This window comes from Palaemon carinicauda, chromosome 9, assembly GCF_036898095.1.
Source record: "Palaemon carinicauda isolate YSFRI2023 chromosome 9, ASM3689809v2, whole genome shotgun sequence".
Lineage (NCBI taxonomy): Eukaryota > Metazoa > Arthropoda > Malacostraca > Decapoda > Palaemonidae > Palaemon > Palaemon carinicauda.
This window is the reverse complement of record NC_090733.1, coordinates 150,702,810-150,846,988: the sequence shown is the minus strand read 5'-3', so window position 1 is coordinate 150,846,988 and position 144,179 is coordinate 150,702,810. Positions and strand designations below refer to the sequence as shown.

Below are 144,179 nucleotides of genomic sequence, written 5' to 3'. Positions count from 1 at the left end.
CTCTCTCTCTCTCTCTCTGTCGTTACACCTTTGCCAAGCCATCATAAGGTATTTTGTGCATTATCATATTTCTGCTTCATTGCTTTCTTCATGTCACAGATTTTCCTTAATTTTCTTTTTTTTTAAATCTTCGCCCTTAACTTGGGTACATACACGTGAATTTAACAAAACATGCCTGAGGCATCCCCTTATGCTTTAGAGTTAGGTAAAATTCACTAATACACATACACATATATGTATATATATATATATATATGTGTGTGTGTGTGTATGCATGTACATATATATATATATATATATATACTGTATATATATATATATATATATAAACCAATCCCTATCATAAGTGGCCCTAAAGAAATTAAAAAAAGATATTGCCATATTATTTTACCTAGCGAATCCTAAATTGGTGTTAAGGATTCATGAGTTTGGGACACATAGCTCAGCGCTGGGGCCTGTGAGACCATTCACCACATCAATGGAAAATCCTCCAGTTACACTAAAAAGTAAAAGAAGAGATTGGACAGATGCAAAAAAGAAAGCGGGAACTGATGTAAAATAGAATAATATTTTTTTAAGATCCAAAAAAAGAATTGAAAGGACAAATAAAAAAATACAGTTATAGGATAAGGAGTTTCAATGCTGGAAAACGAGAAAACAAGAAATGTTTTTGGACAAAAATATAAGTAAACAATTAATGAAAGGGACAAGATTCCATTTTATAAGTTATTCTTAGCTGAATGAGCCAGTATCGGCGGAGAAATGTTAATTTCCAAGAACAGCAGATATATTAATTTTGTCTTTTATTCTTTTACATTATTGATGGGGCTATTGTACAATTGCTTGATGTACGAGTCTTCAGAGGGCAGGTGAAAAAAAAAATAGTTTGTAAAACATGGCAAACCATTTTAGGATGTATAATTTTGGTTTCTTTACATCAACTTTTTTTCATTGATGTATATATAAAATCCTCTGTTTTAAGCTAAAAAAGAAACTAATATATACATATATATATATATATATATATACATATATATATACCCATATATATACATATATACTGTATATACATATATATATATATATTATATATATATATATGTGTGTGTGTGTGTGTGTGTTTTCAACTGTATTATTATATCTGCCTCAGTATTCATCATAATTTCTTAATTTCTACTTAATTCAATTCTGATATTTAAATTTCATAAGTTAGACGAATTTATCACTAGTGATTCTTTAGCAGTTATACGTTTCAAAATGCTAACAATTCAGTATTCAATCTTCCGCATAGCTACTCAAAACCAGAGAGAGAGAGAGAGAGAGAGAGAGAGAGAGAGAGAGAGATGGCACCTTCAATCCCACCCGTTTTTATGGTCCGAAAGAGGGCATTTATCTCGTAGCTTGTTTGTTAGTCGGCTTCGTATTTATTTCTCCCTTGTTATAAACATAATATATGTTCTCTTTCAGGCGGAATATTCATTCAGAGTCGCGCACCGACGCAGGTTTGGGATCATTGTTCACGAATCATGTCATAAAGTATACCTCATTTGCTTGTTTATATTGTGTATAATTTTGGCGTACGTATACTCAAGCAGTTTCCCTTCCTAATGATAATATTATACCAACACACACACACACGCATATATAGATATATATCATTTTATTATTATTAATTGCTAATCTCCAACCCTAGTTGGAAAAGCAGAATGCTATAAGCCCAGGGGGTCCAACAGGGAAAATAGCCCAGTGAAGAAAGGAAACAAGGAAAAATATTTTAAGAATAAAATATCTCATATAAACTATAAAAACTTTAACAAAACATGAAGAAGAGAAATAAAATAGTGTGCCTAAGTGTACCCTTAAGTAAGAGAACTCTAATCCAAGACAGTGAAAGACCATGGTACAGAGGCTATGGCACTACCCAAGACGAGAGAACAGTGGTTTGACTTTGGAGTGTCCTTCTTCTAGAAGAGCTGCTTACCATAGCTAAAGAGTCCCTTCTACCCTTACCAAGAGGAAAGTGGCCACTGAAAAATTACAGTGTAGTAACCCCTTGGATGAAGAAGAATTGTTTGGTAATCTCAGGTGTATGTGAACATAAGAGAATATGTAAAGAATAGGCCAGACTATTCGGGGTGTGTTTGTGTAGGCAAGGGTAAAATGAACCGTAACCAGAGAGAAGGATCCTATGTAGTACTGTCTGGCCAGTAAAAGGATCCCACAACTCTTTAGCGGTAGTATCTCAACGGGTGGCTGGTGCCCTGGCCAACCTACTACCTATATATATATATATATATATATTCTATATGTTCGTGTATATAAATTATCTGCACATCCTTTATTGACGCTTTGAGTATGATGGTTGCTCATATGTCTATCATTTTTTTCTCTTTGGAACCACCCTAATTTTACATATATAAATACACTGTATATATATATATATATATATGTGTGTGTGTGTGTGTATATATATATTTATATATATATATATATATATATGCTTACCAGTGTGCATGAAATGTCACACGAGGTTGGGCTGAAGATGAATAGAAGAAAGGCAGAGATGATGAGAACGGAGTATGCAATGGAAGATGAAATATCATTGAAAGGAAAAAGGATTATTGAGGTAGAATCATTTAAGTATTTAGGAACTATGATCTCCAATACAGGGTCTTTAGAATTAGAGTTTAGTGAAAGATTGAAAAAAGCAAATCAGACAATGGCTAGGTTAAGTAAAATTTGGAAATCAAATCACCTGAAATTACATATAAAAAACATACTATATGTCAGTTTAGTGAGATGAATTATGGTATGACAATGAAACAATCTCCAATAGATTTAGTAAATTTGAAAACAAAGCCCTCAGACAGATATTGGGAGTTGAATGGCAGGACAGGATTAGAAACGAAACTATAAGAGAGATTACTCGAGTGTCATGTGTGAATGAGATCATGATGAGGGGTAAATGGAGATGGTTTGGGCATGCTCTTCGCACTCCCCGAGAGAGATTAGTTCATCAAACATTCAACTGGGCTCCACAATGCACTAAAAGAGTTGGAAGACCCAGGCCTACATGGCTGAGGACTATGAGGAGTGAAGTAGAAGATGATGAATGGGGAAGTCTTGAATTAAAAGCTCAAGATAGAGACGACTGGCGAAATCTAACCGAGGCCCTTTGCGTCAATAGACGTAGGAGGAGATGATGGAGATGATGATATATATATATATATATATATACATATATATGTGTATATATATATATACACATATATATATATGTATATAAATATATATATATATATATATATAAATATAATGGCGATAATGATGATGATGATGATGATGATGATGATGATATATATATATATATATATATACATATACGTATATATATATATATATATGTATATATATATATATATATATATAATGTATATCATCATCATCGTCTCCTTCTACCCCTATTGACGCAAAGGGCCTCGGTTAGATTTCGCCAGTCGTCTCTATCTTGAGCTTTTAATTCAATACTTCTCCATTCATCATCTCATATATATATATATATATATACACACACACATATATATATATATATATATACAGTACATATATATGTATATATATGTATATATATACAGTATATATATATATATATATATATTCGGAAACAAGTGCACTGTAAATATTTAACCACATCCCCTCGTCTTCTCTCTCTCTCTCTCTCTCTCTCTCTCTCAGCTTCCCCGTCTCCAAGATTTACCGTATGGATTGCAGCCAAGCGTGGGTGTATACTGAGATTAACATATTATATTAACTTCCAGGCATGAATCTCACCTCACTTGTTTCCTTGACAGTCGGAACTACTTCTGTTCTTTCCTTATGAAGTCAATAAAATTCTCGGAATGTCGAAACGCCTGCTCTGATGTCAAACGCAGGACAGGTTATTACGTGCAAGTCCTTTTGGTTACGGGATATATTGATATATTTTCCGGTGAGGGATTTCGTTTTTATTATTGTTCTTTGTTCTTCTTAGGTTGGGAATTATTCTTGATGTGTTTTCTTAAGGGAGGATTTGGTTTATCTTTGGTTTATCCTTTTACGGTTTATTTTTATTTATTTATTTTTTCTTTTTTTTTTCTTTTTTTTTTGAAGTTGGGGACAAAAGATGATCGGGAATCTTTAAACCCTATGTCGTTAATATTACTGTTTTTTCTCCTCCTCAATTCTTAACAGGCAATAATAAACACAATTTTTTTTAAACTTCATCCAAATATCTCTATTCTCTTTAAATTTTCCTTTTTTTAAATAACTTAAGGATTACGTTAAACTCTCTGTAATGTTGCGCACTTCTTTACATTCTCCATAAATATTTTCTTTGTGTTTAAAATCGTCCTATAGACTCTTCCTTTCGGACTTACGTCTTGGCCATCCGTACTGTACCTGCATACGCACCTTACAATTTGCAGAGATTGACTGGCAGGGTACGTTTTGTTGGCCTAGAGCCCTTTCTCTTTGTTTCTGTCTGCTGACAGTTTGGACCACTTACGACACCAACGTAGTCTTTGTCAAGTCCTGATCTTTTATGGAAATACTTAAATTGAATCATTATATATCTGTCGTGTTGGTACCGTAGTTGTCCCGGTACCTATTTTGTAGTGAGTCTAGTGACATACAGTGGTCAGGGTCTCAGCGTTTTTTTTTTTTTTTTTTTTTTTTTTGTCTTCAGGGATGTATGTGTGTATGTATGTATGTGTGTATGTATGTATACACACACATATATATGAATATACGTATGAATATGTATGTTAATGTATGTATATGTGTATATGTATGATATGTACATATTCACGTGTTCGTGTTTGTTTACATTCTATATCGCATTTTTTTCTCGTAAATAAACATATTGATACTCATAAAGAAACTCTAAAATGTACTTGAGTATCCTCAGAAAGTTTTTAAATAAGATTAAATGTAAATAGGGACACCCCATCAACGACAGACAAACAACGAAACATAAGAAAAGAAAGAATCAAACTACAACTCGTGCCAACCTCCTTATGAAATCTTTTAAGAATACTGTTCGTGTTTTGTTACCCTTTTGTTTTATATAAGAGTTTTGCGGAATATAAAACGTTATTCATATACAAAATAGTTTAAAAAACAATTTATTATCACCGTCTGCAAATAAATATTACCTTTTTTTTTTACTACCATCGTTGTATGCGCGTTTTAAATGTTTTAAAGGTTATAAATGTTTTTTCCTTCCACTATTATTCTTTAAACATTATTCAGTTTTTTTCATTACCGTCATTTTAAAAACATTCTAATTTTTTCCCATTACAGACAATCTTTCCTTACACATGATTTTCCCCTTAATTTTCTGTACCTCTGTGAAAGGCTTTAAATGATGTTATAACCCTGTTATATTTTAATGTATCTTGTTTCCTCTCTTACTCTTTCCTGTTCACCCGTTCCTTTATGAAGGTCGCTAATAGCTTTATTATATCCCAGGAAAGCTGAATTATGTATTAGAAAACTCGTATTTCCTCTTTAAATTCATTTCATTCAGTACTGAAAGGTCAAAATCCTGCTGCGACCTTCTTAATTAGTAACGTCTCTCTCTCTCTCTCTCTCTCTCTCTCTCTCTCTCTCTCTCATCTACATATTTTTTTTCATCAACCCCCCCCAAAAAAGAGCTATGCTTTGGCTAAAAAGAATTCTAATAAATCTCGCGAAGTAGACAGTCAGACAAATTCATTTTATGCTCTTTAATTTTCCTTTTGTATGGTTGCTGTTTCTCACACACCTTACATTGTTCTATTATTACATTTCTTATACTTCTGGTCTGTGACGTCATACTGTCTTTTTCCAAATTCTATAGTCTTCATTTTTCTTTAGTGTATTGGAAGTTTATTTATTTATTTTTTATTTTGCTTATATTTATCTCTGATTTTCTTTTGCCAGGCGTAGACATTTTGATGGATAGTTTATTTTTATAACAACAACAACAACAACAATAATAATAATAACAATAATAATAATAATAATGATAATAAATCAATGAATCTCATTAGCCTTTCACCACAAGGTAGCCACATTTCATCACGTAATTTTACACCACATTTTTTTGAAATCCAATCCTATTATTTGCTGATGTTCCTAATTGAAATTCTCTTCACATCACACTTCTAAATCAACTTGTACGTAAGACATGCAATAAGCATAAAATTCAGTACAATACTATAAAATTCATGAAATTTTAAGCCTGGATTTGGTTTCATCATCTTTAGTATATCGAAGGCAGGCGAGTGTAATGGGTGATTTGCCTTTTTTTATACTACGAGAAACCATTATATAGAACAAATGACAGACACGTATCTATTTTAGTTCCTCCATGTTAGGATCAATCTAATCTTCAATATGCGTTTGTTTTCTTAATGATCTATTCGTGTGTGTGTGACCAACGTTATCTTTTTTACTGAATGATGTTTTTTTTCTTGTTATAAACATCCTAATTCAGAATACCTCAGATATCTCATCTCAATCGATTAATCCTTGATTGCCTCCCTTATCAATGTTTTTATCGTTGCATATATTCCCTATCGTCATCATGTTGTCCTTTGCGATTCGGGATAATACCTTTGCAACGGCTCCCCCTGATCTTCGTCCTTTTCTCAGCCTTTCCGCAACAGGCTCTTTCCCACCCCCATCCTCCCCCTAACCCCTCAAACCACAACAAACCCTACCCCTCGTTCCCCCACCACTCTAGTGGGAGGTAGAACCTCGAAGCCTCCTCCTTTCATTCATTCATTCCTCCATTCATTTTCTGTGACCCGGATAACCCAGGGGCCGTGAACTTGACCTCTTCGTTTCCTTGAAGGATTTCAAGCTTCTTGGGGTCTTCCTGGAGTCGATGGAAAGTGGAGGAGAGGTCAGGTAAGACGCAATGTCAAAGGAAAAAAAAGAAGCTCCAAGGACTCCAGATATCCTAGAGAATTTATAATGAGAATTTTTAGGTTGATATCCTAGGAATTCATAAGAGAGAAAAAGAAAGATATAGAGCTACACATTATGCCTGGATATCTGTATAACACAAATCTAAATAAAAGTGATTCTTAAGACATAAATGCATGCCCCATTTCATAACAATAAAGAAGTAAAGCTGTCACAGCATGAGATGTGATTTTCGTCTTGTAAACGAAAATAAAAATGAAGTGTTGATCATTTCAGTTGGGGCCACAAAAAAATTACTTGAAGAACTTTTGCAAGTATCAACAGAAGAACTTGCGCTCAAAATTGCTATAAAAAAATTCAAGACAACAGATTGGAAAGGACAAGGGAATATATCGAACTCGTTTATATTAACAGACAAAAAAAAAAATAAGGCTTTAGGTTTTGGAAACACTTGGCAACATACCCTTCCTTCCTTTCAATCCCGTCTCTACCTGCCTAGTTCTTTTCCCTGACCACAAAACTTCAAATTTATTTTTCTGTTCTTTGAAATCAACGTCCACACTTCACTTCCATACAAGGGATTTGGTTCAACAGTCCCTGCATACATTATCGCTCGACGACGGGACAAAGGAAATAATGGGAAAAAGAACAGCTTCATCTAGAAGAAAGCGACAAAATTCCAGCTTCTTGAAAGAAAACAGGTTATAAGAGATATGAAAACCAGGAGCAAGGAGAAAATACCAAAGCTGTGCAACAGAAAGAAAGAAGTAGATGCCAAACCATGTGAGTGTTAAGGAGGCGGAAAGAAACTTACATCCTGCATCTGCATCATCTTATATTAATTAGAAAATTGGATGGGAGGACGAGACTTTGGTAATATCGGAAATGCCTTAATGCTTCGAAGAGACTAAGCCAAAAATGGGAGTAAAGTACGTTGGAGTTATTGGCAGGGTTTTCTCTGCGAGTGTGTTTTATTCCTGAAGCAGATTTTCATTCCTTAAAACGGAATACTCTTTAAAACTACATTTGTTTTAGATTTATTATCTTTTATCTTATTTAATCTTGTAAGAACATCTGACATATATCCAAACACCCATATCACCCTATTTATTTTTCTTGCTACCTAAAGGGTAATTTTCCAGGTAATATAAAATACTATTGAGAGAGAGAGAGAGAGAGAGAGAGAGAGAGAGAGAGAGAGAGAATATGATTAAATTAATTCATTTTCTTCTATAATTTTATAGCGTACATCCAACCGTTAATCTACACCAGACTTTTGCAAATGAAAATCATCTGATATTTCCAGATCATTCGCTCAAAGAGACTGGTCGTCGCAGCAGAATAGGTCTAGTGTTATGCGCATGCGTGTGAAAGGAGGGCGGATAGAGGGTTGTGGGGGGTCATGGAGGTCATTAAAGGGTGGGGGGGTCATGACACCTCTCCCCCACCCCCACCAAATGAGAGGAAATCAACTATTTTAATGGGAAAATAAGGGTTGGAAGAATCCTTCTCAGAAAGAAGAAAATAATGAAGTTACGTAGCCAGGATGCCTGCTGCTCTTGTTCTGCTGTCATTTTTATTGTTATTGATGCTGTTATTATTTGTTGTCAAATGTTATACATGATGTTTTTCTTTCGAAATGACACTGCTGGTGCCTGGCTATTGCTAAGATATTCATAGCCTGTTCCGGAAAGCCATTGTGTGTGTGTGTGTGTCTGTGTGTTTTTTTTTTTCTCGTGTTCGTAATCTTTCCCAACATTAGCCATTACGTTCTCGACTGTCATCGATGTTCGTCATAACTGAGGAACGAGTGAGTTCAGAGAGGTTATTTTTAGGCCTGCGGTTTTTCTCCGCGTTCGGGAAATGCGGTTAAGTGTGGCGTCCGCAGATTACGGCGGGTCTCTGTCAAGATTAATATCAAATGAGGTGAGGGTGAGGGGTGAGGAGCAGGGTGGGAAGGGAAGGAGAGATAGATAGAGTCGTGTTTCTCGAATTGACATTCCAACTTCTGAACCTCCTGATTCGAACGCGGTCGCAGAAGTCATTTTCGGTTTTTTTCGTTTAAGTCTCGGGAGACATTCAGTCGTTTTTATTATTATTATTATTATTATTATTATTATTATTATTAGCTAAGCTACAACCCTAGTTGGAAAAGCAAGATGTTATAAGGCCAAGGGCTCCAACAGGGAATAAGAGCCCAGTAAGGAAAGGAAATAATGAAATAAATAAATGATATGAGAAATAATTAACAATTGATAAAATATTTTAAAAACAGTAACAACATCAAAACAGATATTTCATATATAAACTATAAAAAGACATGTCAGCCTGTTCAACATACAAACATTTGCTGCAAGTTTGAACTTTTGAAGTTCTACCGATTCAACTAACCGCTTAGGAAGATCATTCCACAACTTGGTCACAGCTGGATTAAAACTTCTAAATTACCGTAGTGATTTCGATTATTATTATTATTATTATTATTATTATTATTATTATTATTATTATTATTGTTGTTACCATTATTATTATTATTGTTGTTGTTGTTGTTAAATTCGTACATGATCAACCAACTCAGCTAAAAGGGATCAAATAATAATAATTTGGATCCTGATGAAATTTATTGTTATCATTATTATTATTCATAATTAAATTTAATCTTGTTCAAATAATAAACAATCCCTTGAAGACATTATCGTTATTTAATAAGTAAAAGTTCTGAAAATAAAATCTAAAAAAAGCTGCCTGTGTACGTGAATACAATTCTTACCTCTAAAACGCAACTGTGGCTGGCTCGAATTGTAATTCCCACTAAAGAAACTTGTTTATGAAACTAATCAGGTTGTAATTTATGCTTTCTTTGAAAATGGGTTGTATTTATGAGACATCTAATGTATTTCTGTTCTCCCTACACACACATACATATATATATATATATATATAATGTATTTATATATATATATATATATATATATTTGTGTGTATGTATGTGTTCATATATATACATATATATAAATAAATGTACTGCATATATATAAGTATATATATATATATATATATGTGTGTGTATGTGTATATATACATACATATACAAATAAATTTACTGCATATATATATATATATATATATACATATATATATATATATATATATTTATATATATATATATGTGTGTGTTTGTATATGTGTTTATATACATACATATATGAATAAATGTACTGCATATATATATATATATATACGTATATATACGTATATATATATATATATATACGTATATATACGTATATATATATATATATATATACATATATATATACGTATATATACGTATATATATATATATATACATATATATATATATATATACCGTACACCTCTTTTCCATTTAAGGAGGTAGCGCCAGAAGACATTAGTCTTCTCGTTTCTCAGTAAATCCTTAAGGGTGAGGTTGCAAGCACCGCCCCCAACCCCCGCCCCACTTTTTACATCCTAGGAGATGATGTGTGACGGAGTATCTTTTAGTTGTATGATCAACATTGTGTATATTTCCTCTAGCCACTATACATACTCGTAAAGTTAATTAGGAATTTCGATTTTCTACTAATTAAAAATGCACGCAAGACAGACAAAATATTTTTAATGGGGGTACGATTAATCGTTAAATTTCCGACTGAAAATCACGTATATATAAATATATATATATATATATATATATATATATATATATTTCTCGGTCAGGTAGACCCTCGATTTTCTCACAATTTCAGCTACTATCGTAATTTCGATTTTTCTCCCAATTTAAAACTGCTAATTTGGACATTTGTACCAAAGTTTGATTTTTTCAGTTTCAATAGTCTTCTCAATTTCATCTTTCTTTCTCTCGTATTTCTATTTTTAAAGCTCTCTTTGGGCATTCTGTCTATGTGAAGTTTAAGTATCTCTTCTTTTTTTTTAATTCATAAAACATACACTGTGGCCGTTTTTTAAATATATCCTCTCCACCTGTCAGAATTTGTCATCTTTATATGGCGTAATTTAAAACTCTTTAGGCATTTACAAACCAAAAGCATAGTCATATTTCAGACTTATTTTCATATATTAAACAAAATCATGACAAGAGTCAAATAAAATCGTCATTCATTTATAAACCCTTTTGTTAATCTAACAACATTTTAAACCTAGCATGGTTATGCAAAATAAATTATCTGATCCTGAGTATATCACCCTTTAGCAAAAGACTTATTATCAATGTTGCTGAAGCAAGGAGTATCTTTGCCAAACCGTTACCCCTTTCTTTCCACCATACCCAGGGGTTCGAATCTCACCAGGCATTGACAGTTTATTTCCCTCTTTGATTTCGAGACTTTCACCAGGAACCGTATCCGCCCCCAAAATGTAAGACGAAGGCAGGAAGTTCAAAGATGCGTTATGACTATAAAAATACACCCTAATGTTCATTTGGCTTCGCATAAAACCACATATGGATATGTACATCACCTTTTTGCACAGGTTTCCCATGTTAGTCACGGCGTCTTAATAACTCGGCTTCACCCTTAGTCCATCATAGCATCTCTCGCCTATTACAGATCAGATCCCGTTCCCCCTTTGTCGTGGGGTCCCCCCCCCCCTTCCCCATTACGAACGAAAAGAACCAGCATCCACCCTTAGCCCCATTATTCCACGCCCCCTTAAGAACGTCCGGGCCTGGGGCAATTCTTTGAAAGGCGAAATTGTGTCAGTTTCATCTGTTCTTTTCCTTCTCTTCCATCTTCGTTTTCTTCTTATTATTCGTTTTATGTTTATAATTAGGCTAATGGCGACATTAATGATAATAACCATTGGTATGTTAAGCTTATGTTAAATAGCAAGAAGTTCCTTTATCGTTGTTGTTATCAACGTAATTTGTTAAAAGCTAGTGTTACAAGGCATATCAATTCTTCTAACATCAATGGATGGCGAAAATACATGCATATTTGTAACCATTTCAACACACACAAATGGTAAACTTAAATAATAATCCTCTCTAATTTAAACACAAGAATTTTCATCATTTCCATACTCGCAATCTGCCTCATCGCCAAACATTCCCCTAAATAAAGTTGTTATTTATATTTCAAACTTTTATCTTCTCGCAGAAGACGGAAGAAGAACTGCCCGTATGTTCACCCTGGTCAGTTTGCAATAAAATTGACACCTATGATACTCCGAGAATCGAGCGTCAGTGTCGATGCCCTGGAAGCGAAACCTGCAGTTCTACGTTAGTACCTTCGGACGGCCACACCATCACAGACAAGAACAGACACTTCAAGGTATGTATACACGACTTACTTTTGAGTTCAAACATACACACACACACACACACACACACACACATATATATATATATATATACATATATATATATATATATATATATATACATATATATATATATATATATATATATATATATATATATATATATATGTGTGTGTGTGTGTGTGTGTGTGTGTGTGTGTGTGTGTGTGTGTGTGTGTGTGTAGGTTTGAAAACCTTTTGGAATCATTAGAACTTTGTAATTCCTGACTAGTTTCATTTTACATGTTTTCTAAGATATCTTGAAAATATAAGACGAAACAGGTCAGGACTTACATGCCTGCATTCTTTTCTTTTTCCTAGTATATTTATCTTTTTTTAATATTTCGTGTTCCAGTGATTCTTATGCGTACTGTATATACTGTATATATGTTTGTATATATATATGTATATATATATATATATATATATATATATATATATATATCTATTTATATATATATATATATATATATATCTATTTATATATATTCATATATATACTTATATATATTTATACAGTATATATACTTATATATATTTATATATATACATATGTATATAAATATATATATATATATATATATATATATATATATATATATATATATATATATATATATATATATATATATATATATATATATATATATATATATATATATATATATATAGACTAAAAGTGGATACTCACACGCACCCATTACAATGCAGTCCATTTCTTTCTCCCCACAGATCTGCGAATCCACCAAGAAACTCCCGAAATGCCGGTACTTCCGCGACGTGACCTGGACCTTCATCACGTACCCCAACAACGCCACGCAGCAGATCATGCACTGCGTATGCCCCAAGAATTCCGTGGCATACATCATCAAGCGCCAGGCATACCAGACAGACCAGGGCATTGGCTTTCAATATAGCTTCGCTTGCTCGCCTCAGAGTGTGAGTATACGTTGTCTCTATAGAATGCCAGTTGAATATTCTTGCAGGGTGGGGCAATAGGTCGTTGACACCTCCCCTTTATGGGTAGCTGAGAGTATGGATTTAGGGAAAATAGACAAGCAGATGATGTCTGTTTGACGGGGTTGAGTATTACCTCGTCTAGGACCTCTTCTAAGTGGATTAGGTCAATATTTTAAACGCTTTACACTTACAGGATGGGGTATTGCCTCGTCAAGAGCATCTTCTAAGTGGATTAGGTCTTTATTGGAACTGTTTTAAGTGGATTAGGTCGATATCTTAAACGCTTTACACTTACAGGGTGGGGTATTGCCTCGTCAAGAGCCTCTTCTAAGTGGATTAGATCATTACTGGAACTGCTTTAAGTGGATTAGGTCAATATTTGAAATGTTATACAGGGTAGGGTATTACCCCGCAGAGGCCCACTTCTAAGAGAAAGAGAGAGAGAGAGAGAGAGAGAGAGAGAGAGAGAGAGAGAGAGAGAGAGAGAGAGAGAGAGAGAGAAATCATATCTAACGAACATTCTTCTTTTACAGAGACTGAGATGCCAACGCAAGGAACCTTGTCGGCTCTTTACGGTGAAAAAGCGACCCCAGTTTGAGGATGTCAACACCAACACTCTTTGCCAGTGCCCTCACGCCCACCACTGTCCCAAACACCACAAGGACCCCGGCGTCATTCCAGGAAAGGCCTACACTGAGGATTCCATACGCACCTACAGTGGATACTGTATGTGAAGCGCACACTCCGCTACACGAAGTTCCTGGGGAAAAAAGTTTCTTCCACTGAAAGCATCGCTAAGAGCCGAATCTTCCTTCTTATTGTGCATGTGCCACCTTCTGCTCTCCAGTATACGATATATCTGATAACTGAGTATGTCTGGAAATCTGCAAACGAACCGTTTGTTGTGATCATCTAGCGCGCCATTCAGTATTGCATTCTACCCTGCAGAGTCAGACTTCAGTGCTGGTGTCCTAAGTTTTAAAATGATTGGCTGCTGACGGTGAAAGAAGCCGCGAACTCGTTTTCATTTGAAGAGCGTGGCGTGAGGAAACCTTTGGAATAGATTAGACTAAAAGCAAAGGACCTGCAATATTTTGGCAAGATCTCGCCTGCCAATTCAGAAGGCTTCCTCGGCCACTCGCTACAGTACCTGAATTACTGACAACTTGAAGGCCAAGCTTTACGAGACGTCTTTTATCAAGTTCGAAGACTGTTTGAAGGCCCCAGGATAAGTTTTTTCAAAAGAGAAACTTAGCCATTTTCCAATGTTAAGTAGAGAAGGCAACACGAGAACCCTCATTAAATGTTTCCCTCTCGTGGGACGATCTTGTAAAGCTGAAGGCATAAATTGACTCCCAAAGCCGCGCATTCCGATCGGTATTTGGGTTAACTCGTAGAAATGTTATTTTATTTTACAGTTTTATTTTATTTTGCAAATTTTTTAGCTGTAATGTATATATATACTCTTTTATTTTGCCATATTTCTAGTATAATCACCGAACTGCACTATACTATATGTACAGTATGTATAGTGTCTCAGGCTATATGATAAAGTAGATTTCTTTCTCCTTTTTTGCTGAATTATATAAATATATAAAGCCGCAACTGAATTTAAGCCAATCTTCATTAACTCAGAAGTAATGCAGTAAACCCTTCATAGGTTTTTGCTTTAATCAGAAACTTTAAATTGGATATTTTTGGGGAAACATCCTTAAACCAGCGTCTCGAGAAGTCCAAAATGCATATGTTAATCTCATGGTTAATATTTTGTTTTGAGTCTAACGGATAATATGATGAAATTGCATTTATATATTTTTGTTGTTTTGTTGTTGACATTACCGTGCTAGTCAGAGTATAGTATAAAGTTAGCGTACTTAATTATTATTGTTTTGTCTTAGTTGCTTAAGCTATTTTTCTTCTTTCCTTGATAAAGCAAGCATAGTCTCTTTCTTGTTGAGTTTCTCTACTTCAGATGCAATCCTAGCTGCCCTTTTTAGAAACTATTTTCATAGATATTTCAAACTGCTGTACTGTTAGGATGTAGAGACGTGAGAAAGCTGCTGCACAGCTGTTCCATTTGCTGTGTTGAATAGGAAAACCTTGTCAGTACTAAGATAATTTCTTTTTTTTTCTATTCTTGTTGAGTATTATAACTGAAAGACTTGGCAGAAAATGGGTCTTTTCGGGTATTTCATTCAGGATATATTTACATGTGAGTGAGACATATATCTTCCCGATCACACACAAACCAAATTGCACACCAAAAGTAGGCTGAAAACTAATCTCTTCATATACAGTATGTATGTACATGCATATATATGTATACAGTATGTATATACAGTACATACGTATGTATGAATGTATATGTATACATGCATTAGTATTTCGGGAGGTTGATCATTCATAATAACCACACCTACACTTCAAAAGAACTTCGAATGATTCCAGTATTTGACATACACTGTACGTTCACAGGCTCCCAACGCCTACCTACCCCATTTATATACAGCATATATATGTAGCTCGACTTTTAAGGAGTCACTTAATACCACTTATCATGCTTCGACGGGCTGCCTAGTACTCTTCGTATAATATATATATACAGTATACTGTATATACACACACTTATACCCTTTAGTTTATACTATATTATTCCAGCTTGAGCTGTGCTGGTAAGAGTTTAGAAGTTTACTTTGAACATTGTCTCACGAAATGAACATTCCATTATTTGCATGACGTGAAATTATGTATCGATTGTTATTTGAGAATAGTGTCTCATTTTGATATTCTTAGGTTACACGTTGTATTCTATTGTATTCCCGATTCGTATCTACTCTTGTCGAACCTACGGATGTTCTCTCACACTATGACGCTGGGACTGTACCTTATGTATTTGTGTTTATTGTCTTTTTAGCATACTGTAAGGTTAATGGAGCCTTCTTTGTCACTGGTGGACATCGAGAATTGTGTCAAAACTACGAAAATGCGGTAATTGTCAGTCACATGCTAAATATTGCCATTCGTATTATAGCAGTAATTTCCTTTTTAAAAGGTTAACTTAGGCTATGCCATGTTGTTTAGTGCTTCATGAAATTCAGACCCCTTTTTTATCGGATGCTTAGATAAGTGTCAGGTAATCTTATTAAAAGTGCCAATTGTAATAGTTTTAGCTTCGCTTTTCCATTGGCAAAGCTATCAAGTTTACTGGTGATTTCCTTTGCAAAACTCGGTCAATTAGTTACCAGCAATTTCCTGTCGTTAGTTTCAACAGCTTTGTGACATACCAGGAATTTAATTGGTGATGATTTATAGTTTTCAAGTTGTTTTAGATGGTTGGTAACTATGCACTTTTCAAAATTATTTCCTTTAACTACCAAATTTTAAACAATTGCCAAAGAACATCAAATGAAGAGTGACTACCTGAAATGTCCTGTCAAACCGAATTTTTACAGCCTAGGAAATTCGTTGAAGACCTTTATAACAAAATGCATCGACAGTAATTCTTATTTTGGAAAGGCTTAAAAAGCATACATTGGTAAGACTCATAATGTTTGAAGTAACCGAGTCCCCCACAGTGGCAGAATCTCCCTTTTTTTCTAATTTTGGACTTTTTTGACAACGCCAAAGTGTTGATCTTCACCGTCAACGGTAGGACGCCAACAACACATCGGCTGCTAATGTGACTTTTCTCTCTGCCTGTTGGAGACATTTTTTTTTTTCATTCTTTTCAATTTTCTTCATGTCCTTCCTTCATATCCTATGTACCTTCGATACCCGTGATTTAAACTTTTTTTGTTTATTTAATTATGTATATTTTTGTATATAGGAGATATATGAATACAGATTTTTGTTAAATAAAGTGACATAATTCTTGCAATGAACTACTTTGTGTCATTTGCCTTGTTTTCTTAAATATAAGATATTATTCTGTCCCATATCTTTGTATAAAGACAGCCTCAATCATAATATTTAACATTACACGAAGCGCAATAACTGAATTGCCAGACGAAAGGTCAACGGATGGTCGGTCTCTCTGCATTGAGTGATGAATTCAAAGCGCTGTATAAGGAACTGATTAGTCGTTTATTAGATAATGTAAACACTATAAATACGATACAATAGCAGATTGAACACCAAGGTGTGAAGTAGCAAGACCAGTCGCCAGGGGATACGACCCCAACAAAATATATAGGCTTCAGATATCCAAACTTATTGAGTGCTCTGTAAGCCACAGCCTGGCAAGAATAATAAGGCTAGCTTTATCTCAACAATAATAAATCCCAATATATATGTGTATTGTAAAACCCTGTCTGTCTTGAGCATAAAGGCAGAATCTCCCCCATATATATATATATATATATATATATATATATATATATATATATATATATATATATATACTGTGTGTATATGAATATATATATATATATATATATATATATATATATATATATATATATATTCATATACACACAGTATATATATATATATATATATATATATATATATATATATATATATATTATATATATACATATAAAACCACGCTCAGGGGTGGGAGAGTAGTCATATCCATGTGAGAGGGGGTACCCTGAGATGTGCGCTCGGAAACCACTCTCCCAAAAATTGCCGAACCAACAGGTTGTACTAAGGACAAGGTTAGGGTGGGAAGGGGTGGGTGTGTGTGTGTGTGTGTGTGTGACGGCTCGGGTACACAATTATAAAAAAGGAAGTGATAAAACAGGAAAGATCTTAAACAAGAAAGTTTGAAAATGGGATATGTATCTTACATAAGACAATTGTTTATTAGGAGGAAATGTATGTTTAATTCTTTTAAAACAAACAAAAACTATTGAGAAATAAAAATTAAAATCAGGGTACATATGCACGTACAGCCAGAATACACTAGCTTCGAAACTGTTTTAACCTTCTCAAATAAATTGGCACTCTTACTTTTGCATGTGAATATGCACTCCTATTTTTCGAGTAAGAGAATACTCATAATTCTTCAATTTTGAACCCGCTTAGATTTTATAAAAGTAGGAGTACAAATGATTTTTAAAAAGAAGTGCGCTTAGACTTATAAGTAAGGGCGTATTCTAACATGAAAATTAGAAGTGCTCAATTACTACCAAAAGTAGAAATGAACTCATGATTTAGCATGAATGGAACTCTGACTTTAACAAGAGGTACGGTGTTTATTTTTGCTAGAAGAGCATATCCCCTGCTTTTGTAAGTATGATTGGATGAGAGTCAATTTTCACATCTTTAAATGCAATTTTTGCAGTTAACTTAGTGATTTAGACCGACTGGATTTGGGTCAAGTTTGGGAGTCCTACATTGCCCTTATGATCGTCGACCATACGCAGTGGAACTGAGGAGGTAAGACACCTAGTTTATCTTTGCAGTCAGTGCTTGCTGCAAGTAGAGTGGCTATAGGCAGTTAAGCCAACACAATTTGTTAGCAATCCCCAAAGCTATCTAGGCTTATACCATACTCTGAAAAATCAAATTTGGTGGGAATGTGATGAGACCGTATAGTGGAGAGGGGGATCTGATAGCCTGGTTAACCAAGGCCAAGTTGGTAGATAGGCTTCAAAATGATCGAGTATGTGACAAGTTTCATACCACTTAACTCTGGAGGAAGTGCCCAGGCCATGTACTAATAGATAAAGAGTGTAGCATCATCTGCATATGCAACAAGCTTGTTTTCTAGGCCAAACCACATGTCATGTGTATATAGCATGAAAAGTAAAGGACCAAGAGTACTACCCTGAGGAACACCAGATATCACATTCCTATACTCACCTTGGTGCTCATCAACAACTACTCTGCGATCTATTATTTGAAAATTTAATAATGATGCCAAGAAACTACCCACCCACTCCCAACTGTTTGAGTTTTAAAACAAGGGCCTCATTATTAACACAGTCAAAGGCAGCACTAGAATAAAGGGTAACTGAGCATATTAATGAAGGCTAGGATAGAGAGGGGTTTAAAAAGACTGTGCGTGATGAATGTAGAGCACAAGGGAGCAGATAGTGGTGTTCAGCCAACAAGCCATGGAGAGGAACCTATCCCTTTTGCAATCGAGGACATGTACTCCCACGTTCAGTTTGACTGTAAGTATTGAACGGTTGAGTACTTTTAGAAAGATGGGGAACATCTGATCCTGATGAGCAAAGTGAGCTGATTATGAACATTCATTGGAAGGAGGTATAAAAGAATAATTTCAAGGGTATTTGATGGATTGATTGCTAATGGCATACTGGATGACAGTTATGAAGGCAGCAAAAGGTAAATGGCACCCGGTACTGGACTTACAGAAGTTGAATAATTATGTGGTGACAATGCCACAGATGTGTGTGGAGACAGATAATGGGGCTACTCCCATCATATTTCCAAAAAGCTGTGGAAATATAAGCTAGTAAAGTACAAGAGTAAGATTTATTGTCCAAGGACGTTGAGAGTTGGACGGAAATCAGCAGAACGTATCATGGCAGTGGTCCTTAAGACAATCCTGGGGAAGAGTTGAAAAGTGATGTCTGGTATCAACTCATACACTGAATGATATTCAGGTTGATGAAACAGTGGAGACAGAAAACGGGCTCTTGGAATATCTGAGATGTTTTGGGCTAACAGCAAAACCACCGACTTTTCTAGGACTAAAGATGAGCAAGGGCAATGTAATGAGACTTGTATTCGAGAATCAGAATAAAATCCCAGAGGTCCATGGCAGCCTAAGCAGGATGGAGTTATTCTTAATATATGGGAGGTTGGTAGTCCATTACTCTGTTGTTGAGTGGCACCATATACACCCATCAAAAAAACCGGTGTCGCCTGGCCAGACCTGACTTGGAGAGATCATGCTCTTCTTGCCCTGAAAGGTGGCCGACGTCAAACAACCGAGACATCGTTAGGAGGGTTCGAATGTGAGGAGCAGGGAAATTACCGATATCACTCAAAGAAATGCGATGATGAATGAAATATATATGAAAAGAGAGAGAACTTTTTTTTATTCTTTTAGGAAATGTAATCTAATATCATTTCGAAACTAATTCATCAAGATATTTTATCATAACTTTTTATTTGAATTTTCCCATGTTATTTCTAAATAAAATTTTCTTGGATAATATTGGAACCGACTATTCATATTAATATTTATAACACAGAAATATCCTTCGTTTGCAATTTCCTAAGCATCCCCACCCCCCTCTCTCTCTCTCTCTCTCTCTCTCTCTCTCTCTCTCTCTCTCTCTCTCTCTCTCTCTCTCTCTCTCTCTCTCTCTCTCTCTCTCACTAGTTTGAAAAACTAGTGAATATTGTAGTTTACAGACCCCCAAACACTAAGGAGTTTCACATAATAATAGAAAAAATAGATGATATATGTAGAAACCATAAAGACTGGAATATACTCCTATCCGGAGATTTTAACTTTCCTTTCGTGGATTGGAAAGAACAGATAGAAGAAAGTGGTTGTATGTATGCATATAAAAAAGAGAGTAATAGTAGCGCAGAAGATAAGAGGCAATTTGAAAAGCTTCAAGATATGCTATTAGAACATAATATGCAACAAATAAACCACATTCCAACAAGAAAGGAAAATGTCCTAGATCTAGTATTTGTGAATGAGGTGAATTATGTTAAAGAAATAATAGTGTATAACACGGGAATTTCAGACCACAATGTCATAGAATTGATAGTCCATTCCAAAGCAAGTGATCGCAGAATTAATAAAAGCACAAAACTTTGGGAAGGATATTGAAAATATAATTTTTACAGTAAGAATATAAAATGGTCAGAAATAAATGAAGAACTGAATAAAAAATGGAAAAATGTATTTGTAAGTGATAATATACAGGTAAATACGGACATACTGTACAAAATACTGGAGAAAATTGTTGAAAAATATGTACCAAAAAAAACAATAAACAAAAGACGTGCATACCAAGAGACAGAAGGATCTTATTTCAGAAAATTAGAAAGTGGAAGAAAAATCTTGCAAAAGAAAAAATTGTGTGGAAAATGAGGGAAATAAAATGTAAGATAGAAAATGCAGAACAAAAGAGTATACAGTCGAAAGAAAATGAAAAAAGGGACTTAGAAGAAAGGACACTTCAAAATATAAAAAGAAACCCCAAAGTACTTTACTCCTATGCAAAAAATATGAATAAAGGGAGAGTAGAAATAGGCCCTCTAAGAATTGAAGGACGGCTAACGAATGAAAAAAAAAAAAGGAAATATGCAACATATTAGCAGAAAAATAGAATTGCGAATGAGAATAATGAAACAGAAATGAGAGAAGAAAATGTTGAATATCTAACGGATATAGATATTAATGAAACAGATATTGTCAATGCTATAAACGAAATTAAAAATGGATCGGCAGCCGGACCAGATGGAGTTCCAGCAATTTTGTTAAAAAAAAAACTGCAAACACTATCGCGAAGCCGCTTGCACTACTGCTAAGACAAAGTGTAGATATGAGCGAGATATATGTTAAACATAAATTAGCTTATATAACCCCTATCTTCAAAAGTGGATCAAGACTAGAGGCAAGCAATTATAGACCTGTTAGTCTAACATCACATATTATGAAAGTGTATGAGAGGGTAATAAAAAAGAAAATAATGAACCATTTGGTTAAAAATAATTTGTTTAATATGGGTCAACACGGTTTCGTGCCTGGAAAAAGTACACAGACCCAACTGATAGCACACTATGAAAACATATACAAAAATATGATAAATGAAAAAGACACAGATGTGATCTATCTCGATTTTGCAAAAGCCTTTGACAAGGTAGAACATAACATATTGGAGAAAAAAATGAGAAAGCATAATATTGTGGGAAAGATAGGAAAAAGGGTAAAAGAATTCCTGCAAAACAGAAAACAGATAGTGGTTGCAAATGACGAGAAATCTGATGAAGCCCAGGTAATATCTGGTGTGCCACAAGGTACGGTATTAGCTGCACTGCTGTTTGTTATTATGATCTCAGACATAGACTGTGATGTTGAAAACTCCGTAGTGAGAAGTTTCGCCGATGACACAAGAATAAGTAGAGAAATTACTTGTGATGGGGATAGGAACTCACTACAAAGAGATCTAAACAAAATATATGAATGGGCGGAGATAAATAGGATGGTATTTAACTCCGATAAATTCGAATCAATAAATTATGGAAACAAAGAAGGAATAGTGTATGCATACAAGGGACCTAATAATGAGACAATCACAAACAAGGAAGCAATTAAAGACCTTGGTGTAATGTTAAATAGGAATATGTTATGCAACGACCAAATAGCAACACTGTTGGCTAAATGTAAAGCAAAAATGGGAATGTTATTCAGACACTTTAAAACAAGAAAAGCTGAACACATGATTATGCTTTACAAAACTTATGTGCGTAGTACACTCGAGTACTGCAATGTGATATGGTACCCACACTACCAAAAGGATATTGTGCAAATAGAGAGTGTACAAAGGTCCTATACTGCTAGAATAGAAGAAGTTAAGGAACTTGACTACTGGGAAAGACTGCAATTTTTAAAACTATACAGTCTAGAAAGGAGAAGAGAACGCTACATGATAATACAAGCATGGAAGCAAATAGAAGGAATTACTGAAAACACCATGGAGCTTAAAATATCAGAAAGAGCAAGCCGAGGTAGATTAATAATGCCAAAAAATATTCCAGGTAAACTAAGAAAGGCGCACAGGACATTAATCCACTACGCACCAGCATCGATAATGCAGCGACTATTTAATGTGCTGCCAGCTCATCTAAAAAACATATTAGGAGTGAGCGTAGATGTGTTTAAGAATAAGCTCGATAAATACCTAAGATGCATCCCAGACCATCCAAGACTGGAAGATGCAAAATACACCGGAAGATGCATTAGCAACTCTCTGGTGGATATACGAGGTGGCTCACACTGAGGGACCTGGGGGAACCTAAACAAAAAATAAGGCAATAAGGTAAGGTAAGGCTCTCTCTCTCCACATACATACACTCTACGCATTATATTTAGGCGCTAATAATGTATCTGCTTCAAATAGCACCTATTGGGTCGCCAATCATTAATAAGTGGTCGTTGTTCAAAATTTGGAAGGTATTGAGGTTTAAGGGATTAGTTGTTGATTTCAGTGTTTTCCTTTGATTTCGATCATGAGCCACGTAGTTCGGTGAGGTTGGGGTCAGCTTTTGTCACGGGCTACATGGCTCCGGCCCTCTCATTGAAAATAGTATTATTTGCTATATCAATTATCTTAGTCTAAGGTTGGATATTTAAAATGCATAATCAGTTAACATAATTTATATTGTTTCAGAAGTGATTGGTGAAAATAAAATATGTGAAATGACATGCAATGAAAGTGTTCATTGGTGAATTATTATAATGATGTTGTGGTATATAGGATGTAGGGTATAAAAGATTATACTATCAACTCATTGTTTACTCAAATTATCTGATTCGGCTTCAATAACCCTAGATGTCAAGAGGACAGAAATCTTCTAATCAATCAATCGATTAATCAATCATATTATCGGGGCAAGTCGCCCAATTCCAAGCGAACCTCCTTCCGTGGTGACGATTGTTCAATGCTCAAAGGTCCGAGTCTGGCTTCACCCTCCCCAAGGCAAAAGGAAATATTTCCTTCGCATTGACTCTTCGTATTGTTACGATTTTATTTGTCGTTTCATGACCAGATGCCCAACACCTTATAGGTAAGCTCTTCAAGAAATCCATTACTCTCGATATCTGTTCAATGAGTCTTTTGCATATTTACTTCGTTATTTATTATTTTGAAATAGTTGTAAACACCTGGAAAGCAAACTGTATGACATATTGTCATCTTATTATTTTGTTTTTCATTTACTAAACAACTTCCACCAGAAGGATCTTATCATAACTGTGAGACATTTAAACCTCAAACATGTGGGGATGGGGGTAGAAGGATATAACGATGTGGGGGTTAAAGATGATGCTGGAGAGGTGGCAATTGGGTGATCTTAATATATGGCTTGACGAGGTTTGCATATTAACATTTATGAAGTGATGATGATGGTGGTATTACCCCTATTGATAACCTTTGATATCAATGATTTCAACTCGCAATGAAAACGGGCATATATCGTTCGAAGATTGTTTTTAGGTGGTCACTGAACATCTTTGTTGGAACATGGGATCTTCACCCAAACGAAATACAACTCCAACACCAGCTTGCAAAGTAGTTAGCGGTCTTGTTGATCCTTGGGTACATCCAATTAACATGAAATATTGGATACATAAGCATTTAGTTCTTGTGACCTTATCTAACTTATTCTTGAACTCGAGAGAGAGAGAGAGCGAGAGAGAGAGAGAGAGAGAGAGAGAGAGAGAGGGAGAGAGAGAGCAGCTGCTAGGATAATGCAAACAAAGGATATATCATTCTGACGTATATTAATTGGAATAGTCAGTTCCCACAATATTTGAGTATGTTCCATATAAGAATGTAAAAAGGAATTCAAATATATCGGTGTGATTATATTTTTCGATAACTATTCTCGAAAACGATTGCATTTCTTAAAAGAATAAGAGATAAGACCTCTCTACCATATACATACATACATACATACATATATATATATATATATATATATATATATATATATATATATATATATATATATATCATTAATGCTCACACTTCTTTGACTGATATCGGTAATTTCCCTCCTCCTCACATTCGAACCATCCTAACGATGTCTTGGTCGTTTGAACGTCGGGCCACCTTTCAGGGCAAGAATGGCATGATGTATCCAAGTCGGGTCTGGCGAGGCGACACCGGTTTTGTTGCTGTGTGTACTTAGGACAGACAACACTAACATAAAGAGTATGATGGTGAAAATATGATAAAATTTTCACCACCATACCCTTTATATTAATGTGTAGTTCCTAAAGTCAATGTAGTCCTGAAGAAGGGTTGCGAAGTGATCCGAAACACATGTCGATACCAAACAATAAATGGAGAAAAATTCTGCTGTTATCCTGAAAACTATCTGCAGGACGATCTGTCCGAGGAGAAGCTGTCTTCGATTTTGGATTCATTATATATGTATCCATGTATGTATATATATATATATATATATATATATATATATATATATATATATATATGTATCTATATATATACTGTATATATATATACATACATTATATATATATATATATATATATATATATATATATATATATATATAATGGTCTTTTTTCTAAAAAGGAAAGTATTTAATCAGATGGTCCCAACAGTATTAACTTAAGCATCAGAAACTTGGAGCCTTACTAAAGGCCTTACAATATAAGCTGATTATAACTTAAAAGAGCTATGGAAAGAATGATGATAATAATAACAATAAGACACATAAATAGAGCAACATGGATACGAGAGCAAACTAAAGTAGAAGATATTCTAACATGTAAGGAAAAGGAATGGACATGGGCAGGACATATAATGAAAACGTCAGACAACTGATGGACATTAAGGATTGTAGAATGTTTCCCTAGAGATTGTAAAAGAAGCAGGGGAGGGAAGAGAAGAACTTATAAAGTGGCATGTCTGTGGTCTTTGTTCTATAGTGGACCAGTCACGGCTGATGACACACACAAATGTATATATATATATATATATATATATATATATATATATATATATATATATATATATATATATATATATATATATGTGTGTGTGTGTGTGTGTGTGTGTGTGTGTGTGCGAATATATAAACCATTAGTAGAAACATAACATATACACATAGTAACATCCATAGCCTTCGAAAAAAAACCTAGAAAGTAATAATTCCATTGGAAAAATCATGTGAATATTACATCATTATTGATTATCTAAAATGAACTCTTCTGAAAAGTACTCATGAAATGCTTTTTTTCCGAGACGTTTTTTCTGTGGTTCGAACGGCTCTGATATCGATTCGTACCGAAAATGGGTTGTTTTAAATCTCAAACCTGAAAAAATAAGTCGAAGCTTTCGGTTATTTCAATGCGGTTTGCTGAAAACGTCAATTACCCTTCGCCCGAGTTCGATCGCCGAGTACGCTTCAGGCGTTACTTAATAATGAAAGTAATAAATTATAGTATTAATTATCTTTTCATCTTCCTATTCAGTCTCTTAACTTTTCCTTCAAATTGCAAATCCGAGCGTTGAACGACTTCAGAACGTACAGACTCAAATCCATAAATCAAGTCATGTAGTTTATTATTATCATTACTATTATTATTACTATTACAATTATTGTTATCATTATCATTATCATCATTATCATTATTATCATTATCATTATTATTAATATCATCAATGTTATTATTATTATTATGATGATGATGATGATGAGTTACTAAGGTTTATTGAAACGAAAGAAGGGTTTTTTCGCGATTCCTAAACGGCTTTGGAAGAAAATCTTCACGGCTCTCTGAATGGCTTCAGAAGAAATGGCCATAGACTTAGCATGGAGTTCTGAAAGACCCTAGAACAGAATCTCTGAACGGCTTTGGAAGAAAACTTTCCCGGATTTCCAAATGCCTTCAGAAGAAACAGCCGTAGACTTAGCATGGAGTTCTGAATGACTCCAGAACAGATTCTTCCTGGAGCTTCCTGAACGCCTACCTGAAGAAAATTTTCCGGAATCTTCAAAAGGCTTCAGAAGACATAGATTTAGCAGGGAGTTCTAAATGACTCCAAAACAGAATCTTCCCGGAGCAGTTCTGAACGGCTCTGCCCCGAGCTTCAAATGACTTCTGAAGACCTGATCTCTTTTTTTTTCAAACTAAGCATGCAACGCAGTGAACATTGTTAAGGGCTATTTTTGGAACAGGGAGCTGACTGTGAGAATTGTGTATTACAACTACAGGATCAACGGGAGGCTCTTCTGAACACCTTCATGTACAGCTGGTTTTGGTGGTTGCTGCAAAAGTTGTCGAGCTTTGAAGAACATAATGTACGCGCCTTGGGCTTGGGCTTTTGCAACGATATCCTATAATTGGAGACTATTGAAACTAATGAATAAGGACGGAAACAGAATGGTTCAACTGAACGGTGAGCGACGTGTGGTTCTTCAACAGGATAGTCCCAAAGTTCGACATTGAAGAAAGGACATATCCAGATCGTATCAGTAAATATATTGTGTTGCTCGTCGTTTACTTTAGCGTGATGACGTATGCAGAGAAAATTTATTGCATCCTGTCTTTACCCATTGCCCTGATGGACAAAGACATGGATGCCATCGATTTCTCTGAGGAATCTGACAAACTGAAGAAACATGGCACTGAAATCTCTCTTGAAATCTGGAAGGAAACTGACGAACTAGGAAAGAATACGATGGAATCTCGAAGGAAATTGACGAACTAAGGAAACTGGCAGATGAATATTAAAGGAAACCGAAAAACTAAAGAACTTGAAAAACTAGAACAGACAGAAGAGAACAGCAACGAAGAGCCTTCAAACGAAGACGTAAAATAGCCTTGTTAGAGGTAAGTCACCTTGAAATAGAGGTATAAAAAGTTCCTAATACGAGAAATAAGGCACCCCAAAATAGAGGTAAAATACCCCTTAATGCTAGAAATAAGGCACCTTAAAATAGAGGTTAAAAACCTTAATGCTAGAAATAAGGCACATACAAATAGAGGGAAAAAAGGCCCTAATGCTATAAATAAGGCACCTAAAAATAGAGGCCAAAGAGCCTCTAATGCTAGAAGTAATGCACCTCAAAATCGAGGTAAAAAAAAGCCCCTAATGCTATATATGAGGCTCCTAAAAGAAGAGGTCAAAAAGCCCCTAATGCAATAAATAAGGCATCTAAAAAGAGAGATCAAAGAGCCTCTAATGCTAGAAGTTATGCACCTCGATATCGAGGTCAAGAAGCCCCTAATGCTATAAATAAGGCACCTAAAAATAGAGGTCAAAGAGCCTCTAATGCTAGAAGTAATGCACCTAAAAATCGAGGTCAAAAAGCCCCTAATGCTATAAATAAGGCACCTAAAAAGAGAGGTCAAAGAGCCTCTAATACCACATGTAATGGACCTCAAAATCGAGGTCAAAAAGCCACTAATGCTATATATAAAGCTCCTAAAAATAGAGGACAAAAAGCTCCCAATGCTATAAATAAGGCACCCAAAAAAGAAAAGTCAAAGAGCCTCTAATGCTAGAAGTAATGCACCTCAAAATAGAGGTCAAAAAGCCCCTAATGCTATATGTAATGCTCCTACAAATAGAGGTAAAAAAGCCTCTAATGCTATATATAAGGCTCCTAAAAATAAGAAGTCAAAGAGCCTCTAATGCTTGAAGTAATGCACCTCAAAATCGAGTTCAAAAAGCATCTAATGCTATAAATAAGGCACCTAAATATAGAGGTCAAAGAGCGTCTAATGCTAGAGGTAATGCACCTCAAAATAGAGGTCAAAAAGCCCCTAATGCTTTAAATAAGGCACCTAAAATAGAGGTCAAAGAGCCTCTAATGCTAGCATTAATGTTCCTCAAAATCGAGGTCAAAAAGCCCCTAATGCTATATATAAGGCTCCTAAAAATAGAGGTTAAAAAGCCCCTAATGCTATAAATAAGGCACCTAAAAATAGAGGTCAAAGAGCCTCTAATGCTAGAACTAATGCACCTCAACATCGAGGTCAAAAATCCCCTAATGCTAGAGATAAGACATCTCAAAATGGAGGTCAAAAAGCCCCAAATGATAGAGATAAGACACCTCAAAATAGAGGTAAAAAGTCAGCTAATGCTAGAGATAAGGCACCTCAAAATAGAGGTAAAAAAAAACCCTAATGCTAGAGATAAGGCACCTCAAAATAGAGGTGAAAAAAAAAAAAGACTCTAATACTCCAGATAAGGCACCTTGAAATTTGATTCTGATAATATTCACTGGCCACATTGGTTTTGGCTAATTTTTCATATCCGGATGTCTTTCCTGCCGCCAACCCTCCCCATTTACCCAGGCTTGGGACCGGCACCAAGCTGAGGCTGGCTTGCCGGCAACCCCCCCCCCCCCCCCCTCAGTGGCTGGGTTTTTTAGAATATAATTTCAAGGTGCCTTATTTCTAGCATTAGTGTCTTTTTTATCTCTATTTTAAGGTGCCTTATCTCTAGCATTAGGGTTTTTTACCTATATTTTGAGGTGCCTTATCTCTAGTATTAGCTGACTTTTTACCTTTATTTTGAGGTGTCATATCTCTAGCATTAGGGGCCTTTTTGACCTCCATTTTGAGGTATCTTATCTTTAACATTAGGGGATTTTTTACCTCGATTTTGAGGTGCATTACTTCTACTATTAGAGGCTCTTTGACCTCTATTTTTAGGTGCCTTATTTATAGCATTAGGGGCTTTTTTACCTCACCATAGCGGTAAAAAATCCCCTAATACTAGAGATACGGCACCACAAAATGCTATAAATTAGGCTCCTAGAAATAGAGGTAAAAATCTCCTAATGCTAGAGATAAGGTACCTCAAAATAAGAGGTAAAAAATGCCCTAATGCTAGAGATAAGGCACCTAAAAATAAGAGGTAAAAAGCCCCTAAAGCTAGAGATAAGGCACTCAAAGGAGGAGGTCAAAAAGCCCCTAATGCTAGAGATAAGGCACCTGGAAATAGAGGTCATGAAGCCCCTTAAGCTAAAGTTAAGGTACCTAAAAATAGAGGTAAAAAAAAAAAGCCCCCAATGCTAGAGTTAAGGCACCTCAAAATAGAGGCCAAAAGATCCCCTAGTGCTTGAGATAAGGCATCTAAAAATAGAGATCAAAAAGCCCCTAATGCTAGAGATAAGGCACCTAAAAATAGAAGTCATAAAGCCGCTAAAGCTAAAGTTAAGGCACCTAAAAATAGAGGTAAAAAAGCCCTATAATGCTAGAGATAAGGCACCTAAAAATATAGAGGTCATAAAGCTCAAGTTAAAACACCTAAAATAGAGGTAAAAAAAAAAAACCCTAATGCTAGAGATAAGACACCTCAAAATAGCGGTCAAAGAACGTCAAATGCTAGAAGTAAGACATCTCAAAATAAGAGGTAAAAAAGCCCCTGATGCTAGAGGTAAAGAACCTTAAAATGTCGGCCAAAGGGGTGCTACAATTAAATACAGCATATACTTCAGGTATTTATTGTAAATGAAATTACCCCACTTCAGCCAGGTGAGTGGCGAACTAAACAGCCAGCATACCTGCTCCTCACCATACAGGCTCCTGGTACTCAACACCCATCAGTGAGAGAGAGAAATATATATATATATATATATATATATATATATATATATATATATATATATATATATACATATATATATATATATATATATATGTGTGTGTATATATATATATATATATATATATATATATATATATATATATATATATATATATATATATATATGTATGTATATGACTAACACTTGATTTTAATTAATGTAAATATCAACCAGAATGGCATTTAATATCGAATTCAGTCTTTGGGAATGAATATCAATTAGAAATTCATTAATGATAACAGCAGAAATTCGAATCTATGCATCTTAGCCAAAACCATTCTTGCAGAGACTGTAACCAACCATGCTATCAAGACAAATGCAAGTTTATTACAATTCTCCCGTACATATTCCTGTCGAATTCAGAATCTGTTCTTGGACTTGAAATAAACTCATCTCCACTATGATAGCTGATTAGTGTTTGCAACACGTTGTTATTGATATATATTCATGATAGATAACCACGTGTTGCAAACTCACTAATCAGCTATCATAGTGGAGAAGAGTTGCTTTCAAGTCTCTAGAAGAGATTCCTGAATTCGACAGGAATATGTACGGTAGACTTGTATGTGTATATATATATATATATATATATATATATATATATATATATATATATATATATATATATATATATATATATATATATATACTGTATATATAAATATATATAGGAAAGAGATAGAGAGGTCTTATCTCTTATTCTTTTAAGAAATGCAGTCGTTTTCGAGAATAGTTATCGAAAAATATAATCACACTTGATATATTTGAATTACTTATTACATTTTTATATGGAACATACTCAAATATTGTGGGAACTGACTATTGTAATTAATATACGTCAGAATGATATATCCTTCGTTTGCATTATCCTTGCAGCTGCTCTCTCTCTCGCTCTCTCTCTCTCTCTCTCTCTCTCTCTCTCTCTCTCTCTCTCTCTCTCTCTCTCTCTCTCTCTCTTTCTCTCTCTCTCGAGTTCAAGAAAAAGTTAGATAAGGTCACAAGAACTAAATGCTTATGTATCCAATATTTCATGTTAATTGGATGTACCCAAGGATCAACAAGACCGCTAACTACTTTGCAAGCTGGTGTTGGAGTTGTATTTCGTTTGGGTGAAGATCCCATGTTCCAAAGATGTTCAGTGACCACCTAAAAACAATCTTCGAACGATATATGCCCGTTTTCATTGCGAGTTGGAATCATTGATATCAAAGGTTATCAATAGGGGTAATACCATCATCATCATCACTTCATAAATGTTAATATGCAAACCTCGTCACGCCATAAATTAAGATCACCCAATTGCCACCTCTCCACCATCATCTTTAACCCCCACCTCGTTATATCCTTCTACCCCCATCCCCACATGTTTGAGGTTTAAAGGTCTCACAGTTATGATGAGATCCTTCTGGTGGAAGTTGTTTAGTAAATGAAAAACAAAATACTAAGATGACAATATGTCATACAGTTTGCTTTCCAGGTGTTTACAACTATTTCAAAACAATAAATAACGAAGTAAATATGCAAAAGACTCATTGAACAGATATCGAGAGTAATGGATTTCTTGAAGAGCTTACCGGGAGAACACCAATAAGGTGCTGGGCATCTGGTCATGAAACGACAAATAAAATCGTAACAATACGAAGAGTCAATGCGAAGGAAATATTTCCTTTTGCCTTGGGGCGGGTGAAGCCAGACTCGGAGCTTTGAGCATTGAACAATCGTCACCACGGAAGGAGGTTCGCTTGGAATTTGGCGACTTGCCCCGATAATATGATTGATTAATCGATTGATTGATTAGAAGATTCCTGTCCTCTTGACATCTAGGGTTAAATTGACACCAAACCAGATAATTTGAGTAAACAATGTGTGATAGTTTAATCTTTTATACCCTACATCCTATATACCATATCATCACTATAATAATGCACCAATGAACTTTCATTGCATGTCATTTCACATATTTTATTTTAACCAATCACTTCTGAAACAATATAGATTATGTTAACTGATGATTAATTTTAAATCTCCAACCTTAGACCAATATAATTGATATAGCAAATAATACTATTTTTTTTCTAAGAGGGCCGGAGCCAAGTAGCCCGTGACAAAAGCTGACCCCAACCTCACCGAACTACGTGGCTCATGATCGAAATCAAAGAAATACACTGAAATCAACAACTAAACCTTTAAACTTCATTACCTTCCAAATTTTGAACAACGACCACTTGATAATGATTGGTGACCCAATAGGTGCTACTTGAAACAGATATATTATTATAGTCCCTACATATAATACGTAGGCTACAGTGTGTATGTATGTAGAGAGAGAGAGAGAGAGAGAGAGAGAGAGAGAGAGAGAGAGAGAGAGAGAGAGAGAGAGAGAGAGAGAGAGAGAGAGAGCAATTGCTTAAGAAAATGCAAACGAAGGTTATTTCCGTGTTATGAATATTAATATGAATAGTCAGTTCCAATATTATTCAAGAAAATTTTATATAGAAATAGGATAGGAAAATTTAAATAAAAAGTTATGATAAAACATTTTGATGAATTAGTTTCGAAATAATATTAGATTAGATTTCTTAAAATTATTAAAAAGTTCTCTCTCTTCATAGCATTTCTTTGAGTGATATCGGTAATTTCCGTGCTCCTCACATTCGAACCATCCTAATGATGTCTCGGTTGTTTAACGTCGGCCACCTTTCAGGGCAAGAGGGGCATGATCTCACCAAGTCAGGTCTGGCCAGGCGACACCGGTTTGGTTGCGGGGTGTACAGTAGCCACAAGAGAAGAGTGAAGAAAGTGAAATGGGAAGACAGGGTTAGGAAGAGGTCCATGGTGATGATAAGTGAGGTACTGGGGAGGGTCAAGAAGGAGTATCCAGTGAGAGGGATGCGGTATGTGCAAAAGAGGAAAACAGGGCACTGTAGTACAATTCTAATAGTTTGGCGACATGTAGCACTAGAGATAGGGGTAGGATCTGTGGAGAATTGGGCATAGTAGAGACAAAGGAAGTTTGTGGTCATATCAACATGGCAGATATTGATGCAGAGCTGAAGGGTGTCATCCTAGAAATAACATGGGAACCAAGTGACAAACTCCTTCAAATAGAATATGCCAAAATACTTAGTTGGGCAAAGTCAGTAATCACAATTAAAAAGAGGTTACAAGCAAAGGGGCCGTCAGAAATTATCATAAAGCATCAACTGGAAATCCTTGGAGAATTAGCAAAGGATACAAGTTGAAGCTATGGGTCTTATTTGTACCATCGAAGAAGAATAAAGCAGATGCTCTAACCAGGCTACAGAAGGCCTGGATAGGGTAGCCAGCGGACAATACAGATGAAACAGCTAGGGTGTGTTGTGCTGTTGCACTGGGTTTAATGGAGATATACTGAATGTAGAATATGAGGGTAAACAGACCATCTTCCTGGCTAGAAAGATCGGCTCTGTCGTCATATGGTTACTCGACCCCATTCTTAGGGTCCACAAGTCAGGAGAGATTTTGATGGATGCCAACTGGACAGGGCCAACCATAGATGTAAGGCATTATATATATATATATATATATATATATATATATATATATATATATATATATATATATACATATATATATATATATATTATATATATACAGTATTATTGTTATCATTGTATATATTATATATATACAGTATTATTGTTATCATTATTACTTGTTAAGCTACAACCCTAGATGGAAAAGCAGGATGTCAAGGGCTCCAACATGGAAAATATCCGAGAAAGATAAGGAAATAAAGAAATAAATAAACTACTATATATAGATATATATATATATATATATATATATATATATATATATATATATATACTGTGTATATATATATATATATATATATATATATTATATATATATATATACTGTGTATATATATATATTATATATATATATATATATATATATATATATATATGTATATATAGATAGATAGATAGATAGATATACAGATAGATAGATATATATATAGACAGACAGATAGATAGATACGTGTGTATGTGGTTAAGTTACACCATCATTTATTAATTAGCTAAGTGCCTTTATTTGAGTATACTCCAAAATTGAGAATTTCATAATTTCGTTACGGGAACCATTATAATTTTAATGAACAAATTTCGTGACATTTTACCGATCAACAATGGATTGTAGCCTATTGGTCTAATTGAAAATTTTTCTTATGAATAACTATAAAGTAATAACACTCATCTTTACTTGTAGGCAAGAGTATAATTTAAACAGTATGATTACTATAAGCTAATTCTTTGAGCTTAGTTCAACCAATAAGTTAACATTTTGTACAAACAAAACCTGAAATGGGATGGTATTTGGTTAACCACTATACTGAATAAATGTCTATGCTTTGATTGCAGAGGAAATTCCAATCACTGCAGCTGACGAATCGCTAGAAATAGGCAACATAACAATTCATCTCTTACTATTTATTCATCGGAAGTCATTAACACCATTGAATTTAACATTTGCAACAATGGCCTCTTATTCATTCAAATCAAAATTGTGCCGGAAAATGACTAACCAGCTGACCTCCGTTCTCTAGTGGGGTTACTAAACATCCGACTACCTCAGGGGGAGTGTACTTGGCCCAATTTTATTCTGCATCTGTACTATTGCTCTATCGAAAATACTACAAGGCATGGTGTGAAGTTCAACTATTTGCGGATGACACAAAATTTTACTTCTCCTTAAATGGTATAGACGACTCAGCTGAAACTCTAAACCGAATCCTTGATAGTGTTAGAGGATGGATTACAATTACACAACTAAAATCAAATAAGAACAAAGCTGGGTGTATGGTGGTGGGAAAGAGAAACAGCGTGAGAAGCTTGGGTGATATTCAAATAAACACAAATAATGACTCGGTGCCGATATCTAGTAAAGTTCACGACCTAGGCGTTGCTAGATTTGCAACTTGTCTTTCAATGCCCAAATAAATAATGTAGTAAAAACTGTTGGTTATCATCTAAGAAATATTGCTTAAATAAAAAAGTACCTCGATGAATATTCTATATTGAAACTTGTGATAAACTGTGTAATTACCAGAATTGACTACTCTAACTCCATCTACTACAATCTACCAAAAATACAACTTAAGAAATTACAAAACATAATAAACAGAGTAGCAAGACTGGTAAAAGGTGCCTCACCTAGAGAAAGGATCACTCCTATACTAATTGATCTATATTGGCTGCCGATTAACGCGATAATTGAGTTTAAAATATGTACAATAATCCAACAAGCTATCTAAGAGAATTGCTAAATATCTAAGAGAATTGCTACATATTGTGCAACCAACATATCGTCCTGACACGAGAATAGTTACAGATGGTTTCAAACTATTAGAACATAGATACATGTCTACTGTAGGCTCAAGGGCCTCTAAATATGCGGCCCCGAGACTATGCAATAAGCTCCCACGAGACATCCGAATAATTGAAGATATTAAGGCTTTCAAGAAGAAACGTTAGACTTTCTTATTCTGCTAGTGTTTCGATAGCGATAATCTAACAGTAAGCGAGCAATACGCATTGTTAAATTATTGAATGCTCCCGAATGAGCATAAACAACAAGCGTGGAGGTCCTTTAGAAAGTAGGGTTCCCTGCTGCACAAGACCAGACAAGCAGCCCTTAAAGTAAGTAAATAAATAAGTAAGTAAGTAAGGCTTTCAAGAGGAAACTGAAGATTTTCTTGTTTTCCGAGTGCTTCGACAATGTGGATTTGACATTAAACGAGCAATAGGCCTATGCAGTGTGAAATGCATAATGCCTAAGAATGCATACGATAAAATAACTATGAAGGTGCTGTATAAGGTAGGGTTCCCCTGCAGTATAGGGTCAGAAAAGCAGCCCTTAAAAAAAAAAGGAAGTAAAGTAAACCACCTAGTGTACCTAGGTCTTAGTGTATATTAACATCATAAACTAAAATTAACTATACATATAGTGAACGGCAAAGCAAACACACGCTTATGACAAAAAATAATAATAATAATAATTACGTTCCCAGATTATTTGTTTTGAAAATGCTAGCAGATCCATACTGGTTGGCCTAGCAATGCCCTAGCTAAAGAGGGTGGGTGGTAATTGGGCTTACCTTCAGATTATGCTGTTCGAATGCCAAAACTGACGAAATTTTTCCGGATCATATTTCAATATACTCCACTTATGCCATTTCTTGATGCAATTCAAGCCTCTGAAAATTAACAAACACTAATACATTCCCGCGGTTCATTAAACTAGTAATAACGATGGACTACGAAGACACAAAATAAATTGTTGTTCGCGGCATGGTGACAATAACACTACTGTATATGATCGAACAACCTGTGATTAGTTCAGCTCCTAAGTTATCATTAAGATGTATTCAAAATTCTAATATTATTTTGTGCATTATATTATAATCATAAAACGATTTTGATAATTACGGTTGTATTTTACTTTTTTATTCTTTACTATGAACATATAAATAAAATGCAAAATTATTAAAAGTACTCGTTTGTAAATAAACCTAGGTCTAGGGAAAGTGGCTTCAATTCCCTGAAACCTGGGAGTAAACCGTTCCTAAATTCCTTATTCTGAAGCTTATAGACTTAATTTCCGTATGATTTCAAGAATTAAGTCCCATTGATAATTATTACACTCTGGTTAATAAAGTACATACCGTAGAGAGCGGTTTATAGTTGTAAGATTTTAACTGTTTACCCTAAATTCCATTCTCTGAAGAGAATGTCAAAGAAAATGGACGAGTTCAAAATGAAGGTATCTCTGGAAAAAAAAAACACTATGTGCTTAGCCAGGAGGTATAGCTTTTATACGTACTACACACAATTTGGTGGGATCACGTGTTCTGAGAGCAGTAAACCAAACGTAAATGTTCGATAACATAAAATAAGAGTTGGATTAAGCGCTAACTTATTCAATTATCCAACCGAGAAACATATGTGGTGGGCTTCTTCCTTTACTTAAAACAGATGGTTGTCAATCACTGTCCAAAGGAAAATGCAATTCTTTTGGGCGTTGTGTTTTACAGTGAGCAGAGTAATGAGAAACTCGACCTTCTTCATTTCTGTTTCCCTGTGGCTAAACTAACTAGTATAGCTTTTCGTGAAATTAAAATACACTTGATGGACCTTCATGCTTATGGGGGTGTAGACATAAAGATAGTTTTCCTTTGTTTATTATCGACCACTGACTTCTTAGCTCCTAAATTGTCTGTTACCTTTTGCAAGTTAGAAAGAAGGGTTTTAAGACTTATTGGAGCATTGGTAATGTAACTCCATTAAGTAAATGTCTTTATGGTAGCTTGAGCCCTGTTGATTACTGACCAATTTCCACAAATCCTATATTATCTAAAGTTTTAGAATGTCTATTAGCAAAATATCTAGGTATGTATGCTGGAGGACCGTCTGTTCCCTATTTTGCAATTTGGCATAATAGTATAATAATAATAATAATAATAATAATAATAATAATAATAATAATAATAATAATAATAATAATAATAATAATAATAACAATAACGAAAAGGGGTAAAAAAAAAATGTGTGTGATGTATCTAACGTTAACGTACTTTGAACGGTTTTGATTACTACAATCGTCGAACCCATATTATCAAAGTTTTAAAGACGATTGAAACGAAAAAAAAATACAATTGTTAAAACATATTTCACAAGGGAAACAAACGAATAAGAACAAAAAATAACTCATGCATTTGTTTAAAATTATATAACTGCAACGGGAGTATTTTGTACGATTAAATAACATCTTATATGGACAATGTTCATATCTAAATCAACAAGCAACTTTTATGATAAGACAAATATGTACACGGAAGGATTTTATTATTATTTAGCTTGTTTTATATATTTCAGTACAATTAAGTAGTTTTGATTGCATGGAACGGTTCACAATAAACAAAGGTGAAGTAGAGTTTATGCTTTATAGTGCCGGGTGATAACGAAGACGAATGTCATTTTGCAATGTTGCAACGAAAACCTTTAGTGAAAGTTGTGAGATCTAGTAGAGGTAATAAATGCTCATTTACACACCGGCCTAGACTAAAGGTGCTTTTTATGCAGGTAGTTCTACGGTCAACCGTACTATACCATTATGATGGGCTTTAAGTCGAAGACAGTGTATCCCGAAAATTTAAAACGGATTTTGACGTAGGAAAAATATATTTTTGGGTGAGATAGCCATGTCGTCCCGATGGAAGGTCCTTCCAGCAGCTTCCTACTGTATAATATTTCTGGGAGTGATAAATGTAATATTCTTTATAGGGTTATTTTATGTCATGCAAGTTTTTTTTACAATTTACTGTTAGGTGCTAGGTCAAAAATCCCACTTATTTTAGTTTCAGGATGCTACTGTCGGTATTTTTAATGCCCTGTTTAATACTAAGTGTTGAAATTACCAAATATTTGTGTACGCCATACAAGAGAAACGACTAACGGGTTGTATGTATATTAACGAATACCTGTATTGACAGCCGACTTAGAATAGGGTAGTGTAAGGTGGGGTCGCAGGGTGGCTAACCAGTTAATTAAGTAGGTAAGGAAACGGCTTGGAGCCTTTGTATATCAGCGGCCAGTTCCTTAAGCCTTGATTAAAAAGGGACATCAACTAACCTAAACTTTCCCCTCTTACCTAACCTACAAGCCGTGTCCTTACCTACTTACCTAAGGGGGGGAGGGCTAACGCCCCCCTGCGACCCCCCGCTTACACTGCCGTATTCTAAGTTAGACATAATTATACATACAGGTGGCCGCTATCATACATACACCCCCATGGCTTGTAGGTTAGATTAGGTGGGGAAGTTTAGGTTAGCTGGTGGCCATTTACTATGCTCATTGGAGGAACTGGCCGCTGATATACCAAAGCTCCCGAGTAGCTTTGATGACGAAGAAGTATTTCATGATTTGCAATGTCAAATGAACGGTTAGTTGGGGGTTTACCTAGCTTTGTAAGGACCTGGTACGTTGGGTTAGGTCAAGATGTTACTGCCGTTGCGATGGGTAAATAGGTTTTCACCTGTAAGTTCATAACTGTCTGGTGTTTTACTCCAGAGTTACTGAAATAAATGACTGTTAATAGTCTATACTGTATAGTACGGTATCATACAATTGGTAGGATTTTATTTTTTATCCGTACAATCTCTCTAATGATAAAAATAAGGTAATTTATTCTCATGTCAGCACAAAGACAGTTTTGGATATGAATGTGGAGCTCTTTCAATCTATTTAGGCATATTTTATGTTTTTATACACATTTTTCTCCTGCATACTTAATCACATTTGGTTAACTATGAGCAAAGTATAAAAACACTGAATAATAATCGTAGCAACAACTGTGAACATTTTGACATTGCCATTTGGCCAAACAGCTCATCCTTGGTTTTTCCTATCTTTATCATCTTGAGTTTTGGAAAAACTGGAACAGGGAATTTGTATGTGGTAGAACTGTTGAATAGTAGTGAAAAAAATTCCCTTGCTTTGCTGATTGAAAATAAGTGGAACTTGCTTATTACCTCTGCAAACGAAGTTGGAAGTAGGTTATATTTTTGCCCTTGTGGGTGTGTGTGCTTGTGAACAGCTTTCTGGCCACAATTTTAATGGTAGAGTAATAAAACTTGCAGAGATTATTAAATTTTGGAAGGTCAAGGTTACGATTAAGCAAAATGTTAAATTCACATAATGAGCCATAAGTTTGGACATCGTTGTCACAGAGACTTCAAACTTGGTTCATATTTGAGTGTATGAAAATCCAAGCCAATTAATACATGTTAAGGTCAAAGGTCAAGGTCAAGAAAAAAGCTGCCGCGGCGGAGGTCTGCGCTCTACTGAGTGCCCCTCTAGTTCTGGTATGTTTTCTGCAAGCTAAAATACAGGAAGTAATAGAAATCACAATTTTTACGCCTAAGGATTCTAGGCACTGACACTAAGGTAATAGGTTTTAGACAAAGACCTTATAAGTATTTCAAAATAGATACATGATACAGTATATCCTATTTCTAACTGAACTCTAATCAGTGGGCACCATGTCCTGTCCTAATTTGGGCCCAAACCCTCAAACCTAACCTGGCCTTGCAAAACTTCTCTCGACGGATATCAATGTGAATTCAATTTACCTTATATAATGTGATACAGTATTATATTACACAAACCTATCTACTCTAAATGTTAATACTACCATTACACTAGAGGGGGTGTAAGGCAACAGCTGCCCCTAAGAAGGCTTTGAAATAATACATCTTATTTGTTCAATCAGATGTCAACATGATCTATCCACCAGCACAAGATACATCAAAGTTTGTTTTGAGATAAAATGGCAGACATGAGAGATCTTTTGTAAGTTTATCACACCAAATCAATTTTGTTATCATTATTTTGTCTCACTATTACAAGTAAGGAATACATATTACTGTTACTTAGGATTTAGAGATTGCAAAAATGTAACAATCAAATTTCACTAACTTGACACAGTTTCATTCACAACCAAAGCAAAAGGCTATTGACATGATAGTTGTACTAATCTAAATGCAAGAGTGAATTTTTGGCTAGGCACTTACCTTAGATGGGTTGCATATGACAAGGCCTCTGGCTGAAATTGGAACTGCAATATTGTAGTGCTAATGCTTGCAAATTGGCTAAAAGGGGTTTAAGGGTCTGAAGATAACATCTCTTGAGATGACTGTTTCATTGGAAAATAGCTCAAATAACTTGATAAGATTTTTCCTGAAAATACCAAGTTGCCAAGTTATCAAAAATTACTTGAAATGTGTCATCTTATGTATGGTAACTCAATAAGATAAACATTTAATCCACTGCATTTTTCATTCAAGTGAGGGAACAGTTTCTCTCATTCAGTGTGTACAACTATTTAGAAGTTAACAGTTTATTTTTTTGTAATGAAATAAAACAAAAGTATTATAAGCTTAAGACTACTGTAATAGTTAGTGGTTAAAATAAAGAGAAGCAATTGAGAAATACAACCTAGCTAAATTTGTCAAGCCCTACTTTTTCTGCAAAGGGCACTTTACTGTGCGTTGTATATTAGCCTATGAATAAAAACTATCTGTTAAGGCTTGACTCTGGTCATTAACATTAGGTCTTTGGAGCATCCCTTTATCCCTTAACTGCATCATGTTAATCCTTCTATTTACCTCTTTTCTGCTTCCTTTCCCTAACCTCTTTTAACTTTATGTAATGCAACAGTAACTGGTGAGGATTTTCCACCAGTTGAACCTCATCCCTGAATGGCCTCTCAGATCTCATCTCCTTGCTTTTTGGACCAAATTACATACATCCAAGCTGGGGCAGATTAAAACTGGCCTCAATATTTGCCATAAAGAAATCCTGATATGGCTGCACAGCTTTTTTATACTTTATTGTACATATCATAACATCACTTTACAGTACTTAGAAAGTTATGTCATACATAACTGGTGTGTTTGGGACACCCCTGGAGCCCTCCAACCTGTATAATCTCACAAACACCCCAGAGGCAGCATCGTGCTTTGAGAGCATAGGATCCCCCATAGGAAGACTCAGAGAATCATGAAAAAAAGGTGTTGGATGAAGAACTAGCCCATGAAGAAAAAGGTCTGTATAGGGTAGAGGAAGAGCTGAAGTAATAAGATTTATGTTTAATTCCTTATCTAACTAAAGACTTTTCCAGCCATAGACCCTGCCAGCCGACTTAACCTTACCTTTGGCGCTGTCCTAAGCAAACATATCACTTAAGAAACTATTGAACTTCACACCAGAATTTTGTATCTCACCTGCCTAGGAATACTTTTGTCCCTTTGGGTTTTAAATTGAATTTACCCTCACTCCTCTCATTTAACTTGGGACGTGGAGTGTTACTGTCAATCTGTGGACAGCTTTATCAGTTGTTACAAGTTTTGGTTATTTTCTGAAGAACCTTTCCAGTTTAGGTGTTCTTTATTACCAGAATTTTTATGATTTTGCACTCCACAGAAGGAATGACATACATTGATTTTGAGTGAAATTTGTTTTAAACATTATAGTAGATATCAATGGTTTTGGAAGTTGTATGATAAAAAAATTAATCTGCTGCAGTCTAGCAATGGCTTAAAATGCACTCCAGTTGATGTTAAGATGAACACTGTAGTAAATTTGTGTAAAATTGTCATTTCAAGATGATACTCCAGGTAGAGCTTACTTTCATTAGCTCTTTGAATTAGTTAAAATCACATAGTTATTACATGCTTATGGGTAACATTTGGTCAACAAAATACTGTACCTGCAGCTATTATGTAAGCTTGGCTAAGATCAAATTGGAACTTAAGAGTTTGTGGGTTTCTTACAAAATACAGCAAAAATGGAATTTAAGTAATATAATTTCTTATTTCTATACTTGCCTAACGTTCATATTGCCTCTTCTCTAGAAGCTTGGTTTAATCAACATTCAGTCATAAAATTTTTCTAATTTCCCTTCCCGTCAATAAACACATGCAGTAAAGGAATGAAGTATTCTTTGCATTAAGTGGTAAGAAGCACAGAACGGACAAGCCAGAGTCTCCTTGTCCACCCAGTTTCTCTCTCATTACAGTTTAGTTCAGACATTCGCCAGATTTTTTACCTATTACAGTACAGTACAGTGCATTAAGATGTCTTCCCCTGGATTTGTTAGGAATTCTGCGGGGAGTGTTCAAAGGAATAGTTTTTGGGAGATCATGATCCACATTCTCTTTGTGTATCGTTGCGATGATTGCATTTCCCTCAATGTCTCTCTTCAAGGAAAAGTATGTTTCAATGGCTGCCGATAAAGTTAAAAGTTTAAAGCGCTAAAGAGAAGTTCCAGGAAAATCTCGGAATAACTCGGCTAGTTGGTTATAGCGGATATGATGATGATGATGACACACATCTACCTTTAGATAATTCACAAAATCAGTGATTTTTTTTTTATATTGATGAAATTCAAAAGTTCTTGATATTGCTAGCTTCTTTTGTTGAAATAAGAATTCCTGTAAATTTTCTCTTAAAAATAGTAATTCTGATCCAAACCTCCCAGTTGCCCAACCTAACCTAAGTTCAAATTTGAGTCTAGTTTCAATAGTGTTTTTTTTTTCAGGGAGGGTTCTGAAAGTTCACTACAATACAGATTCGATAGCCCCTCACAGAGCTTTGAATTTTTCAATTACTTTAGACCCTTCTGTTGCCTAACCCTTGCATTGCTGCAATCCTAGTCGCTCTGTTAGACAATTAGATCGTGAGGCAGAAGTGTTGGTAGTCTGGATCCTAATATCTCTCCATTCGCTAAAGTAAGCACTACTACATGTTGATGGTGTGACATATAGGATTCCCCTAAATCTTGATGGGGTGAACAAACTGGGAAATCAGCTGATTTTACCTTGATTCAACCTGCAGTACTGGAAGATGAAGAGGAAGAAAACACGGAGGCAGACCTTGGAGGAATTACAGTATCGCCTTTTCGAACCTTATATAATCTTATTGCTGAGAAATACCCTAATAAGTTGATTAAGTTAAATCCAGAAGCTCATTCTTCCAAGACTGTTTATACCCCTAGTTCACCAACTTTGTAGTGGATAGATAGAATCAATAAATTGTTGACTCAGATTCAGAAAAAGGCTAGCAATTCCAGTTCCCATTTAGTCCTTAAGCATTCTACAGTATAATGCTGGGTTCACACATTCACGATTTTGTTCCCGATTGCTCCCGAAGACAGGAAAATTGGTAGTTGGCAACCTATAACGATTATCGAAGGTGTAATATCCGAATACCGAAGGGGTTTTTTTGTCACGTCGGTGAGGTTGGTATGAATGGCGGGAAGCGGGGCGAGCTTCTTGGCGCGGCTCCACGCGGCCCGAACTGGGCCGACCATTTAGCACTGCGCTAAATGGTCGGGGCAACTGCCATTTGTCGAAATTTTTAACGAACTTCAGCATGCATTTTCTGATCATCCGAACATGTCTTCGATCATTCAAACGTGTCTTCAATCATCGAAGAGCATTTAGATCATCATAATCTAGAATACAATGATCAAAATGTGCAGACGAAAATCGGTGAAAAAAATAACCTCGGTTGCAATCTTCCGTTGATTGTTGAACGGCTCCTGAAAATCGAATCGCTTCTTACGACGAGCGTGCAACTTCCCGAACATCGTTAAGGGGGCATGGCCTAATTTCCCTAGCACACCACCGGATCATCGTAAAACTTTACAATCATCGAAACATAATCGTAATACTTATTCGACAGTCGTAATACAGTCGAAGCATGGTCCCCGATGACTCCAGATTTTTGGCCTATGACTTCGATCTGGGCCCTCCAATCGCACATAATCGAGGAAAATCAGCAATTTTTTTACGATGGAACCAAAAATCAACATTGGGAGCCATAATTGGGAATTTGTGAAGCGAGCATAATGCAGAGGCATGCTGTCTTGTGTAAGACACATCAGTTGCCTATCAGAGTCAAGTTTTTCTTAGTCTCTAAACATTCTATAACGCTGAGATAAGTCTTACACAAGTACGTACAACTTGTGTAAGACTTATCGGTCATCTAACAGAGTAGAGTTCCTCTTGTAGAATCTCAAATCATTTAATTACAGTAATTTAGATGTTTCTTCTGCCAAACCCTTGCAATTCTGCATCCCTATTCACTCTTTTAGTCTTCCAGATTGCAAGGTAGAAGACCAACCAGGTAGTATGGATCCTCATATCCCTCCTCTCACTAAAGTAGAGCAAGCACTCTTAAGCAACATAATTTTTAATTTGGAAGTTGGCATTTCATTTTGTTGATTCTCTTGAAGCTAGTCATTTGCATTATGTTCCATGTGATAGCGCATTTTCATTCTCTTGCAAGCTCGGCCCCTAGCTCATCATGGGTTTACATTAGTTTGATAAATACTAACACCCGTGCCTTAAAGTTTATTGTGCGTTATTTACATTCAGTGAAGAAATATAGTAAAAAAGTAATAAAAGTTTAATAAACAAATAATCCATCGCTATTACGCTGGGAGGGTCATTACATAGACTGTGCATTTTGCCCCTTAACCTCAATATATGCTCAGCACTAAGATGCCAGTTGTAAACAATGGGTTTATGATTGAAGTGTCAAGTAAGATCTTAATAGATAAAACCATACATAACTTGTTTTTTCGTCAAAGTATTGGAAAAGTTTATAATTTGCTGTTTTTATTTACAAATATGACACTGAAATGTGAATATTACACCATTTTAATCGAGATCCGGTTTATTTCACATATAGCTGTAATTTTTCATAGCAGTAAATGGGTATACTGTACAGTTTAAATAACGACATAGCCTAGTCCGAGAGGGCATATGCTAATTTTATATCTCATGTATGATGCGACCCCCTTGAATTTAGCTTCAAAATTATTCTTCAAAACTCACGTTAGGCGAGTATATACGGTACTTATGATCTTGTAGAAAAGGCAAGGCAAGGCAAGTCTGGCAAAACACATAGGCTGGGATGATGCGGGAGATCTACATGTGAGAAGAGACAGAGCAAGAGTGAGGGCTGTGTGGCCGAGTCAGCTCAGCAAGAGCTGAGATGAGCTGGGCGGAAAGAGAGGGAATTGGAGCCAAGCAAGCCCAGTGCAAAATAGCTTGAAATTGTCGCACTGCAAGATTTTTTATTGCGAATATGATCTTTTATTTAATAGGTATTACGTTCTCTGTGTCACAATCTAGTGAGACCGCAAAGTATAAACCTGCATAAAGCGTGGCCTGACTGTATAGGTAAATGTCAGGATCAGGAGACTGGACACTTACTACATGTTTCTTTTTGCATCACATCCCCCAATACTAGAACTGCTTCCCCATTGAACTAAGTATCCGTAAGGTCTGAACATAAAAAATTATGCATTCATTTAAAATATTGTAAAAAGATGTTGATAGGACATTTAAAGTGAAAAGGTTCAAACTTAAATTTATATTAAAAGTTAAAACTTGCGATCTGAAGTTAGGATACACAAACCCTAGTTATCAAATAACTTGGTACTTGATTGTCTGGATCAGTGGTCTGTTCTGCACTGGAAAATGCTAAATACATGTACTGTGATTTGGCAGATTTTTTAGTAGAGTACAGGATATCTCAAGACTAGACCAAACTGTAGAAATGATTAACTGATGGCGCATTATTGGGCAGTATGATTATTCTTAAGCAACAAGTGGAATGTTTAAGAGTTATCTTCAAGGATATTTGGAATACTCCATTAGCATTTTAGGAGGTTATTAAATTCTTTTCCCTTTTTGTTGTGGAAGGGAGGCATCCAAAAGAATACAATACAGGGGAAGGGTAATTAGCTGGCCATGAGTATGCATCAAAGGGATGCAGGTCAGACTTGCTTAGTCAAGGCTTGCACTACAGATACAAGATATAATTTTTTTTTCCACCTTCCACTCTCAGATCACTTGACAGGTGAAAGATAAACTATATATCATGTTAAAGAATACCTTTTTGGTAAAAATTTAAATTTGTCTATTGTTGAAATTTAAATTTGTCTATTGGTGAAAATAAAATACTATAGTTTTCAATATTAAACTTACCCGATAATCATGTAGCTGTCAACTCCGTTGCCCGACAGAATTCTATGGAGGGATACGCCAGCTATCACAATACTAGAAGGGGGTGTATTTACCAGCGCCACCTGTGGCCAGGTACTCAAGTACTTCTTGTTGACACCTCCTCAATTATTCCTCTGTCGTGCTTCCGGCAAGACGTTCTGGGATACGCTTATGTTCTTGGAGTATTTTCACGACTTTGGTGAAGTATTTCTCTTTGATTTCGGCTGTCGCTTTACTGGAAAACTTCTATATTAGCTTAGTTAGCTTTTGGAATTAATTTGATTAATTTTGGTGACGAGAGAGTATGAACTCTCGTTCACCTTTCAATGGCCGACCCTTCCCTTAGACGGAAGTGTTGGTGTCTAAGAGAGTATAGACTCTCTTTCTTAATTTTGCTTAACAAAGTTATAGATTTATTTTATATCTCTCCGCCTCTTATAGGCCTCTTCGATTAACTTCCTTTTATTATAAACTCATTAAAATTAATTTTTATATTTGTTTATATTCGACCTTCCTAATAGTAGGCGGTCTTTTACCGAAGTTAATAAACTTTGAGCCCGTCATTTCGGTTTTACCTGTTAACATATGCTATTTCCGCCACAGAGTTTGAAAGATTTTCTTTGACAGTCTCGTACTGTTTTCAAAGCTGAACTAACGTTTTGTTTTGTCTCTGCAGTTGTTGACGTTCAGAACGTTCAACTTGCACTCTATCGTTACGATAGAGAAAGAATGTTCACGGTTTCACGTTGCAGTAAGAGTAACCGTGTCTAGCGTTTTGTTCATTCTTTCTTAACTTAATGGTTTTGATCCTAATAAAGGAACTTTTCAGTTTTTTCCTTTAACAATAATATGTTTTTTACGATATATATGATTGGGCTCTTCTCTCAGGTTCTAAGAGAGAGAGAGAGAGAGAGATAGAGACGGAGGGAGAAAGAGGATAAACGTTTCATTCAAGCCTGCCAGGCGTACGAGTAACGTCATTATCGATTTTTGCTCTTCTCCCTAGTCTCTTTAGGGGAAGAAACTAAACGTTTCTAGAGTGATCTAGTGTTTAGTCTCTTTCCAACCACTGATTTATCTTTCATTAGATTTTTCTGTTACATTGTAATTCTGTTTTCGCAATTACTAACTTTGAGAAAGGATAGAATTGCGTATTTCAGGTACAAACCACTTAAGTTTCGAGTTCAGTGGAATAAGTGCAAACAGAAATCAAAGTGATAAGTGATTAGTGCGTGAGGGTACTTTTGTGCGCGCCAGTCGTCCTCCCAGTCCGGGACCTCTTGCAAGCTCCCAAGCCCAGGGGAGAAGCAATGTCGAAGGGCATAAGGGTTCAGCAGGCCTTGATCGGCGCACAGAAGTATTCTCGGTGGTTGTGGGCGTGTCTTACCGAGACCGTCACTCCCACCCGCAGACGATTGAGCCCTTATTTTGCTCGTCTGCAGAAGAGATTAGGGGAGAAAATAAAGGCAGAGTAACGCTGGTCTCAGGTCTCAAGACTTCTTAAACGTTAAGTCCAGACCTATGCCAGACGTACGAAGTTAAAGTTCACAACCCGAATGCAGTCGTTGGGTTAGCTCTGACTCTCCTAAGTCATCAGTTGATTACACTCCGACTTAGAGGAGTAAGGTTCTGCCACAACAGATCTCTGCTGTTAAGGCTTTACCTCAGCAGAACTTAGTGTCTGCCGACCCCAAGTTAACTCTACTGCAGTCCATACAGTCACAACTTTCGGTCTTGATGCATGAGTGTCGGGCTGAGAGTGTTGCACCGCCTGCACTCCCTCCACCTGTTCTCGCTGCACCTGTGCTCGCCCAGCCTGCACCTGCTCCACCGCCTACACTCCCTCCTCCTACACTCGCTCCGCCTGATCACAGTACCATCTGCCAGGCGTATGATGTTGTGGACTCTACTACAGTCCATGCAAGCACAGCTTTCGGACTTGATGCGTGAGTGTCGTGCTGAGAGTGTTGCACCTCCTGCACCTGTGGTGCACCAACCTCCTGCACCCGTTCAGCCTGTGCTGCACCCGCCTGCACCGGTGGTGCACCAACCTCCTGCACCCGTTCAGCCTGTGCTGCACCCGCCTGCACCGGTGGTGCACCAACCTCCTGCACCCGTTCAGCCTATGCTGCACCCGCCTGCACCGGTGGTGCACCAAACTCCTGCACCCGTTCAGCCTGTGCTGCACCCGCCTGCACTCGCTGCACCCAGTCGCAGCTCCATCTGCCAGGCGTACGATGTTGAACCACTTTCGGAGTTTGCTGTTCACAGTGTTGTTCAGCCTCAGCCTTCTTTAAGGCAACCCTTGCTTTGGGATCAGGAGAGTTACACTCTTCCTCCTCCTCCCCTTGCTGCTCCTCCAGTGGTGCAACTCTCGGTTGGGGTACAACAACCTCTCCCCTCCGTGAGTCTGTCTGCTCAACCAGCGCTGCACCGAGTTCAACCCTCATCTAGGCAAGCTCATCTACACCATGCACTTGCGCCTCAGGAGCCTCAGCTTGCTAGAACTTTACCTTGTTCTGCGCAGCCTCAACCTTCTCATGCTCCACTCATCTCTCAGGAACAGGAACGGACTACTCCGCCTCCGTCCTCCGCTCAGCTGGTACAATCCTTGGGTGCAACTCTTGCTAGGAGTCAACCTCCTTCACCCTTGCACCTGCCTTCTGCTCCGTCTGTTGTTCAGCCTATGCAGTCTGAACCTCAGGTTTTCCCTCAAGTTGAGGAAACCTCTGTTGTTGTTCCAGCTCGTTCTGACTCTGCTGTTCAGCATACCATGGTTTAAACCCCATGCAAGCATGCATTAAGCACTCTAGCACTGGTCATGGAATTTCTGAGAAATGTTAAACGCCATGCACACGCTCTGCTTTCCTTTCAGCAGGCTCTGCTTACAGCAGGCTCTACTTCCTACATGCTCAGCATTCAGCATGCTCTGCATTCAGCATGCTCTGCATACAACATGCTCTGCATACAGCATGCTCTGCATTCAGCATGCTCTGCATACAGCATACTCTGCATACATCATGCTCTGCATACCTTACCGCATGCTTCTCAACACATCTTGGGTTGTTGCCAACTCACTAGACTGTCAAGCAGTTTCATAACGTTGCCTTCTAGTCTGCTGCTTTGCACCAGTGAACCCTCACTCAGAGAACTTAGCTTTTCTAGGATAAGGTCCCTGTAGATGAGAAAGTTCTTTTCTCCCTCCTTCTGATATTCCCTTGAGGACTCTGTCTTTTGGAGGGAGCCTTTAGCTGCATAACCTCTTATGGACTTTTATTTAAGCATAACATGCTTACAGGGAAGGTATTGGTTACACTTCAGCCGCTAATCCCGTCTGTTACCACACCTGCTCCCATAGACCTTGAGCTGTGTTGCATGACATGCAGTCCAAGCTTAGTCCTTGTTAGAGGATTTTTTGTTTACGGAGTCAATGTGTCACGGGGAAGACGTTCAACAACCAACAGAAGGGACTTGTTGTGACGCAGTGGGCAACCTCAGCAACCCGTTAAGGAGTTGTCTGTACGACCCAGACAGTCTAGACAGAATCGGGTTGTCACTGTACTTCCTCGCTTGCCCATGATTGACAGTTTACAGACTGTGCAGCAGTATCATGATCTTGTGTCCGGCTCCGTCAGACGACTGGCTTTTAAGAGCTCCCTCAAGTCGTCGCTGTCTGGAGATTTTCAAATGGACTATGGATCTGACCAAGGAACTGGGCCTCCTGGTCAATTTTGAGGAGTCTCAGCTCGTTCCATCCCAGACCATTGTCTCCTTGGGTATGGATCTTCAGAGTCGAGCTTTTCGGACTTGTCCGTCGGCCCCAAGGATCTTCCAAGCCCTAGAATGCATCCAGAGCATGCTGAGAAGGAACCGATGCTTAGTCAGGCAGTGGATGAGTCTAACAGGGACACTTTCATCGCTGGCCCTGTTCATCGAGTTAGGGAGACTCCACCTCCGCCCCCTTCAGTATCATCTAGCTGCTCACTGGATAAAGGACATGACGCTAGAGACGGGCTCAGTTCCTGTTTCCGAAGAGATGAGGTCTACTCTAACGTGGTGGAAGAACAGCATTCTTCTCAAGGAAGGTCTACCATTGGCTGTTCAGTCCTCCGACCACCGTCTCTTCTCGGACGCATCGGACACGGGCTGGGGTGCGACACTGGACGGACAGGAATGCTCGGGAACATGGAATCAGGAGCAAAGGACACTTCACATCTATTGCAAGGAGTTGTTGGCAGTTCATTTGGCCTTGATAAACTTCAAGTCCCTCCAGCTTAACAAGGTGGTGGAGGTGAACTCCGACTACACCACAGCCTTGGCTTACATCTCCAAGCAGGGAGGGACTCATTCGAGGAAGTTGTTCGAGATCGCAAGGGACCTCCTCATTTGGTCAAAAGATCGAAAGCTCACGCTAGTAACGAGGCTCATTCAGGGCGATATGAATGTCATGGCAGATCGCCTCAGCCGGAAGGGTCAGGTCTTCCCCACAGAGTGGACCCTTCACAAGAATGTTTGCAGCAGACTTTGGGCCCTGTGGGATCAGCCAACCATAGATCTATTCGCTACCTCGATGACCAAGAGGCTCCTCTTGTATTGTTCTCCGATTCCAGACCCAGCAGCAGTTCGCGTGGATGCCTTTCTGCTGGATTGGTCCCATCTCAACCTGTATGCATTCCCGCCGTTCAAGATTGTCAACAGGGTACTTCAGAAGTTCGCCTCTCACAAAGAGACACGGCTGACGTTGGTTGCTCCCCTCTGGCCCGCGAGAGAATGTTTCACTGAGGTACTGCAATGGCTGGTCGACGTTCCCAGGACTCTTCCTCCTAGAGTGGACCTTCTGCGTCAACCTCACGTAAAGAAGGTACTCCCAACCTCCACGCTCTTCGTCTGACTGCCTTCAGACTATCGAAAGACTCTCAAGAGCTAGAGGCTTTTCGAAGGAGGCAGCCAGAGCGATTGCCAGAGCAAGGACGACATCCACTCTCAGAGTCTATCAGTCTTTATGGGAAGTCTTCCGAAGCTGGTGCAAGGCCAATGCAGTTTTCCTCAACCAGTACCAATGTAACCCAGATTGCTGACTTCCTGTTACATCTAAGGAACGTAAGCTCCCTATCAGCTCCTACGATCAAGGGTTACAGAAGTTTGTTGGCAGCGGTTTTCCGCCACAGAGGCTTGGATCTTTCCTCCAACAAAGATCTACAGGACCTCCTTAGGTCTTTTGAGACCTCAAAGGAACGTCGGTTGTCCACTCCAGGCTGGAATCTAGACGTGGTCCTAAGGTTCCTAATGTCATCAGGATTTGAACCGCTCCAATCAGCCTCTTTTAAGGACCTCACATTAAAAAACTCTTTTCCTCGTGTGCTTAGCAACAGGTAAAAGAGTAAGTGAGATCCACGCCTTCAGCAGGAACATAGGTTTCACATCTGAAACGGCTACATGTTCCTTACAGCTCGGTTTTTTGGCTAAAAACGAGCTTCCTTCCCGTCCTTGGCCTAAGTCGTTCGAGATCCCAAGCCTTTCCAACATGGTGGGGAACGAACTGGAGAGAGTACTTTGCCCAGTTAGAGCTCTTAAGTACTATCTAAAGGTCAAAACCATTACGAGGACAATCAGAAGCCTTATGGTGTGCTATCAAGAAGCCTTCTCTACCAATGTCTAAGAACTCAGTTTCTTACTACATCAGGCTTCTGATTAGAGAAGCAAATTCTCATCTGAAGGAAGAAGACCTTGCTTTGCTGAAGGTAAGGACACATGAAGTGAGAGCTGTGGCTACTTCAGTGGCCTTCAAACAGAACCGTTCTCTGCAGAGTGTTATGGATGCAACCTATTGGAGAAACAAGTCAGTGTTCGCATCATTCTATCTCAAAGATGTCCAGTCTCTTTACGAGTACTGCTACACCCTGGGTCTATTCGTAGCAACGAATGCAGTAGTAGGCGAGGGCTCAGCCACTACATTCCCATAATCCCATAACTTTTTAACCTTTCTCTTGAATACTTTTTATGGGTTGTACGGTCGGCTAAGAAGCCTTCCACATCCTTGTTGATTTGGCGGGTGGTCAATTCTTTCTTGAGAAGCGCCAAGGTTAAAGGTTGTGATGAGGTCCTTTAGTATGGGTTGCAGCCCTGTATACTTTAGCACCTTTGAGTTGATTCAGCCTCCCAAGAGGAACGCTGCGCTCAGTAAGGAAGACGATCTTATTAAAGGCAGAGTAACGGTTCAAGTCGACTTCCTTACCAGGTACTTATTATTTCATTGTTATTGTGGATAACTGATTATATGAAATATGGGATACTTAGCTATCCTTTAATCTTGTACACTGGTTTTCACCCACCCCCCTGGGTGTGAATCAGCTACATGATTATCGGGTAAGTTTAATATTGAAAAATGTTATTTTTATTAATAAAATAAATTTTTGAATATACTTACCCGATAATCATGATTTAATCGACCCTCCCTTCCTCCCCATAGAGAACCAGTGGACCGAGGAATAATTGAGGAGGTGTCAACAAGAAGTACTTGAGTACCTGGCCACAGGTGGCGCTGGTAAATACACCCCCTTCTAGTATTGTGATAGCTGGCGTATCCCTCCATAGAATTCTGTCGGGCAACGGAGTTGACAGCTACATGATTATCGGGTAAGTATATTCAAAAATTTATTTTATTAATAAAAATAACATTTTTTTGAAAATTTAAACTTTCTTTACTGATGAATTTTATTTATTGTACTGTACTGTAAGGGTATTTATTTATTCTTTTAATCTTTACTTAATATGATTTAAATATGAAGCTAATTACTTATTTTTTTTTGTACAGGACTACGAAGGGTGAGTTTGTATTATGGCAATGCATCTAAAGGCACAGAACAAGCTTTTAACAATACAAAGGTCGCAGAAGAAACAAGGAACATACCCATTAGATACCAACCGTCCAGCGGAAGTTTCATTTTAGACACCATAAGGTATGCAACATCATCAGGAAGAGTAGATTCAACATTCAAGCCTCCTCCAAAAATAATTATTGATGGAAATGAAGAGAAACCTCCTCCTCTATATAAATACCACATACCAACAAATACTTTTCAGAAAGTAATCTTATCTGTAGGCGCTGCTACTGCGGCAATCTTAGACCCTCGTCGTGCTGACATGGTTGCAGTTTTAGGTGAAACAACTGGTTACGATGCACTTTCAAAACTTTTTTCAAAGATGATTCAAGATACTGAAGGACAGAAAATTTTACTTGATAAACCTAGAATCAACAGTTCTTCATTGGATTTAAATGAACTTTCCAAACTTCCCGAAGGAACGCTGGGACATGCGTATATTAAATTTTTGGATGACAATCAAGTCACTCCTGACTCGAGACTCCCTGTGCAGTTCGTAGACGATCCTGAGTTAGCCTACATTATGCAGAGGTACCGTGAGGCTCATGATCTATTTCATACGGTTCTTGGAATGCCAACTAACATGTTGGGGGAAGTGACAGTTAAATGGGTTGAGGGGATCCAAACTGGATTACCAATGTGTGTAGGTGGAGCTATATTCGGTCCTTTACGTTTCAAGCCTAAACAACGCCAGAAGTATCTCTCCACTTACCTTCCTTGGGCAATTAGAGTTGGAAAATCTTCAAAGCTATTGATGAATGTTTATTTTGAAAAAAGATGGGAACAATCATTGGCAGAGTTGCGACAGGAATTAGGCATTGAAGAACCCCCTATATAGGACTTCCTGCATTAAATTCTATTGTTTACTTAGTATCATAATGTACTGTATATATTGTAAATTGAAGTTACAAAGTCATTAGAGATTTTATTTTCTAGTTTTCCAAGAAACTGGCTTTTTCATTTGTAAAAGAAATATTTACTCTAGATGAATTTCATTTGCTAGAACATTATGCAGTACAGTAAGAAGCTTATTTTATGTTGCTTGGTCATTAGGTGTGAATTATATTTTGGTGTATACAGTAGAACAAAAATGTCAAAGATAAAGATACAATATTTTGCTTCTGAAAAGGAGAGTAAAGACATGCACAGTGGCAGACTCCTTTATTTGCCATTTACTTTGAAATCGTAATTTGAATATTTATATAAAATGGAATTACAGTAGTATGTTTGTTTGTACTTTTATTTCAAAATTAATCCAATATGTAAACATAGCCAGTACATATCACGGGTTGCTGAGAGCATTATGTTATTAAACTGAAATAAACTTTATTACAAACTAATAAGATGTCTTTTATATTATGAAAACTTCTATCCCAAAAGAGATACAGTATTTTATGTCTTTACAGACAAATACTGGTTGGTTAGCTTTATAGATATATAGAATTTTGGTCATATGGCCTAGTTCTGGGGCTTGGGAGGTCATTCATACTGAGGTGTAATGGTTGGAAGTCAGTGAAATTAGGGTCCGAGAGAACGTTGCAAATATCATTCAGTAATGCTTTTAGTGCACTGACAGCATTACTCCCCTTGGGAGTACTGGCTAGATTGTGACTTTGTCTACTATACATCTTTTTTGCAGATAATTATTGATTTAACTGCTTTTTCTGAGAATGTAATTGTTATTTAGGTAAAATTTGGCTGCTTTTCATAAACAATTTTGGTAACATTTATAATAGGAATAAAAAATACCTGCTCTATTAAGAAAATAATCATGTTAATAATTGTGCTACAAGCTTACTAATAACTAAAAGGTCAGGAATAATTGATAAAATGTACTGCACCATCTTTCATTTCTAAAAATGAACCATTTGACAGTTTATCAAGATAGGTCTTTGCATGTGAAATATAATCATACATTTAAATCCTTCCTCATGCTGCACTAATGTGGATTGCAGTATATGCACAAAGTATGAATGAATGAGCATATTGCTTATAAACAAAACCCATGATTCTAAGCACGATACTCTCTAAAAATTACTTACAAAGCTACAAGTTATCTAATGAAGGAGAATCTTGATAATAAAAATAAATGTACCTAAGAAAGCAAAGAAAATTCTCATGCAGAACAGTAGTACTGTAATTCATTGGTTTTCTAACAAGGAACCTCAACTGCTTTGTACCAAAAAAGAGCATTGTATACTGTGTTGGAATTACAGTACAACACTATAAAATCATAGTTTTCTTGAGACCTGAACTGCTCATATTGCATTCACTCAAATAATTGCTATGAATGGCATCCTACTGCAAATGGACTGGGATAAATCCAGTCCTATTATTAACATTTGGTCTTAGATGAAAAGACATCCATGCGTTGTACCGGTAGTTATTTTGTGAGTTTTCATAAGAAAATTACTACTTTGTATAACTTTAATAACGCTTAATAAAACCAAGTTTCAGTTGTGTGTGATTACACTTCGTTTGATGATGTGCACTTGAAGTGTTGACTCAAAGAGCACATGAGCCAACGTCAAGTGTCAAGAAAATGTACTATAGCGTCTTTATATGGTCAATAAATATAAAACTTTACAAAGAAGTTTAAAACACTAAAAAGGTTTGCGTTGCACTTACTATACTCTATTTTCATAGGCATCAATTGCAACTAAAGCTTGCTTTTTCACACTTTCAACAGTTTTTTTCAAGTTGTCTGTTACCTCTCTTAATTTTTCTTTCTTTTCTTGCAATAGTGCCATATTTTCTATAATTTCATCATTCATCACAATAAATTCCTTGGCTTGCTGGAATAACTCTTCTTGGCTCATATCCTCATTACTTTTCTCCGGATCTTGGACATCTGTAGTTCCTGGTAAAAAAAAAGTATAGTATCTTAGTTTACATGACAACATATGTATGTTTTATTACTACAAAGAAATTGGTTGCATATACATACAGAGAGAAAGTCATTACAAACAACTAGCTGTTGAAAAAGAACTCTAGATAATCACATACAGTATTTGTAAAATTAATCTTCTGACAACATACATGTTTCTTTACCAAAAATGTTATTTTGATTATAAAATAAATTTTTGAATATACTTACCCGGTGATTATATAGCTGCAACTCTGTTGCTCGACAGACAACTCTACGGAAAAACTCGCCAGCGATCGCTACACAGGTTGCGGGTGTGCCCAACAGCGCCATCTGTCGACCAGATACCCAGCTCTCATGTAAACAAAGACTCGATTTTCTCCTCGTCCCACTGCGTCTCTATTGGGGAGGAAGGGAGGGTCATTTAATTTATAATCACCGGGTAAATATATTCAAAAATTTATTTTATAATCAAAATAACATTTTTCAATATTTAACTTAGCCGGTGATTATATAGCTGATTCACACCCAGGATGGTGGGTAGAGACCAGTAATATATGTTTACACTTTTATGAGCTAAGAGTTTTTTATTTCATTTTAGAAGTTATCAAAATAACAAAAACAAAATAAATAGGTACCTGGTAAGGAAGTCGACTTGAACAATTACTCTGCCTTTTAAGTACGTCTTCCTTACGGAGCCTCGCGATCCTCTTAGGATGCTGATCGACCCCTAGGATCTGAAGTATCAAGGGTTGCAACCCATACAACAAGACCTCATCAAACCCCTAATCTAGGCGCTCTCAAGAAATGACTTTGACCACCCGCCAAATCAACCAGGATGCGAAAGGCTTCTTAGCCTTTCGGACAACCCAAAAAACAACAATAAAAACATTTCAAGAGAAAGATTAAAAGGGTATGGAATTAGGGAATTGTAGTGGTTGAGCCCTCACCCACTACTGCACTCGCTGCTACGAATGGTCCCAGTGTGTAGCAGTCCTCGTAAAGAGACTGGACATCCTTTAGATAAAAAGACGCAAACACTGACTTGCTTCTCCAATAGGTTGCGTCCATTATACTTCGCAGAGATCTATTTTGCTTAAAGGCCACGGAAGTTGCGACAGCTCTAACTTCGTGTGTCCTCACCTTAAGCACTGCTTGGTCTTCCTCACTCAGATGTGAATGAGCTTCTCGTATTAACAGTCTGATAAAGTAGGATAAAGCATTCTTTGACATAGGCAAAGATGGTTTCTTAACTGAACACCATAAAGCTTCAGATTGGCCTCGTAAAGGTTTAGTTCGCTTTAAATAGAACTTAAGAGCTCTCACAGGGCATAAGACTCTTTCTAGTTCATTGCCTACAATATTCGATAAGCTGGGAATATCGAACGATTTCGGCCAAGGTCGAGAAGGCAGCTCATTTTTGGCTAGAAAACCAAGTTGTAGCGAACATGTAGCTTTTTCTGACGAAAATCCGATGTTCTTGCTGAAGGCATGAATCTCACTGACTCTTTTAGCTGTGGCTAAGCATACCAGGAAAAGTGTCTTTAAAGTGAGATCTTTCAGGGAGGCTGATTGTAGCGGCTCAAACCTGTCTGACATGAGGAATCTTAGTACCACGTCTAAATTCCAACCAGGTGTAACCAAACGACGCTCCTTCGTGGTCTCAAAAGACATAAGGAGGTCCTGAAGATCTTTATTGTTGGAAAGATCTAAGCCTCTATGCCGGAAGACCGATGCCAACATGCTTCTGTAGCCCTTGATAGTGGGAGCTGAAAGGGATCGTCCTTTTCTCAGGTATAAGAGAAAGTCAGCTATTTGAGCTACAGAGGTACTGGTCGAGGATACAGAGACTGACTTGCACCAGTCTCGGAAGACTTCCCACTTCGATTGGTAGACTCTAAGGGTGGATGCTCTCCTTGCTCTAGCAATCGCACTGGCTGCCTCCTTCGAAAAGCCTCTAGCTCTCGAGAGTCTTTCGATAGTCTGAAGGCAGTCAGACGAAGAGCGTGGAGGCTTTGGTGTACCTTCTTTACGTGTGGCTGACGTAGAAGGTCCACCCTTAGAGGAAGACTTCTGGGAACGTCTACTAGCCATCGAAGTACCTCGGTGAACCATTCTCTCGCGGGCCAGAGGGGAGCAACTAGCGTCAACCTTGTCCCTTCGTGAGAGGCGAACTTCTGCAGTACCTTGTTGACAATCTTGAACGGTGGGAATGCGTATAGATCTAGATGTGACCAATCTAGGAGAAAGGCATCTATATGTATTGCTGCTGGGTCTGGGACTGGTGAGCAATATATTGGGAGCCTCTTGGTCAGCGAGGTTGCAAAGAGATCTATGGTTGGTTGGCCCCAAGTGGCCCAAAGTCTCTTGCATACATCCTTGTGGAGGGTCCATTCTGTTGGAATTACTTGCCCTTTCCGACTGAGACAATCTGCCATGACATTCAAGTTGCCTTGGATGAACCTCGTTACTAGTGTTATGTCTTGACCTTTTGACCAGATGAGCAGGTCCCTTGCGATCTCGTACAACGTCAGTGAGTGGGTCCCTCCTTGCTTGGAGATGTACGCCAAGGCAGTGGTGTTGTCTGAGTTCACTTCCACCACTTTGCCTCGAAGGAGAGACCTGAAGCTTTTCAAGGCCAGATGTACTGCCAGCAGCTCCTTGCAGTTGATATGCATGATCCTTTGACTCGAGTTCCACAGTCCTGAACATTCCCGACCGTCTAATGTCGCGCCCCAGCCTACGTCCGATGCGTCCGAGAAGAGAACGTGGTTGGGAGTCTGAACAGCCAGGGGAAGACCCTCTCTTAGGTTGATACTGTCCTTCCACCAAGTCAGACAAGACTTCATCTTTTCGGAAATGGGGATCGAGACTGCTTCTAGCGTCTTGTCCTTTTTCCAGTGAAAAGCTAGATGGTATTGAAGAGGACGGAGGTGTAGTCTTCCTAATGACACAAATTGTTCCAGGGATGATAGCGTCCCTACCAGACTCATCCACTGTCTGACTGAGCAGTGTTCCTTCTTCAGCATGTTCTGGATGCATAACTGGGCTTGGCTTATTCTGGGGGCCGACTGGCACTTTAGCACTTCCCACTGCACTTTGGCACTTAAGCTCCTTCACATCCGCCATGAGCTGAATACGGTCACTAGCAAGGGACTCAACTCTCTCACCCAGAGCCTGGATGGCACGCATCATATCAGCCATCGATGGTTCCTGAGTGCCAGGAGGGGGGTTAGGAGCAACCACTACAGGGGAAGGAATAGGTTGTGGGGCATGAGGAGAGGATATATCAATAGAACGAGAAGAACTTCTCCTAACTCTATCTCTCTCTAGCCTACGTGTGTACTTTTGAAATTCGATAAAATCGAATTCCGAAAGGCCAACGCACTCCTCACACCGATCTTCCAATTGACAGGTTTTATCCCGACAATTGGAACAAACAGTGTGAGGGTCGATAGAAGCCTTCGGAAGACGCCTAGAACAGTCCCTAGCATTGCATTTCCTAAATTTGGGGACTTGTGAAGGGTCAGCCATTTTGAATTGGTCAAGGGAAATTCCAAAAAACGATCAAAAAGTCATCAACAAAGAATCCGATATCAAAAAGAGTTCAAGGATTTGTGTGAAGAAAAACCCTGCACAGCGAAAGCTCAAAACTAGAATATAGTACTTCACCAATTAGATGTGAAAAACTCCAGTTTAGCAACCGCGAGTAAAGTACGTCTTGTCGACACCTCGACAGAGAGAAAATTGAGTCTTTGTTTACACGAGAGCTGGGTATCTGGTCGACAGATGGCGCTGTTGGGCACACCCGCAACCTGTGTAGCGATCGCTGGCGAGTTTTTCCGTAGAGTTGTCTGTCGAGCAACAGAGTTGCAGCTATATAATCACCGGCTAAGTTAAATATTGAAAAATTAATCTTTTGAAAGCAGATAACTTTGCACCAGATCATTTAAACAGTAGAAAAGTTTGCCCCAGTAACAAATGGGAATGCCAAAAGGAATGATGTTACAAAGGAGATATCTTCCAGAGTTGCCTTCTCCGGCAAAGATATTGAAGACGTATCTCTAGGCAGGGCATGTAACCAATATGGAAAAAGGAACTAAAAAGGGTTTTCTTGAAGAACTTGACAGTAACCAATGCCTAAATAGATAAGCTTTACCAGCTCAAGAAGCCTCCTGTTTTTTCTGAGAAAGAACCTGATAAATATGGCACCAAAGGCTCTTGCTCATTGATCAGCCTTTACAGAAATTCATTGCACCAAAGGCTCTTGCTCATTGATCAGCCTTTACAGAAATTCAAAGTAAATCTGTGTGAACAACATATTCTCCATTATAACAATGAACCTTAAGTCTCAAGAGTAATAAAGCAGTTTTGGTAAATATGTTATTTTGATAATAAAATAAATTTTTGAATATACTTACCCGGTGATTATAATAGCTGCAACTCTGTTGCTCGACAGAAAAACTCTACGGAAAAATTCGCCAGCGATCGCTACACAGGTAGGGGGTGTACTCAACAGCGCCATCTGTCGTTCAGATACCCAGTACTCATTGTAAACAAAGAACTCAATTTTCTCCTCGGTCCACTGTGTCTCTATTGGGGAGGAAGGGAGGGTCCTTTAATTTATAATCACCGGGTAAGTATATTCAAAAATTTATTTTATTATCAAAATAACATTTTTCAATATTTAACTTAGCCGGTGATTATAATACTGTAGCTGATTCACACCCAGGGGGGTGGGTAGAGACCAGCAAAATATGTTTACATCATATGAGCTAAGAATTTTTATTTCATTTTAGAAGTTATCAAAATAACTAAACAAAATAAATAGGTACCTGGTAAGGAAGTCGACTTGAACAATTACTCTGCCTTTTTAAGTACGTCTTCCTTATGGAGCCTCGCGATCCTCTTAGGATGCTGAGCGACCCCTAGGAGCTGAAGTATCAAGGGTTGCAACCCATACAACAGGACCTCATCAAAACCTCTAATCTAGGCGCTTCTCAAGAAATGACTTTGACCACCCGCCAAATCAACTAGGATGCGAAAGGCTTCTTAGCCTTCCGGACAACCCAAAAACAACAATAAAAACATTTCAAGAGAAAGATTAAAAAGGTTATGGAATTAGGGAATTGTAGTGGTTGAGCCCTCACCCACTACTGCACTCGCTGCTACGAATGGTCCCAGAGTGTAGCAGTTCTCGTAAAGAGACTGGACATCCTTAAGATAAAAAGACGCGAACACTGACTTGCTTTTCCAATAGGTTGCGTCGATTATACTTCGCAGAGATCTATTTTGTTTAAAGGCCACGGAAATTGCGACAGCTCTAACTTCGTGTGTCCTTACCTTCAGCAAAGCTTGGTCTTCCTCATTCAGATGGGAATGAGCTTCTCGTATTAACAGTCTGATAAAATAGGATAAAGCATTCTTTGACATAGGCAAAGATGGTTTCTTAACTGAACACCATAAAGCTTCAGACGGGCCTCGTAAAGGTTTAGTTCGTTTTAAATAGAACTTAAGAGCTCTTACAGGGCATAAGACTCTTTCTAGTTCATTTCCAACCATACGATAAGCTTGGAATATCGAACGATTTGGCCAAGGTCGAGAAGGCAGCTCGTTTTTGGCTAGAAAACCAAGTTGTAGAGAACATGTAGCCGTTTCAGATGAGAATCCGATGTTCTTGCTGAAGGCATGAATCTCACTGACTCTTTTAGCTGTGGCTAAGCATACCAGGAAAAGTCTTTAAGGTGAGATCTTTCAGGGAGGCTGATTGTAGCGGCTCGAACCTGTCTGACATAAGGAATCTTAGTACCACGTCTAAATTCCAACCAGGTGTAACCAAACGACGCTCCTTCGTGGTCTCAAAAGACTTAAGGAGGTCCTGTAGATCTTTATTGTTGGAAAGATCTAAGCCTCTGTGACGGAAGACTGATGCCAACATGCTTCTGTAACCCTTGATAGTGGGAGCTGAAAGAGATCGTTCTTTCCTCAGATATAAGAGGAAGTCAGCTATTTGAGTTACAGAGGTACTGGTCGAGGATACGGATACTGACTTGCACCATTTTCCGAAGATTTCCCACTTCGATTGGTAGACTCTAAGGGTGGATGTTCTCCTTGCTCTAGCAATCGCTCTGGCTGCCTCCTTCGAAAAGCCTCTAGCTCTCGAGAGTCTTTCGATAGTCTGAAGGCAGTCAGACGAAGAGCGTGGAGGCCTTGGTGTACCTTCTTTACGTGTGGCTGACGTAGAAGGTCCACCCTTAGGGGAAGTGTTCTGGGAACGTCTACTAGCCATCGAAGTACCTCGGTGAACCATTCTCTCGCGGGCCAGAGGGGAGCAACTAGCGTCAACCTTGTCCCTTCGTGAGAGGCGAACTTCTGCAGTACCTTGTTGACAATCTTGAACGGAGGGAATGCATATAGATCTAGATGTGACCAATCTAGGAGAAAGGCATCTATATGAACTGCTGCTGGGTCCGGGATTGGTGAGCAAAATATTGGGAGTCTCTTGGTCATCGAGGTTGCGATGAGATCTATGGTTGGCTGGCCCCAGGTGGCCCAAAGTCTCTTGCATACATCCTTGTGGAGGGTCCATTCTGTTGGAATTATTTGTCCCTTCCGACTGAGACAATCTGCCATGACATTCAAGTTGCCTTGGATGAACCTCGTTACTAGTGATATGTTTAGACCTTTTGACCAGGTGAGGAGGTCCCTTGCGATCTCGTACAACGTCAGAGAGTAGGTCCCTCCTTGCTTGGAGATGTACGCCAAAGCCGTGGTGTTGTCCGAGTTCACCTCCACCACTTTGCCTTGAAGGAGAGACCTGAAGCTTTTCCAGGCCAGACGTACTGCCAGTAGCTCCTTGCAGTTGAAATGCATTGTCCTTTGACTCGAGTTCCATATTCCTGAGCATTCCCGACCGTCTAATGTCGCACCCCAGCCTACGTCCGATGCGTCCGAGAAGAGAACGTGGTTGGGAGTCTGAACAGCCAGGGGAAGACCCTCTCTTAGGTTGATATTGTCCTTTCACCAAGTCAGACAAGACTTTATCTTTTCGGAAACCGGGATCGAGACCGCTTCTAGCGTCTTGTCCTTTTTCCAGTGAAAAGCTAGATGGTATTGAAGAGGACGGAGGTGTAGTCTTCCTAGTGACACAAATTGATCCACGGATGACAGCGTCCCTACCAGACTCATCCACAGCCTGACTGAGCAGCGTTCCTTCTTCAGCATCTTCTGGATGGATAGCAGGGCTGGGGGCTGATCGTCTTGTTGTTCAGCAACGTCCTCATCAGAGGGTTCCTCATCCGAAACTGATGAGGAAACGGCAATGTCTGGCTCGCTGAATCCGGTCGCACTGGTGGATGCGTGACGGAGCCGGACGCAATATCATGGAACTGCTGCACAGTCTGTGAACTGTCAACAACCATGGGTGCGCGAGGAAGCACAGCGTCAACCCGAGACTGTCTAGACCGTCTGGGTTGTGCAGTCAACACCCTACCGGGTTGCTGAGGTTGACGCACTGCGTCAAAACAAGTCACCTCTGCTGGTTGTTGAACGTCCTGAACGTCAACAACCACCTCCGAGCGTCGCTTAACGTCAACGTGCGGCTGGCAACCCACACTGGGTCGCATCGGTGGAGGAACCACCTCAACTGGCAGACGCGAGTAGGTTACCTCAGCGTCAACAGGGCGCACAACCGACCGGTTGGAAGGTTGTTGGCCAGAAGGTTCTTCTCCGCATTTAAGTCCTCTATCAAGGACGCAAGCTTGGACTGCATGTCTTGCAGCAAAGCCCATTTAGGGTCTACGGGAGCAGGTGTGGCAACAGACGGGGTTAGCGACTGAGGCGGAACCGTTTACCATCCCTGAAAGCCTTGTTATGCGTGACATAATAGTACAGCAAAACTTCAAAGGCTCGACAACAGCTGTGAAGTTGACCTGTAAACAACTTGGAGCGTCTCCTGGCTAGGCGCCAGGGATAGTCTACCAGAATTGAGAAGTCTATCTGGGCAGAGGCATGAACTCCCAAGCCGAGAACTTCTCTCGTGTCATATCAGACTCTCGCTCTATAAACCAGTTTAAAAGAAGGGAAAGCAAAGGCTGTATCCCCCAAACTCCTCCTGGTGAAAAACCAGTCGCCTAGCCAACGTAACGCTCTCTAGGAGAGCGAGAGAGCACTAGCTTAAAAACAACGGCTTCGAAGTAACTAGGCCTAGTGTAAGCTCTGACGTTTAGGCGAACGAGGAGCAGCAGTTACAAAAAGATCCGGACGAAGATCCTTAAAAAAATCATCATGATTTAATTAAAGTCCATAGGAGGCTAAGCAGCTTTAGGCTCCTCTCCATCTGACAGAGTCCTCAAGGGAATATCAGTAGGAGGGAGAACAGCAACTTCCTCATCTACAGGAACCTTGTCCGATAAAAGTTGAGTCTCTCACTGGTGCATTAGTAGCGGACCAGAACGCAACGTCATGTAACTGCTTGACAGTCTGTGAACTGTCAACAACTGAACTGTCAACCACAACAGGTGCGTGAGGACGCACAGCGTCCACTCGAGACTGCTTTGACTGCCTAGACAGAGCAGTCAAAACAACTCTAGAATGCGGAGGTTGACGCACAGCGTCAAAACAAGTCAACTCCGATTGTTAGTGAACGTCTTGAACGTCAACAGGAGCATCAGCCAGTGGCCTAACGTCTAAATGCGGCTGAAAAACCACACGAGACCGCATCGAGTGTGGTTCTAAACAACCTGACTGACGTGACTAAGCTACGCCAACGTCAACAGTAAGCACAAAGGAACGTTAGGTTGGCTGAAAGCCAGGATATCGATGAGATAAACGGCTAGACTCAACGGACTAATCGGCAGAATAGTCTTCCATAAGGGAGGCAAGCATATACTGCATGTTTTGCCATACAACCCCTTAAGGATCAACGGAAATGGTTGTGGTAATAGACGAGGGTAATGTCTGTGACCGCAACACTTTGCCTACAAAAAAAGACTCTCGGAGTCTGTGTTACGCTTTTGTTAGGCGGCGAGCAGTTATCCGATGACTGCATAGGGTCAGAGCTGTCATAATGGCTGTAACCAGGACGCTGGACCTGTCCTGAAAGGACTGACTTTCGCTTAAGAGCTTCGAAACCTTGTGACAAGTTTCTTATGCGAAAAGCCTACGGATGGCGAGGAGAAACAACGTCTCTCTCGTCTTATGGTAGGGGAGATCTTGGTAAGATACACCCGATACCATAGAGGGAAAACGTCTGTTCGTTGGTCAAGGCCTCTCGAACCCATAAGTCGTTTGACATTACTTCTCCCCTGGGCTTGGGAGCATGTAAGAGGTCCCGGACTAGGTGAACGACAGGCACGAACAGACGAACCCTCGGACGCAACACTGTAACACTTTGCGCCTCGGACGCAACACTGTAACACTTTGCGCCTCGGACGCAACACTGTAACACTTTGCGCCTCGGACGCAACACTGTAACACTTTGCGCATATCACTTTATCACTTCGATTTTCTGTTTTGCACTTATTTCTACCTGAAACACGCAATTCTACCCTTCATTAAAAGGTAGTAATTGCGAAATTAGTCGTATAATGCAAGCTCATGATACCAGCAAAAAACAGAAAACATATTTTAAGATAAAAAGAAAAATCAGTGGCTGGGAAAGAGACTAAACACTAGTTCATATAACTACGTTTTCAATCTCTCACCGCACATAGCCTGGGGACGAGAATAAAAACCTAAAAACGTTTTATCCTTCCTCCCCGTACAGCGACTAGGGACGTGAGTAACACGAGAACAACGTTACCCGCTTGAACGGAACGTTTTCTCTCCTCTCTCTCCCTCCGTCTCTATCTCTCTCTCTCTTTCTCTCTTGATTTCGCACCTAAGAGAAGAGCCCAATTATATTTCGTCAAAAAAACATGTTATTTGACTAAAGGAAAAAACTGAAAGGTTTTTCAAATAAAAAGTTCCTTTAAATTAGAATTTAAAACATTTAAGCTAAGAAAGAATGAACAAAACGTCAGAATCAATTTACTCTTACTGCAAAGTGAAACCGTGATACACTCTCTCTCTATCGTAACGATAGAGCGCATGTTGAACGTCCTGAACGTCAACAACTGCGTAGCATAAAAAAACTAAACGTTAGTTCATCTTTGAAAACAGTACGAAGACTATCAAAGAAATTCTTTCATAAAATATTACATTTAAAAAGTTTTAAATCCTTAGCTCTTTAAAAGCTAAAGACGATATAAAGGGCTCAACGTTGATTAACTTCGGTATCCAAGTTAGGACCGCCTACTCTCAGGAAAGGTCTATATAAACAAAGCATTAAAATTTATTTTTATATGTTTATAAAAAATGGAAAGTTAATCGAAGAGGCCTAATAAAGGCGGAGAGATATAAAATATATAGAGGAAAATCTATAACGTGATAAGATAATTACTAAAAGCCTAAACACACTTCCGTCTAAGGGAAGGGTCGGCCATTTAAAAGTGAAAGAAAGTCCATACTCTCTTTGTCACCATAATTAAATCTATCCAAAACGAGTTCAAGTTTTAAGATGAAGATAAAACACCTGCATAGCGAAAGCTCAAAACTAGAATAGTGTACTTCACCAAATAGTTGTGAAAACAAATCCAGTTAGCAACAGCGAATTAGTAGGTCTTGCCGGTAGCACGACAGAGAGAAAATTGAGTTCTTTGGTTACAATGAGTACTGGGTATCTGAACGACAGATGGCGCTGTTGAGTACACCCCCTACCTGTGTAGCGATCGCTGGCGAATTTTTCCGTAGAGTTTTTCTGTCGAGCAACAGAGTTGCAGCTATTATAATCACCGGCTAAGTTAAATATTGAAAAAAACAAAATTCAAAATAAGAGTTCAGAAAGAGATCACATTGTAAAATTTGTTACAGCTACTTCAGGGAGATTTTGTTCATAGAATATGGGGCATGTGGTTGAGCAATGGAGCCCAGGAAGTCATTCAACAGCTGGAAGAAAACCCTGAAGTTATACTATGAAAGTAAAAGTTATGAGATTGGATAGAAAAATGCAAAACTGGAAGCAGGAATAAAGGTAGACTGGAAGACTATAAAGTGTGTGCAGCTAGGGGTGGTAAGGATGTTACTAAGACTCTTGTAATGCTTTCAGTTCTTTGCATAATGTGCACTGAAAACAATAATCTCCTTCGGAGTTGCTTTAGGATGGTTATAGTGTTATACTGAGACCAAGAGGTCTTGATCTTATCCAGCATGACCCTCAAGAAACAAAATAACATAGCTGTAGAATCTCAGACCCTACTATGAATACTTTATGGCATCAACCTTCAAGGATATGAAGGTCTACAAAAGGAAACTTTGACATGCAGAATAGTATTCATATCAGAGAAATCTGCTAAAACTAAGCATCCTGTGACAAAGTCTGAGGTGAGAAGGATGTCACTCAGAGGTATTTGTAGCAATGTCACAGATAATTTGGGACTGATTTCCCCAACTCCTTTAAAATGTTGCAAAGTCCTTTATGATAGCTATTTGCTTTTCTCTGTTCCTACTAAAGCAGTCTTACCTAAGATTTTTGTTTTTAGCTTTAAAATTATCAGTATCTAATTTATAGTCACATTCTGTCCAAAAACCGAGTCTGAAATACTGTACAAATTCCCTACTCATTATTAAGGAATTGATGGACAAGTTATGGAGACAGTAATAGTAAAGAACATTTCAGATTCCCACTGCATGGTATCTGAAATCCAAATAGTCAGGTATTGTTTTTTCTTGCTGTACTAAGGAATTACCATGCAATAATTTTGCCCAAAATTAGATCTATGTTTTAATGCTTTGAGATAACAGTGCACATTAAAATGAACTTGACAATCATTGTACAGTACAATATGCCATACTAAAATGAAAATCATTAGGTCTAGCGAGAGTCCGTTATTGTCACGTCATTTTTTAATATCAAGGTCATTTTTTATAATCAACTCTCTTCAGAAAAGGAGGATCTACCTAGGCCATGGCAATGGCATGTGCCATTTCTTAAAATCTAGGTCCTTTATTATGATCAACTTTCTCCAGAACGGCATCTTAAATGATTGATTTCTTCCTATGAAACATCCCTGATGTTCATATTACTTTTACAAAAAGTTGTGTCGACATCAACCCCAAAATAAAAATTTCCCATCCTTTCCCCCTCTTGGAACCACAACACCAACTAAAACAATGACACGACCATTTACCTCATGCTTATCAGTTCAACTCATTGCTGGTGTCTGATCACACATCCTTATTTTACCCCACAATACAAATTGAATTTCAGTAGTCTTTTAACTAATAAATCCCAAAGAGATTCAAAGTTTTTTCTGACTTTGTGTTACGTAAACATATATCAGCCACATTGTTGCCTCGTGTGTATAGAGGAATGTTGTTCACTGACATTTCCTCTTCTTTTTAAGTTATGTAGGCTATTAGTTGAGTTCTTTGATTACAAATTTAGAAACTCAAAAGAAATTTAATGTTGAGTGATCTTTCTTTCTGTTGTTTTTATTTATTTCAGGGTAATTACAAAGAAGATTGAGACACTGAGCTAACTTCTAAAGTTTTACATAGTTCTGTTTTCTTCTTGCGTTATTTTTTCTAATTCCGCAAACTTTCTGCTTTTCTGACCACTTGAGTTATGAGGCAGTAGGTGATCAGGCCTTTAAAAGGGCATGAATATTCAATGAAGATAACTTCAACATCATTACAGGAAGCTAAAGGTTCATGTTTTGATTGGCAATAACCTTGGTTTAACTGGAATCTCAACCTTACATATTTTTCTCAACTGCGAAATGAACTATCGTAAGTCTTACGAAGGAGCTCCTTGCATAGAGAGGCCTAAAGTATAGAAACTTATTTCCAACAAATAAAAAAACTTCTTTGAATACAGAAGAAAGAGGAATTTACCTGAAATTATAACATTTGCAGAGTTTTAGAAGGAAATTTAGTTTTGATAATGATTTACATTAGTTTCAATATGAAAAATTCAACGAGGATTATGAATTATTCTGAAAAATTACTTAAGTTGCATCAATCTAGTCTAGGTACCAATCTAGTTACCACGATGATTTCTCTTCAGAAATTTTCATTTCCTAGTGTATGTTTGAACATACAATGAGTTTAGTTCAAATATTTCATCTTATTGTGTATTTTTGAACAGAAGTAAATTAGCATGTATGTAAGATGGAATTTAGTTTTTGTTGAATTCCCAGTTATTTCATAATTAGATTGGTAGCATCTTGTTCAAAAAACATTTTGGCAATCTAGTTTCCCCAGTCCCAAATCCCATATTCCTCATAACAATTAGTCATGATTAGTAATTTACAGTACATGATAATCCAAATGTACAGTACATTTTTTTTTTTTTTTTTTCCTATTTAGAATTGATCAGATTTTCATGACCTAATTTGACAAATTTCAAAGTAATTTGTATATTTCTTAACGATACAAACCTGTAGCTATTTAGAGGGATTACTGTACTTCTTTGCTATCGTATTGGAAGCTGCAAGAAGCCCTTTCTACTGATGGCATCTTCATGCTCTATAAAGTAAGAATACTATTTCCTGCTGCTCTGAGTCATCACAAACTTGCCAGACTCCACGACAGCCACCAAGGTGTTAAGGCTATTAAACGCCGAACTCGACTAACTGAATTCTGACCTGGGATAGACTCTGACATCGCTAACACCATTGCTGCCTGCAAGCACTACCAAGTTTTACATCCCAGCCAACAGCAAGAACCTCTTCATAATGATAACCACCCATTGAGCCCTTTCGAGTCGGTATCGGCGGATTTCTTCCAGGTAGTCACTGAGCCCCTCTCCAGCTGGCCTGTGGGCCTCCTTTGCATGGGCAACTCCACTGCCTCCTAAACCATACAGCACTTTTGCCGCTATTTCAGAGAGGTGGGTGTTCCCCTGCCCCTACACACCAATGGAGGACCCCAGTACTGTATACCCGTAAAGAGTTTGACGACTTCACAGAACATTGGGGCATACAGTATACCACATAACTTCATTGCCACACTACCCGAAGTCTAACGGACAAGCCGAAGCCACAGTGAAGGTTGTCAAGCACTTGATCATCAAAATGGCCCCTTCAGAAAACATTGACTGCGAGGCTCTTGATTTTGGCCTCCTTGAGATACGAACTACGCCTAACCACTCTGGTCACTCTCCTCCCCGGGTACTGTATGGTCACCCTCTCCGTATATGCGTGCCCGCCCATCCTTAGTTATTCATGGAATGTTGGCAAGAAAAGCCCCATGATTGTGATCACTGAGCTGCTGCCCGAGCTGCTCAGGTGCAACGCAACTACGATGCCCACACCCGTCCCCTTCCCAGACTGAATGTGGACTAATATGTCCATCTCCAGGACCCAACATACCACAGATAAGACAAGATCGGGATCATCATGGGTGGTGCGAGATCACGCGAGTACGAGATTCGCCTCCCTAGTGGTTAAGTGTCACATCAGAACGGTCACTTCTTGTACCCAGTGCTCGGTCTCAACCAAGTTCCCAACTCTGATCTCCCTTTGGTCCCTAGCTCTGATATGAAAGGTCATCAGTTCCCTCCACAAATCCCCGCAGGTCTCCATGATTAAACAGGCCTATATAGTGTACAAAACCCACGTGCCATTTACCAACTTGCTCCATACTTTTATGTTTGATACATTTACTTTATGTTATTTGCTTTGCACACCATTATTTGATTAGTTCACTCTAAGTAACTTGCTTAGTACGTTCAAGATAACTCTTTGAACGCAAAAGGAGGAGATGAGACGTATATATTATCTTACATATATGCACCCTTTACATTTCATAAGTTTTGTATATTAAAAACACAGAGTTGCGCTGTCAGAACTTCGTGCATATGCATGATCAGTCTTCTCGCTTCTCTTGGCATGAGCTGTAACCCTTGCAGAACATCAATGTACATAACTCCATTGGTATGTGGAATAAAAACAATCTATGGCTCGGGATTTCATTTCTCCGTCCCTGCAATCATCTATCTTTATTGACGAAATCTCATCTTATATCACCAACATGGCTCTCTCGATTACTTGTCTTATCCAAAGAGAGATAGAGTTCTTTCTGACCTGCCTCTTGGTTTTCCCCATGCTCATAAAGTGCCTGCTGATCTGAGGGTGGGTTCTGGGAGTTCATTTTAGGTATTTCCTTAGTGCTGTCACAGGGCAGAGTAACAGTTGGTTTGGGACATCTGTTACGGGATGGAGATTCTCAATCCGGAAGGACCTGAATCTAGGATCAACTACAGCTGGATTTTGAGTCTTAGCCACAAACTCAATGACAAAACTGAGTGTCACTTGTTTGCATCCCCTTGAATGGGCGATGTCATAGGAGAGACCATGTAGATCGTTGACTCTCTTGGGAGAGGCCAGGGCTAGCTAGCAGAAAGACTGTCTTCAGAGTCAAATCACAATCTGACACTTGACGAAGGGGTTCATGTGGCACTACTTTCAGTGAATGCAATACAGTACTTACACTACATTACAAAGAGTTGGTCTGACTTCCGACTGAGGACAGGTGTGCTCGAAATTCCGTATGAGGAGAGGCAATTCCACGGAGGAGGAAATGTTAGCTCCGTTCAGTCTGAAAGCGAGGCTTAAGGCTGAGCGATAGCCTTTCACTGCCGAAACCGAACAACGATTTTCCTCCCTGAGGTACAACAAAAACTCTACTATCACTTGGATAGGGGCACTGAGAGGAGTGATACCTTGTCCACAACATCAACCACAAAAGACGGACTACTTTGCCTGATATACTGCGGCAGACGACTCCCGGAGGTATCCTGCCATTCTCTTTGCACCCCGTCTCGAAAAGCCTTTCTTTTCGAGGAGTTGCTGGATAACCTCCAGGCATGAAGACAAAGCGATGGAATCGCTTGGGGGGAAGACCTTCACGTCTGGTTGTATGAGCAGATCAGGCAGTGGAGGAGGCTCTCTCAGTGCCTCTGTGAGCAGATACAAAAGGTCTGGAAACCATTCTGCATGTTGTCACAGCAGAGCTACCAAGGTCATCAAGAGATCTTGTGATGCCCTGACTTTCTTTTGAAGCCTGCTCACTAGGCAGAAGGGGGAGAACACGTAGATGTCTATTCCGTTACATGGATGTTGGAAGGCGTCTTGCCAAACTGCCTGGGGATCAGGTACTGGAGTAGTACACCAAAAGTTTCCAGTTTAGACACAATCACAAACAGTATAATCGTCAAAACTTTGTTGGCTATCTGTTGTTTCAAAGACCATTTGGAGCCTACTATTTGAGTCCTCCTCATCAGATTGTCCGCCAGCACGTTCTTCTTGCCCAGGATGAAACAGGCTGATAGGGCTACAGAGTTGTCTTATGTCCATCTGAGGATTTCCACAGTTAGATGGAAGAGGTGCTATGAAAAAGTACCTCCTTGTTTGTTTATGTACGACATCACTGTAGTGTTATCGCTTATCACTACGGATTGTCCTGAAAGGAGCTGATGGAATTGCTTGTGGGCTAGAGAGGCTGCCCTCATTTCCAGGGGGATTGTGTGGCACTGTCGCTCGGCTTCAGATTAAACCCCAGTTGTTGTGATGTGTAACAGGTGAGCACCCACCCTTCTTTTGATACATCTGTGAAGAGTAACAATTCCAAGGGAGGAGAGAAATTCTATCCCCCTAAGAAGATTGGTGTCCGACACCCATCAACTCAGGTCTCTCTTATGCTCTGGACCTACTAGAACCAGGGTGTTTGGGCGGTCGAAGAGCTGAGACCAAAAGGTTATCAGCTGCCACCCAACTTCTCCAAAGAAGTTAGATGTCCCAGAAGCCTTGCCAAAGAACTGCTGCCAAATTGTTCTGCAAAAGAAAAGGATGAGCTATCCTTTAACACTCTCTCTACTCATTCCTTGGATGGGAAGACTTTGCCTAGTTTAGTCATGATCTTCATCCCTAGATATACTATATCTTGTGAAGGTTGCAGGGATGACTTCTCGTAATTTACCACGATCCCCAGATCCTGGGGATCCCCCGAGTCTGCTAGAACTAGCCAATCGTCTATATAACGAAAGAGATGAATGCCGTTCTTGTGACCCCAGGTGGACACTAGGGTGAAGGTCCGAGTGAACACCTGAAGTGTTGTGGACAGGCCCATGCACAGCACCTTGAACTGGTATATCTTTCCACTTAATGTGAATCTCAGGTACTTCCTTGAGGATGGATGAACAGGGCTCTGAAAGTACACATCCTTGAGGTCTCACAATATCATGAAGTCCTCTGATCTGACGGCCTACCTGACTGACTGGGCCGCCTCCATCTTAAATGGAGTTTGTTGAGCAACCTCGTTCAGGGCTGAGAGGTTGATGACTGGTCTCCAGCCTCCAGACACCTTTTCTACCAGAAATAACCAACTGTAGAAGCCTGAAAACCCATCCAGGACCTCATAGAGAGCATCCTTCTCTAGTAGGGTCTGGACTTCAGCCCAAAGGGCCTATTCCTTTGCAGATCCCTTCGGGTAGGAATCTGACATTGTCGGATGGAGAGTCAGAGGAGGACGAGAGGGCGTGCATGGAAAAGGACCAAGGCTCAGCCCCATGGAGCATCCACCTCTGCCAAGTGCTCTTCAGGTATCCCCCCCACTATAGGACTGGTCGGGATAATGCCCTCCCTGGCAGGAACGTCTACGTTTCCCTCTCTTACCTCCTCTGCCCATCTTCGAGCCCTTAAGGCTGTTTGGGACCTTGAGATTGTGCTGCCTGCTTCTTTGGGTGAGAGCTTTTCTTCGAACCCTGGTGTTTCGTTAGAGACAATCTCTGCGATGGCAGACCCGGGAGTAAAGACGTGAAGTCATAGCCGTATGGAGGAGGGAGTCCTGGCTCGCCTTCCTCCATCTGCCAGCCACTGCCTCAATGTCCTCGACATCAAAGGGGGAGGGATCGTCCATTGAGGAGTTGCGCAACTTCATCGCCTCTCTCCTTGGCACCTGCTGCTGGAATTTTGAGATCACAGCGTCGCATCACCTCAAAATCCAGTTGACCCATGGGTAGACGATGTTCTGTAAGGCACAGAGAAGTGCACTGGCAGAGTCACCAGTTTGTCCAGTGAAGAGTTCTGAGTAAGAGCCAGAATCACCGGATCCGAGGGTAGAGGAGATAGATTGTTCTCTACTATCTCATTACATTTCCTCTGCCATACATACGGAGGAGGAAGTGATCGTGGAGTTCACAGACCGGAGGGACTGCGATGCTCCCGACACCTGAGCAAAAGCCCCTTTTCCACCTTAACCCCACTTGAACAAGGTAAGGCCACCCTAGTATGGTGGGCCTCAACATATCATAGAAGAGGTCCAGGACCTTGTCCTTGCCCTCTGCTGGAAATTGATCCGGTTCCTCCAGTAAGTTGACCTTTCTCATGAAGAAGAGAACTTGCTGAAAGAGATGGTTTGCATCTTTCTGCTCTATGGAAGAGATATTGGGGCTGCGATTAACTGATCTTTCCCCGAAGTTGACACACCATAGAGTGCCAATTCTTGGGGATGGTCTTTGCGTCCTTTCTTACTCATGGTCAGGTGATAAAATCCGCAAGAAGGGAGGATCTCTCCTTCCTCTATGCCTCCTAAGGCCTTCTACCTTCGGAGGAAGCGGGAGGAGCTCTGCTACTGCAGGAAGGCTCGGGCCGGTCTAGCTCTAAAGGCTGTTGCCTATAGTTGTCCGTGAACAAGATCTCCTTAAGAGATTTCGATCCCCTGCTAATTCGAGAATGAACTCTATCCCCCAACGGGGGACTGTTTGCCTCTGATTCCATTTCCTCCTTTGCAGGATGATGGGAATTACCCCCAGCTTCTCCCAGATAGGGTCCTGGCCAGTGGAAGCCTTGGTAGTCAGGTACCTCTGATACCTTGTGGACTCCTGAGGAGAAGAAGGTCTGGGGGCAGCACAAGGAGGAACTTGGCTAGCAACACTGCTAAGCGGCCTGGGATTAGTAGGACCTTCATTCCCCATGAAGGAATTCGAAGCCTCCAAAGGGAAAGATGGAATGTCCAGGGGTGGAACAGGGGGAGGATGATTGGCTGGTACAGCGAGCTGCTGCTTCACTGCTTGAACAAGGTACAAGAACCGTGGTGTGTCTATCGAGAACTGAAACGTTCCTGGTGTAGTACCACGAGACTGTTTCCTCGACTTGAATGCGAGTGCCAAGGAATGGGAAGGCACGAGAGGACGTCGACTTGTGCTCTTCCCTATGCTCAGCTTCTCTAGGGAAGCAGGTTTCGTCAGCATGAATAACCGAACGATTAGTCTGAGCAGGTGAAGCTACCTTACACTGTAAGGGAACACGTTCCTCTTGCAAGGTAGACCAATGGCGATGTGAGCGCTGGCAAGACAAAAGCTGATAAGCTGTGCCAGTGCTCGCACCTTTCTCAGCACGCACAGATAAGGTATACAGTAATCTACTTGCACATAGTGCACAGACCAAGCTAGTAAGGCAGAGCTGACCTATGCATAAGTCAAAGCTTCTTGCGCTTGCGATTCAAGATGGTAAGACTCGCTATAGTGAACAATGCGCTTATTAGAGGTAAAGGGCATACCTCCATCAGGCACTCTAGCTCGTCAGCCCACCTCGCTAGGTGATAGGGTGTGCAACGCTGCACGAGACTCGTCTGCTAGACTAGAGTTAGCAAGTTCCTCTGCTAGTGCATCATGAAGAGAAACTCTCCTGTTTGTCCTATCCTTCGAAGGGGAAAGGAGGGTTGCCTTCCTATCCTGCAAGGGAGAAGAAGGACGGGCAACTCTGAGTACTTGCATGCAGGCAGTAAAGCGAGAAGTAGAAACCAAAAGCACAAGCTCCTGAGAGTGATTACACTCAGGAGAAGGCCGTCTCTTCCGTGGGCAGGATGGACGATCAACCCCTTTTTGCCCAGTCAAGTATTTTCCCTGGATATGAGAAAGAGGCTGAACAGAAGCTAGTGAAGGGTAGCTCTCCCTCGGAAGGGAAGGCTGCCCAACACCTGGAGACAAACCTCCAGCCAGCTTACTTTGCTTACCTACTGGCTGAGCAAACCCAAACAAAAGATCCACATCATGAACTGCTCTGGACTACCCAAAGCTAGTCCTAGCGTTCACCCTGGAGGGATCCCCTACCAAGTCACTCCGGGGAGTATTGTCAGCAAATCCTCACACCCATCCGTAGAAGCCGAATGAACGTTAGGGGAGCAGGTGCTGAGGCCGGGACAGTCTGATACACATGATACTCTTTCGGTCCAAGACCTATGGAGTTTCGAGGGGGAAGATGGGAATCAATCCCGGGGGAGGCTGTATGCTTCCATTGTGTATCCAAAAAAAAAGACTAATAGAAGCCTTTCCTTGCACGGAGAACCTGTGAGCCCCAAGGAAGGCCACAGCTGACATACCGTGTCATCAGAAAGAGACTCCCCTACAAAGGCAGCCAGCGCTGCTTCTCTAGGGGAAGCAACAGAGGCCTCTGGAGTGTAGGGTTGTCCTGGAGTCATATGGGCACCACTTGTGTTCAACCACCCCAGGGGAAACTGACTGAGCAGCCAGGCTGGTGAGGTCGATTCGACAGAGTCCTATGGCGAGGTTACTTCCCTTTCGAGGATGATCCTGAAGGGTAAGAATCCCTCTCAGCCTTCTTCATCCATTGCCTGCTAAACCTCGTCCACTGGGGAGAGCATCCACTCCCAAAACTCGTTGCACAGAGACTTGCATGCAGGAGTGACCCCTACACGCAGGGCAGAGACCGGAGGATCAGTCTCCACCACCGACATGAAAGTGCCGCAACGGCACCCTTTAATGCCGGGACAAACCTGTATGGTTATGATCCCCTGGGGTGGCCTGATCTTGACAGTCCAGATCTATTGGCAAAAGCCTATGGTTGTCCATAAAGGAGACCTCCCTGGGAGATCTCACACCTCTGCTAGTCCTAGGATACAAATCCCCCGGAGGAGGAGTGGTTGCCTGCTTACCCCGCTTACTCTTCTGTGGCTTGAAGAGAATAATGCCTAGCCTTTCCCACTCAGGATCCCAACTGGTGGAAGCCTTGATACTCAGGTATTGCTGGTACTAGAGGACAACTGAGAGGAAGGAGGGCGAGGCACAGTCTGAGAGGAAGCTTGCCTAGATGAACAGCTACGTCTCGGGTCAACAGGCAGACTACACCTCCCCTAGGAACTCGAAACCTTCAGTGGGATGGAAGGGGTACCCAGAGGAGTACAACTGGAGGATTGTAGGTTGGTCCTGAGACCGCCTTCCAAACTGCTTGCAAACCATGGTGCATCCTTCAAAAAGGTGATGGCACTTGAGGGTGCAGACCTGGAATTTTTCCTAAGCTTAGTAGAGTGCCTAGGAAGGGTACAGCCCGATCTGACGAACCGCCGTGTTCCTCTCCATGCTCTACTTCACTTGGGAGGTGAGCGTGCTCAGCCTGTCTATGAGCGTTTGCGCTCTCGCCACCTACCAAAGTAGAGTAGGAAGCTGGAACGGTAAACGCTGCCAAAGTATTATTACTTAGAGAGTGTGATCACTGTCCTCCTTGCTGGTGAGGGGGATAAAGAGAGTGTTGGTAAGACACCTGCCCATAGTGCACTAGCGAAGAAGCACTCACCTAGGGAGCATGCGGGTGTATACCCTGCATGCATGTGAGCTAGCTACTTGTACGTAGCCGCCAGCGAGGTAGCACTCACCTGTGGAGCACGCAAAGACGAATCTTTGAGCATTAATGAGTGAGAAATAGCAAACTCGCTAAGGTGAGCATGGCACATAGTCGGAAGAGCATGCAGACCTTCGTCTTTCCTGTAAACGGGAAGGTCATTCAACACCTGATGCTGCCAAGGGGAGTCCCTCCTGCAAGCAAGAAGGTTGTCCAACACCTGAAGGAGGACTTCTAGACAGCTCACTCTGCTTTCTCTCGGCATGCTGGGCAAGCCCAGGCAGAAGGTCAGCATCATGAGTTGCCAAAGGAACACAGTCGAAGCTGGTCCTTGGGTTCACCACGTAGAGATCCCCAATGAATAACCCAGAGGGTATTGGTACTTGTCTGCATCTGCTCACATTCATCTACCGAAGTAGGCTGAACGTAAAGTGGGTTAGCAGAGGCTGAGGTTGGTACATCAAGAGACATAAGAGAATCCTTCGGTACAAGACCTCCAGAGTCTTGAGGGGAGGACCAAAATCAACGGCTAGGTCCCAAGACATAGGACCTCGAGAAGCTGTTCCTTGCACGAGGAATCCATGAGCCCAAGGAAGGTCAAAGCTGATATACCATGTCAGCAGAGAGACTCCCCTACAGCGGAAGTCAGCGCTGCCTCTCTGGGGGAAGCAACGGAGACATCGAAACCGGAAGGTTGTCCCAGGGTCAAAGGGCCTTCACTCATAATCGACTGGCCTTCGGAGGAGCCCGATCGAGCAGAGTAAAAATGCCAGGAATGAGCCAATGGAGTCAGACGGCGAGGTTTCTTTGCCTTTAAAGATAACCCAAAAAAAGTAGAATTCCTCTTTGCCTTCTTCTTCCGCCACCTACCACATCGCTGCCTAGTAAACAGCATGTGGCTGTTTGAGTACAGTAGATCATGTCGTGGAGGGAATTCTCTCGGAAGCTCCGTCAGGAGTTACACCAGGTCGGGAACCACTCTGCACCATGCCATAACGGAGCTATGAGAGACACAGAGAGACTGTCGTATGCTCTTGTCTTGTTGAGTACTCTTCTCATCAGACAGAAAGGGAGAAAGGCGTAGACGTCGATCTTGTCCCACCATTGTTGGAGTGTATAAAGATACTGCAACAGCGCCCTTCTATGCCAGGACAAACCCGCATAATCAATCCTCATGTCAAGCACATCTGAAAAGAGAAAGGAAAAGTTTTAAGTTTTAGGCCTGTTGTTTATTGTCTATTTTGCAGAAGATAACAGTTATCATTCTCTTCCAAGCCAAAATGAAAAGTGACGTATTGTTACTGGTACGAGTGTGAGCGGGTGGCAGGTCTACCCCCAGCTAACTAGCGCTGGGTAGTTACACTTGATTTAAAAGTCTTACAGCTAGTTTCAACTATTGATGAAATAGATCTCCCCTAAATAGTTTTCTATATACAGTAGTGCTGGAACAAAGCCAGTTTATCTAAAGGGTTGACGGGAGAGAGAGAGACGGCATGTCCGAACTCTACCCAGCCAAAAGCAAAAGTGACGCCATACCACCAGTCTGTGCGTGAGCAGGGTAGCTGGTCTAACTCCCGCTAACTACCGCCAGGCTGTTATACCTCGCTAAAAAGTTCATGATAGTTTCAGTTTTTGCCAAAGTATATCCATAGTATAGAGAAAAAGGGTTTGTATGGTGTGCTGGAGCAAAGAGTAATAGCCTAAAGAAACTGAAACCACTTATGTATGAACTATTTAAGGATTAAACTGATAAATGGAAAAATGCAAAGCAGCAGTAAAAATCCTCACCTGCACTGGAAGAAGTGAGAGTGAAAATTATATCAGCATTTGTTGCTGCTTTTAAATCTTCTTCCATCTCCTCCCAGGTTGGGGGGTCTGGACGAGCAGGGAAGTCCGGTTTTTTCTTGGATTTAAACATTTTTCACGTATTTGACTGAAAAATACACAAACACTTGAAACATGTAAGCAGCATTTCACTAATAGCTACTTAAACAATAGATGTTACATATTCATGATCACTATGTCTACTGTTTCACAAATGATAAGTCCATTAACTGTTCTTTAGGTATGTTTTTACTGAAATTTTAGAGAAAAAAATACTGCAAAATGATATTTTAATTATAAAATAAATTTTTGAATATACTTACCCGGTGAATATATAATAGCTGCTGCTCAGCGGCTCGACAGAAAACACACTCAAAAACTCGCGAGCGATCGCTATGAAGGTTGCGGGTGTGCCCACCAGCGCCAACTATCGGCCAGATACCACTCCTGCATGTAAACAAACCCTTCAATTCTTCTCGTCCCGCTGCGTCTCTATTGGGGAGGAAGGGAGGGCCTTTAATTTATATATTCACCGGGTAAGTATATTCAAAAATTTATTTTATAATTAAAATATCATTTTTAAATATTTAACTTAGCCGGTGAATATATAATAGCTGATTCACACCCAAGGCGGTGGGTAGAGACCAGAGTTAATTAAGTTTACAGCGTATATGCTAAGAGTTTTTGACAGTTATCAATATAACAAAACCAAAATATATAGGTACCTGGTAAGGAAGTTGACTTAGACGATTACTCTGCCTTGTAAGTCTGTCTTCCTCACGAAGCCCAGCGATCCTCTTAGGATGCTGAAAGACTCCCAGGAGCTGAAGTATGAAGGGTTGCAACCCATACTAACAGGACCTCATCAAACCCCTAATCTGGGCGCTCTCAAGAAATGACTTTGACCACCCGCCAAATCAACCAGGATGCGAAAGGCTTCTTAGCCTTCCGTACAACCCATAAAAAACAATATTAAAAACATTTCAAGAGACAGATTAAAAAGGATATTGGAATTAGGGAAGTGTAGTGGTAGAACCCTCACCCACTACTGCACTCGCTGCAACGAATGGACCCAGTGTGTAGCAGTCCTCGTAAAGAGTCTGGACATCTTTCAAGTAAAATGACGCGAATACTGACTTGCTTCTCCAAAAAGTCGCGTCCATGATACTTTGCAGAGATCTATTTTGCTTGAAGGCCACGGAGGTTGCTATAGCTCTAATTTCGTGCGTCTTAACCTTAAGCAAAGATTGGTCTTCCTCATTCAAGTGGGAATGAGCTTCTCGTATTAAAAATCTGATAAAATATGACAAAGCATTCTTTGGCATAGGTAAGGATGGTTTCTTAACCGAACACCATAACGCTTCAGATTTACCTCGTAATGTCTTAGTACGAGCTAAATAGAACTTAAGAGCTCTAACGGGACATAACACTCTTTCCAGTTCGTTGCCTACGATCTCTGATAAGCAAGGAATATCAAAAGATTTAGGCCAAGGACGAGAAGGCAGTTCATTTTTGGCCAGGAAACCAAATTGAAGAGAACAAGTGGCTTTTTCTGTAGAAAAGCCGATGTTCTTACTGAAGGCATGAAGTTCACTGACTCTTTTAGCCGAGGCCAAGCACACCAGGAAAAGAGTCTTAAGAGTGAGATCCTTCAGGGAGGCTGAATGTAATGGCTCAAACCTATCTGACATGAGGAACCTTAGGACCACGTCTAAGTTCCATCCAGGAGTAGCCAAACGACGTTCCTTAGAGGTTTCAAAAGACTTAAGGAGATCTTGTAGATCTTTATTGTTGGAAAGATCTAAGCCTCTATGCCGGAAGACCGAAGCCAACATGCTCCTGTAGCCCTTGATCGTGGTAGCTGAAAGGGAGCGAACATTTCTCAGGTGTAAGAGAAAATCAGCGATTTGGGCTACAGAGGTACTGGACGAGGATACAGATGCTGACTTGCACCAGTCTCGGAAGACTTCCCACTTCGACTGGTATACTCTAATGGTAGAAGCTCTCCTCGCTCTTGCAATCGCACTGGCTGCCTCCTTCGAAAAGCCTCGAGCTCTAGAGAGTCTTTCGATAGTCTGAAGGCAGTCAGACGAAGAGCGGGGAGGCTTAGGTGTACATTCTTTACGTGGGGCTGACGTAACAGATCTACTCTTAGAGGAAGACTTCTTGGAAAGTCTACCAGCCATCGAAGTACCTCGGTGAACCATTCTCTCGCGGGCCAGAGGGGAGCAACCAACGTCAACCTTGTCCCTTCGTGAGAGGCGAACTTCTGCAGTACCTTGTTGACAATCTTGAATGGTGGGAATGCATATAGGTCCAGATGAGACCAATCTAGAAGAAATGCGTCTATGTGTATTGCTGCTGGGTCTGGGACTGGAGAGCAATAGACTGGAAGTCTCTTGGTCATCGAGGTTGCAAAGAGGTCTATGGTGGGTTGACCCCAAGTCGCCCAAAGACTCTTGCACACGTCCTTGTGGAGGGTCCATTCCGTAGGAATTACCTGACCCCTCCGACTGAGGCAGTCTGCTAAGACGTTCAAGTCGCCCTGGATAAACCTCGTTAACAGGGAGATGCCTCGATCTCTTGACCAAATGAGCAGGTCCCTTGCGATCTCGTACAGCGTCAGGGAGTGGGTGCCTCCTTGCTTGGAAATGTATGCCAAGGCTGTGGTATTGTCGGAGTTGATCTCTACCACTTTGTTTCGAAGGAGACTCTCGAAGTTCATCAAGGCCAGGTGGACTGCCAAAAGCTCCTTGCCGTTGATGTGCATGCTCCTCTAACTTGAGGTCCACAGACCTGAGCATTCCCGACCGTCCAGGGTCGCACCCCAACCCAAATCCGACGCGTCTGAGAATAGTACGTGGTTTGGGTTCTGAACTGCTAGGGAAAATCCCTCTCTCAGACTGATATTGTCGTTCCACCAATTCAGGCATGCCTTTACTGGTTCGGAGATCGGGATTGAGACCGTCTCTAACGTCTTGTCCTTTTTCCAGTGAAAAGCTAGATGGAACTGGAGAGGTCGAAGGTGTAGCCTTCCTAGCGAGACAAACTGCTCCAGGGATGATAGAGTTCCTACTAGACTCATCCAATTCCTGACTGAGCATCGTTCTCTCTTCAACATCAGTTGGATTTTGAGCAGGGCTTGCTCTATTCGGGGGGCAGACGGAAAAGCCCGAAAAACTGGACTGCGAATCTCCATCCCTAAATACAGTATAGTTTGGGATGGAATCAGCTGGGACTTTTCTAGGTTGACCAAAAGTCCCAATTCCTTGGTCAGATCCAATGTCCAATGAAGATCCTGCAGACAGCGATGACTGGACGAGGCTCTGAGAAGCCAGTCGTCCAAGTACAGGGAGGCTCGGATTCCCGATAAATGGAGGAATTTTGCTACATTCCTCATAAGCCTCGTAAACACGAGAGGAGCAGGACTTAGGCCAAAGCACAGGGCCCGAAACTGGTATACCACATTGTTGAAAACAAACCTCAGAAAAGGTTGGGAATCTGGGTGTATGGGGATGTGGAAGTATGCGTCTCTTAGATCGAGAGAGACCATCCAGTCTCCCTTTCTGACCGCTGCTAAGACTGATTTCGTGGTCTCCATGGTGAACTTTGTCTTCGTAACAAAGACGTTGAGTGCACTGACGTCTAGCACCGGTCTCCAACCTCCTTTCTTCTTTGGTACTAGGAAGAGACGGTTGTAAAACCCCGGTGATTGAAGGTCCGAGACTTTCACCACCGCTCCCTTCTCTAGCAAAAGAGACACTTCTAGGTTCAGGGCTTGTCTCTTTGACTCCTCTCGGTACCTGGGAGAGAGGTCGATGGGGGAAGTCGCTAGAGGAGGTTTGCGTACAAATGGAATTTTGTACCCCTCTCTGAGCAACCTCACAGATTGTTGGTCTGCGCCCCTCTTCTCCCAGGCTTGCCAGAAGTTCTTCAGTCTGGCTCCTACTGCTGTCTGAGGCTGCGGGCAGTCAGACTCTGCCACGTGAGGACTTGGCTCCTCTCTTCTTTCCTCTCTTTCCCTCGGCACGAGTACTTCCCCTGCTGGGAGCTCTGCCACGAAAGGGCGGAATAAATCTGGACGCCGGAGTGTCTATCCTAGGTCTTGCAGAAAAGGATGTCGAAGGAGTCCCTTTGCGAGCAGAGGAGGCAACCAAGTCATGGGTGTCCTTCTGCACGAGTGAAGAAGCTATGTCCTTAACCAATTGTTGCAGGAACAAAAACTTTGATAAGGGAGCAAAGAGCAGTTCAGATCTCTGACAGGGAGTAACTCCTGCCGACAGAAAAGAGCAAAGGGACTCTCGCTTCTTTAGGACTCCCGACGTAAAAGAGGAGGAGAGCTCATTGGAACCATCGCGGATGGCTTTATCCATACAGGACATAATCAGTAAGGATACATCTCTATCAGCCGATGAGATTTTCCTACTTAAGGCTCCCAAACACCAGTCAAGGAAGTTGAAAACTTCAAAGGCTCTGTAAATGCCTTTCAGCAGATGGTCAAGGTCCGAGGAGGACCAACTAATCTTCGAGCGTCTCATGGCTAGGCGGCGGGGAGAGTCTACAAGGCTTGAGAAGTCGCCCTGGGCAGAGGCAGGGACTCCCAAGCCGAGAACTTCTCCCGTGGCATACCAGACGCTCGATCTAGACGAGAGTTTAGACGGAGGGAAGGCAAAGGCCGTCTTCCCCAAACTCCTCTTGGTTTCCAACCAGTCGCCTAAAAGCCGTAAAGCTCTCTTGGAAGAGCGAGAGAGCACAAGTTTTGTAAAGGCTGGCATGTTAGCAGGTACGCCTAAAACAAACTCAGACGGCGGCGAACGAGGAGCAACAGCGACGAAGTGATCGGGAAACAACTCCTTAAAAATTAACATGACTTTCTTAAAGTCCATTGATGGAGGAACTGTTCTGGGTTCGTCTACATCCGAAGGATGATCATCATGCTGAGGGACAGCAACGTCCTCATCTGAAGGATCCTCCTCTGATAACTGCTGTGAAACAAGCAAAGGGGGTGGCAATGCTTGACACGCAGCGTCCACACTCACTGGTGCATTAGTAGCGGACCAGGACGCAACGTCATGTAACTGCTTAACAGTTTGTGAACTGTCAACAACAACAGGTGCGTGAGGACGCTCGGCGTCCACTCGAGACTGTTTTGACTGCCTAGTCTGAGCAGTCAAAACAACTCTAGACTGCGGTGGTTGACGCTCAGCGTCAAAACAAGACAACTCCGATGGTTGGCGAACGTCCTGAACGTCAACAGGAGCATTAGCAAGTGGCCTAACGTCCAAATGCGGCTGAAAATCAACACGAGACCGCATAGAGTGAGGCTCTACATATCGTGACTGACGTGACTTAGCTACGCCAACGTCAACAGGACGCACAAAGGTTCGTTTGGGTGGCTGAAGGCCAGGATCTCGATGAGATAAACGGCTAGGCTCAACGTGAACCTTATCGGCAGAATAGTCTTCCATAAGGGAGGCGAGCTTAGTCTGCATGTCCTGCAGTATAACCCATTTAGGGTCCACGGGAATGGGTGCGGTAAACGACGGGGTTAACGTCTGAGACGGCACAACCTTGCCTACACCAAGACTTTCTGAGCCTGTGTAACGTTGCTGCTTAGGCGGCGAGCAGTCATCCGATGACTGCAACGGGTCAGAACTGTCCCAATGACTACATCCAGGACGCTGGACCTGTCCTGAAGGGACCGACTTTCGCTTAAGGGGCCTAGAAACCTTGCTCCACGGTTTCTTATGCGAAAAGCCTTCGGAAGACGAGGAGAAAATGGGCTCTCTCGTCTTATGGTAGGGGCGATCTTGGTGAGATACGCCTGATACCATAGAGGGAACGTCTGTTCGCTGATCAAGGCCTCTCGAACCCATAAGTCGTACGACATTACTTCTCCCCTGGGCTTGGGAGCTTGCAAGAGGTCTCGGACTAGGTGAACGACAGGCACGAACAGACGAACCCTCGGTCGCAACACTGTTCACAACACTTTGCGCACTAATCACTTTCCCACTATTTTCCGCTGTGGCACTCTGACACTTAAGCTCTTTAACGTCAGCCATGAGTTGATTACGATCAGTTGCTAACGCTTCAACTCTTTCCCCCAAGGCATGAATAGCACGTAACATGTCTTGCATAGATGGTTCCTGAGTGCCAGAAGGGGGGTTAGGTACAACCACTACAGGGGAAGGATTAGGTTCAGGGGCATGTGGAGAGGAAAAATCTACTGACCTAGAGGAACTCCTCCTTACCCTATCTCTCTCTAGCCTACGTGCATACTTATCGTATTCGAGCCAATCGAATTCCTAAAGGCCCACGCATTCCTCACACCGATCTCCCAATTGACAGATTTTACCCCGACAATTGGAACACACAGTATGTGGGTCGAGAGATACCTTTGGAAGACGCCTATTACAGTCCCTAGCATTACACTTACGAAATCTAGGTACTTGTGAAGGGTCAGCCATTTTGAATTAGTCAAAGAAAGTCCAAAAAAACAATCCAAGTCATCAACAATTAAATCTGTCCAATAAAGAGTTCAAGAGTTTAAGTTGAGGAAAAATACCTGCACTGCGAAAGCTCAAACCAAAATGAAGTACTTCACCAAATATGTTGAGAAAACTCCAGGTTATACAGCGAGTATTGATACGTCTTGTCGTCAAGGTCGACAGAGAAGAATTGAAGGGTTTGTTTACATGCAGGAGTGGTATCTGGCCGATAGTTGGCGCTGGTGGGCACACCCGCAACCTTCATAGCGATCGCTCGCGAGTTTTTGAGTGTGTTTTCTGTCGAGCCGCTGAGCAGCAGCTATTATATATTCACCGGCTAAGTTAAATATTTAAAATTAAATAATATGACAAATTTGGAAGAAATATGACAAATTCATAGATAATTTGTATTTTTCCTAACTATACAAACATTAGCTATTTATTATGGGTTATACTTTCGGCGGAGCTGAAATGACGAGCCATTAAAATTCTAGCGAGGGTTAACTACCCACACCGCTAGTTAGCAGGGGTAGGGGGGGGGGGGTAGCTTGCTACCACTCCCATTCACACACCTGTGATTTAGTCACTTTGCTTAGAGGTAGGACTTCAAAGGGGATAGGGATGGTGGGCAAGTTTGTATAAATAGCTAAGGTTTGTATAGTTAGGAAAAATACAAATTATCTACAAATTTCTCATTTGTTCCGTAACTGGAATACAAACCATGCTATTTATTAGGGGTGACTCACCCATTAGGAAGGGTGGACGTCCCTGCCAATCTGGCTTTTGGCTTTGCCCAGGGACACCTTATCTGAGTATGTTAGTACTCAAAAATAAGGAGTCCGCGGCCTACGCAAGCTGAGTGTTGAGACGTGCAGAAGTGTGACTGTCTAGGTAAAATTATTCCTAGTCTATGTAGGAAAAACCTGACGAAACCAAGACTTCCTAATACCACCTTGCCAGGGTATGGGTATTAGCTTAATACTAGGTACACAGGGGAGCATGGTTTACCTGCAATGGTTTGAGGTCAGCTTATGCAGAGAAACCAGGATGCTGCTTTCCCCACGAGTGGGTAGGATGAAGAAAAGTATAAGAGCCAGTCAAATCTTTTCATTCACGCAGACTAAAACCAGGTAACAGTGTCCTCAACCTTCTGCTACTTGTCTAATAAGGAGCTTGAAGTATACAACCAGCTGTTGTGCAGCCACCACCGGACCGATAGAGATCGTATCGAGTTCCTGTGGGTCACGTCTTGCAGGAGAAAAGTTGTGAAAGTCACATGGAGCATTCACATCCTTTCTTGTAAAACCTGCGTCACAGAGTAATCTGCTAAGAAGGACCAGGGTCATAGTTATGCCCCTGACACTGTGAGTCGTCATGTCGAGATGATGTTTCAGTGATCCTCCTCTAGTCTCTCCCAGCGCTGACAAGAGGAGGGACCTGGGCAGGCTGTTGCCATTTTCTTTAGGTAAAGTCTCATACCTTACCCTGGGTACAGTAACAGATGATCTGGATCGTCCGTTACCTAGTTGAGACTTGTGTAAGATCCGTCACATCTGGGGACTGTGTCTGGCGACATACTCAGGGACGAAACTGAACATTGTCTTTCGCCCTTCTCAATAATGGTCGATGTCGAAAGAGAGACCGTGAAGTTCCTTGACTCGTATGGTTGCTGTCCGAGTGTGTAGGAACATTGTGTTCTTAAATCAGGAGAAAATTTGTTGCCTGGTGAAGTGGAACATAAGGAGGTCCCTTTAGGGATCGGAGATTTGAACCATGTTCTGAGAGGAAGGTCTCAATTCCGACTGGGGAAAAGCAAGTTGTAAGTCCGTATGCGTTAGGAAAAGTCTATCGATGAGAGGGTGTCCCTTTCTTTCAGTTTGAAGGTGAAGGATCAAGGTTGAGTGATCATCTTTACCTGTCGGAACTGAATAGGGGGGCTTTTCCTCTTGTATATACTCGAGGATTCCGCTTTTGCTGGAATCGAGGTATCCAGTGGAGAGACACTTTCACATGACACCAGCCACACAAGACGCGATACTGCCTGGTAGACTGAGGCTGAGGAATTCCTCAGATATCTAGACAACCTTTTTGCAAAGAGGTATTGGGTAGTCTTCAGGCGTACAATCATAGCAAAGCTATAGCTTGTGGTAGGTGTTGAAGTGGGTTGTCTGTTATGTGGAGAGGGTTCTCTTGGAGACTCTATCAGGAGCTGCAAAAGGTTTGGAGACCGTTCTGCATAATGCCATAGCGGAGCTAGGAGAGTCCTTGAGAGGTTGACCGATGTTCTAGCCTTGTTGAGTGCCCTTATCCAGATAAAACAGGGACGAGACGTAAACGTCATTGTTGTACCCACCGTTGTTGCCAGAGAGCCTTGGGGTCTAGGGCTGGTGAGTAACGGTAGCCTGAGATTCAGGAGCGTTGCGAACAGACCCCCTAGTTGGAGGAACTCGTAAAGTCGGGACTTTGTTGGCTACATGGCGATCCAAAGTCCATTCGGTATACCTTATCTGAGATGCTGTGCACAGATTGTCGGCAAGCCCGTTCTTCCAGTCTGGAATGAATCGGGCTGATAGTGGTACCGAACGGACTTTGGTCCATCTTAGTGTTTATACTATTAGATGGGAAGAGGCTACAAGCAAGTTCCTTCTTGCTTGTTGATGTGAGTCTCTATGTGGTGTGTGGTGTGTCGTCCATCACATCACGGAGGTGTCTGTTAAGAACCGATGAGTCTGCTGAAGGACCGGAAAGTTGGCCTTCATCTCTTAAGAGATTTAAGTGAAGGTACCTTCGGGCTCTGTCCAGAGGGCTGAGGACGTGTGGTGCAGCACTATGGTCCCTCCTTTCTTCTTTTTTCTGACTTAAGTCTCTTGGAATGGAAGTCGTTCTCATTTCGAGAAGGTTTTGTGGAGATTGGTGTCTAGAATCATTCCCAGATACACCAGTTTCCTGGGAGGGAAGTAGGGAAGACTTCCGTAGGTTTACTCTGATCACTGGATCTTGGTAAAAAAAAAAAAAACTTCAGAAGTTCCAGTGTTAATGCCAGGTTGCCACTGAGTCTGCTAAGGTCAGTCAGTCGTCCTGAGAGAGAGGAGACAGAAGACCGAAGCACAGTGCCTTGAACTGATGTTTCCTGTTTGTCTAGACAGAATCTTCCAACCTTCCTAGATGGATGGTTTGGGCCTGGGAGTAAGTGTCCTTTAGGTCCAGTGTGCAAATGAAGACCTGAGGTCTTAGCCCTTGTTCGAACTCCAACATGGTGTGGACATCGACCCAAAGGGACAGCTCCTTGCTGATCCTTTTGCATGGAAGATTGTCGATGCTGGAGTCTTGACTCGTGTCGTAAAGGATCAGGCGCGATACCCAGTGTAAGAATTCTTCTCTAAAAGAGAATTTCTTTAACTAACAGAAGGAAGGCAACGCTTAGCCTTACCATGCGCCCTGATGGGATTGATGCTATTCTTTAGAATAGAATCAATCTGGCGAATGTTAATCAATGGTTAACCGTTGGGTATCGTGGTTACTGTGCAGTTGGAGAGTGCTCGCAAGTACAGTAGTTCCCTGTCGGCAAGCCGTTGATGAGGGTTGTCGAACGTTTGCCGATCACTTTAGTGTGATGGCGAACGGCCAGTAGCGAGAAGTATGTTGTATACCTTCTGATCTAGGAACTACAGGAAGTGGTTGACAAATAAGTTCGAGTCACGAACTGCTGGCAAATTGCCGATGACCAATGAATCGGTGGTCTGTGAGCCGATGGTGAGTTCGAGATCAGCAAGCTGATTATGGTCCCCCCTGGTTGGTCAGAGATGAGCAAGCTGAAGATGGGCAGGTCAAAGATCAGCGAGCTGAGTTCAATGATCGAAGAAAGATGAGCTGCTCATCGGGGATCTACTGATCAGCAAGCTGATGACTGGTTATTGACTAGCAATCGGTGATTGGAAACGCTAGCAATTGGAGATCGTTAGTCATTGGAGGGACTAGAGGTCAAAGATCAGCATTGAGCTTGCAATTGGCGATCTGGTGATCGGCGACCTAGCGCTCAGTAAACTGTGAACTAGCCATCAGCAAACAGTGATCTAGAGATCAGTCTATTGATGCTTTCCTGTTTGCTGACGGTGGTCTGTCAAGGAAAAAGAAACTTCAGAAGAGACAGGGACCAAGGATTCCCCGTTTTGATTCCCCTTGTAGGATGGAATCTTTGGGATCTTGAATCCTTCTGTGAAGCCTTATTCCTCTTTTCCCGGTGGCAATGTTTATGTTTGCGGGGAGGAATGGGGCAATGGTGACCGGTCCAAAAAGTTTTATTCCTTTTTACTGACAATTGCACGAGTGTGTAGTAGAGTACAGTACTGGAGCGATGGCACACAGGATAATGCTGGTGCTTAATATCTGCCTGGAGAGCAGGCAAGCGCTGGTTCTTAGGCAAGAGCTGGTGCATTGGATCTGCGAGCCTTGACTCTTTGGCAAGAGCTGGCGCATTGGATCCAGGACCGTAACTGCGCAGGAGGGCGCAGGAAAGTGAGGGAGAGCGCTGGCACGCAGTAAGGCACTGTGTAGTTTTGCGCATTCTCCCTAGGATGCGTCGAAGCGTGTGACTGGTTGCGCAAGGGTGGGTGCATTGGCGCGTGAGTGCGAGTACTACGTGGAGACTGTTAGCGAGCTCACGCGCCCGCAAGACTGTTGGCACACGTGCAGGAGACCATCGGCACCCGCGCGCAGAAGAAAGTCGGAGCGCACACGCGCAATACTGTTGGTGCGCGCGCGGGAGACCCTAGGCGCCCGCGCGTGGAACTGTTGCCATGCGCGCGTGCAAGACTATTGGCGCGCGCGCAAGAGCATTGACGCTTGCGTGCTTGGAAAATCATTGGGGCCCGCGCGGGAGACCATCGGCGCCCGCGCGCCGAAGCTCGTCGGCACGCGCGCAAGAGCATTGGCGCTAGTGCGCGTGGAAAATCATCAGCACGCGCGCGGGAGACCATCGGCACCCGCGCGCGGAAGATAGTCGGCGTGGCGAGCAGACAACTGTTGGTGCACGCGGGCGCCAGAGCATTGGCGTTCGCGCGCGTGGAAAATCATCGGCGCGCGCACAGGAGGCCATAGGCACCCAAGCGCGGAAGATCGTCGGTGCGCGCGTGCGGAAAATCATCGGGGCGCGTGCGGAAAATCATCGGGGCACGCACGCAAGACTATTGGCGCGCGCAAGACTGTCAGCGCGCACGCGCGTACAAGACTGTCGGCGCGCGCGTGCGGGAGACCATCGGGGCCCGCGCGCGGAAGATCATCGGCGTGCGCGAGCAGAAGACTGTTGGTGCACGCGCTCGCCAAGGCATTGGCACTCACGCTCATGGAAAATCATCGGCGCGTGGAAAATCATCGGTGTGCACGCGTGAAGCCATAGGCACCCACACGCGGAAGATCGTCAGTGCGCGCGCTCAAGATTATTGGCGCGCGTGCAAGACTATTGGCGCGCGCGCGGGAGACCATCGACACCCGCGTGCGGGAGACCATCGGCACCCGCGCGCGGGAGACCATCGGCACCCGCACGCGGAAGATCATCGGCACTAGCGCACGTAAGACTGTCGGAGAGCTCGCACGCGCTCGCAGAAGACTCGCGCGCGAAGGTAGCGCTAGTCGGTTGGCAGGTCAGCTGGTAGGATGACCAGTGGCAGGACGATCAGGAACTGGGATGTGCCCTTTAGAAAGGGCGAGCATCCACCGATGGGGACCGTAAACAGGTCTGCGTTAGAGTCCAGGACCGAAGTCCAAAGGACTACGTTGCAGCATAAGGTTGCGCTGGTAGATTGGTAGGTCAGCGGGCAGGAACTGAGGTGTGCCCTTTGGGAGGGCGAGCATCCGCCGATGAGGTCCTGGTAGGTTTGCTGTGCTGGAGGTCTGCTTGATCCTTCAAAGAGGTGTCTCTATGAGTGGCCTCTCTCGCGAACGAGAGAGGTGAATACTTCGTAGAAGAGACTTGAAGACACCCGTGATGACGCCCATGAGGGCCGGTGGATCAGCAAGCAGACCATTAACAGTAGTGATCCTCCAAAGAGGAGTCTCTATGAGTGGCCTCTCTCGCGAACGAGAGAGGTGAACACTTCGTAGAAGAGACTAGAAGACGCCCATGATGATGACCCGTGAGGGCCGGTGGATCAGCAAGCTGACCTTAACAATGGCGATCCTCCGAAGAGGAGTCTCTATGAGTGGCCTCTCTCGCGAACGAGAGAGGTGAACACTTCGTAGAAGAGACTTGCTAAGACCGTGCTCCGCCCCTGAAGAAAGAGAAACTCAGCAAGGGGGGAGAGAAGTCTGGGCGAAGGCAGCAACAGCAGTCGGAGACAATGAATTTATTAAGATGTGGGAAGTTCTCCCTCTGAAGGGAGAAACAACTCAATTACACAAGTGCAATGGTAGTTTCATGTCTTATAGATCATAATTTTCAGCATAATTATGCATTTGCGATGATATACAGATTTTTCAGTTTGGTGCAATGTTCTTTTGCTGTGTGAGTGAGAACTTGTGAACTGAACAAAACCTGAGACCAAACATATCTCTTGTAAGAAACTAATTTATTTTTAATTTTAAAATAACAGTAGAATCTCTAAAACTGGGAAAAATGTGGTTTTCCAGTTTTTCATGTGACATATGAATTTGAGATTAATTTCTGTTATTAACGCATGGCTAACCCATTACAATGTCTCTTTGTCTGACAATGATAGGGAAACGCAGTTAGAAACTACTGTACATTTTTAGGGTCATGTTAGTATGAAACGTACGTCTACGACTCTTAGGGGAAAAAAGTCTCCACTCACTCTGGTTGTAGTCTGGCAGCCTGTGTTAAGAGTAGGCTACTACAAGTATATCATTTTTTTCTTTGTTTTAGACCAAAACACCCCAACATAATAATATGTACTCAACCACTAGGATTTCCCCATTTTCATTTGAGATGGGAGTGTTGTAATGTGTTAAAAACAGCACTTGTGAGAAATTAATATAAAGTCCATCACAATCCATGGTATAAAATAAGTAATTTGAAAGTATTTACAGTACATCCAGCAATCCCAATCTGAATGATTAGCTTTCCGAAATCTCTCTATGGCCTTAGGCATAGAAACAAACTCCCATTTTCTATGAGACAGTTAGGTGTCTACTATCAGGCACCCATATGGTAGTGAAATCGCAGAGGTAAATCCTAGCATTAAGTACCCCGACCGGGATGTATGTATAATGACGGCCATACCCTATAACTCCCATATTTTCAACCCTATAGCTAAGAATATAGCAGTTACCTCGCCCATTTGGTAAGTTGGTAAGGACACAAATTGTAGATTAGGTGGGGAAGTTTAGGTCAGGTGGTGTTCTATGCACACAGGAGGTCCTGTACGTCGTTATAAAAGGCTCTCTCTACCTAACCTAACCTAAGTCATAGCCATATTACTTACCAGGAACAATTCATCCCTTGTGACCCACAATAGGCCTAACCTGACAGAGAAAATTTGTCGTAATGTACTTACATTATCCATAATTTTGTGATATTTCAATAATTGAATAAACTACCATTTAAATACATTGAACATCTTTTGACCTATAAGATTTTTTGGGTGTACGTATGATAGCGGCTATCTGTATGTTTGATTACGGGTAACTTAAAATACGCCAGTATAAGGGGGGTCGCAGGGGCCGTTAGCCCTTAAGTTAGGTAAGTAGGTAAGGACACGGCTTGTAGGTTAGGTTAGGGGGTAAGTTTAGGTTAATTGATGTCCACTTTTAATCCACACGGGAGGACCTGGCGGCTGATATACAAAGGTTCCAGAGAGGAAAATAAAATGGGAAGAGTTGAGGAGGAGGATAAAAAATTGGTATTATTGTACTGTATTACAGGGTAATGTAACCTAGGGAAAAAACTACCTTTTTCTATACAAAAAGGTTCCCTGTAATACAGTAAAACTTTACCTCAGAGTTTTCCTTGACAACTGTTTTAAAAAGATATGGGCATGACGAATCCCGCCCTGGTCTAAACTTGAAATTTACTAATGCATGTCGGCTGTTCTGTATTTTAATCCAACGTTCTGCAATATGTTTGTTTGTTTGCTGCTTCTGTATATTGCCTTGGCAGTCTACAATAATAATAATAAGAAGCTTATATCGTTAAAACAGTGTGCAAACCAACGTAGGTCAAGTTAAATTGCTACATCAGATTGCTTGTGGAATACTGTACATTTGCCTCGATAATTGCCAAGGATCTGTTTTTTAAATAGCTTAAAGGAAATATTTTTTTTATCGAGGTTAAGTGCTCTGAGAAAGAATAAAAGTCACTCACCTAATAAAATATTTGTATTCATTCACCAAAGAAGAAAATTGAAAAAACTTTGACACTTGTCAAGTTGGAGTAAACCACTGTTTCATAGCCGACAATGTTGCTCTGTAACGGCGCACCAAAAATTATTTTTTGTACATTATTTCATAGTTTTGTGCATTATCATCTAATCTAATTCCTCTACCATCTCATGGCTTATATTTTCGTTTTCTTGTCTTTTTTGCATTCAGTAAATCATTGTCTCTTTCTTCTTTCCCTTATATTCATATATCATAAGAGTATTGCCTTTGATTTTCTTCCATGATGACTCTTATTTTCATTAAAGATATCTTCAGTTTCTTTATGTATATTTTGACCTGCCATTCACTAATTTTGTTTTCATAGGTATCCAGACACCTCTTGATATTGTCTTCTTATGCAATACTGCGATGTTATAGGGGAAAGCTATGATGATTTTGAATTATCTAAGCTTTTTCTGATAGTGATGTTAATATGATCTTAACATTGTGATAGAATCCTATGTTTTCACTACAATAATAACAAAATTCTTGATTCTCGTTTTCTCCACGAGCTTTGGCTAAAATGCCGGTCTTCATTCTGTATTCCCTATTAAATGTTTACATTTCCACCTAATAGTTCCTCCTCCTCATTAAATGCCTAAACTATTTATAATGTTGTGAGATTACTTCCTATCTCCATAACTTCCTCAAGTGCAGTACGATCTTAACACACTTTAGCCTACCCAAGAAACTTAACATTATATGGTCACATCTTCATAAAAGAAAGAATTTCATATTTATTTAAAGTTCTCATGTCTCCACAGTAGGCTATAACTAGCAATCTCTTTCCACTCAACTTATACTATTTCTAAAATTCATTCTTGAGCTGTATAGACTAAGGACAGATCATTAAACTGTTGAACGATGCCCCAAAGGCTAAATATATACTCATTTACTTCTCAAAGTCCTAGCATATAATGGCTGCTGATGACCCAGCAGGTAGACTTGGGTCCAACTTAACACTCCCATCTCTAGCTCACATTTGCTTGTGGAATTTGTCGAAGAATGAGTTTAGAAATTGCACTGTTCTACTAACACTCCCACAACTGAATGTTTTCTTATCGGAAATCACAACTTGGTATCTTCCCCAGAAAGTAAACAACAATGTTCACTGCGTTGAAGGGTGATTTTTCTGGTCCTATCATACAGTTCCGGTAGGACCTGCTGCTTCCTCCGGTCGCCTTGGATGACTGCGGAGGTAGCAGCAGTAGGGGATTCAGCGTTATGAAGCTTCATCTGTGGTAGATAACGGGGGAGAGTGGGTTGTGGCACCCTAGCAGTACCAGCCGAACACAGTTAAGTCCCTTGTCAGGCTGGGAGGAACATAGAGAGGAAAGCCCCCCCCCCCTTTTTTTTTTGATGTCGGCTACCCGCCACAATTGGAGGAAGTGCCCTGGTATATGTTTGGATCATACATGGAAAGCCTACGCACTACAATATTTGTTTGTCATAAACATTCTGAGATATATAACATACCGTATTCTGCGTTGTCAAATCTACATTGTTGAATCACTTAGAAAACAATTAAGTACAGGTATTCAACATCTTTTTGAAGGCCTAAATATCTTGTCCTTAGGATGCTTAATGGAATCATGTTATTTAGTTTTGGGGCCAAATATCATAAACTACAATAGAAGCACATCTTGGCTCAAATAATTTGAAACCATCTGTAAGGATTCTCGTGTCAACATTTATTGGAGGCACGTGTAGCAATTCTTTAAGATATTTTAGATGTCCGGTTCCAATGACACAAACAAAGACTGACCTGTTGCCTTAGGCTTCTGCAACTCATTTAAAACTATTACCTATTATATTAATGATGACATCATGTATGAAAAGTTTTATGAGCACATCAACCATTTACCGACTACAAAGTCATGGAACCCAACCCTGGGCCACAAAAAAAAAAAAAAAAAAAAAAAAAAGATGTATCGTATGTTTAAATATTTGTTTAAGTATTGTAAGTGTCCTGTTTGCAATCCCAGTTCTACTCTTGAAAACTGTCAACATGGTGACCTTTAAAATAACTTACAGTAAACCTCGCAGCAAAACTTCCTTAAATCGTTGAGTAATTTGATTTTCGATATGACCACATTATGAATAGCTACCAGGTGTGCAACGAACAATCAATGAAAATGGGCATGAAAACTGGAAGATGACGTAGCTAAACAGATCCACCCATTCTTTGGTCCTAATGCCACAAAATTAAACCAAAGTCAATGTGATAACTATATAACAAAGCATATAAATTTGACTGGCATTTGTACACCTTATCCAAGGAAATCTTCACTAACAAAAATAAAGTTAGATTCTTGATAGTTATAAGTGATCTTCTTCCTTTAATCATAAGGCACCTGATGTCAAGGTCATAAGCCTTTTACTCTTCAGGTTTTTCCTGAAATACTCTCAAATAAGATATGGAAAAGGTATGGAAGTCATCTACTTTCATTACTAGTTAGCAACAACAGCCAACCATGATTGACTGGAATGGATTTATGAATTTGGGATATCGGTCAAGGGATGAGGCCTGCAAGGCCATTCAGTGTCCAAATAGAACTGAGGAAAATCCTCCAGTTACATTAAGAAATAAAACATTAAAGAGGTTAAACAGTAAGATGGAAGAAGAATAAAAGAGTTTGGCTTTTCTCCACTCTATGAATATGTCTAATTCTATGTGAAACTTTCATTTCCTATTTTTATCCACGGAAATTTTATTTGACGACCTGGCACTAGAACTACAGTATTACTCAATACGATATCATATTAAAACAGTTATAATGGAATAATTCATGAAATCCAGCCATATGACAGTGTTGCAGCGGCGGGAGGTCACTCAGCATGGTGGTGTAACTAGTGGGAAACTGTGCTGTTCCCCCATGAAGTAAAAGGTAAAAGAGGTTGGACAGCAAACAGTAAGAAATAAACCTGGAATAGAGATAAAGTACTCTAGAAAGTGGGTGCAGTTTAGAGCAGAAAGGCTCCTCAAAAGACCATTATGTAATGCTCCCAGGTCACTGCATGAGGGTCATCAGTAATAGAACAACTTTATATCCAGAAAGTAAATGAGACAAAGTACTGTACTGTACAATGATCTATAAGTGAAAAGAGAGGAAAACCACCAGTTGCACTATAAAGTGGCAGTTAGAGGGAGGGACTGGATAATAAGATCTCTTCAATTTAAGTGGGAAAAGAGGTAGCGAGACTGGACTGGATTTATGAATCTCAGCTACATAGTTTGTAACTGGGAGAGGGGAGGTCATTTAGCACTGATAAGAAACTGGGATTCAGGTCAGCACCGGGTCCAGGGAGGTCATTCAGCACCCACGTGCAACAGGGGGAAAAGACCAAGCTGTAATATGAAGGAAAAATCTAGACTGGACAGAAAGTTGGGAGAAAGGAAGAGGGAACTAAAGCTTGGTATAAGGTTAAAAAATAAATGTAACTAAGGGACAAAAGAACCCTGCAAAGAGCCACAAGTTATGCCTTCAGTGCGCTGCTTGAGTGCATTGACCCTCTTCGGGTGGACAGAAAGCAAGCGGGAATGGAGGTAAAGTAGAAGGCTAAAAAGAGAGTGCAGCTCGGGACACAAAAAAACACTCCAAGTATTGCTTAAAGATTGCTGCGCGAGGTGCACCGACACAAGTACTGCACGTTACCTCTGGATCAAGAAGCTTGAAGGTGATGCAGTTCTGGATCAAAGAGATGCTAAAAAATTCTATTTTGGTAACTATCCCTCCCATGGGGTGACATTACAGAGTACTGTACTTTGTATCCAATACTAAAATCCATGACCAGGAGTAGAAAAAACATACAGTACATAAAAATTTTACATTTTAAGATTGTTAGTAGCTTAGTATGAGCAGTAGTGCCTTTTCACCATTTATTGAACCTTCTTAACTCCTTGGATAATAGTCAAACCCCATTGTTTTTCCTATTTATTACACGTGGCCTCGATCTCATAATGACTTTCTAAATGAAGACTCAAGAATTGTAGAAATTGTAATAAATTAAAAGATTAAATAATGCATTCAGGGGGGGGGGGGGGGCAAGTTGCATTACAAACTAAAAGATGTTAAATGAAAAGTAGAGCAAACAAGTGGAAGGCTACAAAGTGGAAACGGCTAAGGACTGCCTGGGTGTAGTAAAGACCCTCGAATATGCCCTAGCATGAGGTGTTATGATGACAGTTCCTCCCTATGAGAACATACAGGTTGGGGTACAGGTACAATAAAAGTAGCTGAAAAAATCTAAACAGACGACTTAACGATATTTAAAAAGATGAAGGAACATCTGACTCATAGATGAAATTCAAAGATAAATCCAATAAGGTATACTGAAATTTTCTCATGACAAAAGGTAAAAGATTATTAAGCAGTGGAAAAAACAACTAAATCTAGTAATTGATCCAAACCATTTGAACAACATGGATAACATGTACAGAACATATTCAAGCTTTAGCAGACATGCCACTCAGATGTGACATCAAGCTACAATTGTACAAATATCTACTTTATTCCGAGATATTAATGAAAACTTGCTGTAAAGACAAATTAAAGTTTCAAAGAACTGTACCAAAATTTGCGGTTTGTCAATGCGTTCCTCACTGTACTTCATTCTACTGACCGTCTCAATAAGTACAACTTTCCACTGACTTTAATGATTTGAAGTTACAAAATATTTCTTTAGCCATCTCAAACTCTTGAAGTTCTTTCTTAACTTTTTAAGGTTACAATTGACTTCTCTTGATAGGCAGCTAAGTGCTAAGGTAGACTGTGATGAAGTAGAAGACAAATGGAAGATGAAAAACGAATATATTTCCATATTTCCCAACATAAAATCACACTTTATATGTAGCTTGTGTCAACTTTAAATAGTAGTGCTGTACAGTGGAACCTCTACACCCGAACGTATCTACATCCGAATTTTCCAACATCCGAAGTAAAATTCGAGCAAATTTTTGACTCTACACCCGAATTTTATTTCGACACACGAAGTAAGCAATTTTCGTCGTACCGGTTGTATCCGAATTTTTCGACACACGAAGTACAATTCGAACACTTCCTACTCTACACCCGAATTTTTTTTTCGACACCCGAAGTAAACAATGCGTAGTCGGTGCTCATAGCGCCTGATTTGTTTTTTATTTCCGCCAATAGAAGGCAGCACTTCAAACTCGGAGGGACCCTCAATTGGCGTGGCTTGGGTCAGTCCTCTGTTCTCTTTGGCTTTGTGTGGTTGTTCCATGTGCGTTCTGCTATTAATTGTGTTTTAATCGTGATTTTTTATGTTCATCCTTTTACGGTATTTTACGAAAATCATGGGTCCTAAAAGGCTTAGTTTCGCAAGTGGCAGTGGTAGTGGTGAGAAAAGGAATAAGGGAATGCTTTCTTTAGAAGTAAAGCAAGGAATTATTGAAAAGCATGAGCATGGCGTCCGTATGAGTGAACTTGCAATAAGTTCCGCGCAAATAAAAGAGGTGTTAGGAAAATATCAAGATGTGGTCGACTTCATCGACAAATACCATCCAAAGAAATTGCAGGTTTGTCGTGTAGTTGCGCAGTTTGATGATGTTTCCCTAACTTATTTTCGAAACATTCTGAAAAGCGATAGCTTCTTTAAAAAAACTACGAAGCGAACTCGTGATGAAGAGGAAGGAAGTGGTTCAAGGAAAACAGCAAAGAGTGAAGAGAAAAAAATTCAATCAATTTTAAGTGTAGAGAGTGAAAGTGATTAAAATTAATCATCAAAAAGAAAAAAAGAAAATGTAAAAAAAAAATATAAATTATAAAAAAAAAAAAATAAGCTAAGTTATGTTAAAGTTCACTTAGTGTAAGTTAGAATAAGTTATGGTAGTGTACGTTTATCGTAGTTAACCTCTCTACCTCCTCGCCGCCCGTCCGTCTCCTCTCTGTGTAGCAAGACTAACAACACCTGCGCTGGAGTTTCTAAGGTAAAGTGACGCTAAAAACCCGTTTCTTATTTATAATTTTTTGCTAATTCTTCTTATTTACATGTCTATTCTTCTTATTTACATGTCTATTATCTAATTTAGTGTTCATTATTCTCATGGGAAAATTATGTGTAGTAGTTTATTAAGAAGTTATCATAGGTTTTTGGGCTCAACCACGGATTAATCCTATTTCAATGTATTCTTATGGGAAAATTCGTTTCGACATCCGAACATTTTCTACATCCGAAGTTGGTTCTGGAACGGATTAAATTCGTATGTAGAGGTTCCACTGTAGTTTAAAAAACAAGTGGTGAAATTAAGCATTTTCACAAGAAAATAATACTTACATGAGGAAATAGGAACATTACTGTGGAGAGAATTTATATTCAACACAAGACTTTCATTGCTCAAAGAACATCTTTGCCATCTATAATACAAATCACAATCAGCTTCATTAACATGCACTCTGACATCTTGAAGCAGCACTGTGCATTAATGAATTCCATTACAACCATCAAATACCACTTTACCGTGTTTCATACTTTTCTCAATGTCCTAAATATTTGTACTATCACAGTCATACATTAAAATCCATGAACAAGAAAATGAGTGGAAGATATGTAGTAACCTTCAAAATGATCAAAAAAAATTTTCAGGACTTAATATTTTATTCTCAAGAGATGGTACACTTACAAAATATAGATTGCAAAACCACAGACATAACTATCATGGGAAAATATAGGTGAGAAATTTCTCAGTGTTCAAAGTTCAAACACCTCCAAAGCTTCTTAAATGGGTTTGATCTTGAAGTGTAGACCAATCAAGGAAAAGACAAGACACTTGAGATCTTGCACAAGGTAGTAGAAACATCTCAAGCCATCGGGATCTCTGGAAAGTAAAGCATATAAGAATTACATTATATTATAGTTAAGAAGTTTAGCAAAAAACTACAGTATTTATCTAGGGAAAACTATCCGAGAACATGGAAAAATATCTCAATTAAAAGATCTACTGTAAATTGGGATTATTTTCTATTAATACTATTTAATTGCATTCATTTACAGATATTCCCACACCGAAAACTCATTCAGTAGTCCTTAGGCATCATATCTAATAAGTGATATTCAATAGATAAAACTAAGAACTTACTTGGAATTATTAACATCTACAAGAGAGCCTATTTTTGATGTGGTGAAAGAAATATGTTCGTCGCCAATCACAATCTCCAGTTCCTGTCTTCCAACACGATCAGGCTGTGGCCAGAGAGCATCGTCTTCTTGCATGATTTCAGAATCATCAATGATTCTCTTCAACTCTTCCATTACACATCGATGGACATAGGCCTAATGAATATAATTAAGGAGGCTTTAACAACATGATTCTTGTATTTTAACATATAATTAAATGAGATTTACCAGGACACCAAAAATACTCAAAATTATGTAAAAGCTTCTAAAAAAAAAATTGCACTAAAAACAAAATTGGAAAGATTGAAGGCAACAAAATTCCCTAAGGTAACAATAAGGGAGGTTCCATTTCTATGTAAACCTAAGTTTTAATTCTTCTTCCCTGACATTTTTACTTATGATTGACACTGTTACAGGAAGATACCTTGTTTAAATAATTTCCCATTATCTATTCCCTAAGTTAATATTTTCTACTAATTTCAGGTCCATTGAACTAATAATGCACTTCATTATTGATTTCTTCAATACAGTACAGTATCAACTTTTATTCCTATCTTCATCTATTAGCTCTCTTTTTTCAAGCGAGCAATATATTCAAAAGAAAAATTCTTGGCCAAGCCAAACTCCATTTGACTTACCCCAAAGGAATATTTTCCCATTATGAATCATAGTAATATTAATGTTTCCTGAATAGAAAAGCAAATTTCTTTTCTTGCATTATCATCATCTCCTCCTATGCCTTTTGACGCAAAGGGCCTCAGTTAGATTTCGCCAGTTGTCTCTACTATATCTTGAGCTTTTAAGTCAATACTTCTCCATTCTTCATAGTCCTCAGCCATGTAGGCCTGGGTCTTTCAACTCTTCTAGTGCCTTGTGGAGCCCAGTTTAAAGTTTGGTGAGTGAATCCCTCTTGGGGAGTGCGCAGAATATGCCCAAACCAACTCTATCTACCCCTTACCATGATCTCATCCACATATGGCACTCAAGTAATCTTTCATATACAGTAGTTTCATTTCTAATCCTGTCTTGCCATTTAACTCCCAATATTCTCCGAACGACTTTGCTCTCAAATATGACAAATTTGTAGATAATTTGTTTTTTCCCCTAACTTATAAAAACCTGTAGATATTCGTTCGGATATTTTTTCGGCAAAGCTAGAAGGTAGCCATTAGACTTAAAGTGCGAGGTGGCAACCCTGCCTAACTGCTTGAGCGGGTAGGCTCTGGGTGGTTGGGCAGCCACCTCTACATACAGTATACTCTCACAGCTGTAAGCTACATCACTTTTGATTGCCGGCAGGACTCCTGGGGGACAGGTGATGGCGGGCAAATTTATTCAAATAACTACAGGTTTGTATTAGTTAGGAAGAATACAAATTAGCTCCGAATTTGTCATTTGTTCCCATATTAACAAACCTTTCGTTATTTATTTGGATGACTCACTCTTAGGTGGATGGAAGTCCTAATTCTGGCATGCACATTGAACCGGTTTTACCTAGTACAGTATATGACTGCGGTCTAGGAAAAACTTCAACACCTTTCTAAAATATACAAAGTGAGTATAATAGCAACCTGAGCAATTCAACATAGTAAGAGTTTGTCGTCTTTTATGAACACATTCCGAGTTTATATAAGAATAGCAAGACGTTTCTCATTGCTTTCCTCGCAGAAAATAATGGGGACTTGGACAGTGTATAGATTTATGACCTATACTGTACTAGGCTAGTACTTGCAACACAGAAAAGTTGCCTTTAAACGCCAAGGACGTCATGAGCTCTAGGTCATTGACCGGAAGAGGAACAGGAGCCAAGGCTCTTTCGATCACCTGGCGCATCCAGGGCAAGACAAGTGTTCTTAGTGATCTTTTTCTTTACCCTACCAGAGCTAACAAGCAGAGGTGTTAGTCAGGGCTGTGTTGCTCCAGTGCATTTAAGAAGTACTCTATCTCAAACTCCTCACTGGGCATAGTAACAACTGATCTAGGTCACTGATTGCAGGACAGACTCACAATCTGAAAGGGCCCGAATCTAGGGTACAGTACCCATGGATTTTGAGTCTTAGCAATAAACTCAGGGACGAAGCAGTGTCATTTACCCCCCCCCCCCCACCCCATCCCCTTGAATGGGCAATGTCATACAAGAACCCATGAAGTTCACCAACTCTCTTTGCCGAGGCTAAAGCGAGCAGGAACGTCATATTGAAAGTGAGGTTTCAGTCAGTTGCATAGCGTAATGGTTCTTAGGGAGGTCCTTTTTAGGATCTCAAAATGCAAACCATGTTCCAAGGAGGAGGCCTAATCTCTGACTGAGGGGAAGTGATCTCAAAACTCCGTATGAGTAAAGAGAGCTCCAACGAAGAGGAAATGTCAACTCCTTTCAACCTAAAGGCGAGGCTTAAGGCTGAGCAATAGCCTCTCATTGCCGAGACTGAAAGAAGCTTTTCCTCCTGAAGGTATACAAGGAACTCAACTACTACTGGTATAGAGGCATTGATTGATTGATTTAAGGTTTTCAGGCATCCTGACATAAGAGGCATTGAGAGAAGAGATAATCCTACTACGACACCAACCACAGACGACTCTCCATTTTACCTGGTAGACTGAGGCCGAGGACTTACGCAAGTAACTGGATATTCTCTCCGCAACTTGTCGTGAAAAGCCCTTCTGAGAGAGGAGACGCTGGATGGTCATCGGGCGTGAAGTCAAAGCGACTGCATGGTTCTGTGGAACATGTTCGTGTGTGGTTGTTTGAGTAACTCTGATCGTGGAAGAAGCTCTCTCGGTAGATCTACTAGAAGTTGGAGGAGGTCCGGAAACCACTGTGCATAATGTCATAGCAGAGCTACAAGGGTCATCACTAGATCTTTGGATACTCTGGTCTTGTTAAGCAGTCTTTTCATCAGACAGAATGGGGGAAAGCCGTACATGTCGATGTTGTCCCACCGTTGTAAAATGCATCCTGCCATAGAGCCTGAGGGTCGGAGACCAGAGAACAGTAAACAGGAAGCTCGTCCCCGCACGCCACTGGTGGAAGGAGCGCTAGTCTCTGGTAGATCCTCACCTGCAGTTGAAGGGTTCATATGGGAGGAAACAGAAGGCTGGAGGTTACAGGATGATGAAGTCCCAGTATGGCAAGTAGGATAGTCGTTAGCAGGAGGCTGTTGGAGGGACGAACGCGAGTGATCGCCTTATCCGTGTGTGGAAGGTCCGAAGAGGGTGACAGATGGACTTCGCAAACCTCCAAAGTATGATATTTTCATTATAAAATAAATTTTTGAATATACTTACCCGGTGAATATATAAATAGCTGACGTCTCCGACGGTCGACAGATTCCAAAAACTCGCGAGCGATCGCCATGAAGGCTGCCGGGTGTGCCCACCAGCGCCGACTATCGGCCAGATACCGCATATACTTCTCAACCAAACCAGTTCTTCTCAGTCCGTAGGGTCTCTATCGGGGAGGAAGGGAGGGCCTTTAATATTATATATTCACCGGGTAAGTATATTCAAAAATTTATTTTATAATGAAAAATATTATTTTCCTTAGTAAAATAAATTTTTGAATATACTTACCCGATGATCATGTAGCTGTCAACTCTGTTGCCCGACAGAAAAATCTAAGGTCGGGATACGCCAGCGATCGCTATACAGGTGGGGGTGTACAACAACAGCGCCATCTGTCGAGTAGGTACTCAGGTACTTCTTGTCAACAAGAACTCAATTTTCTCCTCGGTCCACTGGTTCTCTATGGGGAGGAAGGGAGGGTCCTTAAATTCATGATCATCGGGTAAGTATATTCAAAAATTTATTTTACTAAGGAAAATAACATTTTTCAATATTAATCTTACCCGATGATCATGTAGCTGATTCACACCCAGGGGGGTGGGTGGAGACCAGCATACATGTTAACATTAGAAGCTAAGTACAGTATCCCGTATTTCATTTTAGCAGTTATTCAAAATAACAAACATAAAATAAATAAGTACCTGGTAAGGAAGTCGACTTGAACCATTACTCTGCCTTTTTAAGTACGTCTTCCTTACTGAGCCTAGCGATCCTCTTAGGATGCTGAGCGACTCCTAGGTGCTGAAGTATGAAGGGCTGCAACCCATACTAAAGGACCTCATCACAACCTCTAATCTAGGCGCTTCTCAAGAAAGAATTTGACCACCCGCCAAATCAACCAGGATGCGGAAGGCTTCTTAGCCTTCCGTACAACCCAAAAAACAACAATAAAAAGCATTTCAAGAGAAAGATTAAAAAAGGTTATGGGATTATGGGAATGTAGTGGTTGAGCCCTCACCTACTACTGCACTCGCTGCTACGAATGGTCCCAGGGTGTAGCAGTTCTCGTAAAGAGACTGGACATCTTTAAGGTAAAATGATGCGAACACTGACTTGCTTCTCCAATAGGTTGCATCCATTACACTCTGCAGAGAACGGTTCTGTTTGAAGGCCACTGAAGTAGCGACAGCTCTAACTTCATGTGTCCTTACCTTCAGCAAAGCATGGTCTTCTTCCTTCAGATGAGAATGGGCCTCTCTAATCAAAAGCCTGATGTAATAAGAAACTGCGTTCTTAGACATCGGTAAAGCAGGTTTCTTGATAGAACACCATAAAGCTTCTGATTGTCCTCGTAATGGCTTTGTACGTCTTAAATAGTACTTAAGAGCTCTTACTGGGCATAGTACTCTCTCTTGTTCGTTACCAACCAAGTTGGACAAGCTTGGGATCTCGAACGACTTGGGCCAAGGACGAGAAGGAAGCTCGTTTTTAGCTAAAAAACCAAGCTGCAAGGAACATGTAGCCGTTTCAGATGTAAAACCTATGTTCCTGCTGAAGGCGTGAATCTCACTGACTCTTTTAGCTGTTGCTAAGCAAACGAGGAAAAGAGTCTTTAATGTGAGATCCTTAAAAGAGGCTGATTGAAGCGGTTCGAACCTTGCTGACATCAGGAACCTTAAAACCACGTCTAGGTTCCAGCCTGGTGTGGCTAACCGACGCTCCTTTGAGGTCTCAAAAGACTTAAGGAGGTCCTGTAGATCTTTGTTGGTGGAAAGATCTAAGCCTCTGTGGCGGAAGACTGCTGCCAACATGCTTCTGTAACCTTTGATCGTAGGAGCTGATAGGGATCTTACATTCCTTAGATGTAAAAGGAAGTCAGCTATCTGCGTTACAGAGGTACTGGTTGAGGAAACTGAATTCGCCTTGCACCAGCTTCGGAAGACTTCCCATTTTGACTGGTAGACCTTGAGAGTGGATGTCCTCCTTGCTCTGGCAATCGCTCTGGCTGCCTCCTTCGAAAAGCCTCTAGCTCTTGAGAGTCTTTCGATAGTCTGAAGGCAGTCAGACGAAGAGCGTGGAGGCTTGGGTGTACCTTCTTTACGTGCGGCTGACGCAGAAGGTCCACTCTTAGAGGAAGAGTCCTGGGAACGTCCACTAGCCATTGCAGTACCTCGGTGAACCATTCTCTCGCGGGCCAGAGGGGAGCAACCAACGTCAACCGTGTCCCTTCGTGAGAGGCGAACTTCTGCAGTACCTTGTTGACAATCTTGAACGGAGGGAACGCATACAGGTCTAGATGGGACCAATCTAGAAGAAAGGCATCTACGTGAACTGCTGCTGGGTCCGGAATCGGTGAACAATAAATCGGGAGCCTCTTGGTCATCGAGGTAGCGAATAGATCTATGGTGGGCTGACCCCACAGGGCCCATAGTCTGCTGCAAACATTCTTGTGAAGGGTCCACTCTGTGGGGATGACCTGACCCTTCCGGCTGAGGCGATCTGCCATGACATTCATGTCGCCTTGAATGAACCTCGTTACCAGCGAAATCTTTCGATCTCTTGACCAGGTGAGGAGGTCCCTTGCGATCTCGAACAACTTCCTCGAATGAGTCCCTCCTTGCTTGGAGATGTACGCCAAGGCTGTAGTGTTGTCGGAGTTCACCTCCACCACCTTGCCTAGAAGGAGGGACTTGAAGTTTCTCAAGGCCAGATGAACTGCCAATAGCTCCTTGCAGTTGATGTGAAGTGTTCTTTGCTCCTGATTCCACGTGCCCGAGCATTCCCGTCCGTCCAGTGTCGCACCCCAGCCCGTGTCCGATGCGTCCGAGAAGAGAAGGTGGTCGGGGGTCTGAACAGCCAATGGTAGACCTTCCTTGAGAAGAATGCTGTTCTTCCACCACGTCAGTGCAGACCTCATCTCTTCGGATATAGGAACTGAGACCGCTTCTAGCGACATGTCCTTTCTCCAGTGAGCAGCTAGATGATACTGAAGGGGGCGGAGGTGAAGTCTCCCTAACTCGATGAACTGGGCCAGCGATGAAAGTGTCCCTGTTAGACTCATCCACTGCCTGACTGAACACCGGTTCCTTCTCAGCATGCTCTGGATGCATTCTTGGGCTTGACTGATCCTGGGGGCCGACGGAAAAGCCCGAAAAGCTCGACTCTGAATCTCCATACCTAGATAGACAATGGTTTGGGATGGGACGAGTTGGGACTTCTCTATATTGACCAGGAGACCCAATTCCTTGGTCAGATCCATAGTCCATCTGAGATTCTCCAGACAGCGACGACTTGACGGAGCTCTTAAAAGCCAGTGGTCCAAATAGAGGGAGGCTCTGATGTCTGCCAAGTGAAGGAATTTGGCAATATTCCTCATCAGTTTGGTAAACACAAGAGGTGCCGTGCTTAGGCCAAAGCACAGGGCTTGGAACTGGTAAACGACCTTTCCAAAGACGAACCTTAGGAAAGGTTGGGAGTCTGGATGGACGGGGACGTGAAAGTACGCGTCTTTTAGGTCCAACGAGACCATCCAGTCTTCCTTCCTGACCGATGCTAGCACCGACTTCGTCGTCTCCATTGTGAACGTCTGCTTGGTGACAAAAGCATTGAGAGCACTGACGTCCAGCACCGGTCTCCACCCTCCTGTCTTCTTCGCTACCAGGAAGAGACGGTTGTAGAAGCCCGGGGATTGATGGTCCCGGACTATGACTACCGCTCCCTTTTGTAGCAAGAGAGACACCTCTTGCTGCAAAGCTAGCCTCTTGTCCTCCTCCTTGTAGTTGGGAGAGAGGTTGATGGGAGTAGTTGCTAGAGGGGGACTGCGCCAGAACGGAATCCTGTACCCCTCCCTTAGCAACTTCACAGACTGAGCATCTGCACCTCTGCTCTCCCAAGCCTGCCAGTAGTTCTTGAGCCTGGCTCCCACTGCTGTCTGGAGAGGTAGGCAGTCAGATTCTGCCTTTTGAGGACTTGGAACCCTTCTTCTTTTTGCCACGATGACTGTCGGCACGGGTACCTCCTCTGCTGGAGGTTCTGCCACGAAAGGGCGGGATGAACCTAGACGCTGGTGTGTCCATCCTAGGTCTAGGCACGGAAGGTAAAGCTGTGACCTTACGTGCGGAAGACGCCACCAGGTCATGGGTATCCTTCTGGATCAACGAGGCAGCAATCCCCTTGATCAGCTCTTCCGGAAAGAGACACTTGGAAAGCGGAGCAAACATCAACTCCGACTTCTGGCATGGTGTGATCCCCGCAGACAAGAAGGAGCAAAGGTGCTCTCTCTTCTTAAGCACTCCAGACACGTACGAAGCCGCAAGCTCACCAGACCCATCCCGAATGGCTTTGTCCATGCTAGACATGATAAGCATGGCAGAGTCCTTATCCGAAGGGGAGGTCTTTCTGCTTAACGCTCCCAAACACCAGTCGAGGAAGTTGAAGATCTCAAAAGCACGAAAAACTCCCTTCAACAGATGGTCCATGTCAGAAAAGGACCAGCAAATCTTAGAGCGTCTCATAGCCAGCCTGCGGGGAGAGTCAACCAGACTTGAGAAGTCGCCCTGGGCAGAGGCAGGAACTCCCAAGCCGGGTTCCTCTCCCGTGGCATACCAGACGCTAGATTTGGAAGCAAGCTTGGTAGGAGGAAAGATGAATGCAGTCTTCCCCAGTTGCTTCTTGGACTGCAACCACTCTCCCAGTACCCTCAAAGCTCTCTTGGATGAGCGCGCGAGTACGAGTTTCGTGAAGGCAGGAGCTGCTGACTGCATGCCTAAAGCGAACTCGGAGGGAGGTGAGCGCGGGGTTGCAGACACAAACTGTTCCGGATACAATTCCCTAAACAGTGCAAGGACTTTCCTAAAGTCTAAGGAGGGAGGCGTAGACTTGGGTCCTTCTATGTCGGAGTGCGGATCGTCCAAATGCGCAGCTTCGTCGTCATCAGATACTCCATCATCCGAAAGTTGAGGAGGAAGTGGCAAAGGTGGAGCAGAAAGCTGAACGGCTGAATCCGGCAGCACGGGTGCATGCGTAGCTGCACTGGATCCAACAACATGCCGCTGCTGGTCAGTCTGCGAGCTGGCAACAACAAAAGCGGAGTGCTGGTGCGTGGGAGGGACTGCCGTGGGTTGCGGAGACTGCCGCATTGCGTCAAAACACGGCAGCTTGACAGCACCTTCCCACTGCTGATGCGGTAGCTCACGCATGTCAACGGAGGTTGCCGCATGAACATGCGTCTGGCAGGGTCGACTGCGCATCGGTGGTGGAGCTCTCACAGGTGGAGTGTGGGAGCAGGCAGCCGCAGTATCTGCTGTGCGCACAACCGTGGCAGGTTGTAGGTTAACAGGTGCAGTGTCAACCTTCTCAGCACGATACTCCTGCATGAAGGAAGCAAGCTGAGACTGCATAGTCTGCAGCATGGACCACTTAGGGTCTACCGTGGTTGGTGCGGCAACAGACGGAGTGATTGCCTGCTGCGGAACCACTCTACCTCTCTTGGGAGGTGTGCAGTCTTCGGAAGACTGCGGCGAGTCCGAACTGACCCAGTGGCTACACCTGGGCCGTTGGACTCGCTCGGAAGGGACCTTACGCTTGAGAGGTCGTGAGACCTTGGTCCAACGTTTCTTCCTAGAAACTTCTTCCACAGACGAGGAATGAATGGGCTCACTCGTCTGTTTGTGGATGGGACGATCTCTGACAGATACGTCCGCAACCACTGAGGGTACATCCGTACGCTGATCAAGGCCTGTCGAACCCTTTGGTCCTTCGACATTGCTTCTCCCCTGGGCTTGGGAGCTTGCAAGAGGTCCCGGACTGGGAGGACGACTGGCACGAACAGATGCACCCTCATGCGCAACACTGACACTGACACTGTTCACCGCACTTGCACTCACTACACTTCCCACTGCACTCTTCACTTTCAACTCTTTGACATCGGCCAAAAGTTGATTCCGGTCATTAGCTAATGACTCCACTCTGTCACCAAGAGCCTGAATGGCACGCATCATGTCCGCCATGGAGGGTTGAGCACTAGTAGCAGGGTCGGGAGTCACCACTACAGGGGAAGGAATAGGTTGAGGGGCATGGGGAGAGGAAAAATCAAACGAGCGAGAAGAACTCCTCCTGATCCTATCCTTCTCTAGCCTACGTGCATTCTTTAGGAATTCATTAAAATCGAATTCCGAAAGCCCAGCGCATTCCTCACATCGATCTTCCAATTGACAGGATTTACCCCTACAATTGGAACAAACGGTGTGAGGATCAATAGAGGCCTTCGGAAGACGCCTAGAACAGTCCCTAGCGCTACACTGCCTGTACTTAGGGACTTGAGAATGGTCAGACATCTTGAATTCTTGAATTAGCCAAGGGGGGGAATCCAAAATCTAGCAAAGTTCATCAACAATTAATCCAAATCTAATCAAAAAGCTTGATAAGCTAATGATAATAGTTCCTGAATAGCGAAAGCTAAAATCTAGAGCGAATACATCACCAAAAGCGTGAAAACAACTCCAGAAACAACAGCGTATCCAAGTAGGTCTTGCCGGTGGCACGACAGAGGAAAAATTGAGTTCTTGTTGACAAGAAGTACCTGAGTACCTACTCGACAGATGGCGCTGTTGTTGTACACCCCCACCTGTATAGCGATCGCTGGCGTATCCCGACCTTAGATTTTTCTGTCGGGCAACAGAGTTGACAGCTACATGATCATCGGGTAAGATTAATATTGAAAATATCATTTTTAAATATTAAACTTAGCCGGTGAATATATAAATAGCTGATTCACACCCATGGTGGTGGGTAGAGACCAGTATTAAAACAATAAAGGCGTATATGCCTAAGAGTTTTTGACAACTATTCAAAAAACAAACTTAAGTATAGGTACCTGGTAAGGAAGCTGACTCTGATGATTACTCTGCCTCATTAGTCCGCTATCCTCACGAAGCCCAGCGATCCTCTTAGGATGCTGAAAGACTCCCAGGAGCTGCTATATCCAGGGTGAACACCCCTATAACAGGACCTCATCAATACCCTTAATCTGGGCGCTCTCAAGAAACAATATTTTGACCACCCGCCAAATCAAAAAGATTGCGAAAGACTTCTTAGTCTCCCGTACAACCCAAAACAAGATTGAAAATTTCAAGAGTAGATTAAAAGGATATTGGGATTAAGGGGATGTAGTGGTAGAGCCTTCACCCACTACTGCACTCGCTGCTACGAATGGTCCCAGTGTGTAGCAGTCCTCATAAAGAGTCTGGACATCTTTCAAGTAATATGAAGCGAATACAGACTTGCTTCTCCAAAAGGTCGCGTCCATAATACTTTTAATGGATCTATTTTGCTTAAACGCTACTGAAGTTGCTATCGCTCTAACTTCATGAGCCTTGACTTTAAGTAAATTACGATCCTTCTCACTTAAATGAGTGTGCCTCCCGAATCAAAAGTCTAATAAAATAAGACCACGCATTCTTAGACATGGGCAAAGAGGGCTTTTTAACGGAGCACCATAAGCCTCTGAACAACCTCGTAGCGGTTTAGTTCTGGATAAATAAAATTTAAGAGCTCTAACGGGGCACAGCACTCTTTTCAACTTCATTCCCCACAATCTCAGAAAGACTGGGGATTTCAAATGATTTAGGCCAAGGACGAGACGGAAGTTCATTCTTGGCCAAAAAACCAAGTTGAAGAGCACATACTGCTTTATTAGTGGAGAAGCCGATGTTCTTGCTAAAAGCATGTATCTCACTAACCCTTTTAGCCGAAGCCAAGCTCACCAAAAAAAGTGTCTTGAGGGTAAGATCCTTCAGGGAGGCTGAATTTAATGGTTCAAACCTGTCTGACATAAGGAACTGTAGGACCACGCCCAAGTTCCAAGCAGGAGTCGAAATATGACGCTCCTTGGAAGTCTCGAAATACTTAAGTAGGTCTTGGAGATCTTTGTTATTAGAAAAATCCAAACCCCTATGCCTGAAAACAGAAGCTAACATGCTTCTGTAGCCTTTAATGGTGGATGCAGAGAGGGAGCGACCGTTTCTCAGATAAAGCAGAAAATCCGCAATCTGCGCTACAGAGGCACTGGAAGAGGAAATAGAGGAGGACTTGCACCAGTCTCTAAATACCTCCCATTTCGACTGATAGATCCTGATGGTAGAGGATCTTCTAGCTCTCGCGATCGCTCTAGCTGCCTCCTTCGAAAACCCTCGAGCTCAAGAGAGTCTTTCGATAGTCTGAAGGCAGTTAGACGAAGCACGGGGAGGCTTTGATGAAATCCCTTTACGTGAGGCTGTCGCAAGAGATCCATCCGCAACGGCAGACTTCTTGGAACGTCTACCAGCCATAGAAATACCTCTGTGAACCACTCTCTCGCGGGCCAGAGGGGAGCAACCAACGTCAACCTGGTCCCTTCGTGAGAGGTGAACTTCTGCAGCACCTTGTTTAGGATCTTGAAAGGTGGAAAGGCATAAACGTCCAGGTGAGACCAGTCCAGCAGGAAAGCGTCTATGTGGGCTGCCTCTGGATCTGGAACTGGAAAGCAGTAAGTCGAGAGCCTCTTTGTCAGTGAAGTCGCAAAAAGATCTATGGTGGGTTGACCCCATGTCATCCATAGCTTCTCGCACACAGTCTTGTGCAACGTCCACTCCATGGAGATGACTTGTCCTCTTCTGCTGAGGCAGTCCGCCAAGACATTCATTTCTCCTTGCACAAATCTCGTCAAAAGAGAGATGTTACTTGCCTTAAATGGAGTTCCTTCTGATCCGTGGACCAAAGACCCGAGCATTCCAGACTGTCCAGTGGAGCTCCCTAACCCAAATCTGATGCATCTGAATACAACACATGGTTTGGGTTCTTGATCGCAAGAGAAAGACCTTCTCGAAGTCTGATGTTGCTGTCCCACCAAGTCAGACATGTCTAGACTGAGTTGGATATTGGGAAAGAGATACTCTCTAAGCCCTTCTCCTTGTTCCAATGGTTTAGGTGAAATTGGAGAGGGCAAAGGTTGAGTCTCCCCAGAGAGATAAACTACTCCAGCGATGAAAGAGTTCCCACGAGGCTCGTTCAAACTCTTACAGAGCAACTGTTTTTCTCTTGGAAGTGACAGACTTTTAACAGAGCTTGTTCCATTCTTGTGGGAGACGAAAAGGCCCGAAAAATTCGACACTGTATCTCCATTCCCAAATAAAGAATAGTCTGGGATGGAGTACTGTAAGTTACGACTTCTCTACGTTCACTATGAGACCTAGCTCCTTGGTTAGGTCTAATGTCCATTAGAGGCTCTCCAGACAGCGATTTAATGACGACGCCCTGATTAGCCAGTCGTCAAAATAAAGGGAGGCTCTGAATCCTCAAAAAATGTAGAAAGCTTGCTACATTTTGCAAGAGCCTTGTAAAAACAAGAGGAGCAGGAATGAGGCCGAAGCACAGTGCTCGAAATTGGTACACTACTTTCCCGTCCACAAACCTCAGATGTTGTTGAAAATTTGGATGAATCGGGATGTGGAAGTATGCATCCTGAAGGTCGAGAGAGACCATCCAGTCGCCTTCCCTTACTGCTGCCAAGACAGATTTGGTAGTCTTCATCGTGAACTTTGTCTTGACAATGAACACATTGAGCGCACTTACATCTTAAGTACTCCTGCAGTGAACGTGGCTGCCAGATCATTGGAGCCATCCCTGATAGCCTTGTTCATGCATGACATAATTGTACAGCAATACATTGACAGCTGAAGAGACCTTCTTACTTAAGGCTCCCAGGGACCAATCCAACAAATAAATACTTCAAACGCTCGAAAAAACTCCTAACAAGAGATGGTCTAGCTCTGAAGCAGACCATAAAATCTTGGAGCGTCTCATGGCTAGACGACGAGGAGAGTCCACTAGGCTTAAGAAGTCTCCCTGGGCAGAGGCAGGTACTCCCAAGCCGAGAACTTCTCCTGTGTCACACCAGACGCTCGAGCGAGAAGCTAATTAAGAAGGAGGAAAAGCAAAAGCAGACTTTCCTAAACTTCTCCTGGATTCCAACCAGTCTCCCAGTAAGAGCATGGCTCTCTTGGAAGACCAAGAGAGAACTGACTTCGTAAATGTAGGAGTCGAAGAAAGTCATGCCAAGAGTAAACTCAGACGGCGGAGCAGCCGTTACAAAACGAGTAGGACAAAATTTCACTAAAGAAATTCATAATTATAAAACAAGGGATTGTTGGACCACCCTAGGTTACTCCTCTTCTGAATGACTCCCCAAAGGTACATGAGTTGAAAGGGGGTCATCAACTTCTTCAGAAGGCACATCATCTGATAAATCTAAAGTCTTGCGAGAAGGAGATTTATATTCAGAATGACGTGAAGGAAAAGCCTGACAGGCTACATCAACTTGTATATGAACAGAAGTTAAAGTTGGAGGGTCAATGTCACGTTGTGACTGCAGAGAATGTTATTCTACTACACGTCGTGACAGAAGTAACTGACGTTCAAACGTCCCATATTAACAGCGGTGACTGCTGTTCGATGCTATATCGTGACTACGATGACTGACCCTCGACGTCACGTCATGTCTACGGTGTCTACCGCTCAACGTCACGTCGTGTCTGCGGTGTCTGCAGCTCAACGTCACGCTGTGACTGCGGCGGCTGACGTTCAAAGCGATCAAAGTTACATAGAGATTTATGCTCCGCATCTCGTTTAACAGCAAAGCTGTCACTAGGGATAACGTCAGCGTGGCGTAACAAAGCTCGTTTAGAAGGTTGAAGACCTGAATCACGTATCCCAGAACCGTGACGTACAAAAAGCAAAGGATCCTTTCGCACAGGAACAGGATCGTAAGCTTCTATTAAAGAAGAAAGCTTTAACAGCATATCTTGCAAAACACTTACCTTCGGATCAACCTGTGACTGCGGTGGCTGACGTTCAAACGTCACGTAGTAACAGCGGTGACTGCTGATCGATGCTATATCGGGACTACGGTGACTGACACTCGACGTCACGTTGTGTCTACGGTGTCTACCGCTCAACGTCACGTCGAGTCTGTGGCAGAAACGTCTGTACATGAACGTCATCGCTATGAACGGGACTCTCATGATGACTACAGCTAGGACGTTGAACTTGTTCTGAAGGAACTAACAAACGTTTCAACCGCCTCGAAACCTTACGCCCAGGCTTTTAAAGAGACGAATCATCGGAAGACGAGGAGAAACTTCGTCTCTCCTGTCTTATGGCAAGGACGTGCTTGACGAGCAACGTCTGATACCTTTGAGGGAACGTCTGTTCGTTGGTTTACACTTCTCACTCCCTTAGGTCCTACGACATTCCTTCTCCCTGGTGCAGGGGAGCCTGAAAGAGGTCTCGGACTAGGCAAGCGACAAGCACGAACAAACGAACCCTCCGCAACACAGAACATGTTTTTTGCACTTTCTTCACTGATATCGCATTTTTTAATAATTTCACATTAGACATGAATAAAGCTGATTTCTACCTGAAGCACGCAATTCTCCCTTAAATCAAAAGGTTAGAATTGCGAAATAAGTCGTATAATGTAAGCACATTAGTACAAAATGAAACACACATGCAAAAATCAATAAACATATACATATATATTGAATAAAACGGAAATATATAAAATTAAAAAGATCAGTGACTGGGGATAGACTAAAAACTAGTTCACTAAGGACTACGTTTTCAATCTCTTACCGTACAGTGCCTTGGGATGAGAATAAAAACTAAAACGTTTTATCCTCTCTCCCCGTACAGAGACTTGGGACGAGAGTAAAAATCTGAATCGAGAACAACGTTACTCGCTCCCAAACTCCTTGTACAGAGACTTGGGACGAGAATAAAGATCGGATCGTTCTCTCTTTCTCTCTCTCTTGTCACTCACAAGAGAATGGCTCACTCACTCTTCGTCAATAACAGGTTATTTGACTAAAGGAAAAAACTGAAAGGACTAAGAAATTGAAAATCAACATGTTCCTTTAAATTAGTATCTAAAAAACTTCAGTTTGAAAGAAGAATGAACAAAACGTCAAAATCGATTTACTCTTTCTGCAAAGTGAAACCGTGATTCTCTCTTTCTCTATCGTAACGATAGAGCGCAAACTGCGTAGCATAAATAAACCAAACGTTAGTTCATCTTTGAAAAACAGCACGAAGACTATTCAAAGAATAAAATTCTTAAAATATTTTCTAAAAATATTCATCTCATCACTCTTACAGAGCAACTGTTTTTATCTAAACAAAAATAAAAGTTGAATGGGCTCAACGTTGTTTAACTTCGTTTTCCAAGTCAGGACCGCCTACAAAGAATAGGTAAAGGCCGCTTATAAACAAAAACATAAAATTTATCTCGGTGTTTAGTATAAATGGAAAGCTAATCGAAGAGGCCTAATAAAGGCGGGTGAGATATAAAATATATAGAGGTAAATCTATAAATATCAACAATAATTTATAAAGTGATAAAATAATTACTAAAAGCCTTTAACACACTTCCGTACACTGAGGGAAGGGTCGGCCATCTTTTCTCTATGGAAAAACCAGAGCGAGATTAAAAAAGCAAGGGCAAAAACTTTTCCTCTCCTTTCAAAAGCATTTCTTTTGAAGATAGTATTGAATAATCCAACACGGCGAAAGCAATAAAACCAAAACCAAGTACTTCACCAATCGGTAGAAAACTCGAGGTCAAGCGCGAGCGGAACCAATGTTGTCTTTAACACCGACAGAGAAGAACTGGTTTGGTTGAGAAGTATATGCGGTATCTGGCCGATAGTCGGCGCTGGTGGGCACACCCGGCAGCCTTCATGGCGATCGCTCGCGTGTTTTTGGAATCTGTCGACCGTCGGAGACGTCAGCTATTTATATATTCACCGGCTAAGTTTAATATTTAAAAATGAGATGTTGAAGGGTCTGGAGAAGGGTCCTTCCTAGCACCGCACTGAAAAAGACGAACGAGTTCTTCCTTCGTAGGGGGCGCAGAAACCCCTAAGGTCGGCCATACCTGCAAAACATCTGCAAAATAAAATGGCTCTCCGGCGGCTGGAGGTGAAGTTGCTCCTCTAGGGGAAGCAACTAACCCCCCAGTACCCCAGGGTTACCAAGGAGTTGAACGGTTTGCGCTCCTACTCAATCGTCCCTTGGAAAAGCGCAAACGAGGAGCTTTTTAAAGAGATTTGGGGGTGCGAGAAGAACGCTCTTTCCTCGCCCGAGGGAAGGGTCGCGCTTAGCCTTCTTTCTGCGCCGTCCAAATTTTTCCCATTGGGAGGCAGGCCACTCCTTACACACTTCACAGGGCGAACCCTGCTCGCAACGATGCCCTCTAAAACATGAAGGACACACAAAGTGAGGGTCGGTATCCAGCGATGACATGAAGGTACCGCACGCAGCACCCTCGTTCCCAGGACAGAAGAAAGCAAGCACACCTGAAAAAAGAAGATTAAAAATGTCCAACGACAGCCTTGGGAGGAGAGAGAGGAGATGTCCACTCTCCACTGAGCCAAAAGAAAAAGTGGCATAGCTCACAGCTGTGAGAGTACACTATATATAGAAGTGGCTGCATAAACCCCAGCCATCCTCAGCCTATCCAATCACCTTGCACTTTAAGTATAATGGCTACCTTCCAGCTTCGCCGAGAGAATATACAAATAAATAACGGAAGGTTTGTTATTATGGGAACAAAGGGTTGCCTCGGTACATGAGGATATGGCAGGCTCATTCTACAGATGTGTTCTTGAATGAGATTGAAGTGAAACTTTCAGCACTTTAACAGGAGAGTTCTTCAAAAAGGGAAGAGTGATGTTGAAAATCTGAAATAAATTGTTCACCACTGAGCACACTCGTAGGAGGTGATGGAGATCTCTTCAGATCTGTATAATCAGGAACTAATATTATGGTGACTGAATCCCAAGCAGCATGTGATGCGGCCTATGCCTAGGGAACAGTCTCAGGTAGCAACTCATAATCGCTATACCACAACAGCAACAAAACATTAACAAAAGTATTACTAATCTGAAAAGTGTATAAAATCATGGCCGTGTTCCTGGGTTGCTGAAATTACAGTAGGCTGTGGAAAATGAGGATAAGGGTAGGAGATATTGTGTATCACAGGAGAAGGTATACGATTCTTGTTCTCCAGGGAAGAAGATGGGGAAGGGGATCTATCCCTTTTGCAACGTGCACAAAAGTTCTTCCTGCAATACTCAGAAGGAGATTCGGACGAACACCGCTTACCATAGCAGTTCAAGGGAAAAGGGATGCGGATCAACCTCGACCCGGCTCATGTAAGGTTCCACAATGGCGGCCTTCAAAGCCTGGCCAAGTATGCATGATACTTGAAGATACACTCACAATTTACAAAACACTGTAAAAGAGTAAAGGCACTGAAAGGGTTAAGAGTAGATTTGATAATCATAGCAATGGAAGGAGATTTTTCTCTAACAACGACCAAGAATACAGTACAGTTACTCGGCCTAGCAGTAGCTTGTGAGTGCTGCCCAGCCGTGAGGATGCCAAGTAACCTATTACATAGTTACTAGTTCCTCTTTTCCTTTTCCTGATTGTAGTAAATTGACTTAGGTCTTAAGAGTAAACCCATATAAATGACTTAGGCGTTTGTATCCTCGTAGGAACAAACTGTCCTCAAAGAATATCTTACCTCTTTCCGGATCATGACGTCATTCTTGTAATTTGAGTTATTAGCATATCGAAGTTTGCCTGTGGATAAGAGATTGAAAAACATTACAAAAATTTTACTAGTGAAAGATAGCAAATCCAACACAATGAACTTAAACTAAAGCACAAATCATATCCAAAACTTCAAGTTTCTGCCTAAAAAGTATGAAATATCTTTCCACCCTTTATATATTGATACAAAATTAACAAAATATACAAACATATTTTTAAATCCTAATAGGAAATTTTTCTTCTACTTAATGGCATGATAAAACCTTGGTTTCAGTTATCAACATGATGTAGTTATAAAAAAATACTAAAATCAATATATTTTTCTCGACCTCACCTATATGCCACACAATATCACATAACAATAGCACACAAGGATTACGTTCTTCCTTGTAGCCTACTAATTTAGCGATGTTAAACTTATGAACATTCAAGATACTGCATTTCTTCATCATACATATTGGTATTTATATTGCAACCCACAAAGAAGCTAATAGGATAGGATGAATGTGTAAATAATCAAAATTTGTAAACATAGTCTCTAATATAAAAAAAAAAATTACATTTGCTTTTTAATCATATATGATGTTTACTTTAAAACAAACAAGCTCATTTTTAACAAATATCTAGATGATTAATATTAGGAATAATGAAGTTGAGACTTTTCTGGCTAGCCAATTTCAAAATGCACAATGAATAGTAATCACTACATTCGATGGTACACAGTTGAAATTTAATCCCATATAATTGCTTCTTACTCAAACTGTAAATTGATTTATAAAATCCATTCCATTTTGTGATACTGTATTGAAATTTTTTATTCTTGTTTATTCCTTAATCTAAATATAACTAATGAGGAACAAGACCAACTAGGCCAAGCATGATCTGGTGCCCTAGATGACGTTAGGTTAGGTTAACATTATTCCAGTATTTTGCTAATTTCCATTTTGTCAAATTACAAGAATCCTTTGTATACAACACTGTATTGAGGTTTCGTCTTTTGCCACTGTTAAATAACTAAGGGTCGTAAAAGTTTGGGCTGATAAAACATTTGTAAAGGAAACAGAAATGAATGATAAATTCGACAAAATCATATCAGAAAAATATCTCAATTTTAAAAATTCATGTGTAATTGCAAACATTAATCGGGGTGTATGTATAATAGCGGCCACCTGTATGTATGATGACGGCTAACTAAGAATACGGTAGTGTAAGGGGGGTCGTTAGCCACCCGGTTAGGTAAGTAAGGATACGGCTTGTAAGTTAAGTTAGGGATGGAAGTTTAGGTTAGTTAGTGTCCATCTTTTAAGCACGCGGGAGGAACTGACCGCTGATATACAAAGGCTCCCATTAATCTTGCCGCACCTGCTGGTAAACAACATTACAAGACAAAAGAATGCCAAATATGTCAGGTCAACTCATCGGTCATCAACCATCCAATAGCTGCAAGTTGGTGGAAAGTTGATAATGTCTGTAAATCCAATTATCTTTATTTGGACACTACTAGACATTCTTATCTCTAGTATATAAATATAGGTGTAAGAATCATTCTCAAAGTTTAGTAATTCTGTAGTGCACAAAATGGGAAAAAAATCATCTTATTTGGAGATGTTGTATGAACGACATTTTACTACTACACATAAATTCTCTCAAATTTATTGTATAAATAAAACTCTTCCGTCATTTTAAGATTAGACATTAGGTAGTGAGATGACCACAGACAAACGCCGGTGAGTAAGTAAGGTAGGCGAGTAGTCTTAAAACATAGCAGTTCATAGAGGCTACAGCATCTCAACCTAGTCTGGCTTGTAATACATTAGTATTAGGGGTGTATGTACGATAACGGCCACCTGTATGTATTATTACATCTAACTTAGAATAAGGCAGTGTAAGGGGGGTCGCAGGGGGGCGTTAGCACACATTAGGTAAGTAGGTAAGGACACGGCTTGTAGGTTAGGTTAGGGGGGGAAATTTTAGGTTAGTTGATATCCATTTTTAATGAATGCGTGAGGAACTGGCCGCTGATATACAAAGGCTCCCTAATTCAACTTCACCTATTGAGTGGGCTATTTATCTCCTCCTTAACCAAAATAAGCACTAGATCTACCCTTAGAGCATAGACCAAAACAGGGAAGCCTGTGTTTGGACTACTATATATGCTAGTGACTAGGCTACGAAGCCTACCAGGACATGACTAGTGAACCGTAGTGTAGGGTAAAAGTAAACCCACTCTATTTGAAAGACTTCGTTAATGAAGAAATGCGGCAGTAAATTACAGGTTTAAAAGGGAATAAAATAACACAATTACTATTGCTTCACGAATTGCCTGGACATAAAATAATTAGAACACTGCCTCAGGCTTTACTAGTAGCCCGACTTTCTAAAACTAGACCGCTGGCCAACTAGATGGGAAAAAAATTACGTGCCGATTTTCACGGGAAAAAAATTTGTTATACTCACCATCTGGTCTAAATTCAAATTCCAAAAACTCGTGGCCGAACTTTCCTTTGTGGCCGACGTAATATCGAATGTAAAAATCCCCACTGGACATTGTGATTCAACGAAGATATGGCAAAATCTAGAGAAAACTTGTATCGGAAGGAGCAGAATTGTTTACCGGGGCGAAGTGACTGATGCCGAATTCTTCTTGCCGTGTGGGTGCAGCCGTCGCAGCTGTCAATTCGTACCTAATTGCAAATTTGCAATATTTTCCTTGTTATCAACAAAGCTCTGGTAAATTTTGCAATTTTATATCATTTCTATTTTTACGATTATAATTTTCACAATAACAGGATTTTGTTTGCTTAAATTTACTTGAGTTTCTACTACTACAGATCAACAGCGAATTCCACCACCGATGAGGTCTGCTACTACTACTATTTCTACTACTATTAAAAAGTAGCTTTCCCCAAATAAATATGCTTATATAGGTCTTTAAAAACGCCGAAAATACAGTAAAATAACTACCATATTATTCATATATATGTAGCAAGAATACTACTGAATAATTTGTCTTATCAGGAGATTATAATTCATTAAACTATGTTATATCTATGTAACGGCGCTTTACAAAATAAAGGAGAACTCGAGAGAGACGTGAAAGGTAAAACATATACTAAGGTTGAAAGAAAATTGACGAAATGACAAAGGTGAGGCTTCTCGGCGGGAATGGCAGTGGGGATTACCTCAGATGAACTTAGCACCAAAGAACTTATCATTGTAACCAAGACAATGCTGAGCATGAAAGATGAAAACGAAAATTATAAAAAACAGTGGTGAAGTTGATACTTTCACTGTTTTAAAGGCTGCTTTTCTGGTCCTATACAGAAGGGAAACCATAGTCTCTACAGGACTTTCAGTCATTTTATCATGTTCGTTCCACAGCATTCAACATTTCACATCGCATAATGCTCGTTTATTGTCAAATCCCCACTAACGAAATACATAGAGGACAAGAAAGTCTTCATTTTTTCTTTTGAAAGCCTTAATATCTTCAGTATTTCTGGTGCCTAGATGGAGCTTATTGTATAGTTTAGGGGCCTCATATCTAAAGGCATTAAAGCCTACAGTAGGCACCTATTATTATTATTATTATTATTATTATTATTATTATTATTATTATTATTATTATTATTATTATTATTATTATTATTGCCGGTCAAGCTATGACCCTAGTCGAAAAAGCAAGATGATATAGGCCTAAGGGCTCCAACAGGAAAAAAATAGCAAAGTGAGGAACGGAAACAAGGAAATACACAACTTCAAGATGAGTAATCAAAATAAAAATATTTTAAGAGCAGTAACAAAAATAAATTAGAGCTTTCATATATAAACTATAAAAACTTTAAAGAAAAGAAGAGACATACGATAGAATAGTATGCCCGAGTGTACCCTCAAGCAAGAGAACTCTAGGCCAAGAGACAGTGGAAAGCCATAGTACAGAGGCTATGGCACTATCCAAGACTAGAGAACAACAGTTTGATTTTGGAGTGTCCTTCTCCTAGAGGAGCTGTTTACCACAACTAAAGTCTTTCTTCTACCCTTACCAAAAGGAAAGCAGCCACTTAACAATTAGGCCAAGAAGAATTGTTGGGTAATCTCAGTGTTGTCTGGTGTATGAGGTCAGAAGAGAATCTTCAAAGAATAGGCCAGACTATTCAGTGTATGTGTAGGCAATGGGAAAGTGAACCGTAACCAGAGAGAAGGATCCAATATAGTGCTGTCAGCCATTCAAAGGACCCCATAACTCTCTTGCGGTAGTATCTGAACGGGTGGCTAATGTTCTGGCCAACGTACTACCTATTATTATTATTATTATTATTATTATTATTATTATTATTATTATTATTACTATTCAATCGACTATCAAACCCATTCATTTTAAGTACATCTTTCTGTACCATTGTTGCGTACAGAGCCATAACATAATCAGATAATCATGAATAAGTCACCTCATCTTCTACCAGCTGTAAGATCCATAGAATCTTTGAAGGGTTTTTGCATTATTCACTAAAAAGAGTTACGATGAATGTGAACAAACCTTTTCAGTTTCTTAATAAACTTGTTTAAACGTTTCCCGAAGTACATAAAGAGAGATGAATGATCTTCGAGCTGTTTATGTATGGGGCTTTCTCTTTTTTATTGTTATTAACATTATCATCATATTCTTTTCGTTCTATTGCCCATAATATTATCTCTGCTATCTTCATAATGTGTGTTATAACAACAATCATAATTTTCAACATAGGCAACGTTCTTCATAATACCTGTATCTATTTCAGTGGTTGTTGTTGTTTTTGTTGTTGTTGTTAGCCAAGCTACAACCGAAGTTGGAAGGGCAGGATGCTACAAATCATGGTATCCAACAGGGATAGCAGTTCTGTGCTGGAATGAAATAGAGAAATAAAGACTAAAATTCGTATGAAAAATAATATAAGAAAATATGAAAAAAATATCATATGTAACACGCTAGAATAGAAAAGCCATATAAATAATCTATGAAAGGAGGTGGCTTATCCTTTCATTTAATCAAGGTGTCCTTTGGAGGGTAATAAGCTTACCATTGGTGAAAGGAACTTCCTGCTTATATATAGACTAATCGCTACAAGACGACTTAATTTATTTTGCATTCTGAAATAATTCTAATTTCTTCAAAGCTTCTTATCTAATTTAATGCACCCCCACTCTCTCTCTCTCTCTCTCTCTCTCTCTCTCTCTCTCTCTCTCTCTCTCTCTCTCTCTCTCTCTCTCTCTCTCTCTCTCTCCATAGATGCTATTCACCTGGTTGGGTTTCTTCTCTCTTAACAAACAGGTCCTATTTTAGCTTTGGAATTCTCTTCTATGCTCCATTTCTCTTTAATCCTAAAACACTCCTCGTTTTCAGAATGGATGCCCCAACCCAACCCGGTTCTTCACATCATCCCAGACAGACAGACAGACAGACAGAGACAGAGATTAGACGGAAGTCGTTGTTTAGGAAATCCATAAATAAAGTGTGTAAATTCATTATATCATTTGTAATATGGAGACATGCATATATACTCGTAAATGTACATACAGACACACAGACACACGTACACACATGTGTTTATATATATATATATATATATATATATATATATATATATATTCATATAAGCCTAAACACCTCTTGATATTGGGTTTTCTCTACCTTGAGATTATAGGCCCAAGGGGGAATCATCTTTGAAATGGTAGCTGATTCCCACTTGGGGCTCTGATCCCGAGGCAGAGAGAATCCGATATTAAGGGGTGTTCATGAATTATGTAAATATATATAAAATCACATATAAATGTACAAAAATGATCATATATATATATATATATATATATATATATATATATATATATATATATACATATATATATATATATATATATATATATATATATATACATATATATGTATATATACATATATATATATATATATATATATATATATATATATGTGTGTGTGTATGTGTGTATTTATATACGTATGTATGCATGTATATTACTTTTCCTTTTGTATCATATACGCATATGTGGTTTGGCCTCTAAAACAAGCTCATCGCATATGCAGATGATGTTATTCTCTTTGCATCAATTCTATCTCGTGAATGTAGATTTTGAGTCTCTGAATCCTGTGATAGAGATCTAGTTGAAATTAGTACATAGTACAAATTATGGGGCATAAAGATGAACCCTAACAAAACTCAAAGTATGATTGTAAGCAGGTCAAGGCCAGCGGCTCCATAACAACCAGATATTTACATTGACAACGTCTCTTTAACTGTATACATTTTATTTAAAATTGTAGTTGTGATTCATGATTGCAATTTTACTTATGAGAAACACATTCCATGTTTCTTCTTCAAATGTTCAAAAAGAGGGTAAATTGAGGAAGACTTAAGATTTTCGGTGATCAATCAATCCTGAGGCATTGTTAAAATTTTTAGTGTTTTTTTTCTTCAACTGCTAATTCTCATCATAATTTGTTGAACAAAAGCTTATGCTACGTTAAGTTCCTTTCCCTAGATGTGGATATCAATCTCTGGTACCATTGTTCACTTTGTCCTTTATGCAGGTTGCATAAGAGTTTTCCTAATTTTGACAATCTTTTGCATTTCGATTTTCCCAGACTGTACCATCCTGTACTAAGTATGCAGTGAATTCTAACAGACTTGCTTTCCCCATCATAAGGGTCAATACTACACAGTACCCTATAGAAGTTTTATTTCAGCAGTGAGTAAATTATGGAATAATATTCCTAATCAGGCAATTGAGTTAGTGGAACTTCAGAAGCTCAAACGTGTTGCAAATACTTTTCTGTTGAAAATTTTGACATGATTTTCATTTAGTTCATATATGAATAATCTGACACTTTTACTGATCTTAATATATTTCATATATTTTTATTAATTCTCATTTATAGTTTATTCGTTACTTCTTTCGCAATTTCCTTTCCGCAATTGGCTGGTTTCCCCATTGGAGTTCTTGGGATTGTAGCATCCTGTCTTATCAATTAGGGTTGCAGCTTGGCAAGTACTAGTACAGATACACACACAGACACACACATATATATATATATATATGTATATATATATATATATATACATATATATATATATATATATATATATATATATATATATATATATATATATATATATATATACAGTATATATATGTATATATATGTGTGTGTGTCACAATATTATCAATATCAGCATCTCTTCCTACGCCTATTCACGCAAAGGGCCTCGATTAGATTTCGATAGTCATCTCTCTCTTGTGCTTTTTAATCAATACTTCTCCATTCATCATAGCCTGCTTCACACTTCATAGTCCTCACCCATATAGGCATATAGGCCTGGGTCTTCCAACTCTTCTAGAGTCTTGTGGTGCCCAGTTAAACATTTGTGAACTAATCTCTTGGGGAGTGAGAAGAGCATGCCCAAACCATCTCCATCTACCCCTCACCATGATCTTGTGTAATCTCTCTTATAGTTTCATTTCTAATCATGTCCTGTCATTTAACTCCCGATATTCTACTTGGGGGTTTTGTTCTAAAGTCTACAAAATCTATTGGGTATTGCTTCTTTTTCATACCATGACTCATGTCCATAGAGTAAGATAGATCTAGCTAAACTGATATATAGCCTGCTTTTATATGTAATTTCAGGCAATTTGATTTCCAAATTTTCTTAACCCAGCCATTGTCTGATTTGCTTTTTACCAATCTTCTATCAAAATCCAATTCTAAAGACCTTGTATTAGATATTATGATTCCGAAATATCTAAATGATTCTACCTCATTAATCCTTCCTCTTTCCAGAGATATTTCCTCTACCATTGCATATTCTATTCTCATCATCTATCTTTCTTCTATTTATCTTAAGCCCAACCTCTTGTGATACTTCATGCATTCTGGTGAGCAAGCATTGCAAGACATCATCATCAGCATACTTTAGGTCAGCTAGTATTCTATTACCAAGCCAGTCCAATCCTTCTTCCCCATCCCCTACAGTTCCAAGCATTACAAAATCCATGAGGAGGATAAACAACATAGGTGACAACACATATCCTTTGGAGTACTCCCCTGTTCACTGAAAATTCATTTGATAGGACTCCGATAACATTAGCTTTGCACTTGCTATGCTCATGAACAGAATTAATCGAATTTACATATTTATGTGAAATTCTGTACAATATACATAGTATATTTATAATACATATATATAGTTATAATTATCATCATCAGCCGTTACTATATATATATATATATATATATATATATATAATATGCATATTCCTACTGTATAGACATATATAAGAGAAGCAATTATGTTACATAATAATACTCCAACACAATGAAAAATTAAACAACTCGGCTATTATGTCCGGCAGCTTCATCCCCATTAAAAAAAAAAATAAGCTAAACAAAAGTAAGAGGAAAGAAGAAAAAAGAGAGAACCCATTTTCTTAATTAACACGAAATATGTTTTACCGTTTCCTAAGTGACACTCTCCCCATTCCCAGAATCGCGTGCCCATCTTCATTGTCTTCTTTTTGAAATAACTCGTGGGAATGGTCTTTCTCTCTTGTAGGTTTTTGGAGTGCCATTATTAAAAAGTGATTGAAAGCTCTAAGGAGCTTTCTGCGTAAGGGCTTTGTTTCGTTTGCTAACATAAATGCACAGCCAATATATATATATATATATATATATATATATATATATATATATATATATATATATATATATATATATGTGTGTGTGTGTGTGTGTGTGTGTGTGTATGTATTAGTGATGGGAATTTAGCAGACCTAGAGTATGCTGATGATGCTGTCCTTGTTAGCAGAACACAGGATTTGCAATGATTGCTTACCAGAATGCGTGAAATATCACACGAGGTTAGGCTGAAGATAAATAAAAGAGCGACGGAGATGATGAAAACGTAGTATGCAATGGAAGATGAAATATCATTGGAATGAAAAAAGGATTAATGAGGTAGAATCATTTAAGTATTTAGGAACTATGATCTCCAATACATCGTCTTTAGAATTAGTTTAGTGAAAGATTGAAAAAAGCAAATCACACAATGACTGAGTTAAGTAAAATTTGGAAATCAAATCGCCTGACACTACATATAAAAATCAGACTATATGAGATCGGTGTTACTCTATGAACATGAGTCATGGTATGACAATGAAACAATCTCCAATAGATTTAGTATATTTGAGAAAAAAACCCTCAGAAGGATATTAGGAGTTAGATGGCAGGACAAGATTAGAACTTTAATACTATAAGAGAGATTACTCGAGTGCCATATGTTGATGAGGGGTAGATGGAGATGGTTTGGGCATGCTCTTCGAACTCCCTAAGACAGATTAGTTCACCAAACGTTCAGCTGGGTTCCACAAGGCATTAGAAGAGTTGGAAGACCCAGGCCTACATGGCAGAGGACTACGAAGCGCGACGTAGGAGATGATGAATGGAAAAGTACTCAATTAAAAGCTCAAGATAGAGACGACTGGCGAAATCTAACCAAGGATTTTTGCGTCAATAGGCGCAGGAAGAGATTATATATATATATATATATATATATATATATATATATATATATATATATATATATACATATATACATATATATGTGCGTGGCTGTGTGTGTACCGTAACATGTTATGAATTAAGTATAACAATATATAACAGAGGAAAGGCAGTTGCAAGGTCCAAAGACATTCTATGTCCCATTTTGAAAATTGTAAAGGTTAATTATAATATCAGGCCATAACCGACTCGAACACAATAATAACAACAGATGATGCAAGATCTCGATTTTAGCAACCCATGTCTGGCCCTCCCTGGTCCGAACTTGTTTGGAGAGGAGTCATGAGCGCTGACATGTCCTGTCCTTTGAACGGCCTTTAAACGTTTGAATACAAAGTTAACACCTTAGGGAAGAAGGTAAAGACTGAGTGACGGAAACTAAATAATCATAGAGGCGTTGCTGTTGCGGTGTTTAACTACGGAATCATCGGTTTATGGAGAGTTTAAAAATTTAAAAGGTTACTCATGAATGGCAGAGGCAACGGTCAGTGATAATGCCATAGCAGGACAATGCCCTAGAAAATTACCATCTATACAGATGATCAGCGTCCTGGGCCCCTCTCTAACCAAGCTAAGACCAGGGAGGGCCAGGCAATGGCTGCTGAGGAGTAAGCAGGCAGATCTATACATTCTATAGGCTCTCCCAAATACCCCTTACCTTGCTCACAAGGAAGGTAAGGTTGCACACACTACAAGAAATTAACGAGCTTGAGCGGGTCTCCAACCCAAGCCCAGCATATCGCCAAGCAGGAACATTTTCTACGGGCCACCAAAGATGAACGATAGTTCATTTGATTCAAGTCACACTCGGCAAGAGGCTGATACGAATAATCTATAATTCTGTTTATCTTTTAATCGTATCTGTTACGTGGCGCCAATTGCTCCCACTTCTGCTTCAATTGCCATTTCTTCTGTTGAGATCAGCAAGTGGAAATATGTATTATCAAAGCTGAGGACTTTCGACTGTAGCATCCTCATTGTTGAGTATTTCATCATACCTATCCACTGTTTCCTTTAAAAGAGGTTCAATTTTCATGTATTATTATTATTATTATTATTATTATTATTATTATTATTATTATTTCTTTTTTTTTGCGGGGTTGTTTAGGGTGGGAGTGTGTGTACTTTAGCCTGAAACCATCTGATTTAAAACTTACTTGTTTTCCTACGCTTGAAAAACATATATAATCTTTGGATATAACTTATTCAACTGGCCTAAAATCTCTTGTGAAATATCAGTCATCATTGTGTTTTCCTTTATAATTTTCATTCATTCTAGACCACACAGCCGCATCAAAACTTCATTTACTTTAGACCTATCTTTAAAAAAAAAAAACGGAATTATGCTACAAATTTGTTTGCAAAAATTATTTCAGTTATTTTTGTATTTTCTCGTTCTTTGCTTATTCAGTAATGGTAACAACGCATCACTTGGTGTATAGTTACGGAAATCGGCTTAATTTGTTGGAGATAAAAGTTAAGACCATGAAAAATGATATTGTTTACATGCTTACGGCCAATATCATTAAGTATATGACGCATCGACTATCGTATCGGTTCGCCTTTTCTTAATTGCACGCCAACGTTCCAGTTTTGGAACGCAAAAATCGTCAAGCCATTAAAAAAAATAGCATCTTTACCATTAATATGGACTCCTCTGTGTCTCTAGAATGTGAGAGAGTTCTTATATAAATGATAGGTTCCTTAATAACTATATAGATGAGAAATATGGGAAAAATCGTTGAAATCTTCTTCTTCTTTGTCTACATATTTTCCCACTTCTATGTGGGGTCTATGTTTCTGGTCAGCTTTCTCCTTTCCTCCTTCTCCGAAATATTCTTCTTCGTTGAAATGTTGTTTTGTTTAATTATCAATTTTTGAGATAAAAACAAAATTCTAATACACAATTTTAAGTTTAAATTATACACATGTAATTTCCTTGTTCCATTTTCATAGACTAAATCCTATTTGTTTTTCTAAGTCATTACAACACTGTTATTTTTCCTCTACAAGACACTTCTTAATAGCTTGGGTGAAGAGGGGGCTGGGGCGCTGATCATATGTGTATAAGGTCAGTCTCTAGTGCATTGTGTTGTGCTGTGGTATTGTCACTGTCCCTTGCCTCTGCCATTCATTACCAGCCTTTAAATCTCTATTCCAACTAATCTATACTGACGAAACGGTTGAACATATAACAGAATAGACAAATATACATGCAGTAAGGGATAAAAATTGCAAGAACTTCAATGGAGATGAGGATGAAATGAGGAAGTGTCTAGGTTTATTACTCATTAGTGGATTTCACAGCGTACCACCTGAAAAGGATTATGGTTAACAAGTGAAGCCTTGGAATACCAAAACAGTGAGAAAAGACAGGTTTCGATCAGTTATTATTATTATTATTATTATTATTATTATTATTATTATTATTATTATTATTATTATTAGCTAAACTACAACCCTAGTTTTAAAAGCAAGATGCTATAAGCCCAAGGGCTCCAACAGGGAAAAATAGCCCAGTGAGGAAAGGAAATAACGAAATAAACAAACGATATAAGAAGTGATGAATAATAATTAAAATGAAATATTTTGAAAAACACTAATAACATTAAAACAGATATTTCATATATAAACTATAAAAATACTTATGTCAGCCTGTTCAACATAAAAACATTTGCTGCAAGTTTGAACTTTTGAAGTTCCACTGATTCAACTAATGTTGCTGATAACAGCAACTCAACTGAGTACAAGATGGCAGAAGTTTTACCTATACTCGAAATGCTCAGAAAGAGGAGTCAGGAAAATGATACTTTTCATGAGAAACAATGGTGTGAAATTTGGCCATAAGATGTGGATGCTGTACGGTGGAGATGGGTATTCTTATAATTTTGAAGCAAAGACAGCCTCGCATCTCGAAATCCAAGCTGTCATATATATATATATATATATATATATATATATATATATATATATATATATATATATATATATGTATGTATATATATATATATATACACATATATATATATATACATATATATATATATATATATATATATATATATACATATGTACACACACATATATATATATGTATATATATATATATACATATATATATATATATATATATATATATATATATATATATATATATATATACATACATTTATACATGTGTTGCAGCCAGTTGCTAATAAAGGTGATCATGTATTTATTTATATTTTTTTTCTAATTATGATATCCTGAGTGAGGTAGTACATAAAAATATTCGTGGATGTGGGACAGTTAGTAAAAATCGTAAAAGAAAATGTCCCCTCACTTCAAAGAAATAAGATAAAACAGTATCATGTACAAGATGGAACAACAATACTATTATAACTGTTGCAAGTAACTATTATAGAAATGCCCCATCATAGAAATGTGAAAGAAACTTTGAAAAACACCAGTTACTTAATTATATCTGATAAAAAACTTGTGCATTTTGTCTGTGACAAAATGCACTCACCCTATAGACATAGACTGCGTTCTGAGAAGTAGTGAAATATCTACATATCCTGAATTTGTTTGTTGGTGCAGCATATAAATTCTAGAAGCACATAAATTCTACCACAAGGGTTCAGCATATGGAATATGGGAGAGAAATAGCTCGGTCATCATCAAAATTCAAACGGGAAGAGACAGGCGAGGAGGTTCAGCAAACCTTCCAGAGGCTATCAGATATTATGTTAACCATTTTGTAAGATCTACTGGACAGGGAAGATGTTGTGTTTGTCAGAAAAGCAAGCCTGCAACGTATAAAGTGTGGAAAAAAGATTACACAAATTATCTAGCGAATTATATATTATAAAGCATCCTGCTTTTCCAACTAGGGTTGTAGCTCAGCAATTGAGAATAATAATAATAATAATAATAATAATAATAATAATAATAATAATAATAATAATAATAATAATATAACACAAGAAATGAGAAATATGCGAAATCTGCAGTATAAGTTTTTTTTTGTCATCAATATTTTGAAGTAATATAGAAGGCATTGATATTTCAAGTTAATTTTTCTGATATGTGTAGGTCTCATAAACTTTCCTAATAAAAGAGAAGCCATAATTTCTAATAAATCAGGACTATGTTCAATGATATTATCCTTAATTAATTGATAAACAACCCAATATAAAATATGCAAATTTCTTATAATCCTTAATCGTAAATATGCCAATATCGTCATTTTAGAAGCATAACAGATATTACTGAAAACGTAGATATATATGACAAATTGTGACACATTTTGTCTATTAGTTCCACGAAATGGAGTCTAACTCTTAAAGATTATTATTATTATTATTATTATTATTATTATTATTATTATTATTATTATTATTATTATTACTAGCTAAGCTAAAATTACAACCCTAGTTGGAAAAGTAAGATGCTATAAGCCAAAGCGCTCCAATAGGGAAAAATAGCCCAGTGAGGAAAGGAAATAAGGAAATAAATAAACGATCTGAGAAATAATGAACAATTAAAATAAAATATTTAGAAACAGTAGCAACATCGAAACAGATATTACATAAATAAAGTATAAAATGTTCAACATAAAAACATTTGCTGCAAGTTTGAAATAGTTATTAAAAATTATATTAACACATATTAGCCATCAATGGGCAAAGGCTCCAATGTAATATGAAGCAATTGCGTACAATAAAACATACTTCATCGTATAGAAGAGCTACAAAGCTGAATACTTTTTCAGACATTTCATGGTGATATTATTTCAACTGGGCTCCACAAGGCACTAGAAGAGTTGGAAGACCCAGGCCTATATGGCTGAGAACTATGAAGTGGGAAGTAGGAGATGATGAATGGCGAAATATTGATTTAAAAGCTCAAGATAGAGACGACTGGCGAAACCAGTGCAGTTACATTGGATAGTGTGTATTTAAATAAAAAAAACGAATGAAGACAGTCTTGAACTAAAACAATTCCAGCAACTCACGGGAATTATTACATAATTTATTGACAATTCATACTGATCAGAAGTTTATAAACTGTATAGATATAGAGATAGATAATTATATATTAGTTATAGATAGATAGATAGGTATTAGCTGTAGATAGATAGACAAATAGATATAGAGGAAAACTAAATATCATACTTAAAATCATATCAGCTGTTAAGAAATATTACACAATATCATAAGCTATGCGCACACACATACACACACAAATATATATATATATATATATATATATATATATATATATATATAGATAGATAGATAGATAGATAGATAGTTAGAGAGATAAATAGATAGATTAATAGATAAACATATAGGAAAACTGCATACTATTTTCAAAACATAAATACGTGATAAGTAATGTTCCACTGGCATCATGAATGAATTGTTTATAGATAAATAGATAGATAGATGATAGATATATTCCAAAACTATATAACATTGATAATTTAGACTCTAATGGAATCACAATATAGACAGACATACAAAGTGATATATACAGGTATATATATATATATATATATATATATATATATATATATATATTTATATATACATATATATATATATATGTATACACACACACACACACACACACATATATATATATATATATATATATATATATATATATATATATATATACATATCGTCAGTGGTTACTAGTCCACTGCAGAACAAAGGCCTGAGATATGTTCTTCCACTTGCGTCTATTTATGGTAATTTTGTGCCGGTCTAAATCCTCAAACATTCTTAGTTCGTCAATCCTTAGTCTTCTCTTCCTTCCCCTGCTTCTTCTATAATCTCTCGGGACCTATTCTGTTATTCTTAATGTTCATCTATTGTCTGTCCTTCTCATTATATGTTCTGCCCATGTCCATTTCTTTTTCTTGCATGTTGTTAGAATATCCTCTACTTTAGTTTGCTCTCGTATCCCTGTTGCTCTTTTCTGTCTCTTAGTATTACTCCCAGCATTATTCTTTCCGTTACTCTTTGAGTTGTAACTAGCTTATGTTCTAAGGCTTTAGTAAGGCTCCAAATTTCTGATTATTATTATTATTATTATTATTATTATTATTATTATTATTATTATTATTATTATCATTATTATTATTACCTGCTAAACTACAACCCTAGTTGGAAAATATCCCAGTGAGGAGAAGAAATAAGGAAACTACAAGAAAAGTAATTAACAATTAATATAAAATATTGTAAGAACAGTAACAACATTAAAATAAATGTTTTATATATAAACTATAACAACTTAAAAAAAAAACAAGAGGAAGAGAAATAAGATAGATTAGTGTGCCCGGGTGTACCCCCAAGCAAGAGAACTCTACCCCAAGACAGTGAAAGACCATTGTACAGAGGCTCTGGTACTATCCAAGACTAGAGAACAATGGTTTGATTGTGGAGTGTCCTTCTCCCAGAAGAGCTGCTTACCATAGCTATAGAGTCTCTTCTACCCTTACCAAGAGGAAAGTAGCCACCGAACAATTACATTGCAGTAGTTAACCCCTTGAGCGAGGAAGAATTGTTTGGTAATCTCAGTGTTGTCAGGTGTATGAAGATAGAGGAGAATATGTTAGGAATAGGCCAGACTATTCTGTGTAGGTGTAGGCAAACGGAAAATGAGCCGTAACCAAAGAGAAAGATCCAATGTAGTACTGTCTGGCCAGTCAATAATTCTCTAGCAGTAGTACCTCATTGAGTGGCTAGTACTCTGGCCAACCTACTACCTAATACTGGTAGGACCATCTCTCCATATATATATATATATATATATATATATATATATATATATATATATATATATATATATATATATATATATATATATTTGCTCCATAGATAGATAGATGAATAGAAATTAGCTCCTGAGATACATAAATAGATAGATATCAGTTTCATGGACAGGTAGATGAACAGTTATCCGGTAATAGATTATATAGTCATAGATATAAATCAAATATATAAAGATCCAATTTTTTCCTTCAGTAAGATTTACCCTACGAAGGGCATTTGGTATCAAAACCGCCCAAAAGTATAACAGATGACTTGTCAGTTCCCAAAGGTCGATCATGATTGATGCATTCTCAAAATCCTCAGTCGTACGCCATTGTAAATGGACATTACTCAACCTCCGCCTAGGCCTAAGCACGACTTCATTTCTGCTTTTGCTTCTTTCTAGAATTTTGGGACACGGCTGCATAAACTTGATCATGGTATAGAATACTATAATCAAGTAAGAATTATTCGATTGGAATTAAATACTAATAGATTTTTTCTTTTGAAAGAGAGAGAGAGAGAGAGAGAGAGAGAGAGAGAGAGAGAGAGAGAGAGAGAGAGAGAGAGAGAGTCTGGTTTTTATCTCATCGATTATTGTTATTATTATTATTATCATTATTATTATTATTATTATTGAGAGAGAGAGAGAGAGAGAGAGAGAGAGAGAGAGAGAGAGAGAGAGAGAGAGAGAGAGAGAGAATCTAGATTTTATCTCATGGATTATTATTATTATTATTATTATTATTAAGAGAGAGAGAGAGAGAGAGAGAGAGAGAGAGAGAGAGAGAGAGAGAGAGAGAGAGAGAGAGAGTGTCTGGTTTTTATCTCATCGATTATTATTATTATTATCAGAGAGAGAGAGAGAGAGAGAGAGAGAGAGAGAGAGAGAGAGAGAGAGAGAGAGAGAGAGAGGTGATCTAGTTTTTATCACATGGATTATTATTATTATTATTATTATTATTATTATTATTATTATTATTATTATTATCATTATTATTATTATCTTACAGAGTTAAGAAAGATTAACTTGAAAATAAGGACATTTTTCTTTAAAATCTTAATGAAATACCGCTCTTTACATTAAAACAATTTGCAAATTGCAACTTTTCTAAATACTGCGAATTAGCAAGAATGAAAATCAACAATTTTAAAAATGTTTAAAAGGTTTTGTGATTTATTTTTACAATAAAGCTCAGTAATTTCATTCAGATCTTTCCTGAATAACATTAAGGAAAACTTACAAAATAGACTAGCGATAGATTTATAACCAGTACATGATGTTTTACTGGATGCAATGAGCATCTACGCATTTAAAAGTGGTTGACCGTTAAAACCATGATTCCTGAACCAAAGTATTGATATGATTAGCTTTCAAGTATTCTCATTATAATTGACTTAATGCAGTCTATGGTCTAACAATCACCTGATTCATTGTCTAGACTTAATGCCAATAGAAAATTATAAATACTTTCGACAATTTTTATTGAAGACATTTTTTGCCTCTCCCACTCGGAGGATAAAAACCTTCACATTTTTTTTAGTTAAAGTGAACCTGTTGGTTTTTTAAAGAGTAAATCCAGAGTTTTTATAAACCGGTAATGTTTTTTTATATTTTACCCGTAAGTTTGTATTCTAACTTTTTATTATATATGATCGGAGCGAAACATAGAGATGCCATTCCATTTATTTGATCCACTTACCTTACGCGTTTTCCAGCTTTATTGCTAATATTACTGGGAATGTCACAAAGCATATTTCAATAGTAAATACTGGTCTCATTTGATTTTTTTTCTTCAGTCAAAACAATAACCATAAATATGTTGTTTATTTCAAAGGAATTATTACAGTACCTACCAATAGCCTATCAGTTTGAACATACACATATGACCATAATAATCTGATATCAGAAATGAATGTAGCGCTTCGGCACTATGCAAATTAGAGAAACGAAACCTGCATCGAACGTTATATTTTGCAACTGACTGTTTTCATTCATGACTGCCCAAAGACTCAACGAAAAAACATTTCCCTTTTACTACCTTTTCGCACCATTCTGTTAAACACTTTAGATGTGATACGATTTGGGATCTTGAATTCTTTTTTTTTTTTCTCCTGAGCTAAAGTCGAGATGAAAAAGCTTAATGGGATTTGACTTCAATGGATTGAATGTTGCTCCCTGGCGAGAAGCGGCATCGTTTGCACAATCGTAACATCAGCAATAGAACTATTTATTTCTTGTCAATTACTGTCGTTATCGACAGCCTGATATGACAGTCCATCACAGCTTACGCACAACTTTACTATTATGTTTATAGATTCGATGGAAAACCGGAAACATACCATATTTCCAATAGTAAAAAAAGGTTAACTTTCAATCCTGCGCTGGCAACATCGCATATCGAGACGCGGGCCACAACAGCTAAACAGAAGCTTTTAGGAGTTGTGTGCAGTGTTGCCAGGAGGGATAGTATAAAAATCCTCAAAAATCGTGATAGAAAATCCCCAAAACAGCATAAAAATCCCAATTTCCAGAAATATAATCTCTTCTGTCTTAATCGAGAGGCTTTACTGATATGAAAATTACTCATTATACTTCATATAAGCGCAAACAAACTAAATGCAACAATATAAAGGTTTACTCATCTTTGTTTCTTCATTGAAATTTGTACATAAATCCCCATCAGACGCCCAAAATTCCCAAATCTAGGGACAAATTTCCATTTCTGACAACACTGGACGGACGCTCAAGGCAGTCAGGCACAGTGGTAGGCTGGCAGCGCCAGCACCAAACACACGAGTCCGTGACTGTTCTTAGTGTCAGTATTGAAGAAGACTCTAAGGAGAAAGGTTGCATCTCTCCGAAGTTGTGCCGGTGTTGTTTTCCTGGTAAGTACAAGTGAATGTTTTATTGTTTACAACCACCGAGTGAATTGGTCGTTAAGATATTTAAACACCTGATCGTTTATTTCACAGTATATATGGGCGTGAATCGTTACTTACACTAATTTTGGGATTACAATTTACATACGCTATCCTCTGGCATATATCGTAATAATCCCAAGTAAACGCACGACAGACTTGATAAATAGGTAGTACTATGTAAATATGTGTTTTTGGTAATTGATATCGGTCGATTACATCATAAAAGTAACAAATCTATCCTGGAATACGGTGATCATTACAAGTTCTCTCTGTTAATAACGTTTTACTTTCAAAACATTCGATATATATATATATATATATATATATATATATATATATATATATATATATATATATATATATATATATATATATATATATATATATATATACACGTGCATATTTACGTCTACATAATACTGATAGATCTTTTACAGTGTATGGATAAACATTGTTAATTTAAGTATATATATATATATATATATATATATATATATATATATATATATATATATATATATATATGTATATACAGTATATATATACATATATATATATAGTATATATATATATATATACATATATATATATAGTATATATATATATATATATATATATATATATATATATATATATATATATATATATATATATATATATACTCACACACGATAATATATGTTTGGAGTTTCCATTCTTTTTCATGAAATCCATATTCAGAGGCAAAATATTATTTGTGTACAGTAGTTTCAAACAAGTGCATTCTGTATCACATGAAGCGGGCTCTGGCATGACTTTATGCAAAAACTCATATATTGTTTATATGAGAATTGTGATTTTCATTATAGTAAGGATAAAATAATCAAAAGCCTTCGAATATTTTCCAGTCTGGGTAAGGTGGGTCAGATTAGAAAATGTTTCTAAAAGTATTTTTAATACACTTTTTATTATAAGAAAATTTAAATTTTTTTGTATTTATAACGAGAAGTTTCAAAGCTTTACATGCATGGCATTAAAATCTGTGTTTATTTATGACATGCAGAATTTAATGTCATGGAAATCGTGGTTGTATATGACATATCTATAAGCATTTTGTCATTTATATTAAAAGGCAATGTGTTGCTATTCATTTGTCTCAATTTATTCAATGCCTTCACTTGTCATTAAGATAATGAATTTAGTTTATTCGTGGCAAGGAATTGTTGTTACTGAAACACGAGCTTCGAAAATTACACGTAACTTGAGAATAAATACCAAGTCAGACTACGGCTGGAACTGTATAATTCAATGTCGATGTTACCTTGCATGCTCTAATCTGAATAACTAACCCGATTATTATAACCTAAGACGAGAGGTGTGGGGGAGTGGCTGGTTGACTCCACGGAAATTCCTGTTATCTCATCAATGCACAATTAATTGTTACTTATCTTGAATGGCACTACGGCTATTACTATCATTATCAGCTTTATTGCTGCGAACGCTACTGTTGCCACTGCTATAAAGACTACCGCTACGATTGTCACTTAATATTACTACTGTGACTACTACTACTCGAGTCACTGCTACTAGGACTAATGTTACTCGCGTCGTTGCTACTAGGCAACTATTGCTTTTGTCATGGTTACTATAACCTCTACTATTGTTACTGCTACTTAGACCACTACTACTTTTGACATATTTTGTAAGTTTACCACTGTTGCTACTGCTCTTTTGATCACTACTTCTGAAATGGGTTTTAAGACTAAAATTAGTATTGTCATTGTTACTATAGCTACTGCAACTCTCGCCCCCATCACCAATCGACATTGGCCAGCGTGCTGATGAAGAATGGCCAAACCCCTTACGTGAATTGACATGTCTGAGGCCTTTGTCACGTAGTGGACTAAAACGATATATATATATATATATATATATATATATATATATATATATATATATATATGTGTGTGTGTGTGTGTGTGTGTGTGTGTGTGTGTGTGTGTGTGTGTGTGGCCTGGGAGGAGTATGTAATAAAAGTTTTGTGAGAAATTGGAGAGAGAAAAATACGGCTCAGCCAGATATGAAATATCATTCCTCCCCTGCTCTAACCCAACGCGTATACTGTACTCTCTCTCTCTCTCTCTCTCTCTCTCTCTCTCTCTCTCTCTCTCTCTCTCTCTCTCTCTCTCTCTCAGCAATGTTCTTACCTTACTATATGTTAATATTTCTTGCGAAAATTATGACTCAATTTTGATGCTATTGTAACTGTAATTTTATAAGCTAATTTTAACCTCCATCATTTTAGCATTTAACTACACCATTAAGATTACATTAATAACAATTATATTACCAGTGTCGTAGCATATTTTTACCTCTGTTGTTGTTGTTGTTGTGTTAGTAGTATTAGCAGTATTATAAATTTAAAAGAAATTCACAATTGTAATCGAATATCGTTTAAATGTTAACTTGTAAAAAAAAAAAAACTGAATCGAAACTATTGTTAATTTGTTAGCGCGCGCGTCAGAGAGAGAGAGAGAGAGAGAGAGAGAGAGAGAGAGAGAGAGAGAGAGAGAGAGAGAGAGAGAATGATTGATCAGTATTAATGGAACAAACAAAACGTGGAAAGCTATATGATATAAGTCCCTCCGTTTTAATTGTAGCAAACTGCATGGGATTAATTATATGCTCTCGTGCAGACGACTGTATTAGGAATTTTAATAAGGGATGTTGATGAGTAGGAACACTTAACATCCTTAAGATAACTTTATTGATATTTGAAGTTGGTATTTTAGTGCGGAATTCAACGGTTTTCTTTTCTTCATGTTTTATGAACAAACACCTGCGAATCATTGTTTGTAGGCCTACTTACCTTATTTGTATAGGAATTCGGAAACTATTGTCTAAGTCTTTGTGTGTGTAGGCCTACTTGCCTTATTTGTATAGTAATTCGGAAACGATTGTCTAAGTCTTTTTATAAGTGCAGGCTTTGATACTGAAGCGAAAGGTCAGGTTTCCCTAAAGTCGGTCTAACTAGCATAGATTTAATACTCTAAAGATGTCAAGGTGGTTTTCCAAATAGTTCTTAATGGTAATTGTCTTGCTATTTTTTTTTTTCGTAAGTTTGTGCTTCACGCTTTCATGTTCATATACGCTCATGTTGTTGGACTAGTAATAATAACCTTCGAGAATGATCAATGCTGACCCTATCTGTGTTTGCTTATGGTTATTATTGGTTTTAGTTATTTATTGATATGAACGAACTTATAAGGTTGTATGAATAGGATATGAATGTCACTATCATCCCTTCCTAGCGGGATATGATCATCAGTATACTTCACATGGGCTACTGTAGGCATTATAAATTTACTTAGGGGGCCTTTGCAGGGCTCCTTATTCCCACAGTTGCACTTTCTTGCTGTTCCTGCTTAATTTTTCCACGATGCTCGTCCTCTTTTGCCCTTTACTTTATAACGAAACGGCGGTGTTTCCCAAACATGGACTTCAGTGTTGAATGGTCTCCCCAGCCCAAGAACTAGGCCTCATGATATGATTTCCTATTTATTAAAGCGATAGATTATCCAGCCCTAAGTCAAACGCGTCTCTTACCAACTCGCCCGAATAAATTCGTATAGCATTATTGTATAAAATGATAAATCTAAGCGATAAAATTTAATTACAGTAGAAAATCTGCTAAAAAACTTATTTAGATTTTATTTGTTAAATCTGTGTTCCTTAAAAACGTTAAAGTTTTAAAAAGAGAAACTGGTAATCCGAAAGAAACGTCAAATTGTAATTTTTGACCTAATAAAATTCTTTGTCTTCTAAAGACTGCATTCAGAAAATATGTGTTATTCTTTAAATTTTGTCACATTAACTGCTTTCTGCTTGCTTTAGATTGCCAAGCAAAAGGCAAGACTTGATAGTATGTCACATTAACTGCACTCGGGAACTGCAGTCTGTCATGGGGTGTTGCGATCCAATATCCTGTCATCCGTTCATTGTTATTTGAAGTATTAAGATACTCTTAGTAGAATCATGTGAAAAAAGATTAATAATGTCTTCAGCTGCTGATTCTCATCTTAATTTGTTGGACAGAAACTTAGGTCTATTAAATTTCTTATTCCTGATCTAGATATTAATCTTTGGCACCGTCGTTCAATTAGTTCATTATGCATGTTGCATAAGATTTTTCATAACTCTGACCATCCTGTACATTCAGATCTCCCTGGACAATTCTATCCTGTTCGTAATACTAGGCAGGCAGTTAATTCTATTAGCCAGGCTTTCTCCATCATGAGGCTCAATAGTCAATACTACACAGTATTCTATAAGTTTTATTCCAGCTGCTACCAAGTTGTGGACTGATCTTCCTAATCGGGTAGTTGAATCAGTAGAACTTGAAAAAAGGTGGAGCAAATGTTTTTATGTTGAACAGGCTGACATGAGTTTTTATAGTTTATATATATCTGTTTTTTATGTTAATAGTTTATATATGACATCTATTTTGACGTTGTTACTGTT

At 39.6% G+C, this 144,179-nt stretch overlaps 4 protein-coding genes across 5 annotated transcripts; 2 read left to right on the top strand and 2 right to left on the bottom strand.

Annotated features, from left to right (window-relative positions):
• Positions 1–8,814: 8,814 nt before the first annotated feature.
• LOC137646696 (protein giant-lens-like) lies at positions 8,815–17,115 on the top strand. The gene is made up of 4 exons (XM_068379803.1): positions 8,815–8,877; positions 12,054–12,263; positions 13,024–13,230; positions 13,785–17,115. The coding sequence occupies exons 1-4, from the start codon at positions 8,815–8,817 to the stop codon at positions 13,983–13,985; spliced, it is 681 nt and encodes a 226-aa protein (XP_068235904.1). The 3' UTR covers positions 13,986–17,115.
• A 21,373-nt stretch (positions 17,116–38,488) lies between these two features.
• Positions 38,489–55,655, top strand: LOC137647278 (ubiquinone biosynthesis protein COQ4 homolog, mitochondrial-like). The gene is made up of 2 exons (XM_068380675.1): positions 38,489–38,619; positions 53,982–55,655. Exons 1-2 carry the CDS (start codon positions 38,574–38,576, stop codon positions 54,884–54,886), a joined length of 951 nt encoding a protein of 316 aa, XP_068236776.1. The 5' UTR covers positions 38,489–38,573; the 3' UTR covers positions 54,887–55,655.
• A 150-nt stretch (positions 55,656–55,805) lies between these two features.
• Positions 55,806–96,321, bottom strand: LOC137647280 (UPF0449 protein C19orf25 homolog). Of its 2 annotated transcripts, none has more exons than XM_068380677.1 (3): positions 96,170–96,321; positions 80,380–80,524; positions 55,806–56,908 (listed from the first exon to the last, which is right to left on the bottom strand). In XM_068380677.1, exons 2-3 carry the CDS (start codon positions 80,507–80,509, stop codon positions 56,676–56,678), a joined length of 363 nt encoding a protein of 120 aa, XP_068236778.1. In that variant the 5' UTR covers positions 80,510–80,524; positions 96,170–96,321; the 3' UTR covers positions 55,806–56,675. The 2 variants fall into 2 exon arrangements, with proteins under 2 accessions (XP_068236778.1, XP_068236777.1); XM_068380676.1 differs by lacking the exon at positions 96,170–96,321 and adding an exon at positions 95,218–95,349.
• A 5,551-nt stretch (positions 96,322–101,872) lies between these two features.
• On the bottom strand, positions 101,873–122,987 carry LOC137646934 (protein mago nashi homolog). The gene is made up of 4 exons (XM_068380006.1): positions 122,799–122,987; positions 120,313–120,371; positions 102,373–102,566; positions 101,873–102,111 (listed from the first exon to the last, which is right to left on the bottom strand). The coding sequence occupies exons 1-4, from the start codon at positions 122,887–122,889 to the stop codon at positions 102,012–102,014; spliced, it is 444 nt and encodes a 147-aa protein (XP_068236107.1). The 5' UTR covers positions 122,890–122,987; the 3' UTR covers positions 101,873–102,011.
• Between the last annotated feature and the right edge of the window lie 21,192 nt (positions 122,988–144,179).

What these genes read in the sequence shown, in the direction of transcription:
- LOC137647280 (XM_068380677.1), bottom strand. Translation starts at nt 80,509, where the DNA reads ATGTTTAAATCCAAGAAAAAACCGGACTTCCCTGCTCGTCCAGACCCC. An exon ending in TCTCACTTCTTCCAGTGCAG is followed by an intron (nt 56,909 to 80,379) that starts GTGAGGATTTTT and finishes TTTTTTTACCAG; the next exon opens with GAACTACAGATGTCCAAGAT.
- LOC137646696 (XM_068379803.1), top strand. Translation starts at nt 8,815, where the DNA reads ATGCGGTTAAGTGTGGCGTCCGCAGATTACGGCGGGTCTCTGTCAAGA. An exon ending in CAAGATTAATATCAAATGAG is followed by an intron (nt 8,878 to 12,053) that starts GTGAGGGTGAGG and finishes CCCTAAATAAAG; the next exon opens with TTGTTATTTATATTTCAAAC. An exon ending in TCGCTTGCTCGCCTCAGAGT is followed by an intron (nt 13,231 to 13,784) that starts GTGAGTATACGT and finishes CTTCTTTTACAG; the next exon opens with AGACTGAGATGCCAACGCAA.
- LOC137646934 (XM_068380006.1), bottom strand. Translation starts at nt 122,889, where the DNA reads ATGTCCAGTGGGGATTTTTACATTCGATATTACGTCGGCCACAAAGGA. An exon ending in ACGTCATGATCCGGAAAGAG is followed by an intron (nt 102,567 to 120,312) that starts GTAAGATATTCT and finishes TATATTCATTAG; the next exon opens with GCCTATGTCCATCGATGTGT. An exon ending in GTAGATGTTAATAATTCCAA is followed by an intron (nt 102,112 to 102,372) that starts GTAAGTTCTTAG and finishes TTTACTTTCCAG; the next exon opens with AGATCCCGATGGCTTGAGAT.
- LOC137647278 (XM_068380675.1), top strand. Translation starts at nt 38,574, where the DNA reads ATGTTGCAACGAAAACCTTTAGTGAAAGTTGTGAGATCTAGTAGAG. An exon ending in AGTTGTGAGATCTAGTAGAG is followed by an intron (nt 38,620 to 53,981) that starts GTAATAAATGCT and finishes TTTTTTGTACAG; the next exon opens with GACTACGAAGGGTGAGTTTG.